General features: G+C 48.7%; 4 protein-coding genes and 1 non-coding gene across 5 annotated transcripts; all 5 read right to left on the reverse strand.

Annotated features, from left to right (window-relative positions):
* Positions 1 to 11,321: 11,321 nt before the first annotated feature.
* On the reverse strand, positions 11,322 to 27,665 carry LOC104383115 (nuclear inhibitor of protein phosphatase 1). The gene is made up of 8 exons (XM_086625887.1): positions 27,581 to 27,665; positions 26,949 to 27,089; positions 24,285 to 24,340; positions 18,327 to 18,480; positions 17,489 to 17,709; positions 16,690 to 16,834; positions 15,463 to 15,527; positions 11,322 to 11,669 (listed from the first exon to the last, which is right to left on the reverse strand). Exons 1-8 carry the CDS (start codon positions 27,663 to 27,665, stop codon positions 11,322 to 11,324), a joined length of 1,215 nt encoding a protein of 404 aa, XP_086482013.1.
* Positions 27,666 to 37,104: 9,439 nt separating this feature from the next.
* Positions 37,105 to 59,460, reverse strand: LOC147527068 (nuclear inhibitor of protein phosphatase 1). Its single transcript, XM_086626110.1, has 7 exons — positions 59,399 to 59,460; positions 45,610 to 45,670; positions 41,345 to 41,498; positions 40,510 to 40,730; positions 39,705 to 39,849; positions 38,478 to 38,542; positions 37,105 to 37,476 (listed from the first exon to the last, which is right to left on the reverse strand). The coding sequence occupies exons 1-7, from the start codon at positions 59,458 to 59,460 to the stop codon at positions 37,123 to 37,125; spliced, it is 1,062 nt and encodes a 353-aa protein (XP_086482236.1). The 3' UTR covers positions 37,105 to 37,122.
* Positions 42,571 to 42,735, reverse strand: LOC147527069 (small Cajal body-specific RNA 1). The gene has a single exon (XR_015222859.1).
* A 2,271-nt stretch (positions 59,461 to 61,731) lies between the features above and the next one.
* On the reverse strand, positions 61,732 to 77,876 carry STX12 (syntaxin 12). Its single transcript, XM_086626117.1, has 9 exons — positions 77,774 to 77,876; positions 74,465 to 74,534; positions 72,263 to 72,362; positions 70,252 to 70,389; positions 69,313 to 69,356; positions 64,791 to 64,896; positions 64,242 to 64,314; positions 63,988 to 64,070; positions 61,732 to 62,477 (listed from the first exon to the last, which is right to left on the reverse strand). The coding sequence occupies exons 1-9, from the start codon at positions 77,874 to 77,876 to the stop codon at positions 62,370 to 62,372; spliced, it is 825 nt and encodes a 274-aa protein (XP_086482243.1). The 3' UTR covers positions 61,732 to 62,369.
* Positions 77,877 to 98,342: 20,466 nt separating this feature from the next.
* Positions 98,343 to 100,531, reverse strand: LOC104374698 (cbp/p300-interacting transactivator 3). Its single transcript, XM_086626158.1, has 2 exons — positions 100,480 to 100,531; positions 98,343 to 100,211 (listed from the first exon to the last, which is right to left on the reverse strand). Exon 2 carries the CDS (start codon positions 100,197 to 100,199, stop codon positions 99,585 to 99,587), a length of 615 nt encoding a protein of 204 aa, XP_086482284.1. The 5' UTR covers positions 100,200 to 100,211; positions 100,480 to 100,531; the 3' UTR covers positions 98,343 to 99,584.
* Positions 100,532 to 142,460: the final 41,929 nt, after the last annotated feature.

Raw genomic sequence — 142,460 nt, forward strand, 5'->3', positions numbered from 1 at the left:
AACTCTCAATATAGTATAGAGAAGCCCCCAAACCTGCAGAGCTTGTCCCTCTGGGATTGTTTTGCTGCCCTAAGTCAGAGTCCAGGGAGGAGGTGAACAGATGTATTGCTCTGGAAATCACAGGGTAAGTGGAAGAGCCAACAGCAAATGTCTCTGCACGCCAAGTATCTGTCCCTCCATTCCCAAACAGGCCCTAAAGAACCAGCGATGCACCTAGACAGCCTGAAACCCTGATGGCAGGGCTGCAGGGAAGAGGTGACTGTGGTTGTGGTGGACATGCCTGGCAAAGCAGAGCGTGGATTTTGGTACCACTGAGACATAAGTTTGCAGCTGCAGGAAGAGAATGAGGTTTTCCCCAGCTGATGTGCTTGTCTAGCTAAAACCAGAAGAGCCTGGCCACAGCCACCCCTGCATACCTGTGCTTTGCTACCAGTCTGGGGAAAACGGGAAGGGAACAAGGAACAGAAGGAATTAGTTTAAAAATCAGTCACAGAAAAATACGTCTAAAAAGAAAAGGTCACTTCAGGAACCAGAAACATACAGTGGCCTAAACTGGACAGCTCAGCAGCCCATGGTTCAGCATGTAAGAAGCTGGTTGTGGCTGGAGAAGAGAGCGCAGACCGCTCTTTGCTGAGGTTTCCTCCGAGGGACGTGCTAACACTGGGAAGAGCTGGCACAGAGCAAAGGCACAGCGCTAGTGCAGCTCCCCGGAGCTCTGCTCGTTGGCACGTTGCTGGGATGTTGCTGGGTGCTGCTGGTTCAGCAGCCCCTGACTCCCAGGGCAGGTGAGCGCTATGGGGAAACACCCTCAAGGGGGATGCTGCTACCCCAGCTGCAGAGCATGGCTGTGAAAGAAAGGGCATCTGAGGACCCAGTGTGCAAATCTCCATGGGAAGTTGGGAAAAATAAAAGGGGTCATGGAGGTGTCCAAGCCCTGGATACAGCTACAATGAGCATGGCCACGGACAGCAACAAGGGTCAGCTCACTGGCTCTTGCCTGAAAGAGGCTTCTAGGAGCAGGTCTCCAGACTGCTGAGCTCCAGCAGCAAGGAGCCAGGGCTTGGCCACAGTGAGTCAGAGCCAAGTAGAAAGCAGCATCTCCTCAGGGATGGAGAAAAGCTGCAAGGAAAGGGGAGTGAGGAGAGGCAGGGCCATGTTCAAGACAGCTGACTATGGGCCAAGGGGCTCTGGGGCCAACCATACCTGCTACCCTCTCCTGGTGGCTGAGCCTCAAGCCCGATGTCATCAGGGCTGGGTGAAGGAGGTTGTTGCTTTGCAGCTCGCCAGAAGCATGTGTAACACCCGTGAGGTCTGGGATGCCTCCAGGAACAATAGAGCAGTTGGAGGAGGAAAAGGCAGCCAACCCCTCAGGGCTCCATCATCCCACGCACGGTCAAAGCCCTGAGCTGAACAGAGTGGAGCGTTTTCACTTCCTCCTGCTTGCCACCAGCCGGGCGTGCACTCGCCCGCTCCACCAGCGAGGGAGGGACAGGGCACCCACCACAGCGTGCCGAGAGCTGCAGCTTTATTTCACACACTAACCAAAACCAGCCCAGTCCCTTCCAGGAACAGCCCTCACTTCCCCACAGCCAGCCAGCGCTCTGCAGGTGCTGACGAAAGACCATTTTGTCCCCAGAGCAGATATTTCCACATTGGCCACCCGGGGCCTGACATCGGGATGCCTGAGGCTGACTCCAGGCACACAGCCCCTGGACTCAGGGTCCTCTCTGAGCACCGTCTCCACCTCCCCAGTTTTAATTTCAGAGGGGTCACCTGTGACAGCAGGGCAGTACGTAGAGATGCTCCAACTCAGCAGCACGTGCAGCAAAAGAAATCAGAGCACCAAGTGATAAAACTGCTCAGCCCTGGAAGGAGCCAGCTCATTGCCAAGGTCAGAGGAGCTGTGCAGCAGAAAGGCCAAGAAAGAAGGAAGGTCAGTAGCAGAGGCCCCTGATGGCACTGCAGGGTCATCTACAGCGCCTTGATGACACTGTCCATACTCACCTGTCAAAGCTCACAGGCACCTCCCGGCCATTCACCACCCAGCCCTGTGCTAGGGCTGACCAGCATCATCTGCCCTTACGTTCTCCGGGGTCAGTGCCCGACACAGGACCCAGCCGAGACAGTATCTCCCTGCAAAGGGATCCTCTCCTTCTTCAAGCAATGATGTATCACCATGGAGCACAGCAGAGGGTGGTGGGCGAGCCAGGACCCACAGTGGTTTTGTTTCTTACCCTGCTGAGGCTCTAACACGGGTGAGGATGGACAGCAGCAGGAACAGGGAAATTGCATCAGAGGAAGTTGCCACTTTCTGCCCCGTGCAGTGAGCCAAGGAACGATGCAATTGCTTTTTTCCCCCTCCCATTGTGCATTTGCCCCAGCAGAGCAGAAGACACTCCTTGTTAACATCATGGACAAATAGAGGTGAAAAGTCTGCTGGAAATGGTTTGCAGAAATTCAAATGCTGAACTAGGTACGAGTGATGGTCTTGACCAGGATTCTGTTCGGCAGCAACTGTAAAGCCCGTGTCTTAGTACAACGAGTTGTATTCTGCATACTGAGTAACTGAGATAAAGTTGTTAAGAGATAACAAGAAAAACATAAAAGCTTTCTAACAGATGGGCCCAGTGATACCAAATGAAGAAAAACTGGTGGCTAGCAACTGCCACTAGTCAGAGCAGGAGCATTCGCAGCCGGTCCATGCTCTGCAAAGAGCTTTTTGGCAGCTGGTGCTGCCAGGAGACAGATAAGCTCTACAGTGCAGTCATGGTCACCGAGCTCGTGGTTCTGTCTTCTCCAGTCAGGACTGGTTGATCGTACCCAGAGTCCTGCATTTGTCTTGAAACGATTCCAAGCACACTGTAAGCTACCTCCCTGCTGCTTGCCACGGGTGGTACTTGGTATCAGGTGGAGGTGACAGTTCCTGGTGCTACTGAAACCCTGAGCCCTGGGTAAACCCCTCTGCTATGCTGTGCCCTGAACGATGCTTCAGGATGTGCCCTGGAACAGCCGCCAGCCGGGCGCTCTGCCTTCAGGGCAGCCCCTGGGGGCACGGGACACCCTCCACTGACCCGATGTGCGCAGGGCTGCAGGCTGCCCTACTGCTCCTCCAGTCCCCGCTGGACTCCCCACCGACGTGCTCAGGGAGACACAACGATGTTGTCATGTCCCCACTGCTCAGGTGACAGCTGGTGGATAGAGCTACTGGGAAAACGCACAACTGGTTTTCCTGTTCTCACCCACTGGGTATCATTCTGTTGCACTTGACGTCAGAGGTTTTATTACCACTTATTCCTAGTCTTCAAACTTCTCACCTGGGCTTGTGACACTCATTTTCCTACTCTGCCCGTTTCAGCTGTTACCGTGGCCTCTGGACAGCATTCCTGGGCTCGGACAGGCAAGATGTTTAGCTTTCAGCACCCTTCATTGCACCAGTCCTCCTGCCTGTAGGGTTTAAGTCTCCATTTTCTTCACGTGGCATCACTGGAAGAAAGGGTAAGTGACGCAGAAACACAAAAGCAGAGGCATTCGGGGACAGGCAGATGATCCCTGTGCTGTAGGACAGAAAAAAGCTTCCATGGAGAAGCCAGGAATAAGCCTTGAACAGGCCAACCTCAGGTCAGGGGGACAAAAATCACACCAATCCTGAGAGCTACGGTAAAGAAAGTTGTCTGCCTGCTCTTCTGGTGTCCAGACTTAACTGGGGAAACATAAATATTGCGTAAAGGAATTGCCTTGCAGGGCATCAGCCAGACAACTGGACCTTCCACGGATTTTAGGCAGTTCCCAAGTCATCTCAGAGTCCTAAACTTTGCTGCAGTGTGGCTACCGCTGGGGGCCTGAAGGTACATCATGCGGGAGGTCAGAGCTCCCCAAGCAGGAGCAGCTGTGATCCCACAAGCAAGGCCCCCGACAGGCGAGCACAGGAGACATGGCAAGCCAGGGGACCACATCAGCTGCCAGGATACCAGGAAAACTGGTGTCTCAGCCTGAAGCATCCTCACCGTGAAGGTCTGTAATGCTCCCTGCAGCAGACCACAAACCTTTGATCTGTCAACAAGAAAGAACTGTCAGAGCCAGAGGAAGCCGAGCTGAAGCAGGCAGTGGAACCACTGCTTAATCAGGCCATTTCCAGGCTTTTCCTCATCTTCACTGAACCCCCAAACTGTTATCAAAGTAACTGAGCGCCCTGGTAAGCCTCTATGGGAGAGGTTAATGGAGAAGGAGCTCCTGCCAGCTCTTCGAGTTATAAAACCAGTGAGATACCAGCATGTGAGATACCTCCTACTGCTTGTGGTTACAGGCCTTCAGGGAAGGCTAATTTAGAAACTGTGACTCAAACCACACAGCTGCTTATCCTGAACTTGCCAGAATCTTCATGCTCTCTGTTTTGCACCAGCTTTCCCATCCCCTGCACCAAGCAGGTAGGTCCCAGTGATGCCACATCGCTCATACAAAGGAGGAGCTGTTCCTGGTGTTGAGCAGAAGCAAAAGCAAAAACTTTTTTTCCCCTTTACCTAGCCCTGCTAGATTAAGACAGAGTTTTGAGTTCAAAGAACCTACAAATTACCCAATTGTATTAAACTGCTTTTGAAAAAAAACATCTTAAACAGCATCTGACCTCCAAGTTCAGCAATAGCCATGACATAGCTCCAGTTCTTTGGCTTGTCCTAGACCATGTCTTCCAGCCCAGCCCTCTACTGTAGTGTTGCCCCGTGCCACAGAGTGTTCTGAAGCACTTGGTATGGTTGCACGAGCGCATACTTCAGCTGGCACACTCACCTGTTCTGCGCTGGAAGCTATTCCTGCTCTCCTGAAAGGCCCCAGGGAGAAGGCACCTCCACTCTGTCGTGGTTTTTCGACTGAGGGTCGAGACAAGAACCGAGAGGGAGCACCCACCAACCATGGTCTCGGGCAAAACATGACTCAGGCTTTCTTCATAAAAACAAAACAATTTATTAACAGTTACTTAACAGGAGACATAAGGGAATGAAACCGGTTACTTGAGAGGAGAAAGAGAAATTTTAAGGCCAGATCTTAAAACAACACCTCCCCACCCCCTATTTCCTTTCGTTCCCGGCTCTACCTCCCCCACGGCGGCGCAGGGGGACAGGGAATGGGGGGTGCAGGTCAGTTCATCCATGATGTTCCTGCCGCTCCTTTCTCAAAGGAGGAGGAGTCCTTACACCATTTTCCCCTTGCTTCGGTGGATCCCCTACTCACGAGGAAAAAGTCCCCAAACTTTTCCAGCGTAAGCCCTGCCCGCAGGATTGCCATCCTTCCCCATGGATCGCACCAGTTCGGGCTTTACAGCGGCACAGCGGCAAAGAACAAAAGTTGGAACATGGAAAACTCTAATTAGATAAAGGTATAATTTTTTACAGTGAAGGTGATCAAATACAGGAACAGGTTGTCTGGAAGATTGTAGAGTCTCCACTGTGAAGGTTTTCAAGGCTTGAAGAGGCACAGCCTGAGTAACCTTATCTAATGAGACTTGCTTTGAACAAGTATTAGGACTAGATACCTCAAGCCTGTATTATTCCATATTTCTATGAAAACATGCTACTTGGAAACCAAATAAGCATCCATATTGTACTTTGGCTTCACAGAACTATCTTAAAACCATTGTAAGTTTATGTGTAGGTGAGGTCTTCACTGACCTTTTTTCCCCTGATTTATCAAGCTGGAAAATAATAAGAAGATGCTTGCAGGCTGGCTAGCAAGAATGGAGACTTGGAAGGCTTTCTGTGCTCTAGAACATTATACTTCGATAGTATTCTTCATTTAGTGGCTGTGAATGCAGCAACTATTAAAAATCCTGAAGAGCCGATAAGGGTAAAACAATACCCTGTCCCGTTAGAAGGAAGGCAAGGATTACAGCCTGTAACAGACTGTTGGAACAGGGGCTGTTAGAGCCTTGTGTGCCACCTCATAATGAACCCATCCTCCCCGTAAAGAAACCGGGAGGGTCATACAGAATGGTGCAAGGCCTGAGAGCTGTAAATCAGCGAACAATCACTAAATTCTTTGTTTGGTAACAAATCCTTATGCTTTACCGAGTCATACACCCCCCCAAACACACTTGGTGTAGCGCAATAAATGTGAGAGATGCCTTTGGGGCTGCTCTCGGGATGCCAGACCAGGAACCATTTTCCCTTGGAGCGGGAGCCCGGCTGCCCGCGGCTGCTCGCGGAGGTGGCGGCGGGGCCCGGCGCGGCGCACGGCCCCCCCGGGCCGGGCTGCCGGCGGCCGCGGCCCCTCGGCGGGGCTGGCCCTGCCTGGCGCGGCCGCGCTCGGCCCCCCCGGGCCCCCATTGCCGCCGGCGGCGGGACGGGACGGGACGGGGGGGGCGGCTTTGTGGCGGCCGCGCCTCCCCGTGCGCGGGCGGAGCGGGTCCGGGCCCGTTCGGCTCGGCCCGGCCGGCGCCGGGGCCGCCGAGCCCGGAGCTGTGACACACGTCGGGGAGCGAAGGCGTTGAGCGATCGCTGCCCTGAGCAGTTCGGCTGCAGCGGGATTTACGGAATAACGAAGCAAATCGCGCAAAGCTGCGTAACTTGCAAAAAGATAAATCAGAAAGTGTTTCGGCAAGTGGCTTCGGGAGGAAGAAAAACAGCTACAGACCTTTCGAGAGAATGCAGATTGATCTCACTGAATGGCCCAAGGTGGGAAGAACAAAATATTTGTTAGTAATAGTAAATCATTTAACACGGTGGGTAGAAGCTCACCCTGTAGCACGAGCTACAGCACAAATGGTGGTAAAAATTTTTTTGAACACTTGATACCTCAATATGGGATAATCCAGTACATCGATTCTGATCAGGGCACACACTTCGCTTCTAAAATAACAAAACTGTTATGCCAATCGTTAGGTATTCAATGGGGGTACCACACTCCGTGGCATCCACAAAGTTCGGGAAAGGTGGAAAGAATGAATCAAACAATAAAACAACAATTGGCTAAATTAATGATTGAGACTCAAATGCCTTGGACAAAGTGCTTACCTTTGGCACTTCTAAATATAAGAACAAAACCACACAGTGAGACTGGATTATCACCATATGAACTGTTATACGGTATGCCTTATCCCGAGGAGTGCCCTTGGGAAATAATGTAATTGAAGATGATAATATCCAAAAATATATAATCACTATTGGAAAAAGATTGAAAGAGCTAAGAGAAATTGGAATGATAGCTGAAACACCTTTAGGGTTTGCAATTCACCAAATAAAACCGGGAGATAAAGTTTTGATAAAAGCATGGAAGGAAGAAACCTTATCTCCCCTCGGGGAAGGACCTTTTCTTGTTTTGTTAACTACAGAGATAGCTGTAAGAACTGCTGAAAAAGGATGGACACACATGTTGCGAGTGAAAGGTCCAGTGAAGACGTGGAAAATAACATCTGAACCAAGAGAAACTAAGCTTACCTTCAGATGAACTTAAAAGGGACTCCACTGGAAAAAAAAAAAAAAAATAAAAAAAAAAAATATATATATATGTGCTAAGTTACTGTGGGAATTTCATAGCAGTAACTCCAATAAAGCTAGCAGGAGGTATATTTCTATAAGCCTCTGGAGAGAAGTTGGCACTTGTGCCGGTTGATTGTTTAAATAATGTTGTTTGTTTGTTAGTGTTAAGTGTTCTGTGTGTTTAATATTTACATAATTATTCAAATTTTTCGGAGCATTCACTGTGGAGCTACCACTCCCTTCATATAAATAGAGAGTAGGATGACAAAAAACTGAGTATAATATACCAATTAAAAAGAGCTAACCTTGTAACCCTGCAGGTGCTAAAAAGGACCACCCCTTCGAATTTAAGGAAGAGGGCAAGACCGGATAGGGAAGCAGTGATGCGGCTTAGAAGGTCTGCCAAGGGCTGCAACCCCTTCGGGCTGTGACCGCCGACACTATGGCCCTTACCGGACCTCTTCTAGGCCTATATGGGGTGAGTTTCTTGACTGCAGCAAACAATTGCAGCCGATGTGGGCATTACTAGAAAGGGGACGGGTAAGCTCCCAAACCTTGGTATATCCATACTGTTTATGATGGTAAGGACTAACCTAACTCAATATGATTTATGCAAAGAAAGGAACAGAACTGTATGTTATGATCCGAAAGAACTCCCCTATCAATATTGGAATGGAAATACGAACAAATTCAAAAGAAAGCAAACTGATCTGGAACAAGTGAGGTGTGAAATAGAAACAAAAATAAAAATATGAAATTCCCACAATGACTAAGAATTTATTTGTGAATCTTGGTAAAAAACATTGCTAAGTAGTTACATGTACCTAACTGTTATTTGTGGTGAAACAAAATCAAAGTGATCAGTGGCCATGTGAGCTATGAAAAGTAATATAAGTGGTCCCCGAATATGGAAGAATGAAATATTACAACAAAGATTAACCAAACAAGCAACAATGGATACTTCAAACAAGTATAATGGAAGGAGTTGTTGGCAAAATCTAAAATACAGTGGAAGGCAAGTAGGTAACCTGGAATGTGAAGGGGGTTACTTACGGAATGAAACAAGAATAAGTGGACAAGTGGGGAAATCCACTAAAGATGAATAAGAAATTTAAAAATTGGACCGATGGGACGAACATACCAAATGGGTGGCTAATCCCTGAAGGACATTATTGGATTTGTGGCAAACTAGCCTATGCATATTTTGCCAAAAATTGGACAGGATCCTGTATATTGGGAACTATAAGACCCAGTTTCTTTCTGTTACCCGTGAGTCGGGAGAGCGGTGGGAGTGCAGGTACATGCAGAAGCTGCTGAGTTAAGAGAAAGGTGCCAAAGACGGGATTTACAAATTGGAAATTGGAAAGATAATGAACGGCCACCTGAAAGAATTATTTCCTATTATGGACCAGCTACATGGGCAGAGGATGGATCTTGGGGTTACAGAACCCCAATATATATGCTGAATAGGATAATAAGATTACAAGCAGTGCTGGAAACAGTAGTAAACAAAACTGGGGATGCGCTTGGATTAATTGCTAACAAGAGACCAAAATAAGAACGGCTTTGTATCAAAATCGCCTCCCTTGGGACTATTTGTTCTAATTATTTTTATGATAATATTGACTTTTGGACCTTGCATATTGAATAGAGTCATTGGATTAGTTAGAAGAAGGCTCGAGGCTGCCAATTTGATGATGCTAAGAAAATATTATGAGCCTTTAGATGAAACAAAATTGGATGTGGATAACGGAATGGAAATGGAGGTTCTGTCCTGATTTAATGAGTAAATTAAGAAGGATAAAAAGAAAAAGGGGGGATTGTAATAAGTAATATATTAGAATTTGCCAATCAAATAGAAACCACCATCTCTAAGGAACTAGCTATATATTATATATTAGTTATTGTTTAAATATTAAATACTAACCAATTATCATTTAAGTACTAACTGTCACATTAACTGTTGTATGGATTATTGCTGTAAAATGTTAGAAGTTGTAAAGTGCTGGTCCCTGCTGTAAAATACAAGCTGCCCAGGAGGAGGCTGGTGGGAAAAGCACAGACAGATCAGACGGACTCCGGCAAGGCTGGGACTCACGTCTCACACCTCTGCAGGGAGGAAGGGATGCACAGAAACCGGCCCATGTAGGAAAGATAAGGGCTAATAAAAACTGACATTTGTCTTCAGAGAGTGACAGGCAAGGCGACCAGATGTCCACTCAAGGACAGACCAGGCAGGAACCAGCCCACGACCACCAGGAGGTGTGTCGAGGAGGAGCCTGAGGCGGATCCTGAGGCGGGGATTACGGAAATGATTTCCTGGGAGAGACTGACCTTTTTGGGGGGGGGCTATGAGTGTGTTTGTATAAATACAAGAAAACTGCCACGGCGGGGGGGCGTCTTGGTGGAGCAGAGACTCCCGGCGCACCCAGCGCTGTTTGCTTGCTTGCCCTAAATAAATTTTAAGTATTAATTTTACAGTTATTGGCTGTTGAGAATCATTTTCTCGCCAAACTATTGAAATTAGCCTATAACAGTCCTGCCCGCAGGATTGCCATCCTTCCCCATGGATCGCACCAGTTCGGGCTTTACCAGTCTCGGCCCCTCAGGGAGCTGCTGCCACTCGCGTCGGCGTGGGGCGTCCCACGGACTCCAAATGCCTCCACGACCTCGTCGTGCATCCCCTGTCCATTATCAACAGTACCTGGTCGTGCATCCCCTGCTCCACGGCCTCTCCTGGGCTCGGGCATCTCTTCCCCGACGTGGGTTTCTCCACGGGCCGTGAGTGGGTCTCTGCCCCGCCGAGCACACCCTGGCTGCAGGGGGCCGCCCGCCATCTTCACACCGATTGCAAGGGAAACCTCAGCCCCAGCACCCCTCCTCCTGCTCCATCCTGACTGACTCGGTCGCTGTGGTTGTTTTCTCTTAGATCTTAACCCTCTCCGGGGGAGCTCGGCCTGGCGGGCACCCCAGGAGCGGGGCGCTTCCCGAGCCCCCCATGCGGCTCCCCCCTTCAGCTACCCCAGGGGACGGTCAACACCACTTTGTCTGCATGCACAGTGTAGATAGTGCCTATCCACCAGTCAGACGCTCCTGGGCTCGCCATGCCTGTGTGCTGCCACGAGCACCACCACCAGCTCAGCTCCATCCACGTGTGCACCCTTTATCCCTCCACACAGCGCTCCGTCGTACGGTACTGGACCACAGCGAAGGCAGTCCATGTATTTCTTGTCCATCTCAACCCCACGTTCTCATGAACTAATGGGATGCTGTAGTGTTTTAGGTGGAAATTAAAACAAGTTGTAGCCAAAGTGAGAAAAAAAAAGAGATAACGCCCCACATTGGTGAGGTTTTGAAAATGTAAAAAATAAAAGCTGATCTATATTGTGCAAGTTTTAGAACTCAAACTGATGGGATATCTGAAAAGCCTGGCCCCACGGTTACTTCTGATACAGCTGGTCTGCTATGAGCAAGTTCCGCAGGAACGCCACTCATAGCGAGCGCATCACCTAAATACACAAGTTTGCAGGGTCATGCCATAAACGATAATTAAACTGTATGACTCCGCCCCTTCAACTTACGCATCATAATTCAGAGTCAAGCCCTCTGGGGACAGTAATGGCTAAGAAAAGGCTGCCAGATATTTTGGTTCAAAAGGCGATGGGAGCTGTATTTTTTTCTTTTTTTATTCAGACTTAAAAAAAACATTCGAAGACAGATCTTTGAAGGAGGTTTCACTTCTCCAATCTTGGTATTACACCTGGTTAGGACATAGAAATTTTGAAGATGATACCGTACACGAACAGGTTTTGGAGTTTTCAACTCCCACCCTCCCTCGATGAAACCCAACTCAGATCAGCAGGGAGGGGTTGGCTTCTTGCCCGGCCATGCCTCCTTGGCATACTTCTTCTTCCTGGGTTCATTCACAGCTTCGGGATTAAAGACAGCAGGGTTTGGAGCTGGGTTCATGTTAACTGTTGAGGGCTCGACAGGAGTCAAGTCCTCATCTGGGGCAAGATTGGGGTAGGGCATTGGCAGACCACCAATGAGTGCTGTCCCATGGACGCCGTGCGACTGGGAACCCGCCTCATTGTGAGTGGGAGGTAAGCCACCGTATAATCCTCCGCTGTAGGGAAAGTTTTGCATATGTCGCGATGCAGAATCTTCTGTGGTCGATGAGCCTGGATTCTCCAACCGTTTTTTCTGTAGACGGAAGTATTGCAAGAATTATCCAAAGAACATAGAACAAGCAAGCTATTTAAACTGGATGCCAATGGCGTTTTCTCCAAAAAGGCATCCAGACACATATAAAGTGGTTACAGACCATGCCCCAACCTTTGTCCCAGAAGGTTTCTTCTGAGTTTCCTTGAAAACCACTTCACAATAAACTCTTCAAGGTGCACAATGCAGAAGGGGGTGACAGAAGCTGAAGCTCAGGTTTAACTTGGATCAAGTCTGAGCACCTCTCTACCTCCTGTACACACCTGTCAGTCTTGAGCTTGTCCTGAATGCAAGACTGAGCTGGTCTTTAGTCAGTAACACAGACCCTCCTTCCACCCACAGTAAGAAACTGCGAATTCTAGATCACTTGGGTCATTTTGTCTAGCTCCTGCTCATTTGCATCTTCTCCTGCAGTCTGGGCTTTAAGTATAAATACGACCTTATTGGCATCACGGAGACATGGTGGGACGACTCCTATGACTGGAGTGTCAACATGGAGGGGTATAAGCTTTTTAGAAAGGACAGGAAGGGGAGACGAAGAGGGGCTGTTGCTCTCCACGTCAGCAACCGGCTGGAGTGCGTGGAGCTTCACCTGGTGTCGGAGGATGAGCTGACAGAGAGCTTATGGGTCAAGATTAGAGGACGGGGACGGATAGGGGATGTTACGGTAGGAGTCTGTTACAGGCCACCTGGCCAGGAGGACAGAGCAGATGAGGCGCTTTATAGCCAGATAGGAGCAGCCTCGCGGTCACAAGCCCTGGTCCTCATGGGGGACTTCAACCACCCTGACATCTGTTGGAGAGACAATACGGCAGGGCACGGGCAGTCCAGGAGGTTCCTAGAATGCGTGGATGACAACATCCTCCTGCAGGTGATAGAGGAGCCGACAAGGAGGGGTGCCATGCTCGACCTTGTGCTCACCAACAGGGAGGGACTGGTGGGCAATGTGAAACTTAAGGACAGCCTTGGCTGCAGTGACCACGACACGGTAGAGTTCAAGATCCACGGGGCAGCAAGGAAACTATACAGCAAGCTCTGTGCCCTAGACTTCAAGAAGGCGGACTTGGGCCTCTTCAAGGACCTGATGGGCAAAGTGCCGTGGGAGGCGGCCCTGGAGGGACGAGGGGCCCAGGAAAGTTGGTCCACATTCAAGGAGCACCTCCTCCAAGCTCAGCAGAGGTGCATCCCGATGAAGAACAAGTCGGGCAAAAAGACCAGGAAGCCCGCGTGGATGAGCAAGGAGCTCCTGGACCAACTGAAAATGAAGAGGTTAGCCTATAGAGGGTGGAAGCGGAGACAGATAGCCTGGGAGGAATACAGAGAAGCTGTACGAGTGACCAGGGATCAGGTGAGGAAGGCTAAAGCCCTGAAGGAATTGAATTTGGCAAGGGATATAAAAAGCAATAAGAAAAGCTTCTATAGGTATGTAGGGGACAAAACAAAGTCCAAGGAGAACGTAGGCCCCCTCCGGAAGGATACTGGTGCTCTGGTTACCTGCGACATAGAGAAGGCTGAGGTACTCAATGACTTTTTTGCCTCAGTTTTCACTGATAAAGCCTCTTGTCTTACCGCCCAAGCTGTGGAAAGAACTAGCAGGGACTGTGAGGATGAACCACCGCCCACTGTACTTGAAGAGCAGGGTCGGGAACATCTGAGGAACTTGAAGGTGCACAAGTCCATGGGACCTGATGAGATCCATCCGCGGGTCCTGAAGGAACTGGCGGATGAAGTTGCCAAGCCACTGGCCATTGTATTTGAGAAGTCGTGGCGGTCTGGCGAGGTCCCCGATGACTGGAAGAGAGGGAACATAACCCCCATTTTTAAAAAGGGGAGCAAGGAGGACCCGGGCAACTACAGGCCGGTCAGCCTCACCTCTGTGCCTGGCAAGGTCATGGAGCAGATTCTCCTGGGAACCGTGCTAAGGCACATGGAGAGCAAGGAGGTGGTGGGTGACAGCCAACATGGCTTCACCAAAGGCAGATCGTGCCTGACCAACTTGGTGGCCTTTTATGATGGGGTGACAGCATCGGTGGACAAGGGTCGACCAACGGATATCATCTACCTGGACTTGTGCAAAGCCTTTGACACTGTCCCGCATGACATTCTTCTCTCTAAACTAGAGAGGCATGGGTTTGATGGATGGACCACTCGGTGGATAAGGAATTGGCTCAATGGCCGCACTCAGAGAGTAGTGGTCAACGGCTCGATGTCCAAGTGGAGACCGGTCACGAGTGGCGTCCCTCAGGGGTCCGTGTTGGGCCCGGCCCTCTTCAACATCTTTGTTGGTGACGTGGACAGTGGCATGGAGTGCACCCTCAGCAAGTTCGCCGATGACACCAAGCTGTGTGGTGCCGTCGACACGCTGGAAGGGAGGGATGCCATCCAGAGGGACCTCGACAGGCTGGAGAGGTGGGCCCGTGTCAACCTCATGAAGTTCAACCAGGCCAAATGCAAGGTCCTACACCTGGGTCGTGGCAATCCCAGGCACAAATACAGACTGGGTGGTGAATGGATCAAGAGCAGCCCTGAGGAGAAGGACTTGGGAGTACTGGTGGACGAGAAGCTCAATATGAGCCGGCAATGTGCTCTTGCGGCCCAGAAGGCCGACCGCATCCTGGGCTGCATCAAGAGGAGCGTGGCCAGCAGGTCGAGAGAGGTGATTCTTCCCCTCTACTCTGCCCTCTTGAGACCTCACGTGGAGTACTGTGTCCAGTTCTGGAGCCCCCAACATAAGAAGGACATGGACCAGTTGGAGAGGGTCCAGAGGAGGGCCACGAAGATGATAAGAGGGCTGGAGCACCTTTCCTATGAGGACAGGCTGAAAGAGTTGGGCTGTTCAGCCTGGAGAAGAGGAGGCTCCGGGGTGACCTTATAGCGGTCTTCCAGTACCTCAAGGGGGCCTACAGGAAAGATGGGGAGAGGCTGTTCAGGAGGGCCTGTTGTGATAGGACAAGGGGTAATGGTTTTAAAATAGAGGGAGGCAGATTCAGATTGGATATTAGGAAAAAATTTTTTACCATGAGAGTTGTAGAACACTGGAACAGGTTGCCCAGAGAGGTGGTGGATGCTCCATCCCTGGAGACGTTCAAGGGCAGGTTGGACGAGGCCCTGAACAACCTGATCTAGTTGGAGATATCCCTGTTCCTTGCAGGGGGGTTGGACTAGATGACCTTTGAAGGTCCCTTCCAGCCCTACCATTCTATGATTCTATGATTCTATAATTATCTTTTTCCACAGGCATTGTTTAGCAGACACCAGCAACAAGAGGAATTGCTATCACACTGTTGCTTAGCTACACTTAAGTTTTGCAAATCTTCCCTACTCCGAGCACGTGCAAATTAAACATAGCACTGGCAACACACTCACCTTGGAGCAAAGCCTAAACCCTGCTAGTTCTAGCAGACAATCTTACGAAACCTTTAGCGCTTACAGTACTCAAACAAACAGCTTCTCGTTTTTCCTTTTTATTTTCCACACTTCCCACAACTTTAACTGATGCCTAGAACTACCACACTGAATTTCTGGAATGTGTTTCTTTTTGGGAGGAAAAAAAAATTGTCATTGATCCCATGTGTTATTAAAGAAAAGAGCTAAAGCTGGGTTTGAAGGGAAAAGGTCAAATCTGCTAGAAAAAGACAACTGTGAAACACGAACACAACTTTTGCTTAACAATAAAACACTTTTCACCAGAGGACATTATGTTTCTAAGGTGCAATTCATAAAGTGAGTTCATCAATGTAATGTATTAATTAGAAAGTTGGGAGTTACTCCGTACCTTAACAGGGACTACTGCTGTCTGTACCATGTTCCTGAAACGGCCAACAGAAGGGTCCACGTCCTCTGTGAAGTCAAGAACAGTGAAGCTTTCGGTAAGAATACAGGCAAACAGATGGGACATCTGTCAGGTAAAGGAACCTGTATGAAGAACTGGTACACGGACCTTCTCTTCTCCAAGTCAGTGCTCTAGTCGCTCCCAGTAAGCACAAGCAAGCCCAGACAAAGAGAGGAGTCAAGAGGACACCTAGTGGCTTTGTCTCAAGGGGGCTCAGCGGATATTCTGGCAAGAAAGGCTTCCACTCAGATGGAGAACGGGGAAAGGGGAGGGATGGGCGGTTTGCACTGATCAGACAGACCAGTTCTGGGCCGGGAGCTGCTGCTGACAAGGCACTGCTCGTGCTCACGGGCACAAGAGTTTGCTCCAGGAGTCCTTGGGGACCCTGAAGGAGTCGGAATGTAGAATCTCTGAAAGTCTGAAAAAATTATCTTTTTTGCATTGTGAACGAGTGCTGTTTACATTAGGATGTGCTGAGCACTAAACTGCGTAACCCTGTAAATCAAAAAGGTTATTCATGGTGATATACATTGCCAAGTGAAACTAGGTCCGGATCGTATTTTAAAATGCGTACTCATTAATATGCTACTCTTATTAACAGGAATATTATCCAAATGAAATCTCATTAAAAGAAATGCCAGTAATATAAAACGGCTAAGGGAGAAAAAAGACCAACGAGGAACTGGATACACCTGCAGAAGCATCATTTTGAATGAGAATGACTTGTTCCAATATGCAGACAAGAAGCTAAAAACCTCTGAGCTTGAGACAAATACCCATTAGGCAACAGGTTAGGAAAGCATTCAGGGACAGATGAAAACCAAAGAAGTTCAGTTCCCATTTAGATTCTAAAGAAGGCAAAACATTTAAAATGCTTTCCTCCTTCTGGCTCACACATCTTTCCAACACCTGACAGGATTTTGAACAATGAAGCTGAGTGGGATACTTCTGTCCTGCACAAACCATGCGGTTCTTTTACAGGTAGAAGAGAAGAAACAGAGAGGTCAAAGACTCAAAGACATGTGGCAGCTTCTCTGAAAGAGCACATCCCAAATATCGACTGTCAAATTTCCCTCCTCCTTATCCACACACAGCCATCAGGAATCCCCAGGAGAATACTGGAAAGAGGGCCTTAAAGGCATCGATTAAAGATGAGGGCAAACCACTTACCCGGATTGATGATTTCATCATCATCACTGAACGTCACTCTGCAGTTCTTCCGTTTTCTCTTTGGTCTCTGAATATCCAAGTTCCCCTCCTCAATGGTTAGCGTGGAAATTCTTTTGTTGTGGGCTGTATTAAACTCCGTCAGGTTCTAATGACAAATTGGGAGATGAAACAGTTTAAGCAACTAGCGTATGAAGTCTGATTTAATCCTGTGACTGTGCTTCTCCAGACACCACAGCACACTGCTTAGCTTCAACTTTAGACCTCTAGGAAGAAAGAGCGCTCCAGTGCTGGAACGGGTATCCCAGAGAGGCTGTGGAGCCTCTGTTGGCAGAGATACATTCAGAACTTGACTAAGCACAGGCCTGGGCAACCTGCTCTAGCTGACCCTGCTTGAGCAGGGGGGCTGGACGAGATGATCTCGAGAGGTCCAACCTCAACAGTTCTGTGAATGCCACCACACACACTGCTTTTTCCCTCTTCACTAGCTAACTGTAGGAAACAGGGCAGCACTGACTCATCTGGCAATGGGGAACAGTGTGGTAAACCACTCCTGACCATGCACTCCCTGGCAAGTGAGGAGACCACTGGAATAGGAGGATTATCAGGTCACTGATTCTGGGAAGCAGTATGATCACAGGCTTATAGTGGTAAAATGAGATGGTTTGTGTGCAGAAGACATCTCAGAGGTCTTCCAGCTTCAAGGCCAGGAAATTAAAAACCTGAACCTACGAAAAGAAGTGGGGAATGCTATCTGTTTAGCTGGAAACACCATCTAGGCACTACATGCTATTGTACTCACGTCAAGTTCCGTCTCCTCCTCTGGCAGGCCCAGCAAGCCCTTGAGCTCTTCATCTTCACCGCTCATTTTCTCTTCTCCTTTAACTGCTGATGGCAGTGTCTGAGGCTTCTCTCGCAGAGTGTATGCCCGCGTAGAGGCACCAAATGAAACCGTGGAGTCAATGGGTATCTGCTGGGGTTTGTGAGGTTCCAACCGGATATGACCTAAGAATGTGCCGTGTGCTGAGAACACCAAAACGCACAATAGCCTGTTAGTCATCAGCTTGGGCTCACCATACTCAAGCACAAGTCTTGAGAAGCCTAGAAACATGGTTGCTCCAAGATACAAGTCACTGAGGTACTGCTGAAGACATTAGCTACGTACATTTTACCTACATTTACACAAACTAAGATAGCAAACATCAAAGTGCTCAAAAAGTCATGGAAACAAATGACATTTCAAGATTCTTGTAGGTCCCAAGGTACCATGACTGGAATCAGTCCCTCAGTGGAAAAAGCAGTGTGTCAGGTTTTAGATCTCGGGAAACCACTCTCAGAAGAGAGGACTTCATTACAATTGTGAAGGGAAGGCTAAGTCTCTTTCCTCCTCTCCCTCAGTCTCTTAAGAGTCTAGAAATGTTGCTTTAAACACCAAATGAAGCAGATGTGAGCTGAGTGGAGCACACACTCTTTTGCTCCTAAGCCAAGCCATCTTCCACTAGGATGCTAATCCAGATTATAGTCATCTACCCACACAGTGCAAACAACAACAACAGAAAAAGGAAACAGTGTCTCAGATTCAGAAATGTTTAAGCACTGAAATATCATACTTCTATCTGGTTAAACATCACACTACTTACTGCTGTTTAGATCTATGAGGAAAACCCTCTTGAGATGTTTGTGATAGACCAAGGCAGCATGGACCCGAGAGCAAGACTGGTGGTCAATGGTAAAATCGCACAGATCAGGATTTCTCCCAAAGAGATAGTATTTCTTCTCATCAATGATGAGTTTCTGAGGTGGAATATCAAACAGAGAGGCATATTAGACTCCTGTAATCTTTTGGATTTTCCTGAAAAAATGCAAGAACATGAATAAACAGACCAAATTAAAAACAAAGCATCAACAGCTAATCAATATTTCAGTTTTGTTTGACACTGTTCAATATAGAAACTCAAATCTTCTCTTTGAAAAACCAGAACAGCTGAATGTGGAAGAGTCCCAGTTGATCCCTTCTTCAACAGCCAATACCAGACAGCCCGGGAAGGACAATAACTCTTCAAAGCATGAGACTGTCTCATAGAAGAGATTCTCTCTCCCATCTGCTCCCAGTGATTTTTACACATTCCTTGAGGCAGATGACCTTGGGCCTTGTCTAAACCAGGAATCTATGCTAAATGACCTCCAGTCTGATACAGAACATCAAAATCATATTTCTGTGTAGAAATGGACATACAGGAGATCTCAGACCTTTCTAATAAAAATGCACAACTATACTGAATATATATTGTGACATGACTCCCTATTAGTCTACTCAAGCAAACCATTCATTTTAGGCATTTCTTCTTAACTCATCCTAGCTCTCATCTTCTTCAACCAAGATCTCACATGCTGCTGTATCAGTCACAGAAACCACCTCTGAAAAGCAAAGGAAGACGCTGACACGTTCCTGCAGAGCACACAGAATATTTCCATTAACAGCATTGTTGAAAGGAACCGCTTGCACCTCAACGCCGACTGCCAAGGCAGCGCAGCCTCTTTCTCTCTGCATCCCGAGATCTTCACCCAACCTGTGTTTGCTTCCAGCTGCACGAGCAACGGCTGGCGCGGCACTACAGACTTGTTAACAGATGGCTGCTTCTTTTTGAAACGTTTACCAAAGCCCACACCACGTTTCAACAGCATGACCAAGGGAAGGCTGGTGATACATCTTCTCTCAGAAAAAACCCAGATCTTAGTTCAGAAAGGCACTGCTCTCATGAGATGGTCTGAGCTGAACTCACATTTTGCCTGCTACAGCAAGAGGATTTCTCCCCTCTCCCTCCTCCCATTCCCAGCTACACGATCCTCTCCTCAATAGCACTGCCACGTATCTGAGCAAAGTTCTGGGCTGGCAAAGCATGTTTTTGCTGTCAGTCTTCACACATGCGAGTGTCTCCCTGAATCTGTGTCTGGTGAGGAACAGTGTACCTCGAAGCCCCCGTATAACCCAGACAAAACCCCTGAGAAACCAGTACACTGAAACAGTCTACTGGATTCTGCTCTCACCTGCCTGCTTCAATATCACACCCCGCCTCTCTGCAAACGCTCTTCTCACAGGACCCTCCTCTCAGCACTAAACAGAAAGTATAAGCCGCTGATAAAGAGCTTAAACGAGTACATGATTTCCTCAGCCCTCTCTGCTTGAATATTATTTCACTTTTTTTTTTTTTGCAATTCCAGCCGTAAATCATAGAAACATGGAATGGTTTGGGTTGGAAGGGACCTCAAAGATCATCCAGTTTCAACCCCCCTGCCATGGGCAGGGACACCCTCCACTACACCAGGTTGCCCAAAGCCCCATCCAGCCTGGCCTTGAACATTTCCAGGGATGGGGCAGCCACAGCTTCTCTGGGCAACCTGGTCCAGTGCCTCAGCACCCTCAGTGTAAAAAATTTCTTCCTTAGATCTCATTGAACCCTCCCCTCTTTCAGTTTAAAGCCATTGCCCCTTGTCCTGTCACTACACACTGTTGTCCAAAGCCCCTCTCCAGCTTTCCTGTAGCCCCTTTAGGCACTGGAAGGCTGCTATAAGATCACCCCGGAGCCTTCTCTTCTCCAGGCTGAACAGCCCCAACTCTCTCAGCCTGTCTCCAGAGCAGAGGTGCTCCAGCCCTCGCATCATCTTTGTGGCCTCCTCTGGACCCGCTCCACCAGCTCCATGTTCTTCTTGTGTTGGGGACCTGTCGTGGTTTTTTTTTTTGGACTGTGGGTCGTGACAAGAACCGAGAGGGAGCACCCACCAACCATGGTCTCGGGCAAAACATGACTCAGGCTTTCTTCATAAAAACAAAACAATTTATTAACAGTTACTAAACAAGAGACACAAGGGAACGAAACCGGTTACTTGTGAGGAGAAAAGAGAAAACAAGGCCAGATCTTAAAACAACACCTCCCCACCCCGTTTCCTTTCGTTCCTGGCTCAACCTCCCCCCCCGGCGGCGCAGGGGACAGGGAATGGGGAGTGCAGGTCAGTCCGTCCATGTTGTTAACTACCGCTCCTTTCTTAAAGGAGGAGGAGTCTTTACACCATTTTTCCCTTGCTTCGGTGGATCCCCTACTCACAAAGAAAAGGTCCCCAAACTTTTCCAGTATGAGTCCTGCCCGCAGGATTGCAATCCTCCCCATGGATCGCACCAGTTCGGGCTTTACCAGTCTCGGCCTCTTAGGGAGCTGCTGCCACTGGCGTCGGCGTGGGGCGTCCCACGGACTCCAGATGCCTCCACGACCTCGTCGTGCATCCCCTGCCCATTATTAACAGTACCTGGTCGCGCATCCCCTGCTCCACGGCCTCTCCCGGGCTCAGGCATCTCCTTCCCGATGTGGGTTTCTCCACGGGCCACGAGTGGGTCTCTGCCCCGCCGAGCACACCCTGGCTGCAGGGGGGCCGCCCGCCATCTTCACACCGATTGCAAGGGAAACCTCAGCTCCAGTACACCTCCTCCTGCTCCATCTTGGCTGACCCAGTCGTTGTGGTTGTTTTCTCTTAGATCTTAATCCTCTCTGGGGGAGCTCGGCCCGGCGGGCACCCCGGGAGCGGGGCGCTTACCGAGTCCCCCATGCGGCTCCCCCGGCGCCATCTTGAGCACATGGCGCCGGCCCGGCCCGAGCAGCCGCCCGGCCGGGAGCGAGGGCAGCGCCCTCCTGCTCTCTCCTCGCTCCTGAGCAAAAAGCCCTTTCCCGGCCCTTTGTCCCAACTTAAATAGGGCCATTCGCAGAGGCGCCAATTTGGCTCAACCTCCCCGGGGGGGATGGGACTCAGATCTGGTGGCACAGGGAGCAAATCCCCTCCCCTGCCACCAGAACACCCCCCCACATATCAAACTATCACATTCCACCCCTCGCCTCTGCGAATTCCCTATTTAGGCACAACTTCACTTAAAACATTGAACAAGAACACGCATTTCACAAACAATCCACCCCTAGTCCCTTCACCAAACACAACAATCAAAGTTTCCTAAGGTCCTTCTGTTTTCACCACTCTGGAGTCCATGTTTTGCCCGTTACCTCTCCCAATCACTATTCTTATCTCGAATTCCTCAGCCCCACGTTGGGCGCCAAAATTGTCTCGGTTTGAAAAAAAACAGAGGTCTGCTAAGGAAGGCAGGAGCCTCCCTCGAAATGGAAACTAAACCCCCTCCCTCCGAATTACTAAAATTTTGAAATTAAAGGGCTCTCAGGCAAAGATATGGGAGTAGAAATAACAGTTCTTTACTGGGAAGATTAAAGAGAAGGGAAAACAACAACAACAACAACCCAAATGCAATAGTACACAAAAAGAAGAAAAAAAACCCGCTGACAGAGTCAGAATACGACCTGACAGCCTGCTGGTCAGGGTGCTGGCAGCAGTCTGATCAAACGGTGGCTGCGGTCCTCCTGCAATGGCAGACGTGGCTCCACAGAAGCAGCGATCCTGCCCAAGGGCGCGGGCCCCTCCGAAGGGCCGGCGGTGCTGCAGATGGCCCGGTCTGCCTCGAGTGGCTGCTCTGTCCCAAGTAGTCCAGCAGCAGCCCCAAGTGCCCGTCTGTCTCCCCCGGTGACTGCCAGAGCCCGACCGCCGCCGCCGCCCCTTTCCCGCGCGCCCCCGGGTGCAGTCCCCAGGCCCGCCCTCTCCTCCCCCGCTGGAGCATCTCACATGGGGCCGATGTTGTTCTGGGAGTCTGGCCGCAGATCCTTGATTGCCCATCAAACAGAGATGGCTCCTGGAGGGAGTGATCCACAGTCATGGGCAAGGCATTGATGGCCCATTAACAGAAGACAGTCTGGGAGGAGGAGGCAAGGGAAACATTGCCCCCCTGGTCTCAGCAGCTCATGAAGATGGTGATAGAATACATACTTTTGGGCACATCTTACATCATAACCTAGGACAGGACCCCAGAGCTGAATGCAATGGGTTTGAAAGCTACAGTGCCTAGAAAGAACCAGTGAAGGACAGCTCCGACGTAGTCCGAGTAGGGAAACAAACCAGCTCAGCCATGTCTTGTATGAACTAACAAGCTACTCTGAAGATGCAGTAAATGTGAGTTAGTATCCTAATTAGGGCTGAACAAAGATCTCTGTTACGTCAAGACTGACTTTGCCCATTTTTGCGTCTTTAAATTCATCGTAAGAGTACTCTCTCAGAACAGACTGTAAAACCAACAGTAATGGACTGCAAAATGGCCTCATTATACTGGTTTCTGGTCTGGGAAAACACAAGTTTATTTTTGAGACACCTATTTGTGACATCTCTATCTGCTTTCCTGTGCAAAGCACATTCTGGTAACTTAACCAAATTCTAACCAGTAAATCTGATCTAGGTGGTCCTGCTCCAGCAGGGGGATTGGACTAGATGATCCTTTGAGGTCCCTTCCAATCCCTGACATTCTGTGATTCTGTGAAATTTCTCCTGCTAGACACCAGAAGGAACACTTAATACTGTCTGATGCTCCTGTGGTAGCGTACGTTACAAACCAGCTACCTAAGTCTTTCTTGATCTGAGTTCTTAATTTTCCAAGCTTCCGTTCAGAAAACTTGGCTCAACTTTGCAAACTTTTGCTGGCCAGAACCATTTCTCTGTTTGAGTCAACTGCAAGTCACAAGTCTCTCCATAGCTAAAATACATTCACTGGGTTGGGTCGTCTGTCAACCATGTTAAAGAGCCTTTTTTTTTTACAAAAAAAAAATTATTTACTACTTTTGATTGGAAAATCTCCTTTTGGAAAATCTGAATGTTGATCAGTACAACAATAAGATAAGACAGTGACAAATATAAATAGAAGACAAAATACGAAACAGAGAATGAGGTGGTTTGCTGCAATAAAAATAACTCATTGTATCTGTGCTAATCTCAACACTGTTCACAGGTCCAGAACACGGGATGAGAAAAAATCCTACTGTATTTCATCCTGTAGGACAGGGCAACAATCCTGTAAAACACAGGATTCCTAGTTAACCTTACTGTAAAACAAAAAACAACAAGAAAAACAACGAAAACTGACCAGACAAGTATCTCAAATGAACAGCACAAAAGTGAAGAGTTTTTACTCTTACTCTTGTATTTGGGATTTCTTTCCCCATGTTATTTGAGTTTCTGCTCCTGAAGTTCCTAAGGTGCCTTCTGGCTTCAGTCTGATACCTCCTATATAAGTATCTTGTAGGAAACAAAACGTCACCTTTGATCCCAAACTAGGTTTGGAAGAAATAAGGCTCTTCAAAGGATCAAGTTTCCCTTACAAACGTTCCATTTTTTCTCTCTCTTACTGGGACAGGTTTAATGATCAGGAATCAAAGTGTCATTGTTTCCCAGCTGAGCACGGCAGTTTTGCACCCCTTCGAACAGTGCATCCAATCAGCAGGTAACTGATGGAAGCCCTGCCTAGTATGAGACCGCCTTGGAGTAGAGGAAAGGGAAAATTCACTTCATGCTGAAGTTCCAGAGTAAAACAAACTGATTTGAAAATAATGAATACGAGAGAGAAAGGAAATAATTATGAGTAAGTGTGGAAAATGCTGGGAAATTTTCTACTGCTGGTGCCTATGTATATGACACACTAAATGCAAACAATACTATTTTCGTACCTCAATGAGTTTGTCTCCTTTGACTACGTCCAGATGTAAGCCAGGCGGAGGTTTCCCTGCCCTGGAAAATAAAACAAAAGCAAACATAGCATCAAATACCTAATAAAAAGTTTATTAGTGTTAGAGCTAATACTCTACTAGAGCTACAGACCAAACCTACACTTTGTAAGCAGACTGATTTTGGGGAAAATATTAAAAACCTACAATTTTCTTTTCCTCCCCGCAGATTCCTTCTGACAATACATAAACCATGATGTTTTACAACAGAGTGAAGGTAACCGGACATGAGACATTTCAAGCGTTGCTTCTCCAGGTGAAAAATAGCCAATTTACACCATGCACAGAGCAGCTCCTCAGAGAACGTGATATGAGGCTAATTGCTAGAGAATGGGATAGGCTGGGACCTTTAAAGGCCTGCTCTGGGGCTCTGTCTTCTCATGTTCCCTTCACAACAGCACATCTATACCCCTTGGCTGCTGAGAGGAATGGCAACTTCTGCCAGCCTTCCCCTCTAGGCCTGGCAACGGCCAAAATCTGAAAGGGCCTCCACACACACCTGCAATGACACAAAGCCTCTGGCTGACAGCCCGTGCTCCTCTACACTCCCCTGCAATCAAGCCTTCCTGGCAAGACAGGCAACATGGAAGAGGCGACAGCATTACATGGACCCTATGACATCACAATCGTCCTCCACCAAATTCCCAAATGGCATCTCAGCTCCCCCGCACCCACAGCTCCATCTCGGATCACCTCCTGCCATGCGGATTCACCAGTCAGGCAGCGTTATTCCCACTTGGGCAAAGGGAGCACAGAGGCACTCGGGACTCAGCACGCCCAGCAAACCAACACCAATGTGCTGGAGAACCCACGAGGACCAGCACCATCAAAAAGATATTTGGTATTATCAAAACCAGGACACCCCTGTGGTGTCAATATGCTGTCCTTCACTACATGGGATCTTTGGCTGTTGACAGCAAATGATTTTTTTCTGCTCAGATCTCTCAAAATCGGCATCTCTAGTACTCCTTCACTGATGACAGCACTACTGTTTATCTCTACAGCCAGACCAGCTTTCGAGGTGACAGCAGTGACCCAGCTCCACTGCTGCCCTTCTGCAGAACAACCAGAGGAGATCCCGTTGTTCCCATTTACTGCTCTGCTCACTGCACGGAGCAAGCCAAGAGGACAGTGATGATGGGTAGTGACATTCTCAGCACGGCTGGAGAAGAAAGAAAGGTCACTTGTCATTGCAGTTGTTTGAGGAGGTTAAATACAGATGCTTATGTTTCTGGGACGTGTCTTACAATGTGAAAGTTTCTTCTGTGTTCCCAGGCCAGCTGGTTACTATACACGTGCTCTCCTAGACAACTTCATGCAAGAACACAGTCCTACTATTATTCCTATTTCGCTACTTTCTCAAGTACTGCACAAGCATTTTCCATTCTTGCTCCAAATCCATCACACCAGCCTGCTCAGATCTCTCTCTGGCCCTTCTCAAATACGCCAGTTGGGACTTCCACAAGTTTTCTTACCAAGCCCTTCTCTAAGACTGGGGATAGCATCATCCTAACAAATAAGTTGGATGTGGCTGGTATTGATTCGTATTCTTTTGGAAAAAAAACAGCAGAGGATGCAATGCTGCAGGACAATCTGCTAAAATGGTGACTGCTTCCTAGAAATGGGATTACAGTGGAGTGGGTGAAAGACCAGCAAGTGAAAACGTTTCCAATGAAGATACCTAGTCTGTCTGATGAGTTCTACAAGGACTGACTCTTGCAGTCATTCCAGTGCAGTCAAGGGGCTGCCTCACCTCAAGTGTTCCTCTGGGATCACACAGCCAGGCTACACCTAGGTATTGCTGTCTTTTCCTGTGCTCCTCTCAGCGCCCATTTTTTATTGAAAGACATGTTTCATTCACGGATACGTGTCTGTTTCTCAGTGTTTCCTCCTTCTGACCCTGAGCACTGGCAAACTTGCTTTTCTCCATTCCACTGAAATTGCCATGTTCTAGTTACATGAAACAGTGGACTGTTTTCATATTCAAAATATTCCCAATGGGATGTTGGGGTTTTGTTTGTTTGTTTGTTTTTTAATTGCAAGATGAACTTTCCTTAAAACTGTCACATGATTGCAGATTTCATCCATATGTAGGTGACAACAGATAGCCTGTAAGAAATAACAGCATTCCCAGAGCTATGGGATGCGGCAGACATCAGGTCAAGTCTTACTTGGATTTCTTCAAAGAAGGAAGGTCTAAAAGAGAATTTGGTAAACCTTAAAATAAAATATGTTGTTTGTAATTTCTCAACAGGATTGTCAGAGACTAGGAGGAGCCTCTAGTACTGTTTAGACATCAGCAGTGCTGCTTTTCAGATATGATTTGGGATACCTTTGGGGCCTATCACATCTGGAGATAGATATATATAGATATATCTCTCAGGGACAGCGGGCTGTCCCTCTGCTGCAGCACCTGGCGCAGGGTCAGGCCCCGCTGCCTGCCACCCTCCGCGAAGGGCCCCCGTGGTGCTGGGTACGTGCCCCGGGCTGGGGCAGGCTGAAAAAGACCTGTGGGACAAGGAGGCTGAGCCCACGGGGGCCGCAAAGGTCTTCCCTGGCAGGAGGGCACCCGTGGGACGTGGGCCAGGGCAGTGCAGCTGCGCTCACCCTTAAAGGTCAGTGGCAGCTCCGTTGTCTGCCCTGTCTCTGTGTCCTCACAAACGGCCTTCTGCAGTGCCACAGCCATGACTTTCAGCAGGTCGCCCGTCGACAAGCAGCATTCGTTGCCTGAGATCTCGTACACGGACCCTGCAGGGTGGGGAGGGAGATTTCCATAAAGAAAATGTCTCTACTGGCGTTTCATGGAATCACAGAATGGTTTGGGTCAGAAGGGGCCTTTAAAGATTGTTTGGTCCAACTCCCTGCCATGGGCAGGGACGTCTTTCACCAGATCAGGTTGCTCCAAGTCCAACCTGGCCTTGAACGCTTCCCGGGATGGGGCATTCACAGCTTCTCTGGGCAACCTGTTCCGGAGCCTCAGCACCCTCTGTAACCCGTCCTTTACTGCCTCCTCGGAATACCTGCAGGTGGCTGGTGCTCCTGTCCAACACTTGGGAGCTCCTGACTGGACTCAAACATGCAACGGAGGTGCATGAGAGGCGGCAGCAGGGGCAGTTGGCTGAGAAGGAGCACAGAGACATGGTCTAGCATGCAGGGACAGGGTTAGCAAAGCCAAAGCCTGCCTGGAGCTGAGTCCAAGGCCTCTCTTGGACTCTCAGAGTGTTCTCTCTCTCTCTCACTCTCTTTTCGGGCCTTTCGCTTTTCCGAGATGATGCTGTGGGGATTTATCTGTTTCGGGATCACTTGCTGGGACAAGACAGGCATTGGCCACCAAGTGGTGAGCAATTACACCCTGCACCCCTTGTTTGTACGTTTTATTATCATAATACGCATATATATTCACATATTATTACTTTACGTTTACCCACAAGTCTCCTTCCCTTTCCCTTCAATTCTCTTCCCCTTTCCCCATGGGTGGGGGAGGGAGAGCGAGTGGCAGTGTGGTGTTCAGCTGTGGACTGGGATAAACCACGATGCATCCCCAGGTCCTTTTCCACCAGGCAGCTTTCCAGCTACTCTTCCCCCAGCCTGTAGCGTTGGGTGGGGTGGTTGTGACCCCAGTGCAGGACATGGAACTTGGCCTTGTTGAACCTCAGACAATCGTCCTGTAGTTCCCCAGATCCTCCTTCCAGCCCTTCTTGTAGATGGGAGTCACATTTTCTAACCTCTGGTCAACTGGGACCTCTCTGGTTAGCCAGGACTGCTGATAAATGAAGGAAAGTGGCCTGGTGAGCACTTTCACCTGCTCCCTCAGTGCCCTTGGGTAGACCTCATCCAGCCCCATAGACCTGTGTGTGTCTCAGTGGTGTAGCAGGTCACAAACCACTTCCCCTTGGATTACGGGGGCTCCATTCTGCTCCGCGTCCCTGTCTACCAGCCCCAGGGGCTGCACACCTGGAGAACGACTGTTCTTGCTATTAAAGACGAGGCGAAGAAGGCATTAAGGATCTCAGCCTTTTCCTCATCCTTTGTCTTTCCCCCCAGACCCAGTAAGAACGGAGGTTCTCCTTAGCCCACCTTTTGTTGTGAATGTATTCATAGAAACATTTTTTATTGTCTCTTAGGCAGCAGCCAGATGAAATTCTAGTTGGGCTTCTGGCTGTGCCCCTGCACAACCTCACGGCATTTTTGTAGATACTCAAAACGCAGCTGGCAAAGCCCGAAGCAGCCGGCTGACCCTGCCTGAGCTGGGGTTTGGCCGGGATGATCCCGAGAGGTCCCTGGCCGTCTCGGTGATGCAGTGAATCCCAGCGCAGGTGGTCAGGCCGTGTGCTACTGGCAAACCCCACGTACATGGTGGGGGCCCCTCTGCTGGGCCAGCTGTGCTGAGGTCCCTGCGGCAGTGGGAAGGGGGCTGACTCGTGGCCTCAAGTGTGAAAATAAGTGTGAAAAAACCCACCACAGGAAGAGGTGGATGAAAGCTAGGAAGTTTCATAAAGTGTTGTGTGTTGTGCAAGCCCCGGTCCCCTCCTCCAGCCCTCCTGTGCTCTGGCACACCGACAGCGGCGAGGGCATGATCTGGAGTGAGGAAGCCCACAGCCGGGCTGCACGGCCCGTGCACAGACACCCTCCCCCCCCGGGTGCAGAGACCTTGTTAACTCCGTGCACATGTGGCACCGCTGGCCCCTCGCCTGGCACTGACACACAGACACACGTGGGCCAGGTCCCCACCAAGCCAGAGTAGTTTTCCAACATTAAACAGGACCAAGAATGCAGAGGAGGTGAGGAGCACGTGGCTGGGAGAGGAGCCCAGGAAGGGACCGAGAGCAGCAGCCGTTTTGATTAACATTTTGGGGACTCATCAAAATTTTTGCTGACAAAACCCCAGAAGTAACAAGATTGTCTGTAATGGCAGGAAATGCAGAAGTGTTGGAGAAACATCGTCAGTGCAGGATGGCACATCTGCAGGGTGCAACGCTGATCGATCCCCAGTGCACTCTGATCTGTCAGTGAGATCCAGCACCATTCAGCAGCCACGGGAACACCCACCCAGGAGGACGGTTGAGGGGTCGTTGTTGGGCTGATGTTTATTTCTAAGGAATCAGGAACACCTGGAAGCTTGTAGAGCCCATGCCCTGGAAAGATTCCAGCAGGGGCAGCTGTGCAGGGGTCATAACAGAGGAGAAAAGCAGTGCAGAAGAGCACAGTGGGAAGGGCTGGAGGCTGAACCGATGTAACTCTGTCGTGGGTTAGGCCGATCCGGCAACTAAACCCACGCAGCTCTCCCACCCCAGTAAAATGGAGAGGAGAAAAATGTAATAAAAGAGCTGAGGGTCGAGACAGGAACAGAGCAGCACCGACCAACCACGGTCCCGGGCAAAAGAGGCTGTTTTCTTAAAGCAAAACTATTTATTAACAGCTACCTACAAAGAGAAAAGCACACAAAAACGGTTACTTGAGAGGATAACAAGAAAACAAGGCCAGGTCTTAAAAACAACACCAACCCCCCCCTTTGCCTTCTCTTCCCGGCTCTACCTCCTCCCCCCAGCGGCGCAGGGGGCAGGGAATGGGGGGGTGCAGGTCAGTTCATCCCGTGCTGTTACTGCCGCTTCCCTTAAAGGAGCAGGAGTCCTTACACCATTGTCCCTTGCTCCAGCGGATCCCCTACTCACGGCGAAAGCGTGAATCCTGCCCGCTGGGGGGCAAATCCTTACCCCATCGGATTTGCCCCCAGTGCGGGCTTTACCAGCCCTGGACCTTTAAGGAGCTGTGGCCACTCGCCCTGGCGTGGGCCATCACACAGACTGTAAATGCCTCCGGCGTGGGGCGGCACAGCGACCTGAAACGGCTCCGCACGGACTGAGATGCGCAAATGGCCTCGCCCTGTGCCCGGGAGTCACAACAGGCTCCGGCTCGGGCATCTCCTGTAACCAAACCCCTCCCCATCGGCGGGGGCATCCCACGGGCTCCAGATGCACCGTGCTCAGGCTCTGGCATCTCTGCTCAACGTGGGTCCTCCACGAGCTGCGAGTGGGTCTCTGCTCGCCCCACCGAGGGCTGGCTGCAAGGGGCTGCTGGCAAGGGGGACTTCACTGACCTCTGATCCGTGTGGCCGTTTCTCTCAGATCTCGGCCCTCTCTGGGTGAACTCGGCCCGGTGGGCGCCCCGGCAGCGGGGCTCTCCCCGAGTTCCCCAAGCGCCTCCGCCGCCGCCATCCTCGACGGGGGGGGGGGGGGGGGGGAGGGTAGGGGGGGCACCGGCCCGGCCGGGCGCCGGGAGCGGGTACCGTGCCCCCCTCCCGTCTCCTCGCCCCTGGGCACCGGCATACACCTTTCCGGTTCCTTTGTCCGACGTCAATAGGGCAATTCGCAGAGGCGCCGATTGGCTCAAGCCCCGAGGGGGATGGGAGTCCGGTCTGATGGGCAGCTTCTGCCACCCGGACCTCCCCCCCCACTTCAAACCATAACAAACTCAGACGAGCAATGCAGCAGGAAAGATTCAGTGCTTGATCATGCTGCGAAGGGATGAGGTAGATGTGCCTTTCCTGGAGCTGAAGCCTTTCCTGGAGCAGGAGCTCCTCTGGCTTGGCACCTCATGATGAACCCTCCAACACCAGCAATGCCCCTGTCTGCCCTTCAATCTCTGCATTCATTGAGCTGCCACCAAGCCTTCAGTGCAGCCCCAACGCTCTCCCTCCCTGGGATGAACTCGTAACAAACACCTTGTTATACGAAGCAGAAAGCACCAACTACAACTACCTCACCACCACTACCAGCAGCTGCTGAACAAATCGACTGCTGCAGTTGGAGCAGCAGCGTTCTCACTTGTTTAGCCATGTTAAGATGTTACCAAGGCCAGCAGAAGTCCTTGGGAAACCTAAACATCCACCCCAACTGAGCTACAGAGGAGCAAAGTGAGACCACCCCAACCACTTCTCCTGCTCTTTAAAAGCCAGCGTAACCTCAACAAATGGTACAAATCCTGTAAGTCCTGATGGTAATTGCCACATCAGTGCTGCCAGGATCCTGCTGTGCATTCCCAGCTTTTTGAGGAGCCCCAGAAATCCAGCAAAGGTATTTGCGAATTTCTGGCTCTGTTTCACCACCATCCTTGCCACCAGCTGAGGAAGCCATGTTCATCAAGGCTTCTCCTCGACCTAAGATGTCTCCAGGGACACAGCCCAGGAGGATGCCAAGAGCTCAGATCAAGCTGCTCTCTGCACCCTTTCTGGATGCCTTGCACAGGTACCTGCACCCTTTTCTGGATGCCATGCACAGGTACCAGGAGCAAATCCACCCCACCTTCCTCCAGCCACTGGGCATGTAGCTCCATCCCTGCCAGATCCACCGTCAGCAGGTGATTCACTGGTTGGGACGAGAGCTGTGCTTGGAGAACCAGCTCGGATGGTTTTTGGTGCCCCACCACTTTCCCAGTAGCATGACCCGCCTGGACGTGTTCTTGTGTGATCTGATCTAGGTGGTCCTGCTCTGGCAGGGGGATTGGACTAGATGATCCTTTGAGGTCCCTTCCAATCCCTGACATTCTGTGATTCTGTGAAAATTGGTTGTGCATTTCAAAAAGGACTTGCCCTGGGGTGACACGGGCATAAACACACCATTGCTCATCCACCAGGAGAAACGCTGCTTCCAGTTCCTCCAGGCTCATGCATGGAAAGGCCTCTTTGACAGATCTAGAAGCAGGTGGAGAACCTCAGGCAGGAAATGACCCATTGCGGCCAAGATACAAGTCAGAAAAGCCTCTGTGGCCAGCCACGACCAGAGCTGCTTGGTCAGTCCAGTACTACTGGCCAGACCTTCAAAGGCAGCTCCCCAGCAGGGGTCTTTGCAAGAGGACAGTAAACAGCTCGGGCCACGGCGAGATGTGTTAGGCTCACCAGAGCAGTACTTAAGCTCTAGTTTTTAAGAGTCCCTCCTCTACCATTCTGCAAACGTGACTGAAACTTTTCGCAGAGGTACGCCAGGACATAGGACAAGACAGACAGCTCCGTGCAAGAGGGCGGACAGCAAAGATTTGGGCTTTTTAGATGCTTCTCCATTAAAGCTTCTCTGAAGAGGACATGAGTTCTGAGAAATTCCTCAGCAGCAAAAGAAACACCAAAGCAACCCAACGGGCTGGAAAGCTGTTGCTTTTGTGGAGCAGCCGGGACCTCTGAGGGAGGCAGGGGGACCCCATGGTTGGTCTCAGGCACTGAGGTGATACCAGCATGTGAGATACCTCCTACTGCTTGTGGTTACAGGCCTTCAGGGAAGGCTAATTTAGAAACTGTGAGCACCCACCAACCATGGTCCCGGGCAAAACAGGACTCCAGCTTTCTTCATAAAACAAAACAATTTATTAACAGTTACTTAACAGGAGACGTAAGGGAACGAAACCGGTTACTTGAGAGGAGAAAGAGAAAACAAGGCCAGATCTTAAAACACCTCCCCACACCTATTTCCTTCTGTTCTGGCTCTACCTCCCCCCCGGCGGCGCAGGGGGACAGGGAATGGGGGGGTGCAGGTCAGTTCATCCATGATGTTCCTGCCGCTCCTTTCTCAAAGGAGGAGGAGTCTTTACACCATTTTCCCTTGCTTCGGTGGATCCCCTACTCACGAGGAAAAAGTCCCCACACTTTTCCAGCGTAAGCCCTGCCCGCAGGATTGCCATCCTTCCCCATGGATCGCACCAGTTCGGGCTTTACCAGTCTCGGCCCCTCAGGGAGCTGCTGCCACTCACTCTGGCGCGGGCCGTCCCACGGACTCCAGATGCCCCCACGACCCCGTCGTGCATCCCCTGCCCATTATCAACAGTACCTGGTCGCGCATCCCCTGCTCCACGGCCTCTCCTGGGCTCAGGCATCTCCTTCCCGACGTGGGTTTCTCCACGGGCCGCGAGTGGGTCTCTGCCCCGCCGAGCACACCCCGGCCGCAGGGGGCTGCCCGCCATCTTCACACCGATTGCGAGGGAAACCTCAGCTCCAGCACAGCTCCTCCCGCTCCATCCTGACTGACCGGGTCGCTGTGGCTGTTTTCCCTCAGCTCTTAACCCTCTCTGGGGGAGCTCGGCCCGGCGGCACCCCGGGAGCGGGGCGCTTCCCGAGCCCCCCGTGCGGCTCCCCCGGCGCCATCCTGAGCACGTGGCGCCGGCCGGGAGCCGGGAGCGAGGGCAGCGCCCCCCGCCCCTCTCCTGTTCCTGGGCAAAAGCCCCTTTCCCGCCCCTTTGTCCCAACTTAAATAGGGCCATTCGCAGAGGCGCCGATTTGGCTCAACCCCCCGCGGGGGATGGGACTCAGATCTGGTGGCACAGGGAGCAAATCCCCTCCCCTGCCGCCAGAACATCCCCCCCATCAAACTATCCCACACTCCAAGAACAGTGGCTCTCTCAGACGTGCTGTCACAGGTCTAACACACCGGTATCTTACTGTACAGCACACTGGGAATAGTGTCAGTCATTGCCAGCTCTTGGGACGCCAGCTGGGCGCCACGCTCTTGTATTTCAAAACCAAAAGAGAGAAGAGGGGTTACAATGACAAACTCCAACGCTGCAAGGACGGATGTTCCTGGAAAACACTGCCATTATTTTTCTGCTCAATTTGTTCAGCTGCAAATTCTTCTCCACTTCTTCATTCCCATTTCCGCATTCCACATCGCAGAGAGTGCTTCAGATTATCACACAAGCTGACTCCTTTTTAATACTTCCTTTAATACCTGAAATTAACTGCTAACCACACCGACAGTTAAAATGTCAGACCACAAAATTAACTACTTCATCTGTACCAACCTTTTCTACCTACGGCAGATCAGCAGCTTCCGTATGAATTGTGAAGATTGTCTTCTGCTGACACATGGGAATGAAAATCTACCTGCCCCAGCTGCTTAAAGGATATTGCTCAATTGAGAAGAAACACTCATCTATAGCTTAAATATTACGGAATTCAGCAAAATTTGGGAATCCCCCTCAACTCTGCACTGCAGGGACCTTTAACCAGGTCCCAGTTCACTGTTTTTCAATACAGCTCTCCCCAGTGAGCCGAGGACAAGCTGCAAAGACGCCGTGTGACAAAGGACGGTGCATTGAGACTGCTGAAGGCCACTCTGTATGCCAGGAGCAGCAAGCTGGCGATGAGAAAAGCAAAGTTGGGCTCTAACGTATAACTTTTGCAGAGATAAGATTATGCTAGAACCAGACAAAACTTCACTCAGAAAACAAAGGCTACTGCTGTTCAAAATCAGCTGTGAAATGTCACCCTTGTGCACAAAAACGCAATGCACAGCAGCACAAGGCAGCAAAGCAGGTCACAAGCAAAGAAGCTGGAGCAGCTTTAAGAGCTGCAGCCTGAGCCAGCCCCTAAGAACAAGACCTGCAGTGACAGCTGCACTTTGTCACGGCAGAAACCCTTCAGGAAGCCACAAAAGAATGTACAGTCCCAACTGCAGAAGTGTAGACTGGGAACGAACACACACTCTCCCAACAGGCAAAATCTGCATTTAATTTACGACATAGTAAAGGTTACAGGTAAAAAGCTTAACAGAAAGTGTGAAAAGGCCTATTACATATTACACATGTGTACAAACTTCTGTACAAAGCCCCTAGATGTTACACTGTCCCCTCCTGTACTGGCCAGCTATGGCCCCTAAGCTCTAAAATAATGAGAGTTTGAACAAACTCTGGAGGAGAAGAGCTTTAAAAAATAACAAGTAGTAAAGCTTCCCTTTTCAAGAAAAGTCTTGCAAAGAGCCACTTGCAAAACAAAACAAAACAAAACAAAATTCCCCCCCCCAAAAAAAAATTCCCAACCACAAAACAGAAAAAAAGAAGAAAATCTGTTCAATTTTTGCTTGCCCTAACTAGTCTTACCCTAAAGAGTTGCCTTCATAAAGTAGACTGGCTGGAAAAAGAAAATTCTACATACCAGAAAGAAGCAAAACTAAAAATAAAGGGAGAAAGATTTTAAGAGTCAGCATGGAGTGTTTGGAAGCAGAACATCTGGGGATTGAACCATATTCAACGGCAACTAAACAGAGTGGCACAACTGTATGATGGAGAAAGTACGGTATTGACCCATACAATAGTCTGAGCTAGGTATGATTCATGGATTCCATAGATTTCTAGGTTGGAAAAGACCTTAGAGATGGTGCAGGGAGGGGAACAAACCAGCCTCTAAAGCCACTCTCTTGTGAATGAGGTAGCTGCTAGCCCATTTCCCCCTCAGAACATGACAGAAGCAATCACTGCAGATGCAGAAGTCACACTGATTTTGGAGCATCTATCCAAAACAGGTCTAGTGCGTAGAGCTGGACCAGCAACCATCGTGTTTCCACCACACTACTCAGCCAGGTGGCTACAGTGCTGCACACAATGAACAGACGGGTATGCTACTGCCATCTGAGTGCACATTTCCTGGAGAAATCCCCCAAACAACAAAGGAATGTGACTACGTAGCTGAACTGTGTCATAGAATGTACAAAAATCCAGAGCAAACCTAAGAAAAGCAGAGCTCTGGTCTTACTTTGTATAAAGTAAGGTCTTAGTGTCTGAACACACGTGAATCAGATTCCGAAATGTAAACTCGAGGATCTGAAGGGCTAGAGCAACAATCCAAGCTTCTCATTTTATTCAATGGGAAGAAGTGATGGAGTAGAAAAAAAGAGTATTATAAAACCAACTTGTGTGCTGCTTTATTCAAGACAGGGAGATTCTCCCCTGAGAACTCCCATTCTAGCTTTAAGCCGCATTCGATACTCACCCACTGTTACCAGCAGCCAGAGGAGTGTGCAGGTGGTGGTTTTAGTCGTTAAACACGCAAGTCCTCTGACACTGCTGGTGGCTGCCCATTTTTGTGTGTGTCTTGTTGCACCTCACATATACTCTAAGCTCACAAGCTCTGTTTGCAAATAGAAATGAACTACTTAAAAGGGCCACGGAGTTGAAGAGAAACTGTTCTCCTCTGTGTAACTCCACCTTCAGCTACCCCAGGGGACGGTCAACACCACTTTGTCTGTATGCACAGTGTAGATAGTGCCTGGGCTTGCCATGCCTGTGTGCTGCCACGAGCACCACCACCAGCTCAGCTCCATCCACGTGTGCACCCTTTATCCCTCCACACAGCGCTCCGTCGTACGGTACTGGACCACAGCGAAGGCAGTCCATGTATTTCTTGTCCATCTCAACCCCACGTTCTCATGAACTAATGGGATGCTGTAGTGTTTTAGGTGGAAATTAAAACAAGTTGTAGCCAAAGTGAGAAAAAAAAAGAGATAACGGCCCACATTGGTGAGGTTTTGAAAATGTAAAAAATAAAAGCTGATCTATATTGTGCAAGTTTTAGAACTCAAACTGATGGGATATCTGAAAAGCCTGGCCCCACGGTTACTTCTGATACAGCTGGTCTGCTATGAGCAAGTTCAGCAGGAACGCTACTCATAGCGAGCGCGTCACCTAAATACACAAGTTTGCAGGGTCATGCCATAAACGATAATTAAACTGTATGACTCCGCCCCTTCAACTTACGCATCATAATTCAGAGTCAAGACCTCTGGGGACAGTAATGGTTAAGAAAAGGCTGCCAGATATTTTGGTTCAAAAGGCAATGGGAGCTGTATTTTTTTCTTTTTTTTTTTTCAGACTTAAAAAAAACATTCGAAGACAGATCTTTAAAGGACGTTTCACTTCTCCAATCTTGGTATTACACCTGGTTAGGACATAGAAATTTTGAAGATGATACCGTACACGAACAGTTTTTGGAGTTTGCAACTCCCACCCTCCCTCGATGAAACCCAACTCAGATCAGCAGGGAAGGGGTTGGCTTCTTGCCCGGCCATGCCTCCTTGGCATACTTCTTCTTCTTGGGTTCATTCACAGCTTCGGGATTAAAGACAGCAGGGTTTGGAGCTGGGTTCATGTTAACAGTTGAGGGCACGACAGGAGTCAAGTCCACATCTGGGGCAAGATTGGGGTAGGGCATTGGCAGACCACCAATGAGTGCTGTCCCATGGACGCCGTGCGACTGGGAACCCGCCTCATTGTGAGTGGGAGGTAAGCCACCGTATAATCCTCCGCTGTAGGGAAAGTTTTGCATACGTCGCGATGCAGAATCGTCTGTGGTCAATGAGCCTGGATTCTCCAACCGTTTTTTCTGTAGACGGAAGTATTGCAAGAATTACCCAAAGAACATAGAACAAGCAAGCTATTTAAACTGGATGCCAATGGCGTTTTCTCCAAAAAGGCATCCAGACACATATAAAGTGGTTACAGACCATGCCCCAACCTTTGTCCCAGAAGATTTCTTCTGAGTTTCCTTGGAAACCACTTCACAATAAACTCTTCAAGGTGCACAATGCAGAAGGGGGTGACAGAAGCTGAAGCTCAGGTTTAACTTGGATCAAGTCTGAGCACCTCTCTACCTCCTGTACACACCTGTCAGTCTTGAGCTTGTCCTGAATGCAAGACTGAGCTGGTCTTTAGTCAGTAACACAGACCCTCCTTCCACCCACAGTAAGAAACTGCAAATTCTAGATCACTTGGGTCATTTTGTCTAGCTCCTGCTCATTTGCATCTTCAGCAGTCTGGGCTTTACGTGTAATTATCCTTTTCCACAGGCATTGTTTAGCAGACACCAGCAACAAGAGGAATTGCTATCACACTGTTGCTTAGCTACACTTAAGTTTTGCAAATCTTCCCTACTCCTAGCATGTGCAAATTAAACATAGCACTGGCAACACACTCACCTTGGAGCAAAGCCTAAACCCTGCTAGTTCTAGCAGACAACCTTACGAAACCTTTAACGCTTACAGTATTCAAACAAACAGCTTCTCATTTTTCCTTTTTATTTTCCACACTTCCCACAATTTTAACTGATGCCTAGAACTACCACACTGAATTTCTGGAATGTGTTTCTTTTTGGGAGGAAAAAAAAATTGTCATTGATCCCATGTGTTATTAAAGAAAAGAGCTAAAGCTGGGTTTGAAGGGAAAAGGTCAAATGTGCTAAAAAAAGACAACTGTGAAACACGAACACAACTTTTGCTTAACAATAAAACACTTTTCACCAGAGGACATTATGTTTCTAAGGTGCAATTCATAAAGTGAGTTCATCAATGTAATGTATTAATTAGAAAGTTGGGAGTTACTCCGTACCTTAACAGGGACTACTGCTGTCTGTACCATGTTCCTGAAACGGCCAACAGAAGGGTCCACGTCCTCTGTGAAGTCAAGAACAGTGAAGCTTTGGGTAAGAATACAGGCAAACAGATGGGACATCTGTCAGGTAAAGGAACCCGTATGAAGAACTGGTACACGGACCTTCTCTTCTCCAAGTCAGTGCTCTAGTCGCTCCCAGTAAGCACAAGCAAGCCCAGACAAAGAGAGGAGTCAAGAGGACACCTAGTGGCTTTGTCTCAAGGGGGCTCAGCGGATATTCTGGCAAGAAAGGCTTCCACTCAGATGGAGAACGGGGAAAGGGGAGGGATGGGCAGTTTGCACTGATCAGACAGACCAGTTCTGGGCCGGGAGCTGCTGCTGACAAGGCACTGCTCGTGCTCACGGGCACGAGAGTTTGCTCCAGGAGTCCTTGGGGACCCTGAAGGAGTCGGAATGTAGAATCTCTGAAAGTCTGAAAAAATTATCTTTTTTGCATTGTGAACGAGTGCTGTTTACATCAGGATGTGCTGAGCACTAAACTGCGTAACCCTGTAAATCAAAAAGGTTATTCATGGTGATATACATTGCCAAGTGAAACTAGGTCCGGATCGTATTTTAAAATGCGTACTCATTAATATGCTACTCTTATTAACAGGAATATTATCCAAATGAAATCTCATTAAAAGAAATGCCAGTAATATAAAACGGCTAAGGGAGAAAAAAGACCAACGAGGAACTGGATACACCTGCAGAAGCATCATTTTGAATGAGAATGACTTGTTCCAATATGCAGACAAGAAGCTAAAAACCTCTGAGCTTGAGACAAATACCCATTAGGCAACAGGTTAGGAAAGCATTCAGGGACAGATGAAAACCAAAGAAGTTCAGTTCCCATTTAGATTCTAAAGAAGGCAAAACATTTAAAATGCTTTCCTCCTTCTGGCTCACACATCTTTCCAACACCTGACAGGATTTTGAACAATGAAGCTGAGTGGGATACTTCTGTCCTGCACAAACCATGCGGTTCTTTTACAGGTAGAAGAGAAGAAACAGAGAGGTCAAAGACTCAAAGACATGTGGCAGCTTCTCTGAAAGAGCACATCCCAAATATCGACTGTCAAATTTCCCTCCTCCTTATCCACACACAGCCATCAGGAATCCCCAGGAGAATACTGGAAAGAGGGCCTTAAAGGCATCGATTAAAGATGAGGGCAAACCACTTACCCGGATTGATGATTTCATCATCATCACTGAACGTCACTCTGCAGTTCTTCCGTTTTCTCTTTGGTCTCTGAATATCCAAGTTCCCCTCCTCAATGGTTAGCGTGGAAATTCTTTTGTTGTGGGCTGTATTAAACTCCGTCAGGTTCTAATGACAAATTGGGAGATGAAACAGTTTAAGCAACTAGCGTATGAAGTCTGATTTAATCCTGTGACTGTGCTTCTCCAGACACCACAGCACACTGCTTAGCTTCAACTTTAGACCTCTAGGAAGAAAGAGCGCTCCAGTGCTGGAACGGGTATCCCAGAGAGGCTGTGGAGCCTCTGTTGGCAGAGATACATTCAGAACTTGACTAAGCACAGGCCTGGGCAACCTGCTCTAGCTGACCCTGCTTGAGCAGGGGGGCTGGACGAGATGATCTCGAGAGGTCCAACCTCAACAATTCTGTGCATGCCACCACACACACTGCTTTTTCCCTCTTCACTAGCTAACTGTAGGAAACAGGGCAGCACTGACTCATCTGGCAATGGGGAACAGTGTGGTAAACCACTCCTGACCATGCACTCCCTGGCAAGTCTCTGTGAGGAGACCACTGGAATAGGAGGATTATCAGGTCACTGATTCTGGGAAGCAGTATGATCACAGGCTTATAGTGGTAAAATGAGATGGTTTGTGTGCAGAAGACATCTCAGAGGTCTTCCAGCTTCAAGGCCAAGAAATTAAGAACCTGAACCTACGAAAAGAAGTGGGGAATGCTATCTGTTTAGCTGGAAACACCATCTAGGCACTACATGCTATTGTACTCACGTCAAGTTCCGTCTCCTCCTCTGGCAGGCCCAGCAAGCCCTTGAGCTCTTCATCTTCACCACTCATTTTCTCTTCTCCTTTAACTGCTGATGGCAGTGTCTGAGGCTTCTCTCGCAGAGTGTATGCCCGCGTAGAGGCACCAAACGAAACCGTGGAGTCAATGGGTATCTGCTGGGGTTTGTGAGGTTCCAACCGGATATGACCTAAGAATGTGCCGTGTGCTGAGAACACCAAAACGCACAATAGCCTGTTAGTCATCAGCTTGGGCTCACCATACTCAAGCACAAGTCTTGAGAAGCCTAGAAACATGGTTGCTCCAAGACACAAGTCACTGAGGTACTGCTGAAGACATTAGCTACGTACATTTTACCTACATTTACACAAACTAAGATAGCAAACATCAAAGTGCTCAAAAAGTCATGGAAACAAATGACATTTCAAGATTCTTGTAGGTCCCAAGGTACCATGACTGGAATCAGTCCCTCAGTGGAAAAAGCAGTGTGTCAGGTTTTAGATCTTGGGAAACCACTCTCAGAAGAGAGGGCTTCATTACAATTGTGAAGGGAAGGCTAAGTCTCTTTCCTCCTCTCCCTTAGTCTCTTAAGAGTCTAGAAATGTTGCTTTAAACACCAAATGAAGCAGATGTGAGCTGAGTGGAGCAAACACTCTTTTGCTCCTAAGCCAAGCCATCTTCCACTAGGATGCTAATCCAGATTATAGTCATCTACCCACACAGTGCAAACAACAACAGAAAAAGGAAAAAGTGTCTCAGATTCAGAAATGTTTAAGCACTGAAATATCATACTTCTATCTGGTTAAACATCACACTACTTACTGCTGTTTAGATCTATGAGGAAAACCCTCTTGAGATGTTTGTGATAGACCAAGGCAGCATGGACCCGAGAGCAAGACTGGTGGTCAATGGTAAAATCGCACAGATCAGGATTTCTCCCAAAGAGATAGTATTTCTTCTCATCAATGATGAGTTTCTGAGGTGGAATATCAAACAGAGAGGCATATTAGACTCCTGTAATCTTTTGGATTTTCCTGAAAAAATGCAAGAACATGAATAAACAGACCAAATTAAAAACAAAGCATCAACAGCTAATCAATATTTCAGTTTTGTTTGACACTGTTCAATATAGAAACTCAAATCTTCTCTTTGAAAAACCAGAACAGCTGAATGTGGAAGAGTCCCAGTTGATCCCTTCTTCAACAGCCAATACCAGACAGCCCAGGAAGGACAATAACTCTTCAAAGCATGAGATTGTCTCATATAAGAGATTCTCTCTCACATCTGCTCCCAGTGATTTTTACACCTTGCACTTGGCCTGATTGAACTCCATGAGGTTCACACAGGCCCACCTCTCCAGCCTCTCAAGGTCCCTTCCCTGTACGTTCCTCACACTAGTGTGCTTTTGTTTTACTTCTCCCTGAAAGTCTTAATCAACATCTAGCGTTCCAGTCTGACTGATATTTTTCCCTTAAGATTACAGCTATTGATCTGTGAATACCACAGTGTTTGTTTCTTTTGAGAAACGCTGGTAAGGTTTTCCAGGGATTCAAATTCATAGCAATGGATTCATGTCCTAATGCAGCACCTCACTCAGTTCAGCACTCTAAGTTCCCAAATTCAATACCTTGGCACTAAGGAACTCTATTATTCCACTTTGTGAGAAAGATGAGCGTTAAATTTTTCTTTTATTCTTGTGTATTTGAAAAAATATCCTGTGTAAACACAATCCTGATACAAGTGAATCTTCAGAAGCTGACTCATTACTCCACATTTCAGTGCTCAGCACCACAAGCAGTTATCTCACGATTTCAAGTACTATAAAAATTGGTCCATCAATTTCTCATTCTTGTCCATAAATGAAACCAAAAGAAGTGTCCCCTAAGTTTTCAGTTGTACCCATTATGCACAAAACAATACCATTCTCACTCGACAGCATTTCAAGAGGTTTTGCAGACACAAACTAATTCCTCATTTGGAAGTGTTGCAACAAATCATCAGAGAAACTAATTTTATTGTCTTTACTTCATGATACCGTTTCCAAAGTTTTCTGTGCCTCTGAGTTATAACCCAGTGTAATCCTTCATACACTGAGCTTAAACACTTCATGGCTTGTTTTAATGTTGCACTTTCCAGACCCAGCAATCACAAGGTGTACCTCAGACCTCTGCGTGAGACCTGGGTACGGATGGCTCGGTTAGTATCAAGTGCTCAGCAATCCACGAGATTTAAGAATGTTCCTTCTTGGTTACTGCTGTCTACCATAAGACAGAAAACTGCGAAACTATTTGCCACAGGTACCAATAAGGGAAACAGACGGATCACACTTGGATGGTGTTAATTTGTTGTACAGTTCCCACACATACAGACAGTACACTGTCTCATGTGACCACCACAACCGAGAGGACTTGGGTCACAAAAGCAGCCACACAAGCAGGCACTGTTCTGAGCCAGCTCTTGTGAGTCTGACTTCAGCAGACCAGACCTCAACGCCACACACGGGTGCCCGTGCCTGCTCACCACTCGCCACAGCATGCAGCACAGATATTACACGCTGTACCTCGCTGGTCTCAGTGGCACTGACAGCCAACACCAGATATTCCAGAGGTAGAGCACGAACTCTGCAGCCATTCTGTAACCTCTGTGTGAAACCCTCTGCTGAGCCTCAGAGTACTTGGAAAGCAGACTAGCAATGGCTGTTAACAGTGATCTGCATGACAGCAAGAACAACTTCTTTGAGGTTATCAAGAGAGCTGATGGAAGCAAGAGGGAATCAGGATGTTTGTACCATGCACTTTCCCAACATGGGCAGAGACCTCAGGCTGACAAAGCCAACTTGGGCCTCCTGCAGGTCCAAAATCTTTGGCCAGCACAGCCTCAGAGTCTGACAGCACCAGGATGATATTCCTGACTGTCAATTTATCGACACAAAATTTGCTAATCCACTGCCAAAACCAGTGGTGTACCCTCAGCTTCCATACGGCATCTTGCGGCTTCTTTTTTTTCTAGTCCTGACCAGGATTTCCATGACAGACATTTGCCTAGCACCGGAGGATTGATTCACCAGAGCGCTCTACAGAAACTCTTTCATCCTAAAGCTATCTCTTCACGCTCAAAAATCCAAAAGAAACATGACAATAAAGATAGAATAATGCAGCCTTTCCACCTGGGAGACTTATGTTTGACCACTTGCCATGTACCAAAAAACCCAGTCACTGCCATTTGGCTTTGCTCACTGAATCTCATCACATGGCCTGAAAGAAATACTGGAAAATCCACTGCCAAGTACAATCCTCACCCTAGATGCTACTGCTAGGATGTCCTATTATAGCTCTCTGATCTCTGAACATTTTTCTGAAAACATACCATGAGAAGCTGAATACATGGCCCAGGGTTTGAAGACAAACACAATGCAATGGGTTTGAAAGCTACAGTGCCTAGAAAGAACCAGTGAAGGACAGCTCCGACGTAGTCCGAGTAGGGAAACAAACCAGCTCAGCCATGTCTTGTATGAACTAACAAGCTACTCTGAAGATGCAGTAAATGTGAGTTAGTATCCTAATTAGGGCTGGACAAAGATCTCTGTTACGTCAAGACTGACTTTGCCCATTTTTGTGTCTTTAAATTCATCGTAAGAGTACTCTCTCAGAACAGACTGTAAAACCAACAGTAATGGACTGCAAAATGGCCTCATTATACTGGTTTCTGGTCTGGGAAAACACAAGTTTATTTTTGAGACACCTATTTGTGACATCTCTATCTGCTTTCCTACGCAAAGCACATTCTGGTAACTTAACCAAATTCCAACCAGTAAATCTGATCTAGGTGGTCCTGCTCCAGCAGTGGGATTGGACTAGATGATCCTTTGAGGTCCCTTCCAATCCCTGACATTCTGTGATTCTGTGAAATTTCTCCTGCTAGACACCAGAAGGAACACTTAATACTGTCTGATGCTCCTGTGGTAGCGTACGTTACAAACCAGCTACCTAAGTCTTTCTTGATCTGAGTTCTTAATTTTCCAAGCTTCCGTTCAGAAAACTTGGCTCAACTTTGCAAACTTTTGCTGGCCAGAACCATTTCTCTGTTTGAGTCAACTGCAAGTCACAAGTCTCTCCATAGCTAAAATACATTCACTGGGTTGGGTCGTCTGTCAACCATGTTAAAGAGCCTTTTTTTTTTTTTTCAAAAAAAAAAGATTTACTACTTTTGATTGGAAAATCTCCTTTTGGAAAATCTGAATGTTGATCAGTACAACAATAAGGTAAGACAGTGACAAATATAAATAGAAGACAAAATATGAAACAGAGAATGAGGTGGTTTGCTGCAATAAAAATAACTCATTGTATCTGTGCTAATCTCAACACTGTTCACAGGTCCAGAACACGGGATGAGAAAAAATCCTACTGTATTTCATCCTGTAGGACAGGGCAACAATCCTGTAAAACACAGGATTCCTAGTTAACCTTACTGTAAAACAAAAAACAACAAGAAAAACAACGAAAACTGACCAGGCAAGTATCTCAAATGAACAGCACAAAGTGAAGAGTTTTTACTCTTACTCTTGTATTTGGGATTTCTTTCCCCATGTTATTTGAGTTTCTGCTCCTGAAGTTCCTAAGGTGCCTTCTGGCTTCAGTCTGATATCTCCTATATAAGCATCTTGTAGGAAACAAAACGTCACCTTTGATCCCAAACTAGGTTTGGAAGAAATAAGGCTCTTCAAAGGATTGAGTTTCCCTTACAAACGTTCCATTTTTTCTCTCTCTTACTGGGACAGGTTTAATGATCAGGAATCAAAGTGTCATTGTTTCCCAGCTGAGCACGGCAGTTTTGCACCCCTTCGAACAGTGCATCCAATCAGCAGGTAACTGATGGAAGCCCTGCCTAGTATGAGACCGCCTTGGAGTAGAGGAAAGGGAAAATTCACTTCATGCTGAAGTTCCAGAGTAAAACAAACTGATTTGAAAATAATGAATACGAGAGAGAAAGGAAATAATTATGAGTAAGTGTGGAAAATGCTGGGAAATTTTCTACTGCTGGTGCCTATGTATATGATACACTAAATGCAAACAATACTATTTTCGTACCTCAATGAGTTTGTCTCCTTTGACTACGTCCAGATGTAAGCCAGGCGGAGGTTTCCCTGCCCTGGAAAATAAAACAAAAGCAAACATAGCATCAAAATACCTAATAAAAAGTTTATTAGTGTTAGAGCTAATACTCTACTAGAGCTACAGACCAAACCTACACTTTGTAAGCAGACTGATTTTGGGGAAAATATTAAAAACCTACAATTTTCTTTTCCTCCCCGCAGATTCCTTCTGACAATACATAAACCATGATGTTTTACAACAGAGTGAAGGTAACCGGACATGAGACATTTCAAGCGTTGCTTCTCCAGGTGAAAAATAGCCAATTTACACCATGCACAGAGCAGCTCCTCAGAGAACGTGATATGAGGCTAATTGCTAGAGAATGGGATAGGCTGGGACCTTTAAAGGCCTGCTCTGGGGCTCTGTCTTCTCATGTTCCCTTCACAACGGCACATCTATACCCCTTGGCTGCTGAGAGGAATGGCAACTTCTGCCAGCCTTCCCCTCTAGGCCTGGCAACGGCCAAAATCTGAAAGGGCCTCCACACACACCTGCAATGACACAAAGCCTCTGGCTGACAGCCCGTGCTCCTCTACACTCCCCTGCAATCAAGCCTTCCTGGCAAGACAGGCAACATGGAAGAGGCGACAGCATTACATGGACCCTATGACATCACAATCGTCCTCCACCAAATTCCCAAATGGCATCTCAGCTCCCCCGCACCCACAGCTCCATCTCGGATCACCTCCTGCCATGCGGATTCACCAGTCAGGCAGCGTTATTCCCACTTGGGCAAAGGGAGCACAGAGGCACTCGGGACTCAGCACGCCCAGCAAACCAACACCAATGTGCTGGAGAACCCACGAGGACCAGCACCATCAAAAAGATATTTGGTATTATCAAAACCAGGACACCCCTGTGGTGTCAATATGCTGTCCTTCACTACATGGGATCTTTGGCTGTTGACAGCAAATGATTTTTTTCTGCTCAGATCTCTCAAAATCGGCATCTCTAGTACTCCTTCACTGATAACAGCACTACTGTTTATCTCTACAGCCGGACCAGCTTTCGAGGTGACAGCAGTGACCCAGCTCCACTGCTGCCCTTCTGCAGAACAACCAGAGGAGATCCCGTTGTTCCCATTTACTGCTCTGCTCACTGCACGGAGCAAGCCAAGAGGACAGTGATGATGGGTAGTGACATTCTCAGCACGGCTGGAGAAGAAAGAAAGGTCACTTGTCATTGCAGTTGTTTGAGGAGGTTAAATACAGATGCTTATGTTTCTGGGACGTGTCTTACAATGTGAAAGTTTCTTCTGTGTTCCCAGGCCAGCTGGTTACTATACACGTGCTCTCCTAGACAACTTCATGCAAGAACACAGTCCTACTATTATTCCTATTTCGCTACTTTCTCAAGTACTGCACAAGCATTTTCCATTCTTGCTCCAAATCCATCACACCAGCCTGCTCAGATCTCTCTCTGGCCCTTCTCAAATACGCCAGTTGGGACTTCCACAAGTTTTCTTACCAAGCCCTTCTCTAAGACTGGGGATAGCATCATCCTAACAAATAAGTTGGATGTGGTTGGTATTGATTCGTATTCTTTTGGAAAAAAAACAGCAGAGGATGCAATGCTGCAGGACAATCTGCTAAAATGGTGACTGCTTCCTAGAAATGGGATTACAGTGGTGTGGGTGAAAGACTAGCACGTGAAAACGTTTCCAATGAAGATACCTAGTCTGTCTGATGAGTTCTACAAGGACTGACTCTTGCAGTCATTCCAGTGCAGTCAAGGGGCTGCCTCACCTCAAGTGTTCCTCTGGGATCACACAGCCAGGCTACACCTAGGTATTGCTGTCTTTTCCTGTGCTCCTCTCAGCGCCCATTTTTTATTGAAAGACATGTTTCATTCACGGATACGTGTCTGTTTCTCAGTGTTTCCTCCTTCTGACCCTTAGCACTGGCAAACTTGCTTTTCTCCATTCCACTGAAATTGCCATGTTCTAGTTACTGTGTGACACAACTTTCGATAATTTTCACTTTCATCAAACAAAAGCTGCTTCCCCCATCTTTTTTTTTTTTGCTTCTTCCAAATAGGTAAACTTTTCAACAAATGAACTCTACAAGCAAGTCTGCTTACTTAGTGGGGCCTGCTGCTTTTCTTATCAGTGATTTCTTCCTGGATACCGAGTGGTCAGCCTGTCCTAAAAACATTCTAGCAACATCCTCAATGTACTTGTTGAGTCACAGGGAAGCTCCCAAGTTCCTCTTCTGTAAACTGAATCCTGCCTGATGGTCATCTTGTGCCATATACAATCTAGGATTTTTCCCTACTCCTCCTACTTGTAGTTTCACCCTTGTTATTTTCACTCTGCTTCTACCTGCGACTTTATTTTGAACACAGAAAAGCAGCCCAGCAGCACCACAAGATGGTGCCTTCAGCTACGAATCAAGGTGCTTGAAAATTTATCTGTTCTTGGGCTTCTTTTGGACCGAGAACTCTTTGCAGATAGCACATCCCCTCTATAACTTATGCCTGTAAAACCCTGAACGCAGTAAGGCTGTAAATACTGATTACAATTACCACCAAAACAAACTCACAGAAATTATTTCTGGCACAGAAGTTACATAGGCTGTCCCTTTGGAACAAACTAAATTGATGCCATAGCTCAGACTGCTGAAGTTAGATACGTGAAAAGTCTTTTAATGAAAAAAGTAGAAAGATTTTCCAGTTCTATACTCAAAACTAATTAGCTGCAAAGTGATCAGAAATAATGGCTTTATCTGGAAGTATCAACAACCCCTCACATGCTCAGCCCTATCAGACCCCTCACCGCATGCACCAAGGAAGTAAAACAATGAAAGAAAATCTCTTGCAAAAATCTACTACAAGAACGTTTGTTAGAAAGTTGGTACTGTGCTGTTAGAGGAGAGCAGATCTTTCCCCTCGTATTTCCAATAGTAAAAAAAAAGAGTCCTCTCCCACTAATTAATGTGCCAAAATATCACTAAAGGAGTTTTCCTACCCTGCTCTGAAGGATGGGGAATTACTTGAGGTCACAGCCTCTGGGCTCTGTGGAACACCCAGGCTCAGCAGTGCCCCAGGACAAACGATCTCACATCAGAACCTGGCTCCAGCACAAGTGCTCGTGTTGGCAAGAGAGAAACAAGAAGCTCTTCTGCACCTTCCAGATAACGTACCGCAGCGCCCACTGCCTGAATGTCCTCTGCTCTCTACAGGTCAGCATTCTGCAAGTGACTTGGAAATCAGACCTGTGAACAGACTAATTGTTAATGATCACTAGTTTAGTCAGCCTGACTGAGACAAAGCACGCTCGGACTGCCTACTGAACTGCCAGCAGCTTACTGGGAGAGGAGAAGCCTTTCAGACAACTAACGAGGCTGACTGGCAAGGAGAACTCGACCGTAACAGTATCAGAGAGGAGGTGAGAGGACATCCCACACTCATGACAACTGATAAAAAGAAGTAGTAAACTGCAAAAGCCAGATGGTATTTAGCCAAGCATTCCAAGAGAGCTCAAATACCAGTTTTCTACACTTAACGGTTTAGCAATCTATTGCTTAAATGGCCATCGCTGTCAGAGAAACGAAGGTGCCAAGTGATGATACAGTGAAGTCAAGTTCTGACTGAGAAACCGACAGAACAGAATATTTCAGTTGGAAGGGACCTACAATGACCATCCAGCCCAACTGCCTGACCACTTTGGGGCTGACAGAGTCACAGTACGTTACTAAGGGCACTGTCCAAATGCCTCAAACACTGATGGGCTTGGGGCATCAACCACCCCCCTAGGAAGCCTTTTCCAGTGTTTGACCACCCTCTCGGTAAAGAAATGCTTCCTAATGTCAAGTTGGAACCTCTCCTGATGCAGCTTTCAAGGATTCCCACGTGTCCCGTCACTGGATGCCAGGGAGAGGAGATCAGCACCTCACTCTCCACTTTTCCTCCTCAGGAAGCTGTAAAGAGCAGAGCTGTAGAAGCTGTATTCCTGAGCAGAACTCGCCGACAGCCAGGAGCTGAGTAACAGCCAGACCAGAACTGAGCAATCCAACCCACACTTCAGTACTCAACAGCATTTATCCTTTGGAAACGCGATGATACTTGGGGCATGACGATTCTTCCAACACCAGGGAACTGAGACTGGCACTCTAACCCAGAACTGTTGTTCGCCACCTGTACAACGGACGGGGTGTTACAAAATGGACTGTTTTCATATTCAAAATATTCCCAATGGGATGTTGGGTTTTGTTTGTTTGTTTTTTAATTGCAAGATGAACTTTCCTTAAAACAATGCTCTTTAAAACTTGCATATAAGATGTGAGCTATTAACACAGCGGTCCAAAACCACTGTATCCATGCTCCTCCAGACCACTTCTCTCGTGAAATGAGGGCATTACTGAATCAAGAGAGTAGCGCTGCTTCTGTAGGACTTCAAGAACTCTACTCACCTTTCACATTCCTGCAGAACTGCACCAGGCAGATCGAACTGACAAACCCAGAATAAGGAACCTTTTGCAAAATAAAAACTACCTTCAGTAACCAGTATTGGGTGCCTCATACAGAAATACTTGCCCAGTTTCCAAGCTACCAACTCAAGGACTTCCTGAGCCATGGTGGCCATCTGTTCAAACAGCTATCTACACAAAGTGCTCTGAGAACCCACGCAAACTTCATGCACTCACAGAACCTTACATAAAATTTCACGGATGACCTACACATAGCTGAAGCACCCTCTCCACTGCTTGGCCTCAAATCTGCTCGCTATTAATTTCTTTTTGCGAACTCTAGTTCTTCTCCTCAAAAGCAAACACTTGTCTCCTACAGACTTTCTCTTCACTATTAAAGACATCAGTTGTTCCTTTTCCAGACTGGAGAGGAGCCTAGGCTAACCATCTGTAGTAGAGCTTCCCATACCTTTGACTGACATAATACTTGAGAGAAAGAATTCATATGTTTTTTGAGGAGGCAAGTAGTATCACACAATCTACCAGAATTACTGGAGACAATCAAGAAGATGTAAACAAGGCTGTAAGTACAGTAGACTGGTGTTTTTTAAAAAGCTTTGGACAAAATTATCAAATGGTCTCATGGAAATTAAGGTGTCACAGGGAAAAGAAACTCTAATCCAGGAAAGAGCAAGTGATGTTTATGTGCAGTCTGGAAAAAAGGTGCCAAGGAACAAACAAGAAAAATCATTTATGCCATCAGTTATGCAGGAAACTCAAATCAGACTACAATGCTGCAAACGAATCTCATGACACTGAACTACTGCTTGGTAAAAATCCTGGTGGAATTAAAAAACCAAAACAACAAACACAACAGCACTCTTGAGTGCTAGCACATGCTAGAGAAAGACCATCTCAAACACACAACCACCACCAGGAGCTCCAGGCTCCTTAATGCCACTTAGGAAAGACCTAGAGCCATCATGACTGTGTTCAGACAGAATCAGAGAAACACTCATCAACAGCTGACAAAGTAAAGACATCATAAGGAAGAAACTATAAAAATACAATGTTTTCACACCTTAAATGCTGTATTAGTTCTGGTTCTCTTGTCAAGAAGGATACAACGATGATAACGTGATAACCAGTATGGATGGCTTCATGCAAGAGGGAAAAAAAACAGGCAAGTATCCATCTCCTTTGTCCTGTTAATGAATACACTAGTTCTGTAGCATTCATTATTTCTTGAAACACAAGCAGCAAGGAGCCCTGGATCTGAAAACAAGATCCAATGTTTTCCAACACTGGAAATTGTGGAAATTTGTTGAAAACACCGTCACTCAGTGTTGTGAAATTAAACTATAAGTTAACAAGAAAAATTACAAAATTTGTGGAGATTAGGTCTGGAGTTAGTTGTTAAATATGACCACTCACAGTCTTCAGCTCATGAAATCCCTTTGCTTCTGACGGCCCAAAGCCCAGCGCGAGTACAAGGGGATGGAATACTTAAGGCTTAACGTGTGCGTGACTGGTCACCACCACAATACGACAGGAAACCATCTGTGCTCTTGCTCTCAACTGGGACGGCTGGTTTTATGCTCTTCCCTACACAGAGAAGTCAGAATAAAGACAAATCCTCCTCTTCCCAAGATATTAGTCGAACACAAAGTTGTTGCTGATCTTGTGCCTCCATGATGGAAACAAGTCATACGCTCTTCTCAAAGCACAGCACACACACCACAGAAATCACAACCAAGCTAGCACTGGAATTTGTTTAGGTGACTTAATTTTGACAACAAAAGCAGGTATTATGACAGTTATGGCCAAAATCTTTAGGGTAATTATTTCAGCTCATGCAGAATGGTTTCTTTCCATGTGGAAGAGGAAGACTGCGTAAAGAACTGACCAATAATTCTTATCCAATCTTGTTATGTCTGGAGGAAATACGACGGTTACGGCATTTGAATTTTAAAAAATGCAGGTTGATGAGAGGCATTTACGATTCCTTCTACTCTTACAAGCCTTAAAATAATTCTTGCCAAACTTCCAGTTCTAAGAAATACAGTCAAGAAGGCTGTGGTTGAAATGTGATGAGTACAGAGCCCACCTGAACACAAAAAGTTGCACTGGGAGATTTCTGATGAGAGCAAAGCATTCCATTTGTATTAAAGCATTTGCCAGCTTCACCTTGGCACTATTTACAATGCAGTCCCACACAGAACCAGATTTTACTGGTCCACTCTGGTTCCCTTGGTTACTTACTCAGCAACAAAGTCTCCATGGAATAGAGGGAAATTTGGAAATTGTTTTCAAAATTTCATTCCTGAGAGCAGAGCCATAAATATTCTATTAGAGAGAACTACAGGTTTTATGACATTAAAAAATGAATTCAAATGGCACTGAATTAAATAGGAAAATAACTATTAAGTAGCAAGTAACAATGCAATGATGATTTGATAAGATTATTGCTACATTTTCAGAGTGAGAACAGGTATGCTGGAAGTGTAAGTTGCCTGTAGAAATTAGGAAGACCAGACAGGACCTGGAGAATGAGCAAGTCCAGCCACTGCTGCTGTAGGTCATCTTGCTGTAACCTTCGTGCCTACCAAGCTGGTCCAAAGCCTTGGTATCCTGACAGTTTGATTTCATTCCCAAATTTTTGATCAAATCCTTTCATTTCCATCAGAAATTTTTTTTTTCTTTCCCTTCAGCTATAAAAAAACCCAATCCCTAATACTATTCCTCTTTAAAACTACTTTAGCCATTGCAAACCAGTGTAGTTTTTATTTTACTGAACAACCAAAGCTCTGCTCTGTCTGAAAGTAAGATCTGTTTCCCCACCAAGGAACTTTCCCACTACACCTGTTCCAGTTTGAATTGAGCTTTATTAAGTACAGGTAACACAGACTACGCATTTCCATCGGTGCCTTTCCCAACAGCACGGGCATTCCTCTACCTCAGATACACATTATTCCACCTCAGGCAGAGTATTAGTCTCTGTATTTATTTGTGACCAGTTCTGCGTTACTCATGACTGATGACCATTCTGTGGTTCGCCTAGGTACTCGTACATCCTTTTGTTTCTCAATATGAGCTCGTCTCCTTTTACTTCAGATTAGTGACTTTCTAGCTTTGAGAATAAGTTCCTGTTCTTAGCCCACATTTTTCACCTTACATTTCTGCATTTTATCTTGGTTTTATTGTTCTGGTCTTCAAATTACACAAAAAGGACTGGATAATACTCTGGCCTCTATGTTGACCATGCTATTGCAGTCACTTTTTCCAAAGTAATTAATAAAAAAAAAACCCACACTAAAAAGGTCAGCCCCCAGACTCTATCCAACTGCTATTGCCTCCTCAAAGGCCATCTCTTATACACTCACAGTTCCTGTATGAACTCCTCTGTTGCTTTTCAAAATTACCATTTCCTGTGTGTTCTGAAGGAAACAGTCTTCAAGAAAGCTGGTTCATCTACCAGCTTTGGCAGGCACAGCACATCTACTCTCTGCCTTTAATAATTCGCTCCTCCAAAATATAGTCTAGCAGCTGGACAAGTTGAAGTTCAGGTTTTCCCACTGTAGCTACATGTACAGATTTGTTGGCCTTATAGAAGACACCAACCTCTTAAAATGATTAACAATGAAATATTTAAGAGGGACAGCACTGAACAAAAACAAGTTCCAGCACAGGTTTTTGAAATATTAAAACACCTACAAGCACAAATTTTTTCTTCTGTATTAGAAAAATGCATTTCATCAGATTCTTCACATGTGCTCTGTGCATTACGTCAGGATGATCCTGTGAGGAATTCGCATAGATTATTTCTGCCACTGATGGCAAACCCTCTACTGGAAAAGTACAGAGTAGCAGGAAAAATCAGGGACAGACAGTCAAGAAGAGGAAGAAAAGTCCAAGCTCCTGGAAGAAGCACACTGAATAACAAACCCAAAACATTTCAGAAAGAGGACAAAGCCATTAATGCTTTGGGGTGCGATGCCAGCAAGAAGCACTGTCTAACAGAACTGAAGTTTTGCAAATCAGCTGGCAGGATCTCCTTGACAAGGCTCAGATTCAACGTGCCAACTGGATTACAACAGCTGCATCCAGCTGAAACTCAGCAGCCTCACTGAAGTAGGTCCTATCCAGTCCAAAGAGAAACTCTGAGCTGCAGCTATTCAGGACATGGACACTTTAATTCTAGCGTGTTAGTTTAAAATGAGGTCAACTACTTAGGTTTCTAAATGTGGACTCAGAAGCCTAAATTCAGTCACTTCCTAAAAATCTTGGCCTATGTGTCTACTGTACACATCTTCATGCCCTACTTCAAGGACAAGGTGGAATTTCCAGAACTCAGAAGCTCATCTTCTCCAGAAATTTGCGTACAATCATTGCCAGGAATAGATTGTTCTTGGCTCAGAGAAGCTGAAGAGGAACAATTGTTGCCTTTAAAACATACTATTTCAAAGATATGCACATTCCAGAATGAGGCTGACATCCCAAATAATATTGTGTTAAGACGGAGAGTAAAGAAAGATTCGTGATTCCAAGTACCGGTTAAACCAGGACAAAAGGAGAGACAGGCAGTATCCATCAAACATCTGATGGTCACCTCAGAATTACCCCCTGGATCATTTGTACCTCATGGAAATGACTTCTACTCACTAAGGCCACCTCAGGAGGTATGCAAATTCTTAATAAAACTTGGATATGTAATTGTTATCTAAAGACATTTTCTAATCTCATGGTATGGATAAATTTTAACCCACAGAAAGTATTTGCAACATCTTTGTTCCAATTTTCATAGAATCATAGAATGGTTAGGGCTGGAAGGGACCATCAAAGGTCATCTAGTCCAACCCCCCTGCAAGGAACAGGGATATCTCCAACTAGATCAGGTTGCTCAGGGCCTCATCCAACCTGGCCTTGAACGTCTCCAGGGATGGAGCATCCACCACCTCTCTGGGCAACCTGTTCCAGTGTTCTACAACTCTCATGGTAAAAAATTTTTTCCTAATATCCAACCTGAATCTACCTCCCTCTATTTTAAAACCATTACCCCTTGTCCTATCACAACTGGCCCTCCTGAACAGCCTCTCCCCATCTTTCTTGTAGGCCCCCTTGAGGTACTGGAAGACCGCTATAAGGTCACCCCGGAGCCTCCTCTTCTCCAGGCTGAACAGCCCCAACTCTTTCAGCCTGTCCTCATAGGAAAGGTGCTCCAGCCCTCTTATCATCTTCGTGGCCCTCCTCTGGACCCTCTCCAACTGGTCCATGTCCTTCTTATGCTGGGGACTCCAGAACTGGACGCAATACTCCAAGTGAGGTCTCACGAGGGCAGAGTAGAGGGGGAGAATCACCTCCCTCGACCTGCTGGCCACGCTCCTCTTGATGCAACCCAGGATGCGGTTGGCCTTCTGGGCCACAAGAGCACATTGCCGGCTCATATTGAGCTTCTCGTCCACCAGTACTCCCAAGTCCTTCTCCTCAGGGCTGCTCTCGATCCATTCTCTGCCCAGTCTGTATTTGTGCCTGGGATTGCCACGACCCACACGTAGGACCTTGCATTTGGCCTGGTTGAACTTCATGAGGTTGACACGGGCCCACCTCTCCAGCCTGTCGAGGTCCCTCTGGATGGCATCCCTCCCTTCCAGCGTGTCAACGGCACCACACAGCTTGGTGTCATCGGCGAACTTGCTGAGGGTGCACTCCATGCCACTGTCCACGTCACCGACAAAGATGTTGAAGAGGGCCGGGCCCAACACGGACCCCTGAGGGACGCCACTCGTGACCGGTCTCCACTTGGACATGGAGCCGTTGACCACTACTCTCTGAGTGTGGCCATTGAGCCAATTCCTTATCCACCGAGTGGTCCATCCATCAAACCCGTGCCTCTCTAGTTTAGAGACAAGAATGTCGTGCGGGACAGTGTCAAAAGCTTTGCACAAGTCCAGGTAGATGATATCCGTTGGTCGACCCTTGTCCACCGATGCTGTCACCCCATCATAAAAGGCCACCAAGTTGGTCAGGCACGATCTGCCTTTGGTGAAGCCATGTTGGCTGTCACCCACCACCTCCTTGCTCTCCATGTGCCTTAGCATGGTTCCCAGGAGAATCTGTTCCATGACCTTGCCAGGCACAGAGGTGAGGCTGACCGGCCTGTAGTTGCCCGGGTCCTCCTTGCTCCCCTTTTTAAAAATGGGGGTTATGTTCCCTCTCTTCCAGTCATCGGGGACCTCGCCAGACCGCCACGACTTCTCAAATACAATGGCAATTGTATTTCAATACAATTTTAAATGCACAGCTCATGTCTTTTGGAACATGCAGGGAGGAATTGCAGTACACCTATAAACAAGTTCTGGCACAAGCAAGCACCACTAAGACAGCAATCATCATTTTTCATCTGCCTTGAACTAGTTTAACTGTTGGAAACACAAGAAAAGAAAGAATAAACCTTTTATGGACTACGAAGAAGTAGTCTATAACAGCATAAGAACTAAACAAAAGCCAGAAATTAAAACTGATTAAAACTCTGAATTTCAGAAGACAGGTCTCTTCTGGAAAGTGGACAGTAAAACACTATCCACGTTAGGAAAGAACAGATACAATAACAGAAGCAAGCCTCGAAAGCTTGGGCAACAATTCAAAGACAAAAAAAAAAAAAAATCTATTTCTGTTGATTATATTTAAGAACATATTTCTCGTATGATCAGTGTTTGCAGTCCCCAAGGCAGCTCTACTTAGAGGCAGAAAAAGAAACAGATAGGTAAAAACTGTGGTTTTTATCTTAATATAGGTTGATGAGATTGAAGATCAACTACTACAGAAGCAGCTACTACTGACCATGAAGATTCTCTGCAACTCTGTTTTTTGGTCACCCAAAGCTCTCCCTATGAAGATCTACGCTGGTACCTAACCAGACAACTTTCCAGTGCTTAAGACATCGAGGATCCTGTAGGATACGTTCACACCAAGACTTTCTGGTAATCAGAGCTTCAAATAACAATACTACTGGTCCAAGTCTGCTCCTGCAAACTGTTTTCACCCTGGAGAATCCTACCTGTGAACGACCCATCGCTTATTCAATATCACAACCGTGCGCTCTTTGGTTTGCGCTGAAAGAAACAAACGCTTTAAAAGTGTGAGCTGGAATCTAATTCAGCAGATGCCAGAGGAAGTCATGTAAAGTTTTAACATGAAATACATCCTACTTGTTTTGCAGACTAGAAAAACAAACCAGAAGTAAATAAATCCACCAGGTCGGAGAGCTCCTCCCTCCTGCTGGATAAGGCAGTGGGACATCACCAGCCGTAACTTTTCGGTTGCCTGTTGAGCAGAATACAAACGCTGTAACTGGAGGCTATCCATGCTGGCTTCCTGCTACAGTTTGTTTGTTTAATTTTTTTAATACTGATGAAACAGCAGCTTACCTGTTTCGGAAGAAGTGTTAAGGAAAAACATTAAGCTACACACAAAACCGAGTCTTTCACCGATATTAATGGCCACATCCACGCATGGCAATTTGACTAAGATCAAACTGCATCAGACACGCCTTTCGCCACACCAGTATGAACACACAGCTGCCCAAACTTGGTCTGTAAGGCGTTACAATGTGCAGATGCACAAGAGGTCCAAGGGAAAATAAAGGGCTTCCTTAGAATGCACAAGGACAGAGTCCACACACAAGCTTTGTTTCACCTGAGAAGGATTTTAGAACACTATAGCAAAAGGCCGTTCAGGTTGCAAAAAGCAAATTATCAAAAATCTTAGAAATATCAGAATGAAACAGGCCCTGGCACCCAAACATGACCCCCTTACTCCTGGGTGTGAAACTCTGGACTGGATCATCTCCCTGACACCCCTTCCACCTCATTTCTCTATCATTCAGCGCAATGTTTTGTGCTCCAAAACCAAACCAGGTCAGCACCAGCACGGGGAAGAAGGCTGTTTGTCTGCAAGACCCTGCTCCGTTTGTAGCAGAAACCAGAAAGTACGTTGCTAAAGAGGCCCTCACGGTTATGGTTGCTACAGTCTTCCCCTCCAGATGGCATTTATCTAGGAATTCCTCTGCAGTAGCATGCAAGTTAATGAAACTAAGCATTTTACAAGTGATACTTCTCCAGCTGTTCCATCTACAGCTTTCAGAGGCAGAAGTCATTCAGATTTACCACTGGATATAATGCAAGTTGTTAAGACTTTTGTACAAAAACACTAGGGAAAAAAAAAAAAGAAATATATGATATTTGATGTTTCCAGTTGAACATCTAGAAAGCACCACTACTGAATAATTTTTGACTTTATCTACTCATCATTTTATGAAGCATCATCTTGCCTTATATGTATGTTTGTTATTGTGTATGTTCAGCACAAATAAAAATACTAAAATATGTGAGCAATGTTTTCCAGGGAGGGTTAACGGTTTTACTAACTAAAGCAGGCACGTTTAAACCAGGTCAAAATTAAAAAGCATATTCCTTAAGCATTCCTTCACTGAGCGCTCTCACCAAAGCACTGAGGGGCAGGAGACTTGCAGTAAAAACCTGATGACTGTGCAGTAAAGACTACAATCATGCATGCACGAACATAGCTTATACCAAAATACAAGTGCTTGACTCTTCAGCTGTAGCCTTTTGTCATTTTCCTGCACATCCCCTGAATAATCAATGCTCTGGCATCCAGAGAAGATGGCACAGCAAAGCTCTATGTAGTCATGTATCAAAAAATTCAAAGCAAACAAAGCAGGGCCCCGGGTAACCCAATATAAGGCCCTGCTTTCAACAGAAGGTTGGGCCAGATGATTGCTAGAAATGTGGAGTTTTCTACAATTATAAAACCAGTCAAATTCATGGTCCTGATACTGCTTCTCTAACACATCACCTTACCCCAACTCCTTAACTCAATATAACAACGAAAATCCAGTCTGGTTTCAAGCTGATAGCTTTCTCGTACTGAATAAATACCTTGAGCAGAAAATTTAATTTGTACTACATCACGGATCCTCTTTAAGCTCTTAGGAAGAGCCACAGCACCGCCAGGAAGCGCCCTAAGCACGGAGGGGACGCCGAGGCAAGCCCGCAGGCAGCCGGGGCGGCCAGATGCGCTCGGGGGGCCGCACCCCGGGCCCGGGCCCCTGCCCGGCCCGGCGCCGCCGCAGCCGCCCGCCCCCAGCCCTGCGGGGCGAGGGAGCGCGGCCCGGGCAGGCGGCGCCGGCCCCGCGGCCCTCACGCCCCCGCGCCCGGCCCCGCTCCCCCGGCCCGGCTCCGCCGCATCCCGCAGGAGCCCCGCGGCCCGGCGCGGCCCCGGCCCGCCCGCCCGCTCACCAGCTGGGGCACTCGAAGAGCGAGAGGCCGCCGCCGGCGGCGGAGTTCGCGTTCGCCGCCATCTTGCACCTGGCCCATTCAGGCGGGCCCGGGGCAGGCTGGGAAGCGGGAGGACCGGCGCGGGAGGCGATCCCGGCGTGCCCCGCGCGGCGCTGGCGGCGGGACCGCAATGGCGGCCGCGACTCAGGGCCCAGCCCTCGGAGAGCCGCGCCGGCTGCTTTCGCGGCCCCGGGTGCCCCCGGCGCGCCTCGTCGGTGCCAGCGGGCGGCCGCCCCCGCTGCGGCGGGAGAGGCCGGTAACAGCATCAGGCCAGCAGCAGGGCAGTGACTCGCATCAAACCCTTCGGCTTCCAGACCTCCATTTTAGCGTCTCAAGGCTTTAGAGAAGCTCAGACAGAAAAGCAGTGACTGGTAACGCGGGTCACACGCTTTGTTACAAGCGCAGATAATGAGTGGGTATGAGGGAAAAATCCCATTTCTCCCATATCCCAGTGAACCGCAGCCCCCTCCAGAGCTGCTGTGCAGAGGCCCTCGCACCCCCGAGCAGTGCAGGAGGCACAGAATCACAGAATGTCAGGGATCGGAAGGGACCTCAAAGGATCATCTAGTCCAATCCCCCTGCCGGAGCAGGACCACCTACATCAGATCACACAAGAACACGTCCAGGAGGGTTTGGAACATCTCCAGAGAAGGAGCCTCCACAACCTCTCTGGGCAGCCTGTTCCAGTGTTCTGGTACCCTTACTGGGAAAAAGTTCTTCCTCACGTTTAAGTGGAACCTCCTATGTTCCAGCTTGTCACCCCGTGACAAGCAGCACTGACACGTTATCCCTTCGCTGGCTCCCACAGCGAGCGCCAGACTTCCCAGGGTAAGTTTCCAGCATCCCCCAGAGTGGCAGAAAACACACCTGAGCGCCAGGAATGCTGAGTGCCACAACGCTGCAGCAGCAGAGATGAGAGTTTCCAAGGGCGATTTTTCACGCTCAGGAACATTAGTCACAGCAGCTCTGAAAAAGTTTCTGCAGCAGTTTCGCTGCTGAGTTCAAATGATAGAAAGAAAGAGGAGAAAGGAGTCAAGCAACTACAGCTATCCCAAGTCCAGCAAGCTGGATGGGTGTTCTCACTTCCAGCTTCCAGAGGACTGCAACAAACTAGAGTGAGGACAGATCCTACAAATAATGCACCAGGCTCCCTTTTAAGCACAGGGAGAAGGTAAGCACTTTCATTTCCATATGGAGGTGTGACATCCAAAGGACTCTACCCCAGCAGCAGGCAGTGCACACAGCAGCAGACTCCAGTATTTAGAAGGAGTATTTTAAATAAGGAGCAGAACGACACACAGTTCCCTTCCCAGATGTTACCATACAGGCTCAGCAAAGACTTCAAGTTCTAGCACGAGGCAAATAGTCAGAGCTGACCCAACACTGTTCTGGGGCATCAGATCCCTTTTTCTGTGCTCAGCTATTGTACAGGGCTCTGCACAGGAGTTTTGTGTATGTCCCTGTGAAGGTCATTCATGTTTTCAGTTAGTTTCACTCTTAAAAATCAGGGACTGCAGAACTGGTGGAGGAAGCAGTGCTGTTGCTGATACAAGGTCTTCTACCTTTCTTACAGGGGGAACCACAAACTGCCCAGGTCTAAACTGCAAGAGAAAGAAGCTCTGACTTCGGCTTTTAAAAGTGTTTATTGATGGTTTTTAGATGGAATGATGGCGCAATAGTGCAAACCACTGTGCACTCCCTTCCCAGCTTCACATTTACTTTATTGTACAGGAGACATGGAATAAGGATGGGTCAGTATGCTGCATTTACCACACTCTGTTGGGCTTTGGACAGATTCCTGTTCCCTCAGTGCATGTCAGTTCAGAGCTACATCAAAGCGGAGAGCGGCTGCTACCTTCTGTCCAGCTCAACCAGCAAGACAGTTGCAACTTTTTCATTTGCACGCACGTCCTCAGTCTGAAAAACCTAGCACTTCATTCAGGCAGTTTCTGCACTTTCTGTCTCATAAAGAATAGAAAATACTAGATGTTCACAAGCCACACATATTTACCAGTACACTACAAGCGAGCTTCAAGAGTACTTCTTCAGAAGCAAGATTTCAGCTAATACTCATCTATCTTGCCAGCTTGTAAACTTAGGTGCCCACGTCCTCATCTTTGTGCTTCCCTAGAAGTTTCTGCAAACAATTAGGAGGGAGTAGCTAAACTAGTGCTAGTAGTATTCCTAGTGCTTGAGAGTCAGCATTGGAAAAGATTTATTTGTCCAATAAAAACCACCAGCTAGTTTCTCTAAAAATCTAACAATGCAACTTTCTAAGTCAAAGAACATCCTGTCCTCAAATGATGCATTTTGGAAAAAAACAACCCCAACCATGCTCAAAAAATTGATAACGAACGTGTCTCAAGGCTAAACTGACTAGCATGCAGTGGTTCCGACTATCATCCATGCATACTTCTTGCTTTTCAAATCTGTAACAACATCTTTCTCCCCAAGAGAATCCAGAACCACAGCCGCTTGGAGACTAATAAAACCACGAGACAGATACTGGAGACTTTAGAAACTGGTGGATTAAAGTAATGTGAATGAGTGTTGTGCCCTCTTTGAATGTCATTCTTATTCCAGCCCAACACAGTTACCTACACATATAAAATGTTCAAGTTGTGCCACTTGTCAGAACCAAGACATCTCCAATTATAGATCACACTTCAGCATACAGTTGGGACAGGGAATAATACATTACAGAAAACAAAACCACAAGATTTTTAGTTACATAAACCAATATAATTTGTATATAAACTGATAAATACTGTCTCTATGGTTCACGAATTCCAAATACTAGTTATCTGCACATTAGTTGCTAATATCTATTACTAGAAGTAGTTCCAGCTTGTGCTCTCTCAGGGTGGTCAATTCATTTCCAAAACCAGTCAGCCTGTTCACTCTGAGGGGAAAAAAAATCTCAGCAACGAGACTAGGTTCCATGTGAAGATTTCGTTGTCTGCCAGATAATGAATCCTATGATTATAAAAGCCACAGCAAGACCAAGAATCAGGATACACATCTTCTTACGGGATTTCTTCTAATAAAAGAAGGAAAAAAAAAAGCCACTGACACCAGGAACAGATGACAAGAGGAAAGAGCAAGTCTCCCAGTCAATGTTACTAACTTTGGTGAACTAGAGCACTTGATATTCATACTTAACTCAGGTAACCAGTGTGGCCTGAACACTTTTACATGTTCCTTAAACTGCATGATCCTACAGATAAATGTTTTTAGTTTTAGGAGCACAGTGATCCAAGAGATGCAGTTATGTCAAAATGTGACAAGTTTTGCTTCTCTTACGGAAAATGCAAGTTTTACTTCAAGTTAGCTACAAAAAGAGAACTTGACAACACTTACCACATGCTTTAATTGCTAAGGCACAACACTATGGCTTCAAAGAAAAGCCAAGCATCTCTAGCTGTTTAGGTTTTCCAGGTAAGACTAATAAAACCACTAAGCAGTTCTCCGATACAACCTCCCCTTGGCCACTTGGTGTGGAAATAGTATTGCATTTCCACAGTTTAACTGATTGAATATACAGTTACTGCACCTGGATTTTGCAGCTTTGATCTCTTTATTCATCATAGGGAACTACAGTCTGTTCGTAGACACCAAGTATTTCTAACATAGTATCTAAGGATTTGAGGATAGCAATATATAACCATTCCCTTCTCCACCCAGAAAAACACATCCAATGCATGTCCAATAGCTCCCAAACTTACATTGTCAAAATACCTCAACACTTTACAAAGGAAGCCATGGAGAGAGAGCATACTACTAAATGCTGCCAGATGGTAAAAGCTACTTTCCCTCTCTTGTGCTAACCAGCACCAGAGTTTTAATGCCTTCTACTACCTCCTCACTTAAAAAATTGGACTCTTTCAAGGTGTTATCTTGTGTGAAAGCCTGAAGTCCCACCAGTGAAATCCTGTATGAGACTGACTGAAGCAGAATCCTTGTTCCTTCACAAAACCTGAACCTGCAGGGACTATAACCATGAAAAGAGCCTACAGAACACATTGAATATCACACACAAAGGAGATTTAAGCAGCAGCGAGAACCACTTGCAAGAGATTCGATGGGACAGGGAGGACAGACTATGGGATAGAAACTCAGCAGTTAGACAGAAGGGTGCTGCAAATCCCAGTCACCACAAGTTTCCCAAGCCTGGGCAAAGATTTTTGTACATCAGTGTCTTGGCTGATACGTTTACAAGACAAATACAATATGAGAATTTGTTCTTGTTTAACTGTCCTGCTAACTCCTGAGAGCAGCAAAGACAGCTAAATGCCTAAACCTACCGAGCACACCTACGTGAAGGAACAGACTGACTGATCTTCTGAAGTAGAAGGGTAATTTCAAACTTGTGGTTTTGACTCAAGTGCTCCATCTATTCCTTGCAATGCGACTTGGAGTGAGTGTCAGCTTGCACGAGCTGTTTTTAACAACTTGTTTGGTGTGCTGCAGTCCTCAGCATGTGTCTTGTTAGACCTGTTCCATTATTGCTCAACGGTACACTGACAGTAATGCAAGCACACAGAATTTACCTGATAGTAGGCAGCTCTCTGTAACTGCTCACTGGCTCTTTCCACATGGACTTCTGCACTTTCCACATTGGCCTCTATGCTATCTATGGAAAAATAAAAGAACTCACTGTAAAATATTTCAGAGCTTCAGTGTTTAAAAAAAAAAATATCAGAAATACAATACTTTTTACACAAAATACTAGAAAATTTACTCTATGTAGGCAAAATATGTAATTGAACTAAAAAGAAACTTCCTATTATCCAAACGCACTTACCAATCATATCTCCTTGGTCATGAATCATCATGGCTAAATCCTTAAATATCTGGTTGACATCCAAAATGTCTGCCTGAAGAGAACAGTTTGACAAGTTATAACCAACAGTGGTTACAGTTTTTCTAAGCCTTGTTCTTAGTACCTCTTCTGACCATGGCTCAAAACACCAGAACAGATGTCATCATTCACTGACTGAGGTGACTTGGTACTACTGTCTGTGGAACTTGGGACTAATACAGGAGCCTACAATATTCCTGCTACTCAGTATCTGCTTCATCACAACAGCAATTAGCACGGTATGGAATTGAGATGAACACTGTAACATGAGTTGTTCCTACCATTTCTGAAGGACCACCAGCCAACACTGAAGGAAAATATACCTAGTCTCCTTCAAGAGGAGCAGGGAGATTGATCTTGGCATCAATCCTCTCTACAAGGAACTCTGTTCCTCCACCTTCAGATCTCCTCAGCCCATCCCATCAGTTAGCACTGCACGACTTCTTTGGTTTATGTCCCAATACTGTTAACTGTGCAGGATCTACTGGTCACCTCTAATTGCCTGATGGCTGTTTCTCTTTCTTTAATGAGTTCAAGGTCCTGTTCAGTTATTGCCACATCTTCTTCCTGAGACTGCATTTGATTCCAATCTTCACCACTGGAAAGAGATGGAAAGAAAGCACAACTCTTTCTCTAAGTATAGGTCCTTCCACGCTCCATTTATAGCAAACTGCCACTAAGCTACAGTTGAAGATGTCCTACAGAACAGCTCCCAGGTTCCTGGCCTTGCAACCGTATACAGAGACAGGAACAATTTGTGACAATTTACAAATTGGAACAATTGAAAAAAGGGACAGATCAGAAAAAGTGAAGAAGCTGCAAAGCAGTTATATGCATAGAATACTCTATTCTTGGATGTGACAGTTATCTATAGCATTAGAGAAGAAACTTCCTTAACAGTTCTTTTCAAAAAAAATAAGAATTACCTGTACTTTCCCTCCCTCTCACTAAAAAAAAAAATTCTCCAAAAAGGGAGAAATTAGGGTGAAAGTTTTGATGGAGATTTGTCTGCAAGCACAACATTATCAGAACAAAAGAACACCTGCCAAGCATCTGGATGCAGGTCGAGAGGTGATTCTCCCCCTTTACTCTGCTCTTGTGAGACCCCACCTCGAATACTGCGTCCAGTTCTGGTGTCCCCACCATAAAAGAGACATAGATCTGTGGAGCGTATTCAGAGGAGGGCCACAAAGATGATCCAGGGGCTGGAGCACCTCTGCTACAAGGACAGGTTGCAGGAGCTGGGATTGTTCAGCCTTGAAAAGAGAAGATTTCGGGGGGATCTAATAGCTGCCTTCCAATATCTGAAGGGAACCTACAGGAAGGCTGGGGAGGGACTTTTTACAAGAGTGTCCACTGACAGGACAAGGGGAAATGGGTTTAAGTTGAAGGAGAACAGACTTAGATTAGATCTTAGGAAGAAATTCTTCAGTACGAGGGTGGTGAGACTTTGGAATAAATTGCCCAGAGAGGCTGTGGATGCCCCCTCCCTGGAGGTGTTCAAGGCCAGGTTGGATGGAGCCTTGAGTAGCCTGGTCTAGTTGAGAGGCGTCCCTGTCCATGACAGGGAGGGTGGATTAGATGATCTCTAAGGTCCCTTCCAGCCTATGGTTCTATAATTCTCACTTGCTATCTAGCGAGATAAGAAGTCTCTGAGTATTTTAATTCATTAGTCTAGTAAGAACTGCAAATTAAATCACACATCAAAAGAGATGTTAAAAACCAAATAACTTTGCACCCAGTCTACCTCTCCTGAGGAGCTGGTACTTCATAACTGCTGCACGAGTTACACCCATGACAGTGGAGGCAGTACCTATACTACAAGGCCATCTATATGTTCCACATAGAAGATTCTTCAAGGGCAACATCTCCCTCGTCTCAACAAGGAGAAGCGTGCTGGAAAGCACTATAACATTCCAGTGTTAGGCATACGACACTAAACAGTCAGTTTTAAAGTCTTGAAGCGCCAAAAGAAACAAAGATAGGTCGGAGGCAGCTGACCCATCCAGCAGTTCAACTCTGAGACGACAGTAGGGCTTTTGGATATTTAAGGCAGAAGTTTCTGACATGTGGCACTCAAGAACAACTCCAAATGTGGAGTAGCTGCTGTGTGCCACTCTCTCTCATCGAGCCAAGAGCCTCTGTGTGAACAGGTACCTTGCTTTAGTGAGCAAGGCCTTCAAACTCACCCCAGCATCTGTGAACTGAAGAAGCCAGAAGAGTCCTGCCCCAGGATGTGGAAGCACATGGCTGAGGAAGCAGATGCACACCAAGCAGCTGATCAGATGCAGTGCAGTTTGCAGAGGGAGGATGTATAGATGAGACATGTACGCTAGGTCTCTTGATGTAGAAAGTCAAAGGATTTATACAGATAGGGCCAACAGATCTCACCTGCAGTAGAAACTGCCACAGTAATCAGGTATTTCTGGAGCATCTTGAGTTCTCTTTACTCACACTGTAGAGTTGATATAATGTTTTACAAACTCATCTACCATGCAGGCACACTGACTGCAGAACCAATCCAACTGCCTGACAGGTGACAGCAATGCTGTCTTGGCGTGCATGGTCTGGGATTAGTCTGTCAGTGCTAACAACTGGGACTTCTGAATTTAAGGCAGCCTCATCCACCAGTCTGTTACAGCTCCAACGGGGCTGCTAGATAACACCCAAACCCATGAAATAAATATACAGCTCTTTGTGGAAAGAGTCACAGTGAGGGAAACCAGGGCATCAAGGGCAACATGGACCAGTTGGAGAGGGTCCAGAGGAGGACCACGAAGATGATAAGAGGGCTGGAGCACCTTTCCTATGAGGACAGGCTGAAAGAGTTGGGGCTGTTCAGCCTGGAGAAGAGGAGGCTCTGGGGTGACCTTATAGCGGTCTTCCAGTACCTCAAGGGGGCCTACAAGAAAGATGGGGAGAGGCTGTTCAGGAGGGCCAGTTGTGATAGGACAAGGGGTAATGGTTTTAAAATAGAGGGAGGTAGATTCAGGTTGGATATTAGGAAAAAATTTTTTACCTTGAGAGTTGTAGAACACTGGAACAGGTTGCCCAGAGAGGTGGTGGATGCTCCATCCCTGGAGACGTTCAAGGCCAGGTTGGATGAGGCCCTGAGCAACCTGATCTAGTTGGAGATATCCCTGTTCCTTGCAGGGAGGTTGGACTAGATGACCTTTGAAGGTCCCTTCCAGCCCTAACCATTCTATGATTCTAAATGTCAGTGATAAAAGGAGGGCTAGGGAAAATACAGGCCCTCTCCAGAAGGAAATGGGAGACCTGGTCACCTGGGATATGGAAAAGGCTGAGGTATGTAATGACTTTTTTGCTTTAGCATTGACTGGCAAGTGCTCTAGTCACACTGCCCAAGTTGAAGAAGGACTGGGAGAACAAAGAACCATCCACTGTAGGAGAAGATCAGGTTTGAGACCATCTAAGAAACCTGAGGGTGCGCAAGTCCACGGGACCTGATGAGCTGCATCCATGAGTCCTGAGGGAAATGGCAGATGAAATGGCTAAGCCATTATCCATCATATTTGAGACGTGGCAATCCAGTGAAGTTGAAGTTCCCACTGACTGGAAAAGGGGAAAAACAGCCCCCGTTTTTAAAAACGGAAAGAAGAGACCCAGGGAACTACAGGCCAGTAAGTCTCGCCTCTGTGCCCCACAAGATCATGGGGCAGATCCTCCTGGAAACTATCCTAAAGCACATGGAAAAGAAAAGTGATTTGTGACAGCCAACATGGCTTCACTAAGAGCAATTCATGCCTGACAAATCTGGTGGCCTTCTACAATGGGGTTACAGCGCTGGTGGATAAGGGAAGAGCAACTGACATCGTCTGCCTGGACTTGTACAAAGCATTTGACACTGTCCCACACAACATCCTTGTCTGTAAACCAGAGAGGCATGGATTTGATGGATGGACCATTTGGTGGATAAAGAATTGCCTGGATGGTCACTCTCAAAGTGTTGCAGTCAACAGCTCGATACCTAAGTGGAGACCAGTGATGCGTGGCATTCCTGAGGGGTCAAGTATTGAGGTTGGTGCTGTTTAACATCTCTGTCAGTGACATGGACAGTGGGATCGAGTGCACCCTCAGCAAGTTTGCAGATGACACCAAGTTGTGTGGTGTTGTGGACACGCTGGAGGGAAGGGATGCCATCCAGAGAGACCTTGACAGGCTGGAGAGGTGGGCCTGTGAGAAGCTCATAAAGTTCAACAAGGCCAAGTGCAAGGTCCTGCATGTGGGTCGGGGCAATCCCAAGCACAAGTACAGGCTGGGCGGAGAATGGATTGAGAGCAGCCCAGAGGAAAAGGACTTGGAAGTGCTGGTGGATGAGAAGCTCAACATGAGCCAGCACTGTGCGCTGGCAGCCCAGAAAGCCAACCGTGTCCTGGGCTGCATCCAAAGCAGCGTGGGCAGCAGGTCCAGGGAGGGGATTCTGCCCCTCTGCTCAGGGACTTTACACTGAAAGAGGGAAGATTTTGATTAGATCTAAGGAAGAAATTCTTCCCTCTGAGGGTGGTGAGGCACTGTACAGGTTGTCCAGAGAAGTTGTGGCTGCCCCATCCCTGGCAGTGTTCAAGGCCAGGTTGGATGAGGCTTTGGGCAACCTGGTGTAGTGGAGGGTGTCCCTGCCCATGGCAGGGGGGTTGGAACTAAATGATCGTTAAGGTCGTTTCCAACCCAAACCAATCTATGATTGTGTGATAAACCCTGTCTGATAATCTTGTGCTCACAGAAAACTAGGAGCTCCAACTGCCACATGCTAGAGGCTCTACTATTCCCCTCAGGGCAGTAATCACACAACCTACGTTTAAGGAGGATAAAACACTGCCATATGCAGTGATTTTTTACATTCTATATTACAAGTACTGTAATAATTACATTTCAAATATTTTTGCTTTGCATTCAGCTAGCGAGCCTGGCCCAAGTTACAACAACGTATCTTACCACAAAAACTTTGGTTATACATAGCTAGAAGTATAACATCAAGAGTACAAGAAGCCATTACCTATCAAATGAAACAAGCTGTTCTTCTCTGAACCGCTCATCAGCCTGGAAGAGACAAATGAGTTTACTCTTGCAGACTACCAGGACCACTTGCAAAATCAACCGCAGTATCTTGAACACAAAGGCAAACACTGTCCAGAGAGTTCTTTTGAGAATGCCACTGTCACTCCAACTTTCATGTTTAACTTGGGTTAAGATTAGATTTAGATTCCTCTTTAGATTTAGTTTTCAGATTCAGATTGTCTCCAGAAATCAGAGGCAACTGAGAGATCAAAAGCAGCTAGTCTGTTTACTCAGACCAGCTGTCATTGTTTGTCACTTCCTTTCTCGACATGTAGCAAAAAATTTAGAGCATAATCCAACTGATCAGTGTGTTCCCTTGTAGAAATTAAGAATGCATACTTAGCACAGAGCCTCAAGGCAAGGGGAGAAAAATGTGTTCACTGGTCATCTATTATGAATTCTTAGTAGCCACAGGGGTTTGTCAAAACGTAACAGGGAGAAGGTTTGAATGTACATTGGAAATATTAGCAGGAAAGAGGTTATATGAAAATAAAGCAACGCAGTGTGAGGTTTGAGATGGAATTTAAGGTGTGGTAAGCTTGCAACTGATCTCTTACATTTTACAGTCTAGGGCTGACGTCAAGCAAAGAGCAGCCTGCAATACTTTGCTGTTAACTGTACTTTGACGCCCCATCTCATCCTGCACAACACTTGCAGCTACCAGGACTCCTTCCCTCCTCTACTAACACTGGCAAGCAGCACACTGAAATGAGTGCCCAGTACTTATGACATCGGGAATGACAAAACTAACGCACTGAGGCCTCGCTTGCTCTCCGTGATGTGTCAGCAGACAGCTATGAAGTTGGTAGGCAAGTACCAGATCTCTTAAAAGACTTGCAGTTCACTGTATCCATACAAAATGCCTGTCAATACTCACAGAGATACGGGAGCCAGCTCTCGCCCTCGCTACAGTCTCTTTTTCCTTCTCTGACACTCGCCTCTGTATCGCCTGGAAGTTATTTAAGGCCGCGGAGAAGTCATTCATTAAACGTTCTTTCTGAAGCCTCTGTTGGCGCTAGAGAATTGAAACAAAACCAAGTGTTCAGATATTCCCACTCACGATAACGTAACTGTCAGACTCAAAAAAATCATCATCATCATCATAACAACAGTTATGAATGCTGGCATTGAAGCGATCTTTTGGTTCCAGCATCCTGGGGCACCAGAGAGAACAAAAAGCACATCACATTTTAATTTGGCATACCAAGTGCTCTACACCATGCCTACTGCAGAATGGTTTTGTGCAGTAAAGTTCTCTCATTTCAATCTAGTTTTAAATCTTAAATCCAGTTTTAAGTAGAGAGGTCTTCTACACCATTACTTTTATTCAAATTACATTCCAACAATCTATGACATTTAATTACATGCCTTCTGGATACCTACAACGCCTTTACCCTCCATCCCTCTACTTAGCCAGCCTGATCGTACTTAATCCTTCCCTTGTTCTGATAAGATAACCCCTTTAACTTACTTACAAATACAGGAAGTCCATATTTCCAGAACCAGTGACAACAGCCATTACCCCAGTATCATAAGCTGTCTCTCCCAGCTATGCCACACTACAAGCCTGCTGCTATTTGATCAGAGAATACCCTTAGTCCTGATAACCACTGCAGTTTATCTTTTCTCCAAATACATTAATTGTAATATTTCTTCTCATCCTCATTTTACAGTATCGACTTATTTAGCCTCCACAGAACCTCTCCTTCGAGTGTTGTGACATCCCAGTTACAGGAAACAAGGAGCGGTGAAAGAGCTTGTCCCAAGGACACTTAACACTGTGGTGAGTTCTTATGTTTTCCATTAGAGAGATTCCCAACAGCAGTTTCCAATTGCAGCTTTCCAGTATGGTAATCCTTCAATGAGTTTGTATCAATTCAAAAGTCATTTCAAGGAAATAAGTGTTTTCAATTATTTTTTTCTACACTAAGCCACAACACAGCCTCATAATACACCACAGCTTCCATCCGAGCCGTCGGGAAGCAACCACCCTTCTGCCAGAGGAGATCCTCAGCGTGTTGATGCCAGCTCCTGCAGATTTTGGCTGGGCTGCTCCAACAGGCTTCACAAGTCACTGCTGCATTCAGTGAGATGCTCATGACAGGATTTTGCTCACCAGAGGGAGATTAACTGAAAAATATTTACTGAACAAAGAGGCAAAACGTGGCCATTAATATGCCAACAGGCATACAAACCTTTAAATACGGAATGAGACTAGGACATCATCTGCTGACCCATATCCACAGGTCATCCCACCACAGCATCACAAAAGCAGGTACCAGTATTGTGGTAGTGATTTAGAGTAGAGCAAGAAAACATCAAGAGCAGAAGACTGCCCCTTCCCTTTCGTGTAGGCAGGGGGAACTCAAAGGACTATTTGGCAAGAGATAAAGTCCTAATCGTTGCCTCACTGTATTTTGCTTTGTTCACATATGAGCAAGGTGAGTCAGCTTTTGCCCCACTGCTAATAAATCACTGCACGGGAAAGTGTTTTGGCATGATCACATTTCATATTGGCACGCAGTCTGCTATGAGTTCTCATCCTAAAACACTGCCTCGCATCACCACTTTGTAAACATGATTATTTTTCAGAAATTTACTCAGAAAAACAGAATTGCATAGTCAGCTCTCCCCAGACATTTAAGGTTTCCTATTCTTGTGCAAGTAAGTTTTATACCTATTTGCCACTGGGAAACACTGTTTTCCCAGTGTCATATAAGCAGATAGGATGTAGCCAGTTTGATGTGTTTCCCTGCTTCAACATTCTTTGCTGTGAAAGGCTGCTGTCTCTTCAGCTGTGCTAATTCAGCCTTTGTGAGGTTGTGGTCTAAGCTAGTTTCACAAAATGAGGATTTAAAAAGAAGTCCAGACAAATTCCGTGTGCCTACCTGTTCAGAAGCAGACAGAGGAAGCGGTAGAGACCCCAACTCCTTCAGATATTCGTTGGTCTCTTTGGCAAGGCGGTTTGCAGAATGCTGCAGCTGTTGTCTGAAATCAAAGTTCAAAAGCAGTTACACAAGCTTCTACCTAAAAAGCAGTCTCCAAGCATTTCGGTTTCCAAAATAATGATCAAGTAGGGTTTCTGAGATCACACATCTTTATGGTGGGGGTTTTCACCCTAATGGAACAGAGATGTACTTTTAGTTTTGACCATCAGCCTGACTCTGGACTACGTTTCAAAAGAAGATTCAAAGAAGTTCTGTGCTCCCTGCTAACTAGTATAATTCAGTAGTTTTAAAAAGATATTTTTCTCCCAGAAAAGATATTTTTCTGCCCAGAGAAGATGTAGATGCCCCATCCCTGGAAGTGTTCAAGGCCAGGTTGGATGAGGCTTTGAACAACCTGGTGTAGTGGAGAGTTTCCCTGCCCATGGCAGGGGGGTTGGAATTGGATGATCTTTGAGGTCCCTTCCAACCCAAAGGTTGATTCTATGATTTCAATGGCATAATGGAGAGAAATTTAAGGGAGAGACAACTTCATTCAGTGAACACAATCACTCTTTTAGAGTGAATTCCTTGTGGTATCAATTGGTAATTAACTGTTCATTTGACAACTGCCAACTCCATGGATTAAATGTACATTTGATAAAAGTACAGAGACTCAGAGATATTAAATTCTTACATTTTTGTGAAAATTAATGGTCAGAGAGAGGAATGATCCAGCTTCCACTTTGGGAAATGCAAGGTTTTCACTTGAGCCTTTAAGTTTTCCAATAATGTTGCAATTCAAAGCTATGGTTGCAAAGGATCTAGTGCAGCAGCACCTTCATTAGCACCACAATACAGAAAGTCAGCAGTTAAATTGAACTTAATGTAAAGACATCATCTTGTGTAGCAAAGATGCAGTTGATTAGAAAGAATGCTGCTAGTGCTGCACAGAGAACAGAACTGCCAGTTTTATTTGGCAGCCAAATGCACAAAAACTCATAGTATAAACCAGGAAGATACAAAACACTAAAACAAGAACAAATTTTTTGGCATTCAATGGATACAAGGTGCTTAAGTGAAAGTCACCTATTCAGCCCCATAGTTACACAAATCAAAATGTTCAGGCTGCATTATTGTATCAGTTGACCTGCAATATGTGAACTGAATAAACCACCCACGCACTTTTGTATTACATTTGTATGGCAGCTGACAATTTGTGGAGTGCAACCACTCTCACCTTCAAGAGTAGGGCCATTTCCACAATGAAATTAACTGGCAAGACATTCCTTTGGTCACCAGCGATCAGCACTTTAATCTACTGATTAAATACAGATTGAGTCAACTGAGCAGCTCAGGCAAATTCCTTTCTCTCCCTCCTGGGCTCTGGTCTCATCCTTCCAACGCAGCGTATGCAGCTATCGCCACAAGTTATGACCTTATCCAAATATCAGCCATCACAAAAGATGGGGAAGTTGCATATTCGGAGATTCAAGGTACACTCACGTGAAGAGATAACGGAAGAACCTACTTCCAAAGTTTTTTTATGACTCCAGAAATTATTCTTCTCACAACTTGCTATTTATGCTTTACAAGTTCGTCAGAGATGCACAGACTCCCTGTTCACTCTTTCCAGCAGTCAGTTTGGACTACGTCTGTTTAAATGTCTCCTACAGTGTTCCCCACTGGCATATTATTCTTCTTAAATTACATGTGTCACTTTGGCTGCCATATAGAACTGCTAATCTTTCTAGTGCCTCAATCCATCTGCGCTACAAGCTACTTTTTCATCAGTTATGGGTCTTCCTTGCTGTTTTGCCTTATTGCTCTTATGTCAGGAATTTCTTCTAAACACAAGTGAAGCTACTACGGCCAGCCCTCAGACTACAGCTAATGCTTGGCCGATGTACTACTACTCTTTTTAAATAAACTATACTGTTTCTAACCATTCCTACCCAGCAGCTTTGAATGGCTTCTCCACAGTCCTCCAGAAACACCTTAATTTGTTCAGTAAACTACTTAACACAGCTAGTCATTTTTTGTTTGTAAGACTATATTAAATTTACCTAATAAAGCATCTCCCCAAAGCAAGTAACCCAGTTCCTCTAAGAATAGAGACAGAAGCGAAGGAGAACCTATGCAAACATTAGCTCATTTAATACTTACAAGTTCTCCTGAAGCTTGCTGGAATCCTGCTTGGTTCCTAGCTGGCTCATCAAATTCTTTATTTGAGCAGCTGAAGATAAAGAGATCACAAGATGAGTTACTAAGACAAGTTCTAGTGTATTTTATTCCTTCTTGAATGTAGTCTTCTAGCTTTTCCCAAAGGATTTCTCTCAATATTCGACTTAACTCAAGCTGGTAAGACACTTACACTTTGCGTTTAAAGCAAAGGATGTATTTCCAACATCCCCATTTAGACAAGATCCAGCCTAACAGACTAACTTCCAGATAAGAGAGCAAGAGTGAGGCACACATACCCTGAAGACAAGTCTGTGCAGCTAAAAGCTTGTGCACTCCTCTTTCTCAAGCTTTTTCAGACCAACTACCATTTGTTTCTACCAGCCTTGCTATTTCTGCATTTTAGGCTATCACTGCTGCAGAACAACTCTACTACGCTGTTTTGCCACTTTGACATATTCTAAAAGTACTTACATTATTAGTGCTCTGTTAAAAAAAAAAAAAAAGAACAAGAAAAAGCCAAGGGTTGCTATCAGTTAAAGATTCTTAATTTTTCTACTCATGATAGCCCAGACCTCTCACAGTACTGGCACAAACAATCTTTCAAGAACAGCAGATAGCAAAGGCACACTTCGTGGTTAGCTTGCAACAATCTGAAATCATACTGTATCAAGAAGAGATATTCCAGGTCTCTTTCTCCCTTATTTTCCTTGTGTAGGCACTAGTGATCACAACCACACAATGAATCACACCAAACCGTCAACCTACCTGAAAAGTAAGTACCATCTTCTCTCCCCACTCCCTCTACCTTAGAAGATTTTTTTTTTTTTTTTTGGCAGACCAGCAAGCTGATGCACTTTATTCTGCATCTGCATAATTTTTAGCATTACTAAATCTTTAGTATCTTTTTTAAAAACTTTTTAAATTTTTTTAAAATCTTTTTTAATGCTGGGTGCACCACTTAAGACAGCAGCACAATGTTTGATTGGCCCAAATCAATCACGAAATCGTGTGCTATCCCATCAAGCATCGGAAGAGGCAAGACCACGGAGAATCAACTTCATATAGTTCTAGAGGCAGCTGAATTGAGCTGAAATATCCAATGAGTTTAACAAGAGCTACTTTCCAATTCAGCGACACCCTACTGGTGTAATTTCTGCTCTCAGCCCAGAACAAGCCACTTCAGTTGATTAAATGTGTTGCTAAAGGAACATCAAATTCCTACAAAGGCCACTTATTTTAAACTGATGTCCAATGGCTTATAACAACTGCAGCTCAACTAAGGCTGCAATATGATTTAATCAGTCATTGGGCAAGTATTCCAGCTTCTGAATCCAGCGAGAGTATTCTTGCTGGGAATTCCAGACTTCTCTAATTCTAGACTGCTCATACAGCGAGGAGTTGTTCAGCAACTCATACACTGAGATTAACACGCCTTCTAGGAAGCAAGGCTGCACTTATTTCACAGCTTTGTCAGCCACAGGAAGGTCAGAAAAGTTCATGGTCAAGTTAAATTGGCGAATGGCACATGGACTATCCTCTATGTGTGGATACCAAGGACTTAGCAAACGGCTAAAATGTCTAGATGCTCTGGGATGTATATTTTTTTTTTCTCCATTGGCAGAGAATCTTGCACAAGCCCCGTTCCCACTCCAGGTAATGTGCTTTTTGTCCTGGTCTGAGCCAGGTTCAGCACAGCAAACTGCTCAGTTTATGTCAGCCAACAGCAATGCACAGAGTGCACACAAAATGAGAGAAAAGTGTCTGGGAGGCCAAAGGAAGGGGCTGGAACTCTTTCCCTTTATTCTTTGGATAGCAGGTATACATACCAACCTAGAGAGCTCCCTCAGCCTTTCAGTCTCCAAGCCCTTTCAATTTTAGGTTGTAAAGCCTTCCACATACTGACTATTTTACACTTAAGATTACTTAATAAATCTCTGCTCTAGATTCTTAGGTAATGTGACAGTCTTGCAAGCAACAGTTTTGCCAGCTCAGGTCATCAGTTTTCTGTACATCTTGTGTGAAATGCTAACTCTACAGAGTTTCCCAAAGGGAATGAATAGTAGTCAGCTGTGTCCACTGTTTGCTTGCTGTTTTCCCTGTAGGGAGTAAAAGGGGAAATGAGGACAGGCTTAAGGCTTCAATGGAAAGCTTTTATAAAATGTGTAATAAAGTTAATTACCATAACGTTAAGTCAGATGCTCTGTGTGTTCCCATCCACCTTGATAAAAACTGTGAGGGATTTGTTTCATTTGAGATAGGATGGCTGCTGGTCATGAGACAGTGGGAGCACATCCTGTGAGAAGGAGAAGCTGAACTACTCACAAGGGGAGGCTCACAGGGAGAAGTCTCATGGAAGGGAAGGGGGGGTGTAAAGAGGAAAAAAAAAAAAACAAAGAGAAAAGGGAAAAAACCCAGATAACCTGTGCTATTTGGTGAACTTGGAAGCAATGCAACTAGCAGCCACGCCTATACCATGAGGAAGTGAACATGACTGAGCAAAAGCACAGCAGTTTCAGCAATATTAGCAGTTTTGTACGATCGAATTGGAGAAGCCTTCAACTTTCAGAGGAACCAACGTGTTCATCCGACCGTGCCCTAGAAGATTGCTGGGTACTTGGACAGTTAACGCCTCTTTTGGCAAAGGCAGTATCCTTAGGAAGGGGTTATGTCAAGGAGTCTCTCAGACACGACTCATTTAGGACGCAGCATTTCAGCGATCAACACCAGGATTCCAACGATGAGCTTACGACACGGACAGCCTTCTCCAACGACAGCCGCACGCCAAGGAACCGCCACGCCATTTACTTAACGCCAATCTGCTGGGCTCGGCCGGCCCGTTCGGGAGCAAACGGGCAAGTTACCACCAGCCTTCGGCAAGCCCAGTGCCAGCGGCTGCTGCCAGGCGCCCCGCGCGAGGCGGGGTGACCCCCTCTGACCCCGTCCCGCCGCCTCAGCGCCCCGCCGGGGGCACCGGAGGGCCGGGGGTGGGCGACAGAGGGGCTCGGTGCGCCGGGGCACACCGCGGCGCGGGGACAGCGACACAACACCGCACCAGAGGCGACAGGAGCGCGCAGACGGCGGCCAAGCCGTTAATTCCAGCGCACGGAACGGCAGCTCGGCCCCGGCCGCCGTGCGCCCACAGGCCCGCCCCCCCCGGGACCGCCAGCGCCGGGAGCCCCCGCCCGGCACCGCCCCGGCGAAGGCTCCGCGGGGGCGCGGCGGCTCCCCGGACGGCTCCCCGCCGCTCTCCGCCGGGCCGGGCCGGGCCGGGCCGCCCGCTCCCGCACTCACTGTACTGCGCGATGCGCTGCACGTTGGCGCTGCATGTCTGGATGATGCCGCCGAAGTCCCGCGGCGGGGCCGGCCGGGAGGGGTCCAGCGGGCCGTACGACATGGTGGGCACGGCCGGGAGCGAGCGCCGGGCCCGGGCTGCCGGGGCGCTGCTGACGGTCTCTGCGCATGCGCGGCTGCTGACGGAGCGGCCGCATTTGCGCGAGGCGCGGCCGGCGGCGCGTGCGCGCGGAGGGGCGGCGCGCCCGCGCGGTGCCATGGCAACGTCAGACTCCTTTTTACTGGGGTTTTTTTTTGGGTTTTTAGGTGGGATAAATCCTGCTGTAGCCCCTCAGGGAGGCAGTGCGTGCGCCAGGCTTGCTACAAGGCGATTTATAGTTATAAAGCAGCGCGTGAGCAGAGTAATGAGTGTTTGGGGCAGAGCAAACATCATAGAATCCCAGAGTCATGGAATGGTTGGGGTGGGAAGGGACCTCAAAGATCATCCAGTTCCAACCCCCTGCCATGGGCAGGGACACCCTCCACTACACCAGGTTGCCCAAAGCCCCATCCAACCTGGCCTTGAACACTTCCAGGGATGGGGCAGCCACAGCTTCTCTGGGCAACCTGTGCCAGTGCCTCACCACCCTCTGAGTGAAAAATTTCTTCCTTAGATCCAATCTAAATCTCCCAGCTTTCAGTTTAAATCCATTGCCCCTTGTTCTGTCACTACACGCCCTTGTAAAAATTAAACTTCATCCCTTATTTTTGCATTATTACAGAGCTGTCAAAGACTATGGGATTCTTTCCATATCACACTGCTTTGAATTGCATCTCAAAACATGACACACATATGCTGGCTCCTGGGGAAATGCCTTTCTCAAGACAGCAGAGTAATTCGATTCGAATAATCAGTTGTATAATTTGGTTGGATAACTAATATTAATCAAACCAAGGCTGTAAAATCAGTTTCCTTTTTTCCGATTTTGATTTCAGCTTAAAATATACAATGCACTAAATTATAGGTGCTTTTTTAATGCCACCACTGGAGGCAATCCTATCAGAACTTAAAAAATTATTGTAGTCGACAAACAAAAACATTCGCACCAGTCCCGAAGATGCTGAAGTGTATTCACTGCTGCTATAAACAGCTCCGTCACCTGAAAACGCAGCCTCTGAAGAAGAAAATTGCTTCACGGCTAACAATGCCTTCCGATAAATTAACAAAGTTATGTCAACGTTTATTACACGGGCAAGTCCATGTTTAAGGCTTCAGTCAAAGGCGAAATCCAGTCAGCGGCTGAAGAGTAGGTGTTCTCACTGGTTTCGGGCAGCAGGTGCTGATGGGGAAGCTGGACATGACTGAAGCAGTTCAGTTTTGATTTGGGCCAGTCCAGTATTTGATTTTGTGTTTCAGTGTTTGTTGGTGAAGCTGTTGTTGTGTCCATTTCTGTACGATAAGCACAATAAAAAAGAGATATTTTCATATAGAAAGCATGAATATTTCAACATGTGTTCACAGAGATTACGCAATAACCACTTTAGCGATATCAGAATATAAACTAGGAGGAAAACAATTAGAAATACAAGAAGGAGAACTTTTTTAATGTTGAAAAAAATTACATTTTAAAATTATTTTTAAAATCATAGTGTTTTTACACAGTTTCTTGACTTACCTCTTTTCGTTCAGCTAGTAATGCAATGGTAGCTTTTAAATCAAGAGTTATGAAATTTAACATCCATTTCTGTCACCTACTGCAGAAGCTATAGTATTTTCAGGAAAGTACATTTAATCTTTGAACAAAAAATCTGAGGTCGTGCTCTGTAAGAAGTAAAGAGGTCAGTGTACGTATGATTAAAAGCAAGAGTGTAAATATTTCTTTGAGAAATGCCTGAGACAGTAACAAATTCCTAATTGCAGAAATGTTCACAACAGGTCAAAACTACGTTAAATATAGAGCAGGGCTACGGATGAAAACTGTTTGTGCAACAGACATTTCTTCCGCTCTGGGCACAGGAGCAGGTTGTTGGAGTTGGTTTGACAGCTGATTTGCTTGAAGCAGCAAGTGGGCAAATACTCGCGGGTCCTGGATTGTTCAAGCACTCCTCCCCGTTCCACAAACCTTCGGTGAGCACAGACAGGACTTAGGCGACGGCGGCGGTGTTGGACGGGGTACCAAGGGTAGCACAAACAATTCTTGGATTGACCCCGTTCGTGGCAGAAAATAATTGAAATAGAATGTAGTAAATTCCAATAAACACTACTACACATTTTAGTGAAGCACTGTTTTTTACTCTATTTGAGAGTATTAACAAACTGGAAATTGCTTTTCAGCTTCAGAAGTAATCTAGGAGAAACAACCGTCATTCTTCCAATTTTATATTCCTAAGAAAGGCTTCATAAAATAAATGGAAGTAAATCAAACATATGGTGGTGTTGGACTACAGTAGCAAGTCATTTGTACTACAAGTGGTCTCTTTTAGATACACTGAATAAGCAAACCGTTGTCAGGAGAAGAAAATACACTTACAGAAAAGAAGCAGCACTCGAAGTGTTTTCTTTGTCTCTTGACCGAAGGTTACTGTGAAAATCCAGATTCCTATCCTGGCTGCATAGAATCCATGGTTCCCGAAGATCTGTAATGATGCTGGAATTGTTTGGCTGCAGCTGAGATGTACAGTATGTTCTCCTGGATGAGCTGTTCGTCTGAAAGTGTCCGTTTTAGTGTGCTGCATTCGCTGTGATAAAACCCCGCACTCCCTGCCTTCCTTTGGAGAATAATGACACTCATCTGAGAGAATAAGAGATCTTTTTCTTTCTCTTTTGTTCTCTTTTGTCAGTGTCAGCTCTGAAGAGGTGACAGACACACAGCCAGTCTCTCGAAGACGGACGTGCTTTGTTGTGTAAATTTCTGGCCTGATAGATATTGTCTGGAGATATTGTCTGGCTGAAAAGCACCAGCATCTTCTCTAGGTGCTTTTGTGCCCTGGGAGTTGTTTTTTTTTAAGGAAAACCAATAAAAATGTTAATTCCAAAAGAAGGGAATCTCTGGGTCATTTCACTGCACACATTGACTGACCCATGGGGAGGAAGGAAGCGCAGCTCAAGCTCCATCATGCCAGCTATCTCCCACTCTATACGTTCAGCAGCAGCAGGCAGAACTGTCTGATTGCAAAATCAGTCTGTATTGTGTGCCTGGATCTCCCATCTCCAATTCTGTCCATCCCTGTGGAAAAAGTAAAGCCTGGTTATAAGAAAAAATTAAGTTGGGGAATTTATTCAGTGTTCAAAGAACCAATTCTTCAAACACAGAACTGCCAGTATCTTTTGCACACCTCTTCAGTGAAACAGAACCATCTATGGACAAACAAAGCCTGCAGACCAAGTGGGCACTAGAGAGAAGAGGAATGACTCACAGAGCAAGAGGGAATCTCTGGGGTCCGAGGAAGCTTGTGGCACACACGGTGTCCTCCACCAGTGCTCGCTGCTGCCCTTCAGGGATTGCACTTGCAACAGACTCTGCAGTGTGAATCCATTCTAGTTTCCAGGTGCATCTAAAGCCACTCTGGCCCTCCAAGGAAGATTAGTCCTTTCTCAACGATACATTTCTCCTGGGACTGAAGGAGCAATCCTCCCCCAAGAAACTTCAGTGGGGAGCAATAGTGGGTGGCAGAGAGCAGCTACATGTGCAAGGAGGGCAGGCTGATCCACACCCGAGCTATCTGCACTGCATTACTGCAGCACCGTAACAAAAGGCACCAGCTGTTAGCATGAATTTAGGATCTTCGCAGGCTAAATCCAATCCTGAAAGAGAAATACAAGCACGTCCAGAGTGCCTGTAATGCCTATTCATGACAGAGTCGGCAAAGATCTTTCAAAGAACTTCACAAAGACAAATCTAATTTGGAGTGATCCCTGGAGAGGAAAACAGGATGTGGAAAACCTTGTGTCTGCTTGGTTGGATGCACTACAGACTACAGTCAGTCGAAAGGAAGATTTGGAAGCACAGAGAGGACACAGAGGAGGAAAACTACAAAGAGAACAGCACTGTGGGTCATCAGAATCGAGGTGATACCTGGAAGCTCAGCAAGCTGTGGTTCTACCTTCTGGGTTTTGTTCTGGGACCACAGATGTGCATAGGTGCAAAGTGGCGTTCCTAGTGAACACAGCAATGTGTGGCAGGCAAGCAGGTGATGATGATGATTTAGATTAGATTTAAGGAAGAAATTTTTTACAATGAGGGTGGTGAGGCCCTGGCACAGGTTGCCCAGAGAAGTTGTGGCTGCCCCATCCCTGGAAGTGTTCAAGGCCAGGTTGGATGAGGCTTTGGGCAACCTGGTGTAGTGGAAGGTGTCCCTGCCCATGGCAGGGGGGTTGGAACTGGATGATCTTTGAGGTCCTTTCCAGCCCAAACCGTTCTGTGATTCTATGACCAAGTTGCCTGTCAGGATTAAGTTCTGCTCTGACAGTACTTTTCACACAATTGTTACTTATTGCTCTCAGTCAGCAGCTCGTTGCCAGGTGGAAGTGCCTCTGGCTGGCAATGAGCAGATCAGGGAAGCCCAATGTTTGGAGAGCCTGGAATCTAAGCAGTAAGGAAAAATGGGGTTGGGAAGCCCTGGAAACATCTTTAGGCTTCATGTACTCATTCCTGCTTGGATATGTTACCTAAGCATGACCTGTGTTTCTGCTGTGTCTTCAAATGACATGCCATATCTATACTGCTCTGAGTTGGAGGATCCCCCTGACCATGCTGGAGGAAAAGGGTGGTGCTGGAGCTCTGCAGGAGAGTTCCTCTCCAGGATCCCATGCTTTGATGACTGTCACTGATGGGATGCAGAGAGCAGGGCACTGGAGATAACATGTCTGACTATCTGGTACATGATGGCACAAAGGAGTGTCTATGTCAAGCCATGGCAGAAACTTGATAGTCTGCCTTCATTTCTATAGGGCCTCAAAATCCTTGGAAAGTGTCTAGAAATAGAGTTTGGGAAGGAACTGACCTGTGGGCTGTGTGGGCAGAACAGGAGATTGGAGTCGTCAGCAGAGCTGTCTTGGTGCCTGTGTACGAGTGTCCTGTGCACTCAGCCAGGCCTCACTTCCCCTCCACCAAACTCGTGGTGTGGCTTGGTGAGACCTCTCTGTTCCTGCTGTGCTTACAGCAATAACTAGTCTCCACACCGGGCAGAAATTAAGATTATTGGCTCTGATTTATTTCAGGAGAGGCTACAGCAGTCTTGATGAGGAAGACAAAGGCTCTGAGGAGCTGAGCATCTGAAAGGGCGAGAACCTTTCTGCATGCTCCCACTCCTCAGGAGAAACTCCTTGCTTTCTGGTCATTCATTAGCTATTTTATTTTCCAGTGGCCAGGCAATATAATCAGAAACAGCCTGGGTGCTGGTGGGCAGGAGCGTGCTAAATGTCCTATATGGTTTTAATATAAGGCCATAGATGTTATCCAGCAATGGTAAACCCAGGACAAGACCTGGATGTTCATAGGCAGCAATCCAAGATCATCGGTACAACAATGATGTTATACAGCTGAGCCAGCACAAGGCAAAACTTTTTCTTACAAATCACAATTCACTGTTGAAGTCAGTAAGGTTCCCTATACTGGAAAACCTTGCACAAACTGGACAGCAGCACTCCCCTCAGACAGGGAGGTGGGGGATGCTTGATGGCCCAGGGGAATGTGTGATCCTGGAGCAGCACAGCTGTATCTGCGTGTCACCAGTCCTAGGACTGGGAAGCAGGAGGGACAGTGGGCTGGAAAAACTTGGTCAACCACAAATTTTTCAATATTGTCTGTATTTTGTTTTGAACCAATAACAAGGTGATATTTGATAGAAATTCAAAACAATTCATGCAATATGCCTAGGGACCTCACAGCTGTAGGAAGTCACTAGGGGATGCTTAGCAAAGGATGGGATGACAATGAGAGCAAAAGATAATCCAGAGGCACTTTCAGGGTCGCTGTGCTGCACACATCAAAGCACAGGCTCTTCAAAGGTGTGTCTCATGGCAAATCACTTCTCCTTCTGGCTGGAGCAGTGGGTTGTGGCTGCTGATGCAGGCAGCACAGTGGATTCAGTGGACCTTAGACTTGCCACAGTTTCTGTGTATCTGCCCTGAGGATGTGGTCAGTACCTACTGACTTACTGCAGTAAGGAAAAGTGGGGTTGGGAAGCGCTGGAAACATCTTTAGCCTTCATGTACTCATTCCTGCTCGGATATGTTACCTGAGCTGTACCTTACTGTCTTACTTATACTTACTGATACCTATCAGTGCTGCCAGGTGATGCAGGATTTTGAGCGTCTGTAGAGCTCAGTGCTACAGCTCTGTCCTAGTGCATGGCCACAGAAGAGAGTTTTGGGGAAGGGCGCTCCTGGGCAGAGCAGCATGGGTTACCGTGCACTCCATACCTGTGTTACCTGAGCACAGGGACAAGGATCACAAGGCTTCTATGAAACATGGACTCAGCACTTGAGCAGACAGAAAACTGGAACAGAGGGGAGATTAAATGTTTTGTCTGAGACTGCACAGGGAGTCTGCAGCAGAGCTAGAACGGAGACCTGTGTCAGCTGAGTTCTGATTTCGACCAAGACACTGTCATTCTCTGACAATAGGTGCACGGATCCGACCCCGTGCTGCTGCAGTGGTGGGCCACGCTGCCGCTCCCTGGTGTGTCTAGATTCCCTGGACCCAGGGCACAGAAAGCATCTGAAGGCACTTGCAGCTTCCTGGTCTGGTAAGCAGTTTGGTGGGGATGTCCCCAATGCATGAAGTGCCAGTGCCAGCAGAGCGACGGGCGGACCAGGATCAGCTCTGCTCCAAGGGAGGCGGGGGAGATGGGACATGGGGAGCTCATGGGGCAGAAAAGGAGTTTTGCAGGAGTTAAAGCAACAGAAGTATCTCCATGGGCTGTGGTTCTGGGCCAGTGCCGCCGGGGGGCAGCAGCGCCCCGTGGGTGGCGCCGGGGTAGCCCGGGTGGCCCCGGGGTGGCCGGGGTGGCCCTGGCTGCCATGGGGCTGGGGACCCCTCCTGCCCTCGCTGGCTGTCAGAGCACCAAGGCTGCTGAGCGGTGCCCGTGCCCGGGCGCTGCTGTCGCCAGTGATGGCCCCTGAGCCCCCAGCACCCGCTCGTCTCTCCTCGGCTGGGGACAGCCATGCTGGGATGGGGAGGAAGGGCTCCTTGCACCATATCCCGATTCTCCTCTGCTTTACACCAGCTACTGCAGAGAGCCGAGTGTAAGGCCCTGGTGTGGAGTCGGACCCAGCTGTCTGTGGGGCTTTGCCTCTGCTCCACCCTAAGAATGGGAAAAACCTCCTGTCCCACTTTGCATTGGGCATCACAATAGTCCTGGGCTCCCAGGGATGAAGACCAAAGGGAAGGTGAGGGTGTGCTCTTTAGAAAGTGCCAAGATCCCAGAAACTTCGTCTTTACTAGAAAGGTCTGAGAGCTAATTTGACTTAAATTGGGTCCTTAAAGCATTTCCCACCTGGTGCTGCCGGACTGGGCTGCCTGTGCTCAGCGGAAGCCGCGGTGTCCCTCCCTTTGCTCCTTGCTCTGTCGCTGCCACTCTTGACACCACAACACAGAACTCACCTATCTGTTTTTCACATGGTGTACTATGGATTTTAGCCCGTGGTCCAGCTCGGGTGGTTTGTGGAAGTGCAGTAAGGGGCTTTAATGAGAAGCACCATGAGCACTATTCCAGCGTGTTCGAGCCTCTCGTTGTTCTGCTGAGATCCCATAAACTAGGTCAGCAGCGCAGACATGAGGGAAATGGTTGAACATCCTGCTTTAACGAGTCTTCCTTCTGCCTGGTGGCCCTGTAAAAACTGCAGCAAACACCTCTGTGCAGGACGCGACGCAGGGTGCCCTGCCTGCCTCCCTGCCAGGCCAAGGGGGCTCCTGCGGGCTGCCATGCCCTGAATGCCTGAGCTTGCTGAGCACGGGGAGGCAGATGCAGGGTTCTGCCTGCTGAGAAGATAAGGAGGGCTTTTTTCAGCTCTGAAAGCTGTTTATTCTTTACAGCGTACTGACACCAGAACGGAAAGTGCCTTTTCCTGAAACTGGCTATTTATAAACGGCCTGCTGTGCGAGGCTTCTCTTGCAAGGGGGCAGGGACTCTTGCAGCTCTTCTTTCACTGCCTTGAATTCACCCAGAGATCCTTCAGACAGGAGTGAATAGAGCAGATCTTGCTGACCATCTGCTGGGGGCACGCTACAGCACCGCCAGCTTTTAATAACTCTTTGGAGTTACCAAACTCCTGTGAGTGTCTAATTCAGCCCTAAACACTTTGGCTGTGCAGTTGGTGCTCTTCATGGCCCTGTATTGTTGTAAAGGCTTTGCAGGAGAAATCAGTCATTTTGGCAGTCACGCCTTTAACACATGAAACAGTTGTACTTGTGCAAAGGGCATGATCCTTGTGGTGTGCAGGCAGAAATGGGCAGCAGTTTCAGCCGTATCTTTCTAAGCTGCTGAACAGTTCAGTGTTCACATGCACACACTTGAGGTGGGATTTGTCTGCTCTGAGATGCCTAAAACATAGCCCCCAAGCCTTAGCTAGCTTTGCTTCCCTGTCAAAGGAGAGAAATAGGCATCTTTGAATCTCATCACCATGAGATGCCTTTTTTAGGATTTTACCTAGTGTGACTGTGTAGGGGTGCTGTGCAACACTTTTCCTACCTCCGTCTTGCTCCAGCAGGCCAGTGGCTCTGTGGGGCAGTACTGGGCTCCTCTTCCTCCAGGAACACTAAGATCCTCTTTTGAGCCCACCAGAAACTCTGAGGAGGCTAGGACTAGGTTTAATTATTAAAGCTACTGCTCCTTCCCTGGCCTAGCTGTGCCTCCCTTGCAAACAAGGTTTGCCCTTGGCACTGCTCATAGTACAGCACTTAAGTATTACTCAGATTTTTCCACCTGTAGTGATGTGGTAGCTTTTGGTCACAGCTCTTAGTAGCCTGGCACAGAAGACCAGTTTGCCTAGCAAAACAATACACAGGAGTTTGGCTGAGAATGAGAGAATGAAATAAATCCCTTTGTCCCCTTCTGATGTTTGTCTTGGTGCTGTTGGAGAAAGGAACAGGTGTGCAGAGGGACCAGGAGAAGATGGGGCACACTACACGGCTCTCCAGACATGCAGGGAGAGCCGGATTTCAGTGTGGCTCTGCACACCAAACACAGCTGGAGTAGTGAGGATGGACACGTGGCTCAGAGCTAATACAGTGGGAGAAAACTTGAATTGAGGTCTCTTCACCACCTTGGTATTTCACTGGTCGCGAGCAGGTCATGGACTTCTGTAGCAGATTGAACTTGCAGAATTCCCTGGAAATGTGAAGTCGCGGATATTTCTAGTGAATCTGGAAAGGAAACAGTCTTTCATCTGGAGGCTGCAGGATGCAGCACAGCCGCCTGCAGACTGAAAGGTCCCAGTGCTTCGTAGCCACGTGTATACAACTGACAACAGGACTTGGCTGACTTGTCAAAACCTTTCTCAACTCGCTATAATGCACTGCAATCAACTGTCTTTTGTATTTACAGTTGAAACAGGAAAAGCAGGACTTGGTCCATACCTTGGTGTAGCAATTATGAAGCAACCTAACGGCAGACTGTAACCAGCATCTGAAAATCGTGAGTGTTGTAATGTGCCATAAACAACTACATGCCCCAGAAGAGACCCTCAGCCTTCAAATCCTGCTGAGAGATGGACCATAGAGTAACCTACTATACTTGCTAAACAACAGTGTGTTTGCAAAGACTTGAGGTGCAGATCAGCCCCTCTTCCCCCCTCCTTCAGGGCAAAGGCTGAACTGGGAATTGGGCTGCGATCAGATGCTGGCAAAAGCAGTCACTTGCAAAGCCTTTACTATGGGCTTAGTCCATTGTCTCTGGAGTATCACCCGGATTTGGCAAAGAGCTGCTTTCCCTAATCCCCATTCATGCAGGCACACGTGGAAGCTCCTGGGAATCCCCGCTGCGTGAGGGGCTTGGGTTCAGCAAAGTGGGACTGCTCCCTGTGCGTACTCCACAGTAGCATCCTCAAGAGACCCCAGCCTGCCTGGCTCTAGGGAGCGATGTGCAGCCCCTCTCCACTGGTCTTCTTGACCGTGGTGTCCTTCCTCAGGATCCAGAGACATGAGAATACACAGAGCTGCTGACTCAAAAGACAGACGAAACAGCGAGCCAGTGCCTTCAGAGCCTCATCTGTGTATCTGTGTGCTGAGCCCTGGGCTGACTCCTCCAGATCCACAGGGACATGCAGATGAGCTGTGGTGGGCTACAGCTGAGCTTCCCCCCAACACCACCGCTGTGCGTCTCTGTGCAAAGACTGGTGAGGATGGTGCAGGAGGAGGGCACCCCACTTTGCCCCCAGTCCTGAGTAGCATGGTGATGCTTTGTGTGATGCATCAGAGATGTGTGTTTATCAGCCCTTCCCCATGGACGCTGCTGTTCACCGAGTACTGGTTCCTACCTGAGGAGCCCGTGTTTTGCAAAGGGCTAAATCTGCCCTTTTGTGACTCCAAATTTAATTTGGTGCATTGTTAATAACAAGGGGGTGAATTGTTACTTATTTCTCATTCTGTTTTCCCAGCACAGACCTGTTGCCTGGTTCTTTGCCCTGCTGCTGGTGTAGCAGGTGAAGCCCAGCCGTGGTGGCTCGCAGAGGCAGCCAGGAGAGGGAAAGGAGCCGGTTGCTTTTTGAATGCGGTGTATCGAAGCAATGAGGTGTGCCTGAGCACAGGGAATCCCTCACACATGGCACTGCCACTGACGGCAGAAGTCGGGAAAAGGAGGAGACAAGGACATGGTCAGCCCCAGGCTGCCGCTGGGTGTGTATAACTGTGGCTGAAGGAGGGTGCTTCAGCTGCAGATCTAAGATCTGAGACCTTTGTCCACCTCTGGCTTTCTCACCCCTACCTAGTGCCATGGCAGTCCTGTGTAGGTCACACCAGCCCTCACAATCCAGTGCACCAGGCAGACACTTTTTATTCTAAATAAGAAAGAAGGGGGTCCAGAAACACCCTGGCCTGCTTCTGCCATTTCCTGAAAAGCCCAAAGTCCTCCCTTTTAAAGATTTGGCTCTTATGGAGGAAACCAAGAAAGCCTCTAGCATCCTTTGGTAGAGCCACCAATCTCTTCCCCCACTAAGCCAATGCTTAGCACATGTAGGATAGGGCTGGGACTGCAGCTCTTCTTCTCACAGCTATCAACAAAGAACATGAAAGCAGTTCTCTCAGAAACCTCTTTAAGTTGGAAAAGAAGAGTCATGTCACCAAAGATGTCATTCCAGGGCCAGCAGGTATATGATGTTTCTCATGCGCACTTGGTGCTGGTGCCTGTTCACGAAGCTGCATTTTTTTTTCCCAGGATCACAGCAGCCTGTGTCTGAGTGAAGGACTCTTGCCTCTTTAGGCATCTTCTCAAGGTGCCTGCCAGCAGTTTCAGACTCGAACCTGGGATCAGCCTTTCTCTCAAAGTTGGATCATTTGTTGTATCGTTTTGCTGAAGTCCACAGAAGGACCTGGCTTGGCCCCTGAGATGCAGAACAGCCTCCCACACGAAGGCGGGTGGCTGCTTTGTCAAAGCTGTGTGCACTTGCCAGGGCTCCATCCCTCCTCTGCCTTTATTGGAATGCCTGAATTGCCAATTCCACCCCTCCGTCCCAGGGTGCTGTATCTACTGAGCAGCCCAGCAGAGAGCAGGATACACAGCAAGAGGTTTTTTAGAGGATTTCTAGTGCCTCGGCACTAGTGTCTACAAAACTCCTATATTCTGAGGAAGTGACTGTCTCATATGCTGGTGGAAGAATCTGGATCATTCTCAAAGCAAAACCAGTCAGTTTCTTTCTCTGAAAGAAACAAAGTGATGCTTCATGATTTTATTGCACGAAAATTTCCAGTTCCCTTAGCAGAGAACTGGATCTGTTCATGCATTGATGTTTTTGCTCATGTGTTCATGGTGGTATGTTGCCTTCATGGTTTCATTTCTGCTGTCTTATTGGGAAAACCATGTAATTGAGAAATGGACTAGGAAATTTAGGATGCAAAATACTGTTTGAAATTGCTAATGTTTGGAAATTTGGTGTTGCAATGGATTTTCTGTATGTCTAGTATGACTCTCAGTTCCTTTTGCACCTCTCAAAGAGGTTTATATACTTGAAGACATCTTAAACTGCACAGAACAAAAAATACTTTTCTTGGTCCGGGACTGTGACATCCACTGGTGTTTTCAATAGTCTTGCCTGGACTAAAACATCTTCCATGATGTTTTTGAGGCCAAATCTAGCAGATAATAAGATGATTTGTAACACATTAACTCCAGGTTCCCAAACCTTTTTATCCATATATCTATATATATCTATCTCCAGATGTGATAGGCCCCAAAGGTATCCCAAATCATATCTGAAAAGCAGCACTGCTGATGTCTAAACAGTACTAGAGGCTCCTCCTAGTCTCTGACAATCCTGTTGAGAAATTACAAACAACATATTTTATTTTAAGGTTTACCAAATTCTCTTTTAGACCTTCCTTCTTTGAAGAAATCCAAGTAAGACTTGACCTGATGTCTGCTGCATCCCATAGCTCTGGGAATGCTGTTATTTCTTACAGGCTATCTGTTGTCACCTACATACGGATGAAATCTGCCATCATGTGGCATTAGTCTTGTGGAGAGGATGTGTGTGCACATCCCAATGTGTGTGCATTGCAATTATTTTTGTCCCATGCCTTGTTTTGAATTTTCAGTAGAATTTATCTTCAAACCAACAGATTTTTTCCCTACAAGACGGATTTTTGACTGTGGATCTGATCAGGCGTACGCTCTGGGGCTCTGGAAGCAGAGGAGATGTGAGTACCAGCAGTGGGACTGGGAACACCTAGCAACAACGCTACCCATTCCCTGGACTCTAACTGCTCCCTCTCCTCAGCTGCAGAGAGGTGCCATGGTAAAGCTCAGTTTTAAGCACATATTGGAGAACGTGCATAATGGGTCAGAAAGCCACCTCTGCCCACAGAGGGAAATACCTTACCTGGTCCAGTGTATTCTGGAAAGAGATTTACAAAGTAAGATGGAAAAGAGTTAGTGCAGCAAATAACTTGTTAGTAGCAATGTCTATGGTTGGAGATGGGAACACGCTGCAGGCCATTGTGTTGGGACAGTTTTAGCTCCCTTGGTTCCTCTTGCTGGTTTGCAAAGCTCAGCCTGAGCTGTGCCGGAACCTCACTGTGACACAAAGCTGCTGCTCAGCAAGTTGGGTTATGGAAAAAGATATGGGACTTGTGAGCTGATCCTAGTAATTTGCAAAGGGAAAGTCAGGCTGGATTCAATGTATTTCAACTGCCACGGCTCTCTGACTAGTGGCCCAAATTTTGTGTGGCTTCACTTCTCTTACTGACTTAGCAGCATCAGGAGTGGGACAGAGAGCCCCTCTTGGTTCCTCACTGGGAGCTTCAGCATCAGAGGTGGCGCAGGTGGGGTTGTGGGAGCAGGAACTTCTTATCCTCCATTCTGACCTCAGCACCAAGGAGGAGATAGCTGATATTCAGTGGTGAGTGGACTACGTGTCTAAAGTAGGACATGTGAAAGAGGACTTCTGGAGATGCTAAGGGACTCAGGAACTGGTTTTGATCTATGCCTTGGAAGAGGTCATTGACTCTTCTTCTCTCAGGCAGGTAACACCATGCATCTCGGAGACATCCTCATCAGCAGGAGCTTGTGGCCTGAGGATCCCGAAGAGGGAACGACACAAATGTTTCTGGCATTCACATAACCAGGCTTAACTCTAGTTTCTGCTGTGAGCGATAAAAGCACCTGGTACATTGGATGCCCTGCTTGGTCCCCTTGGGGACAGGCTGCAATCCCACACCAAGCCAAAGTGGTTCTGCCACAGTGGCAACTGTGGGGGTCTTTGTCATCTGTTTGCTGTTGGCTTCTTTTACCCAAATTGGTCTTTTTCCTTGACAGTGCAGTGAGGCAATGCTATTGTCAGGGAGCCCGTGCTAACAGGCAATAATCCAGTGTCTCAGTGCTGTCCAAACAAAGCGTGATGGAGTTGGAGGTGGTGGGGTAATACTTTCCTCAGGAGGCACCGGCCCAACAGCTGATATCTGCCTCTGTCTGTTGCCATGTAGCCTAGGAGGAGAGCTGGGAAAGGAGGGAGGACTTACCTGTAAGACAGGACTGGAGCTAATGTGCAGAGCATTGCATTAAACCCTACTGCAGGTGTGGTGCCAATGTTTGTGTGAGAGGCGTCCTTAGCGCCCAGCTCACCTCTTGAGGCAAGTGCTGTGATTTGGTTTGGGAACTGCACAGGATGACATCAGACACAGCCATAGTTTTATTTTTACACGACATCAGTATTTGACTAGGAGAATCTACAATGTGGCTAGAGGAGAAAACCACATCTGAGACAACAATATGAAAGCTATTTGCCTGAGTAGTTCTTAGTAAAAGTGTTTTGTAGCTTGAGGATGAAGTAAATTGCAAAATCCCCTTTCTTCCTCACCTCTCTGGTAGTCCAGAGGACACACAGCAAAGACAAGATGCCTCAAGAACAAATTGTATTGTCATCCTGGCTGTCTTCAGTAGGAATAAACTGCAGCCCAGAAATGTGCTGCAGAGAAGCAGAGCAAAGCCTACTCCTTCTACTTCATGATCAAGAAAACTCAAACAGGTTTTTCTAAAGGCTTGCGGGGAGAGGGATGCAGAAACTGTGAGCTCCCACGATGAAGAGGCCTGGCATCATGGAGAAGACGAGCAGATGGGACTCCTCACTCCAAATTTCTGAGGCACATCCAGTGATATTGGGTTTAAAAGAGTGATGGAGAAACAGAGCCCTAAAACTAAAACGAAATCCAGCCTTGAGCTCAGGAAAGTATCACCCTGAATGTCACAGGTATGATTGCTTGTCCCTTGAATACATGTCGTACGACAGAAGTCATCCAGGATCTCACAGGTGGAGCACTGTCTCCTGAAGCTGATGTGGCCAGGGTGGAGGGGTGCAGGGAGGAAGGTTCATTGATGGGAGACTCAGGGAGGAAACAGTATTGTAGCACCTCAGAAGGCAGCAAAGGGGGAGGAACATCTCATGGCACGATGGCATCAGTCTGTGCAAGCTGGCAGCTGCAATGTCGATGGGAGAATGACTTTATTGAGGATGCCCCTGGGAAGTGTCTGAGCTGGTGGGGGAACCAAGGGATGGTGCTGGAGTGCAGTTTTTAGGAACATGGGTATTTGGGCAACAATTGCCCTTGTATTTTAGATGCAGAGGTGGCCACCCACCATCTCCTATGCCAAGAATGCTCGTAGGAGAGAGAACCCTGCCAGTACATGCAAAGGTGGCTACAAGTACGGTATTATCACTTGGGAGAGATATCTGGAGTCCCTGCATACAGATCTCTGGAAACATTAGGTTTCAGTGCCTGTGCCAGCCAGCACCCAACTGGAAAAGGAGAAATTAGGGAAGAAATGAGAGCAGTGCAGCACTGAAACAAGAGTCTGGAGTAATCCCATTCTCTGAGGTTTTCAAAATTTTACTGGGCAAGGCCCTGAGCAGCCTGCTCTACCTTTGAATGTGGTCCTGCTTGGAGCAGGAGGTTGGACTGAGTGAATTCCAAAGGTCCCTTTCAGTTTAAATCTTTCTGTGGTTCTATGATGAATGTTTGAAATATAGAACAGCCAGACCTAATTACAGCATTGGAGAAATCCATGACACATCTATGGCTTAAACCAGTGCTGTTCCCTCCTCCATCCTGTAAAACTAGAGACAGGACAGAAAAAGGTGACCACAACAATTTACAACACAAATTGATTCTTGAACGGGGAGAAACTCAGGAGGGAACATCACAGGAGCTATAAAACCATTACTAGTGTGGAGAAGGTGACCAAGAATGATAGACTGGTATGAGTTGGAAGGGACCCTAAAGATCATCTAGTTCCAAGCCCCCTGCCATGGGCAGGGACACCTTCCACTACACCAGTTTGCTCAAAGCCTCATCCAACCTGGCCTTGAACACTTCCAGGGATGGGGCAGCCACAACTTCTCTGGGCAACCTGGTTCAGTGCCTCACCACCCTCATAATGAAGAATTTCTTCCGTGTATCTAATGATTGGGAAGTAGGGGACATCCAACAAAGTGAAAGGGTGATAGGTTTACCATGAAGAGGAGCGTACAGAGCTTAAGCTTCTTATGAAGAGCTTGATTACATTTTCATAACTCCCTTGTGGATTTCATTGACACAAGATATTGTTGAAGTAAAACGTATCTATGAATTAAAAAGTGATTGCAGGTATAGGGTGGGTAGGTCCACAGACAGATATTTAACATGGTAAAAACAACCTGTGGCTCAGAACTCATTGGACCACTACTTTCTGTAGTCATGAAGGAGCATCGTGAGAAAGACCATGTACAATCACTTGATTTCTTAAATTTCCCCCCGACTACCCAATTCCAGAGAGTAGGTAGGGCTAGATGGGCTTTTAGCTTGACTTTCCATGGCAGTTCTCACTTGTTCTCAATTCCTTTGGCTGCAAATGGGACCAGTGTTATTCTGGCTCATGCCCAAATTTCCAGTTATGGCCAGTGAGAATGGGTACACAGGCAGATGGGTAACCCCCCAGGCTTGGTCAGACCACAGGTTTCTGAGGTGCACAGCACTGCCTTGACCCGTGGCTGACAGCAGTGCCTGGGGCAGAGGGGATGCTGGCACACTTGCCGTGGTCTTTCCCAGGTTCGCTCTCCAGCACTGGGTGATCTGTGGCTCAAAGATCTCTGGACTCAGAAACAGGATCTTTTTATTGGGGTGGATTTTTTCCCCCAGGTCTTTTGTCTATCTGCGCTTTAGTAGCCACTCAGCACCTATCACATTCTGCAGCATCAAAGGTGTCCTAGGTCAGGCCAAAAGACCTGACATAGTTTCATATCCTGTCTCCAACATTGACCTCAGTAGATGCGTTCAGCAGAACACAGGCACAAGGCAAGCACACATGATCCTGCATGTTTGGCCAGTTTTCCAGCCCTTAACACTCTGTTGCTCTTGCAACCTCCTAGGCCAGACATAATTTTAATGTGCTTCATGGGTCCCTTCATGGATTTCTCTTCTGGCAACTTGACTGGCCATCCCTCAAACCCTCAGCAACCTCACATATCCACAACATCTTGTGGAGGGGAGTCCTACAGCTCAACTATTCATTGTGGAAGAACCCACCTCCTTTAACTTGCTTTGAACCTGCAACTTGCCAGTCTCCTTTGGTGCTTTACTGTTTGCATGGGAAGAAGAGTGAACAACTGCATCCCTTCTCAGATACTTTCTGAAGAGTTGTGGTTAGGGGGACCTCGGACAGAGGCTGCCCCACACCTTTGATCATCCTGGTTGCCCTTCTCTGAACCTTTTCAATTTCCACTCCATCCTCTCTGAGCCAGGAAGATGGTAGGGCAAGGACAGCACATAGTGTCCAAGCAGCCATGCAGACACACAATGGCATGCAGCGATGGCCTCTCCTATGTTCTCTGGCCCACTCTTAACAGTTCGTAACAGTCAACTGGCTTTTTGGTCATACAGAAGAGTTCATGTACCCCCACAAGTGTTCGTGTACCTCCCACACTGTCAGAAAGAGCTTCACTGTTTGAGATACACATTGCATGCAGAAATACCTCTGTTCACTCGGGTTTGAACCTGGCCCCTGCTACCTAAATTTGCAGAGATCAACAGATATCTTCCATTACACCTGGGGAAAATAATTCCCTAGCCACTTTCCCCTTTTGCTTATTGTATAAACCTCTGTTACCCAGCCTTCTCCTTCCTGAGAAGTCTGTCTATCTTGTGACTTCTTTTTAGCAACATTGGTCTGCCTCAATTGTTTCCTCTTTCTCTACAGTTTCTCTAGTTTTACGTTATCATTTTTCTGATGAACAGACCAGAATTTTGGACAGTGTGCTAGCGTAGGCAGCGCACAGGATGCTGCTGAATTGTGTATTGATGCTGTAGGGCATTCAGTGTTTGATTTTGCTTTCTATTCCTCTCTTACTGATTTCTAACCTTCCCTTTGCTTGTCTGGCTCCTGAATAGAAAGCTGAAATTTTTCACAGGAACATTCATTTTAACACTAAGATCTTTCCTGAGTGGCTGTAGCTAGTTTAGAGCCCAGTACTGTGTGCGAAGTCAAGAAAGATCAACTCTACACATATAATTTCATATTTACCACTCATTGCTCATCGTATTGCCCAGTCACTCACTATTAGCAGATCCTTTACCAGATCTTTGCACTGGACTTTCATCTTTGCTACTCTGAATCACCAAGCATTATCAGCAAACTTCATCACCTTGAGAGCACATGTGGTCAGAGACACAGATGTAGAGAAACGCCTTGTATTTCTGTAGTTTCACACTCACATGCTCTCAAAGGCTGTGTTGAGACCTGGCCTTCACAAGAATATCTTTAAAATCTGTTAGGAGTATAACAGAGGATGCAGCCCAGGTGAGGAGACAGGGTGGTTGTGTCCCAGCCATCCCGTCTGGACTAGGCAGTGAAGTGGGAGAAACTTTCTTCTTCCCCAATGCAGAAAACAGGCTCCCAGTATGTCAGAGAGGTGCTTCCCAGCTGTCGTCTGTAAACACAAACTCTTCACGTGAGTTCACTTATATCCTCAGAGCTCCCAAACTGATGGGCACTGTCATTCAGCAACCGTTTGCAGCGCTCTGTGGTGCCTGCCAGACCCCTATGGATACCCGTGCTTCGGAGCATCACCCTGCTGCCCTCCTGCCTGTTGCCAGCTAGAGAGGTCAGTGTCAGCTAGATGGGAAAACCAGAGCTCAGCCCTGCTGTGTTTTTGGTGGTCTTGGTTGACTTCGAGAAACTCGTCTGCAGACCCGAGTAGCTGGGTCTCCCTGTTGTGCCACCTGGCACCTCTGCTCGTTGGGTGGTGGCGGCCACCCTGCCAGGGGACCTGGACAGGCTGGCTGTACCGTAAAGCAGAGTGGAGAAGGAGAACGAAAGCCATCCAAGCTGCAGCTCGTACTGCTGTAGTGGGTCTGTGTGCCTAATGAAGGGGATACAAAGCAGGCAGCATGAAGAAGGGTGGTCCAACCTGCACCTAAAGCTAGAAGGCATTAGAAAGGAGGCGATGACTGAACCCATCCAGTCTAATCTAGCCAGAAGCAATAGGTCAGTAGCTGAAATCATAAAGTGTTTTTGGTCTGGGTTATCTAGGAAATCATAGAGGCTGACCACAAGTAACAGTATCTTTTGAGGAGATGAAGAGGTAACACACCTGAGGAGTTCATTCCTGCTCTGAAGTTCACATTTGTATGAAAGCTGATATTGAAATAACCTCAATTGAGCCTGCAAGGACAGACTCCAAGAAAATCCTGACTGGGACCCCACAGTCACTCCACATTTCTAGTAATATCAGCTCCCCTGCTCCGACTTAAATCAACAGCCCCTTTCCCAGTGCACTGTACAGCCCTCCAAGAGGATGCAGACATGTTCCTCTGTCAAGTTTGCATCAAATTTCCTGTTCCTGGGAAACCTCAAATTGCTCAAGTTGACAATCCTACATCCATGAGCTGGCCATAGCTCCCTGCTTGTAGCTGAGACACTGTAGGCCACAATGGTGTGTCACACAGCCTGCTCCTCCACAACCACCAGCTGACAACATGCCTGTTCATTTTGGGGTTCAGTTATTTTTACTCTAAGAAATAAATCCAGTTGCCAACTCCTTGCTGCTTACCTACAACCTGCTGACCAAGCCATCTGCTATCCTGCAGATGCACAGGAAAGCAAAGCTCTTCCAGGTCTCAAAGAGCCCATCACCACAAAGCTGACAGCCCAAGCAGGGCTCTTCCATCTCCGACACAAGCCCTGTCATTTATTTTTTGATCAGCTCTCCAGATTGCACAGGCAAAACCACCAAAAGCATAGGACAGGACTTCAACACTTGCTCTTGAATTGTGCAAGGAATAAGGCCAGGGAACACTGACAGGCAATCCAAAGTGTGGTCAAAGTTATCCAGACACTCCAATACCAGCATCTGGAGTCCCACTGCTACAGGGCAGGAAAGAGACACATGGGAATATTCCTGAACTCTGCAAAAAGACTGGCAGGGAACCCTTAAAAAAAAAAAAATAGCTTAAGCTCTGGAAATCAAAGGCTGTGTTGATTTTTAGAGCCTTTGTGGTATAGAAAGCTGCAGCAGAGAACTCCTAGCAGAGCTGCAGCTCAGCCATCAGAGTTGCACTCGGTCTGGAAGAAGTGTAAGACATCACCACCCACCTGCCCGAGCGCCTCGGCTCCGCCAGCAGCGGGGCTGCAAGCAACAGCAGCCGCTCCGCAACAGGGCAGCACCATCCACGTTAGGAATTTGCCTTCAGTACAGAGGAGCATCTCATCTTCCCAGCCACACTTTGAGGATTGACTTAGTCCAAAGCAATAAATTAGAAACCCAATCGTTACAACTTAGCTGTCAGGAGGGGACACTGGTGACTGGATCCACAGCCCACTGATGGGAACGAAGAAAACTCTCCCCAGTTCTTGACACCCCACTACACCTGGGCCAGAGATGAGCACTAAACAAATGCACACTGGAGATATTTCAGCTTTTATTTGCAAATTCATCTGTACAGTCTCACTTGGCTGTTGAGTGACAGCTGCCAGGAGCTGGCAGCAGCAGGGGGCAGCAGCAACTAGGAGTTAACAGGAGCTTTCCACAGGGCCTGGAAACAAGAGACAGCAGAGGAAACAAAACCCCACTAGCTTTTACATTTAACCTTTTCCGAGTAAGGGAATTAGAAATCGAGTCATCTTAATCACATTCAGAAAGGTGTTGGATTTACAGTCCTATGTGTTCAGCATAAAGATCCCAGGTTGAAGTGACTATCTGCAGAGCAGCTTGAGAACTATCCCAGGCTTTCTTTTTTTGAAGCCAGCATCTTAAAGCTGCAGTACTCTCCATGCATCCTTCCCAGCAAAGCCAAATAACGAAAGAAGCCCTTGCAAATAAATAATCATAGGAAAAATAAATAAGATTAGATCTGGAATATACAGTTACACGGTCTTTATTTGGTTTCAGAGGTGGAAAAAAGTGGAGCTAGACTGCAGCTTTAAGCCTTCTGCCTGAATAAGCCTCAAACACTTTGTAAATTTTACAGTTGATCAGCTGTACAGGTCGGAGATCTGAAGTTCCACAAAGAACATTTAGGCACAGACACACACCCCTCCCCAAGGCATACTTTATTTTGCTCAGCCAGTTAGTAAAAAGCTGCTGGAGGGGAAGTGCCCCCTCTCCGAGCTGAACAGACAAGACTGAAGACCTATTTACTGTCACAGTAAAAAGTCCCAACAAATATCCAACCCCACCCATGTTTGCAAGGGGAAACTGGTTCAAACCATGCACCAGGGAGGCAATCCTCTCTCAGGGGATCCTTCAACTTCGCTGGCACCACAGAATCCTTGAGCAAATCCAGCTACCGGCAGGGCTGCCAGCTGCCCGTTGCTTCCTGCGCGCAAAGCCTAGTTGTGGAAAGTTATAAGTCCATTATTTCTACTTAAGCCAGAAATCCTGTTAATGCCATTTAGAGGCAGGTCTACAGCAAGAGCTCTTGATCTGCTCTGTTTGGGGTGCGCACCCCCTCCCCAGGAACGCCCAAATGAAAAACCACACGGAACAGAAAAGCAATCCATTGCAAGCCAGTGTCCGATGATTGTCTCTCTGGGGAGGTCAGGAATCCAGGACAAGGGAAGGCAAGGGAAGGGAGGAGGACGGCAGGTGAAGGAGGAAGTTAGAAACAAACTCAAAACCACCAAGACACAAGGAGGAGCTCAAAGCCCCTCAACAGCTGATGGCACTGGGTTGCTGTTTGCTAACAAAGTCTGAAATGAAGTCGAACTCGTTCTGTCCCAAGAATAGCTCTGGCAGCTCCTGAATCCGGTCCAACCCCAGTTCCAGGACAAGGGATGTCAAGACCTCCTCATCTATGAGATCAGTGTCCATAACGTTCAAGGTCAGCGCTGGTGAGGGCATATGCTGCATGCCTGGGTGCTGGCTTGGCCCCACTCTGTACTGCTGGGCACCAGCCCCCATGGGCCCATTGCTCATACCCAGTGGGTGACCCTGGTACTGGGTGTTGAGTTTTTGTAGGTGCATGCTAGCCATTAGCTGCTGGGTGCCCACTGGCCCCATGTACTGCTGCTGCTGACTTGGCCCATTGAACATCATCGCATTCTGCATCTGGTGGTGGCCCATCTGTCCGCTGAGGTTGGGTCTCGGCCTCATCGCACCATCCATGCCAGCCCCTCCGAAGGACATCATCTGACTGGCGGCAGGCAGCGTCCTCAGCACATGCTGCCCATGCTGCGGGGGTCCCTGTAGCCCACTCACCCCCATGCGGTAGCTCTGCAGCCCGGTGCCACCGTGGCTCATGGACATCATCATGTGCTCAGCCATAGCTCCAGGCCCCTGCAAGGCGACACACGGCTCAGGGCAAGGCTCCGGGGACAGCACCACTTCCCACTCCCGTCCAAGCTGGCTCCGACCGAGGATCCCGGAGCACCCCCACCTTCGCCCCGGCAGGAAGGCACCACGCTGCACCCTCCCTGGTAGTCGAGCTGCTGGCCGCCCGCCCGCCACTGGCGGACAAAGCTCTGCGCGGCGCGCACCGCGGCGCCCCTGCGCACCGCCCCGCGGCCGCGACGGGGAGCCGGGCTCTGCCCGCGCGGGTACGCACCGATCCGGGGCTCCGGCGGGCAGCAGGTCCGCTCACCAGCAGCGCCGCACTAACTCCGCTCGGTTCGCCGTGTGCGGAGCGTCCCGCTCTCGCTGGTTATAAGGACGCGGAGAGGGGCGGGCCGCCCGGCCCGGCCCCCCGCCGCCCATTGGAGCGCGGCCCGGTGCTGCCCGGCCCTGCCGGTGCAGCCCAGCCCCCGACGGGGCGGGCGGGCGGCACAATGAGCCGGCCGCTTCCCCGGCTGGCCGGCTCGCACCCGGCACGGCACGGCATGGCTGCTAGTGGAGCACTCCGAGCCGTGCTTGCAACACGCCCTGTGGTCGCGACACGCCGCGTTGTCACGACACGGCCCAGTTTGAGGGGATCTGGCTGCCTCCAGCATGTAGGGCACTGATGTTGGCGAATCCCCACTGGCAGGGCTTTGGGATTGGACACTCTCCCCTAGGATCTGATGTGCGGACACCTTGGGTAGGCTGGGAGGAAAGGAATGGATGGCAGCCAGGGCCACCAGACAGCGTCCCCAGTTTCCTGCTGTTACCTTGCTGGGGCCAGGAGACCCCCTAACACACACTCTGTTCCCAAACAGGATGCCAAGGTCCAGCCATGCTGCCCAGCGTTACTATCCCCACAGATGGTGCATGCACTATCCTGTTTTTCCCTGTCAGCATCAGCAAGGGCAAGGGGCATGGAAGTGACTGGGAACAAGGAATAGTGTCCCTGGAATGCTGGGCTGGGTATCCCTCAGTGCGGTACGGGCTCCACAATTCCTCCAGGGATACTCAGCTGCAGAAAACTTGGGTCATCCCTGTTCAGCATTCCACTTCTGTGCCTTGTGGGAGGAACTGGGCCTGAGGTGACTGGGGAACCTCAAGCAGGTCATTTCTGCCCCCCACCCATGCATGCTGGGAATAGTGGTGTGTTCATGTGAAGCACTAATTTTGAAGTGTATCTGCTTGCATTGTGTTTGCTCTGCTTCCTGAGCAGGGACCCTGTCTGGCTCTGATACTGCAAACAGCGTAAGATCAGCTCTCTGGAGAGAGTACCCCTCCAGTGCCTTCCTCTCCCCCAGTGTCACTCTGACCAACTCTTCCGCCTGATCACACGGCTGGCTGGGGCACAGGTACCCGTTGCGGAGGCCATGCCGAATTTCCCGTTCAGACTGAAGGATATGCACACAGACCTTTGCCAAGTGCTGCCACAGCCACTGCACGCTGGCCCCTGCTATCACGTGCCCTGGTGCAGCACAGTGCTGCCATCATGAGAAGGGTCCTTGCTTGGTGGCAGTGCTGGTTGCAGGGTCACCAATGGCATGCTACCACGTAGTGAGACTTGGTCACGTAGCCAAGATGACTCAGGTTAGTTCCTTGGTGGCATCAACTCGATGGTTGGTTGCTCTGCCAGCAGCGCCCTCCTGGCAGGGATGCACCAATATTGCCTAAACACAGCAGGTAGCAAGGTGAATGTTACAAGCAGAGATTTGCTGGTATATCTCCGCAGAAGTGTCTTTCACCTCTGCGTGCAGTTTTAGCTCGTGAGGTCCCGGTGTAACACACAGGCCATGGCCGCTGAGCCGTGCTAGCCAGATTATTTTACCATGGGCCTAGACTACTGGTGCTCTCTGTAGGACATGGCGCTTTCCAGTGGCGTGTGAAAGCACAGTGGTGATTTTTCCCTTTATTTTTTGTTTTGAAGGAATCCAGAGTCTTCTCTTTTAAAGATATTAGTGCTGCATGGTTACCCACTTGGAAGGCAGGTGATGGCAAAGTTGAACTTGCTTCCCCAACTTCATTCTGTCTTTGTTTATGTGCAGCCTTTAACTACAGCGTTACAGATCACGACCACAGTAGTAACAGAGAGATCTTTTCTGGAGACTTGGGGCATGCTGTTTCATGGATCTAGGTGGCATTTATGTGTTCTGCATATTCATTATGCTCAAGGACCCTGTTGAGCAGAAGGAAGTGCCAACGAAGTGTTTCGAAGGTTGCCAAAGAAGTTGTTTGTTGCTAACTGTATTACCTGAGAAATGAGGTCTAAGTATACATTGTCATGAAGGGACTGATGTCAGGCAGCACAAGGCGTCTTGGGTGAGTGCCTAACCACACAGTCCTGACCTGAAGGGTTACTTATATGGAATATCTCTCTATCAAAACACCTAAAACCAGCAGCTCAGAGCAGATAGTGCCCAGAAGCCATCAGCTTCCAGATGCAAGCAGCTGGGAATGGAAAGTGTCTTCTCTTACCTGGACAGAGCACAGGGCCATTAACCTTCAGGACATTCTGGGAGTTGCTTTTGTTTATGCCACCTTCTGCCTTGTTAAGTGGCTGGGATGGGTTTCAGGTGTTGTTGGTGAGCCTCTAACTGATGAATCAGCTTGTTAATTGTTTAATGTAATTACGTAATGATTGTTTTTTAACTCTAGAGATTTTGACAAATGCATTTTTTTAGTGCTAATAAACACATACTCGCATACATATACCTGCCTGTCTGAGAGCTCACATGTGGACGCACACCCAGGTGAGGAACAAATATGAGGGGAGTGTCTGTCCTCATCTTTACAGATGCATCCAGCCATAAAAGCCTCTCTCACTTGGAGGTGTGTAGTTCAAGTCCTGATCAGGGGCAGGAGCTCTTGGACAGGAGTAACAGGTGGGAAGGGGCTCTCCACAGCTGTTGGCATTACAGAAGACCCCCAGGGTAGTAAATGGCTCATCATTTTAGAAACAAATTGGCAAATGAGAGAGCATGCTTGCCAAACGCAAATGTGAATGTCCTCTCCATCTCTACACTGACTTATGTCCCTTCTCCTTTGGGGAGGGTAAGCCTGATCAGCAACTCATCCAGTTTGAAAATAATTTGACCAGAAATGGAGGTCTGTTGGCTGGGATCGGCTCTCTGATCCAACTAGTTATGCTGTTCCCTAGATATTTCACCAGCAAAACCTGGAGTGTTTTGAGAGGAACCAAGTGCCTGCAGAAAAGGAAGGGGATGGGAGGCACTGCGGTGGTGAGAGGTGTCCACAGATCCACAGCCTCCATGTTTGCTGTGTTGTGTGCTGTCTTCCTGTGCTCTGTGTCTTGAGGACTTCCTGTTCTTGAACCAGTAATATTTTATTTTACAGGGACCAGTGTAGACTTTGCTGCGTTTCACACTGCCCAGCCAACGGCTGGGGAGCAGAGCCAGGAATGGGCTGACTAGTCCTGGCAGCATCCCTCCTTTTGGCCCAGAATGAGCAGTGGTTCCTTGTTGTGCTGAGGTTTCAAGCATTCAGGACCCAAACCACTGCAGCTGTGTTTACAAGGCACTGTGTACGAGTCAATCTAACCCCAGGTTTGCAGTCTCTCCTCCATCTCCCCATGCACTGTCATCTGTCATCAGCCCATGGACAGGCTGGCCTTTCTGGGAAAGCAGATAAACTGCCTGTGTATCAGATCCAGCCCTGGGGCTGTCAGTTGGTCAGCCCTGGCTTAATTCACCACATAAGCCACCTCCAGCAGTGTGTCACTCACAGCTTCCTGACATGGGACTTCCCCAGTCTGGCTGTACTGGTGTCATCAGTTCTGGGTTATCGAGGGTGGATTACCCAGGCTGGGAATTAATCAAATTGTTGCTCTAGTGGCACCAGTTTGGCTCTGCATGATGGGGGATCTGGAAGCACCACCTATGTGTCTGTGTCCCAGGGCAAGGCATCCATGTGGGTGGGCAACAGTGTAGGGATCTGATCACCAGCACATTGCAGACCTTTTCTTTTCCCTCTTAGGAGGGTGCCTGCAGCCTGACGTGTCTGTGTCACCTGTGATTTGTTTATGTACGATGTTCCCTCCTCATGTTTGGTCACTGATCATCGTGCATTGACCGCACAGCCCCAGCACCGCTGGAGGTCATGTCTGCATGTCACCAAAGCTCCCCAGGGATGAGAAGGGGAACGAGTGAGAGCTTTTTGTAAGCAGAGATGTGGACACTTCTATCTCACAACGTTTTCAATGTGTCAGAACTGGTTCTTGCTAATTCTGATCACTGATCTACAGTCCAAGATGTCTTTTTTGCAAGAGTCTGAGCACTGTAGTTTGAAGGGGGGCAGACAGGAAAGAACATTTTTATAAAGAGCTTTGTAGGATGTAAGATGTACTGATAAATGGAAAGCAGGTGGAGGATTTTTGGGGAATTTCCTCTGACCAAGCGATCTCACTATGCATTTCAGTTTATGACCCATCCGCTGCTGTGGGGTGTGATTTACCTTTGCATGGAGATTACAGAACAACCTAAGTAGCAATGTGAGCTATGTATTTGGGTGTAGATGGAAGGATCTGAGGTCTACCTCATGACCACGATTCAAAGACTCCTGTATGCCCAGCTGAGTCCATGCTTGGCCCTGCATAGCTCCTGCAAGTTTCGCAGCAATTGGGATGTGCAGGTAGACGCTAAAGCAATTTGCAACGTCAGCTGTTAAGGGAGAAGCTTGCCTTTGAGGGACAAACACCCAGAAGAAGCCCTTTTGCAGTCCCCCACTCACTGCAGGACAAATACAGAGAGTAGAAATGTGCAATGGAAGGCTGGAAATCTGCAGAGCTGTGACCTAAACTGAGCTCCATCAGGTATGACTGTCTGACGTTGCTGTATCTGTGGCCGTGGCCGTGGGCAGACGCAGGGCAGCAGTGTGAGTAAATCACCTCCACATCCGCTCAAACTCCTTGGAGCTCTCGGCTGTATCACAAAGGATTCCTGAAGTACTGTTTTTTCTGAAGATGCCAAGCATCAGGGGAGCTGCTCCTCTTGCATGCTGTTTGCTTGCAGTAGCTCCCTTGGGCACGGCAGCTGGTTGACTGTGGCATTTGGGAAGATCTTGAGTTGGACAAGTCCAGATCTGAATCAGTAAAGCACGCATTTTGTTCCATGAAGGGTGGAAAATGTCAAGGGCATACAGCATACAGGAGGATCAGCTATTAAATATCAAGTCATAACATGTGGCAGCAACCAGCTCCCACCTGCCTTTTTCTCCACAAATCTTCTGTCCTCACTTAATCCGCCTCTCGTCATGCAAAGATGGCATCTACATTTTGGGTACTTGAAAAAGGAGGGGCAGGAGGGGTCCCTGAGGAAGATGGCAGTGGGGATGGGTTGCAGCTGTTACAGCAGCTCACCATCTCATAGCCAGCTCCTCACTGGTGGTACAGGCTCCTGGAGAGAAAGAGCAGCCACGATCCAGGCACAGGGTGGCTAAACAAGTCTGCTGGACTCAAAGTGGCCAAAGCCCACGTTGCCCACCCCACAGCATCAGGCTTTGTCCACTGCTTTTCCCTTTCTGGTGGATTCCTTTGAGGCCTGTCTGGGATGCACGTGCACTGCCTCTCCCTGCACCACTGAGAAGGTGAAAGCTTTTTCACCCAGTATTTGTCTATGTTGGGGCATCCGATTTAATCAAATATTCACTATAAGCTGCTGGAGTTCTCTGTACCACATCTTGAAAGGATCCTAGGGAATCTCTGCTGCCCATGTAATGCTTTCCTAGCAGGTTCGTTTACTGGCAATCAGGAGATGAGAAAGAGATGCAATGCACTGTTATTTTTTCGTTGCTTGAGAACGACCACCGTGGTTTGCAAACCTCAACTTTAAAGCTGAGAAGTCCAGCAGAGGCCATGGTGCTATAAACACTGAACTAAACTTCTGATAGAGTTTCTCCAGTTTAGCTTTAAATAAGTACGTCAACAAGCCAAGATTTAGAAGTTAAATTAAATATCAAGCTTCTTGACACAGGGTGTAACTTTGTGTCTTACAGGAGTCTCTGACAAAGAGGACTGGACGGATACTGGCCAACGCCAAATTATTTCAGACACCTGTAACCAAACATATTTTTGTCTCCAGGTGGGTCTGATGTGGACAAGTGTGGGGACAAGCACCATTCCTTGGGCAGGACATGGGGAATCTGTGGTGGCATCAGGGCTGGGGGTCCCAGCATAGCCCAGCAAGGAGGTGTGGTGGATCCGAGTTTCCCTGGGGCTTTGCAGCAGGACACATCAGCTTCTTCTGGGATGATGCCCCAAGCACTGCCTGCTTGGTGAAGGGTCTGTGGAGTTGTCACCTCACAGGTGGTCTCCAGGGGAGGACTTTGCCTGGCGCAATCGTGGCGTTATGCCTTCCCTCTGTTCTGTAGTGTAGATGCATTAGTCCATGTGGGGCAGGAACTGGCTCGTGCCAGAATGGAGCTCCCTTGAGCACATAGATGCACAGGAGAGAGATGAGACGAGTGTGGGTTTCACTGAGAGCAGCCATGAATGTCCATCAGAAAAGATTTTTCATTAAGACTGAAAAAAATCCAAACAGTCAAAGAATATGGAGAAAAAGCGAAGAGCCCAGGAGGGGCACCATGGTGCGACACCTCTCCAGGGCATGGGGCACTAACAGTGCCTCCCAGTTTGGTGGCTGGGCAGCTGCACAGCAGCAACATAAGGATGAACCACACAGCGACTCAAAATTCCCTCTCCCCAATTTCTGCATGGTAGAAGGGTCCTCCAGGAGAGCTGAATCCAGGTGCTACGTTACCCTGTGATTCCTCATCTGCATTTAGATAGAAACGCTTCATAAAAGGCAGGAGGCGTTAGGCAGAGACTAGCAGCACAAATGGCCCAGGGGAGGGGGGCGAAGGGCAGGCTGCTCCCCGAAAACACTGCTGGGTGCAGGGACTGTTAATGCGGAGAGCAAGCGTGGCCGGTCTGCAGCTGGCGGCCAGCTCCAGGGAAAATGGGTTCTCCATTAACCCTGCCGGGATTCGGGAGCAAAGATGCCGAGGAAGGGAAGGCTGTGCCTCCGCTCAGCTCCGCGGGAGCCTGCCAAACGTGCAGGTGACTCTCCCTGCACACACTCCGGGGCACAGGGCTTCCTGCAGGCACTGACAGCGATGTGGGACTGCGCGCCCTTCGGCAGCGTCTCGCCGCCAGGGCCACTGAACGGTGCAAAGGTGATCGAGAGCCGAGCAGGGCACGGAGGGGTTTGGTGCTGCCTCCGAGGAGGAGGAGGCAGGCGTAGCCAGGCCAGCAGCTGACCCCAGCGCCGCCGTGCTCCAACCACTGAGCTGGCTTGCCCAGCTTGTAAACAACTTCTTTTTTTTTCCTCTGGGCTAATCTTGCTCTGTGGGGGCAGATAACATCACTGGAATTTTTCCAGTGTCCTTTGCAAGTGCCTCCTGCATTGGACTTTGGCTGAGACGCACACGAATGAGACACGAGCTTCCTCAATTGCTTTCTCTTGTTTGCTTCCCTCTGGGCCGGCCGCGCACCCCTGGTGCTGGCCGCTTCCTGCTGCGCTCCGTGCCAGCGCCTCGTGCTCGGCCTCAGGGAAGGTGGCCAGGAGCAGAGCCCGGCACAGCCACGTGGATGTTCTTGTGGGGTTGGGTCCAGGCTGCTGGCGGGGAACAGAAGGGGCAGCAGGGTCTGGCCTCTCCTCGCTGATGCCTGTAGAGCCACGTGGGACCCTGCAAGGTCCTGCTCAGCATCCCGGCTCTTTGCCCTGCAGCTTTGCCTTCCTCTGCTGCACTTGTGCCAATGCAGCTGTTCTGGGTTTAAGCATGTACCATGGCAGTCGTTGGCTGCATTTTAACATTGAAGGACCAAGAGGCTTCTAGTCCTGAGGCAGAGCCAACCTCAATTCAGCTGGAATGGTAGCTGACCCCACTCTGCCCAGAGATCCCACTTATCACCCCCTGAGTCCTCAGGGACCTGCCTTGCGGGGTCTGACAATAGAAAATCAGTCCTGCTTTGGAGATAGCTGACAGCCTGAGCACTACCCAGCCCGGGGCACGCAGCCCGAACCTGGCCCAAGAAGCTCCGAGTGCTGCTCCGAGCGTGGCAGGAGCAGGCGCTTGCCAGACCGGTTTACTGGCACAGCCTCTGACGTGGTTTGGGGCTGCGCACGTCACCGGCTCCTGCCTCAGCTGCACGTGTCGCCGCTCACCTTCCCGTGCCATCACACCTCCCCAGCACAGCTCCGTGGCTCACCTTGGCCAAGGAAACTGAGGCACTGACCCTGCTGGCTGCAGGCTGGGCTACTGTTTTCTGTTTCTATCCTTCCTTTCCACCTTGGAGTCTTCCAGGTTTCCAAATGGTGTCTGTGGTCCATGGACTGTGAGCCAGCACACTGAGCCAGCTTTAGTGTCAAAGGGATGGTCCATGTGCAATATCACGGGGCTCTGTTCTTGTAGGGTCCCTTCAGTACCACGACTGTCCTGCCCAGGTACCCCAGCGTGTCCTTTTCTGTGCTAAAGACAAGCCAAGGAGTAATCCCCTCTCATGCAAGCAACCCATAGATCTGCTTCAGGTTAAGAAGCTGCTTTGTCTGCGCTCACGTTGCTGCCTGGGTGTGTGTTTCTCCCTGTGTGGCCTCTCTGGACGTCTTGGTCACTGCAATTTCCCTCAGACTGGATTTGAAGCACAGATGGACAGAGCTGTGTTGCGGTTTCTCTGGCAAGGAGCCTATTGACTGAGGCATCATGAGTCAAGACTACCTCTTCTCGGGTCCCCATGCGATGCCCTGTCCCACTACAAGTTCCTTCCAGGATCTGGCACATGGTGGGATCAGCGGGGATGGACAGCAGTGGGGCTTTCCCACCCGAATGACTGCTCCTGCAAGGCACAGCGTCCTCTGGGGCATGGAGTCAGTGAGCTTTTAGGTTATTTCTGCTTATCTCTGGGCGCCTGCGTTACTGCTGTCTTGAGGCAGATTAGCTGGTGGCGGTTTCTCTGGTCTGCTGAAGTTGCCTCATGCAACTGTCTTGCATTTGGAGGTGTGGGGTAGTCAGGGCTGTGGTGGTGAGCATTCGGGGGGGGCTGTAGCGTGGTGTTTCTTGCATTATCATCAGAACTAGCTCTTGCTGTTTATCTGTCTTCTTTTTCCTACATGTTGTGCAACCTCCTTTTCAAATGCCAGTGGTTGTTTTCCCTGGGTCAATGTAGCAGTGGTGCTCTTCCTGGTACTTCCAGACCCTCATGGCTGTGATGGTGCTTCTCCAACTTCACTCCTGCCCCTCTCACTCCCCTGCCTGCGTTAGGATGCCCAAGTGCTTTTCCACTTTCTGACCAGTCCAGGTGCCGAGCAGGGGCTATGACGAAGCCCTGGGAAGATGTGAGCTTGCGGGTGGGCTGGGTGCCTGGTGCTGGCGGCTCTGGTTCGTGTGGCCAGCGAAGGAACGGGGCAGGTGACTCAGGGCAACTGAAAGTTTTGTCCTGGGAGAGCTGCCTGGGATCCAGGTCGCCAGGACCTGTTTGTCAGGTTCCTATTTTTGTTATTCATCAGCTCAGTATTCCTGAAAACAAATCGTGTTGCTATCACCTGATTGGCATCACATGGCATCGGAGTGTGGAGGGTGCCCTATGCGGAACGGCTGTTTGTGCGGCTGAATCCCATCTCTGCCATCACCATGGCCAACTGCACCAGTCCCGCAGCTGCCTCCAGCAGCAGCTGCTCCTCTGGGGCCGTGCCACTGGGAACAGCCCCAGTACCACCTGGGGATCTTCCTTCCCACCAGCCTCCTCCAAAGCCAGGGCAGAGCATCACAGCCTTTGCTGTCAGAGGAGACTCTGTGTAACGTGTGGCTGCAGCTTTGTGCACGGAGGGTCGTGCACGGCGGCTGCGGGCTGAGCTTGCGGCAGGCGGGGGGCTTCACTGGGCTTTGGAGAAAAGCCTCTGGTCTTTGTCCTCCAGCTGTCCCCCTCCTGCAGCAGGGTGAACTCCGCTGGACTCTGGCTTGGGCTGTGGGCTGGTGATGGTCTCTGAGTTGTCACTGGGTTGGAGTAGGACGGGACAGAGCTGTGCGGTGCGTCACTGCTGCGTGAGCGGTGGGAAACTGCTGGTTATATAGAGAAGGGAAAGAGCTGACAACAGGCCGCTACGAGAGCCCTTGACTTAGCCTGAACCACCTTGCCAGGCTGTAGGCACTTCTGGGGAGAAGATACTTGGGGTGGACACTGCTGTTTCCTTGGTCTGCAACAACTGCTTTCTGGAGCTGGACAGGACATTTCTACTCAGGCAGAAAAACCTGCTCGCTAAACCAAAGATTTCACCAATATGTATTTTTTGCTCAATGGAAAAACTTCTAAATGGAAAATGTTTGTTTTATTTTGAGGAAATAAAGAAAAAAAATCTCTTGCATTATCCATTCTCCTTTTTTCCATGGTGAAAGCTTACAGGGAGCAGTACCTCCTCATCTCAGAAATAAAGAAGAAAACATCTGTTCATATTTGTGGTAAAAGAAACATGGCTGTGCATATGTCACGGAGCAGCCTTCCTGCTGCTACCTGCCTCAGTTTTAGTCATCTTGCCGTGTCACCAGGGTGCCAATGTCAGTAGGCTCAAGCAGCACTGCCGGCCTGGTGCAGCGGACATGTGCCAGGTGCCTGGAAGTTGGCCAGAGCAGCGGGGCTTGTGGCCAGGGGAAGCCCAGTTCTCGTGTGGATATGTTATTTTTTTTGCATGAAGAAGATGGTCTGAATGCTTAAGTGAGTTATCAATGTATTGGGAGTAACCTGAAAACGTGCTACCCGAAAATGCGCGTTCCTGGCCAGGATCCACTGAAATCCATGGGAGCTATTGGCATATGTGATGTTAAGAAAACAGCTCGTATTGCTGCTGCCATTGTCAGGATTAAAATGCAATTGCCCTTTTTGGGAACACTGATTGCTGAAGGCATCTGTTGTGTAAGGGACAAGCTGGTGAAAGCAGTGGAGTGCCAGGCAGGGAGAGAAACCATCCTCCTGTTTGCCACGGGCCATGCTGTGTGCTTTTGAAAGGCGTTTTTAGTCCCTTGCTCTGCATTGTGTTCCTCCTGCCTGGGCTCCAGGGAAGGTGGTGTTGGGTGTTAGTGGGTACGGGGTGGGGTACAGGAGAGGTGGGAGCAGCTGGTGGTCAGCCCAAAGCTGGATGAGGAGGTCCCTGGCTTGATGCAGGATGCAGAACTTGGAATCACGGGATGGAGTTAAGAAGAGGAAAACAAGAGCCAGACTTTGTGGGAAATCTCCTGCCTGGGAAACCAGTTTGGCCACAGGCCAGCATCTGGCTGGGGAGCTGTGGGTGCCTTTTCACCCAGGAGCTGAAGCAATGCTTAAGGAGGTGTTTGGTGGGGGCTGAGTCCCTCCTTCCCCCCAGCATGGCCTGGAGGACCGAAGGCATCTCTCCCTGCCCTCCCTTCTCCACTTGCACTGTCCCGTCTCTCTCTGCTGAGTGTACAGACAGGGCTGTGCACGGCCCGTGCGGGCTGTCTCAAGGGGTGCTCCGGTGTATCTCAATGGAGAGGTGGCTGAGGTGACTCCTGTCACTGGGGTCTCTCTGATGGTACTTGGTGGAGACACGAGACAGTGTCAGTCATGTGCTGACACCCCTCAAAGATCTCATTTCCTAACACCAATACCCAAGTGCCACCAGTTCTTGCTTCAGCAAGGTCTCAGTTGGGCTCTGCAGTTGACAGCCTGAAATGGATTTAGGGAAAAGTTCAGGATCTGAAAAGAGAAAACACATCTTAGAAAACAACAGCCTCTGGGAGACACCAGTGCAAGGCTGGGTGACAGCTCTGCGTGGAGTTACAGACTGGTCACCTTGGACAGAGGTGGAGGTCTTGGGTGAGACTTGGGCCACCAGAACTCTATCTGTGTCCCCGTATAGGTGACCATGGCTTGATTGTGCTGTGCTTTCCAGCAGCGCTGTGAAGGCATTCCCATCTCTTGGGGTGAGGTAGCTGGGTTAGTGTTGTCCTGAGAAAACAACCCTATGCCTACGGCCATACCACCCTGAGAACCCATGGTGTTGCAGACAGCTGAATTACCTTCTCACTGGAATAGTTATCTGCTTTTTTAGGGACTTCCAGCAGCCCACACAGGGGTCCATCAAGTGCTGGGGCTGGCACTAGATAAACAGGGAGGAAGGGCACTGGGATGGGAAGAAAGATTGCCTTCTTGCTGTCAATATGTGGCATTAATTTGGCCCACTGTATCTCATGAAATGCCTCTTCAACCTTGGAGAGCAATTTGGATCAGCTCTCGAGCCTCCACCCTGGCTGCACTGCAGTCAACTGCCAGCTGTGCTTTGGCCACAGGAGTCCCAGTGCAACAGTCCAAAGGGCCCTGCCCTGGGACCTCAGGAGCTGAGCTCCTCCTGCACTGAGCAAAGAGGAGCACCAGCCCAGCGGGACCAGGAGAGAAGAAACAATGAGAAGCCATGTTGCATCCAGAGCAGTACCAACCCACCAGTCTCTGGGTCCTGTTCTGGGCATCTCAGCTGGAAGTTGTCAGGTTAAAAAGATGCTGGGTTTGGATTCAAAAGGTCTGGGAAGGTCCAGCATGGATGTGAGGCCTCCACAGTAGACCATGGGGGCAGAGAGCTGCTGTTGATCTCCCCACATGAGATGATCCAAGTTGCACAGATTTCGCCAGCATTCCCAGTTCATATCTGCTTTCTCCAAGTTGTGTGAGCAATACAGTTTCCTCCTCAAGGTGCAGGGAGCAGGTGACACTCTCAGCACACAAGCTTTGCAGGCACTCCTGGCATGATCACCGTTCACTGTAGACAGCATGAGATGCATGTGTTTCATGGTTCCAGCTAGATCTCGGTGTGCGTTTCATAGTCTCCATGTTATGGCCACTGGGGAATGCTTTTAAGATTTTGACTGGGTGACCCAGTGTCACTGCTCAGGAATGTGGCAGGTGCCATCTGTGTTTTGGACTGCTCTGTGCAGCATTTGGGTCCCTGAGATCTGGATGTGTCGGGAGCCACGGCGGGACAGCTGGGCCAGGCGATGCTGGGGGAAGGGGACGGCAGTGCAGATGGGGGGTCCGTGCACAGGAGCCTTCCTGGTAGCTGCATGCACCGGCTGTGCTCTCGGGGTGGGCTGGCAATAAGCGTCTGCTCAGCTGCTCTCCCTGGGCAGTTTCCTCCAGACACTGTACCTGGGACGTGGTCAAGTCTGTGGCTGCACTCTGGAGGGCTCTGGCCAGAACACTGTGTCAGGATGAAGTTGCTCCAAAGCCTTCGGATCAAGTCCTGATCAGCTCCAAATGTCTACACTGCTCACAGGGGCTGCCCACACTCGCTGTCACAGCAGGACTGGAAGCATAGGTCTTTCAGGTGGCCTCCGCAGTGGCAGCCTGTTGAAAGCCCTGAAGTCACCCAGCTCGACAAACCTTGCTGTGGCATCACTGCCTTGTCCTTGCTCTCTATGGGCTCCTCTCCCTGGGCCAGAAGGTCTTCTGTCCTTATTGGCTCCGTGCTGCAGGACATGAACGTCTCTGGGACCTGAAGGGTCCCAGCTCTCTCAGCTTGTCCTCTTATAAAAGATGTTCCGGTCCCTCCATTTTTGTGGCTCTACACTGGACTTGCTCCAGTAAGTCCATATCTTTCTCGTATCGCAGTCGGCGCAGCAGTTTCTGGGCGCTGCTTCTCTGACATCTTGAGACCTCCTTGAGCTCCCGAGCACTTTCTCTTCTTGTGGGGGATGCCTTGGTGTGTTCTGCTGCTGTCTCACTGTTATGTTTGCAATCTGCATTACGCAGCTGGACCCACCACAGCTGCCTGTGCCCTTATGCTCCGACCACCGTGATACCCAGGATCTACCCATACTGGGGCAGACTGGTGTCCGTGTGCGGTCCGTCCGCCTGCCCCTCCTTGCTGCATCCACCTGCTCCGGCTGGGATCTGCACTGCCTGAGGTGTGGGACACGTCCCATTTGGTGGGGACCTGGCTGTGCCTTGGAAGGGGAAGGTGCGGTGTGCGGGGGACGGTGGGGTACCGCCAAGGCCAGGACAAAGTGTGCCAGTAGGTGGGAAGGTGCAGCACTGGAGATGACCTGAACTGCTGCACCCAGGGTGTTTGATCCATGCAATGTGTGAGCAATGAATTGCACATGGAAATGGGGGAAGGGAAGAGAGGTGGCCCTCCCCCACCAGCTACTTTTGTGGGGTTAAAAGTATGAGAAAGTTTTGAAGCTGGTGACAGCAAGGAGCAGGAAGAGGAGATGTGAGGGGTTATAAATATCTGACTCTCAAGGGGCAAAGCAATGAGATACTAGTTTCCATGAACAGGCTCCTGGAGTGTGACACCCTCTTCCCTCTCTCGCGTGGTTGTGCTCCAGATAACAGAAACCACTGCTGATTTCCTGAACTCACTGTCTTTGTCATAAAACCCCCCAACAGCAGCAGTTTATAAATAAGGCTTAGAAAAAAGAGCTGCTATTCTGAGAAGCAATGAAACCGGCAGCTTTCCCAGCTCAACACTCCAGCTCTGGTTCACAACAAACTCAAGCCACCCCAGAAAGAAACCTGAAACCTCTCGCAAAGAGGAAAGGAAAGTGGGACAGGGCATAAGGGCGGCAGTGGAAGGGCTGTGCAGGCAGGCAGGGTCCTGGGTGCCAGGGGCTGCCCACCTGCCCCGCGTCTGCTGGCTCCATGCTGTGCTTACCTCCGCCTCCCAGGCTTCACCGGAGAGCCCACTCATGTCCTGGGTGAAGCCCACAGATGCAGCTACCCCCTATATGTGCTGCTCCAGAAAACACATCACTTCTTCTTGGCTCTGCTTTTGCAACCCGTGACGTGTCAGGGCTCCAGGCCATACACTAACATCAATGGATAACATTCCACCCGGCACTATGTTGTGGCCAGATTCTGAGGGAACCATGAGCAAGACAGCAGGAGCTGAAATGAATGCAGGGATGTCTGCTAAATGTTTTCTTAGAGTTCACCATGTCTCTGGCCATAGGGTCAACCCTGAACTGGGACTCGTGGGTGCTGCTGCACCTTCCCCGGGATGGGGTATGAACCTGTGCCTAACAGGGGCAGCTGAGCCAGTGCTGCGGCGATGAAACCCTGCACACATGCGTGGTGAAGTTTGACCAAATGTGGTCCTGGCACAGCGGAGCAAATCTAATGGGGTGGCTGAGAGCGGGGCAGCCCTGGGGAATGGTTTTCCTGAAGCCACAGCACTTCAAGAAAGTTGTGGAGCAAATGGAGAGTGTTTTGAGAAGAGCAATCACCAGCACAGCCCCGGCAGCTGGACGTGCCAGACAGTTTATCCTGGAGAAGGGATGACAGAGACAGGCGGGAGAATAGGCTTCAAATACACAGAAGATTGTGGTGAAGGTGAAGGACGGATCCTTCTGCCATGCCCAGCAGCTGACCAAGAGGCTTTGGCTGTGGGAAGGAGGATTCACATTAGACTTAAGGAAGGTCTTCCTGCCTGGAGACAGCTCTTCATCTTGTAAGAATTTTAAAATAGGACAATGCAAGGATAACTGAATACCTGGCATTGGAGGGCAGACTTGTCTTCGCTCAAGGTTCCTTCTAGTCCCAAGGTGATGCCAAGTCCAGTGCATGAGCTTTTGTGGTACAAGAAGACTGTAGGGTCTCTTGATTCAGGGTCTGCTGAATTTCCAGAGTGGACCATCTGCCCTTTGCTACTCATTGTGTGGAAGTTTTACAATTCAGGCCAAGAGAGGAACACACACCAAGCTGCCTGCTGCCATATGGAGTGCTAGGCACCCTGACGGAGCTTCCTTCAGGGCAGACTAAATGACTGGGTGGCCCGAGACTTGTCATTATTTACATTTTAGAAGGCCATATATCTCTGTGGTTCTTGCTGTCAGGGCTTCACATTGCTGCACCTTGACAGGAGCTGTCTGGCTGACGGACCTTCCCACAGCCAGAGCTTTGGGCTTCCACAGGGCAAGACCTCAGGTGCAGAGGCTTTTGCTGAAAGCGCAGTCAGACCCAGGCAGGCCAGGACACAGTTTTATGCTGGAGACTTCCAAGCTCAGGGTGTGCCAGGTAAGCAGAGCCATCTCTTCTGGAAAGCAGGTGCACCCCCATCCCACCCTCCCACTCCCCAGTCTCCAGAGAGCAGTGAAGTCTGGCAGAGTCCCACCTCACAGCAAAACAGCCACCACTCTTGGTGCAAGAACAGATGATTTCCGAAATGTCGCCAGCTCTGGCTGTGCAATCTTTGGGCTTTTGCAAGCTGCAGTATTGACAGAACAAGCAGTTAAACAAATACTGTCTTCTGCTGTAACGTTTGTTATTGTGGGCCACAAACCACAGGCAGCTTGGCCTGACTCCAGGAGAGGGACCTGCTTAAATATTCCCATGTTAGCAGTTATCTTCAAGATGCAGCCTCAGCTTGGGTCTTTCCTAGAGAGGATGGAGAGATAATGGTTTACAGGCACAGGCAGATCATCTCAGCACACTGCCAGCAGAAGCTGGAGCCAGGGGAACCTGCTCCCTGGGCTCCAGGGCTTCATCTTCTGCAGCTCTCAAACCCAGCAGGAACTTGCAGACAACACATATGTGCACACATATGCACATATGCATGGAGAGAGGAGCAGCAGGCTAAAGGAGGGTGTATGGTGTATTTGTTGGCAGCCCCTGTGGGCTCAACTTTGAGGAATGAAACTAGCAAAATGACAAAATCCGTGCCAGTTTTGAGTTCTGTCACATCAAAAACCTTTCCCGTGTTCCCTGCTGGGATATTGGAACTGTCAGCTCATTGCAGCCAAGACAATGAGTTCTACTAATCCAGAAAAGGTCCTAAATATGGAGCTGTAGCAAAGATTTCATATAACTTTCATATATTGTGCCTATAAAGTAAAATGCTATTTGGTGTAGTCCTTCTTGGTTACCTTGTTTATGCCCCTGACACTACAGATGGATGGGATGGGATGGGATGGGATGGGATGGGATGGGATGGAATGGGATGGGATGGGATGGGATGGGATGGGATGGGATGGGATGGGATGAGTGGAGAGAGTGTAGATGGACTTAAGTCATCTGCCACCTCCTTTCTCAGAAGCAGGACAAGATGCCGAACTCTTAAGGCTTCCTGCAGTCATACTTTCAGATGCATGCGTGCAACCCTGGATGCTCCCCTGGAGATGAATGGCCAAGCTTTGTGAATGACCATTCATAATGACTGAGGAGGAAGTTCTCAGTCAGAGCAGATAACTGAGCATGGCTCAGATTCAAGCTTGCTTGGTGCTTGCAGAAGGTTGTCCAGTTCTCCCATATCTTCAGGTGTACAACGACTGAGCATGCGACTCCTTATCACAGTTAAATGGCCCTGTGGACTAAGGCACCAATGTCAGGAGTTGCACAGCTGCACATTTTAAGACAAGATGTCCCAGTGCTGAGCATTTACCTAGATCCTCCTAAGTATCCAGCATTTTGCAGTATGGGAGTAGAAACCTTGTCTTGCCTTGCAGGGATGCAGCAGTGACAGAAGATCCAGCAGCTGCTGGTGCAGAGGAGGGTGCAGGTCTCCATGGACAGTGCGCCTGTGCTGCCCGAGCGCTGTTGTTGTGTCACCCTTCCCCGCCGCCCCCCGCGGAAGGGTGTTATGAAAGAGCCGAGCGTTACAGCCGCTGTCACTTGCCTGGCACGCAGGTTGCAGGGGCTTTTTGTTCCTGATTCCTTTCCTGCTTGAGAAAACAACTGTGTCTTTTTTTTCTCTCTCATCCCTGGTGATCCTATGAATGTGTTTCCTTTCCAGCCACGTGGCCTGTAACCAGCTCTGGGCTCCAAAGCAGTCAAAAGCTGCCTGAAAACAAGGTTGAAGCCTGTCGCCCTCCAGAAATGAAACTCAGACCTGTCCTGACGGGGTTTGAGCATGGTCCGATTTTACATGAACATGGGAGGCTGTTGGGGTTCACTCCTGAACCAGTAGCACCTCTATAGGACTGACATCCTCAGAAGCAGGATGGAGAAACATGGGATGAAGGCAAATCCCTCAGAGCAAAGCTTGGTCGGCCTCTGCAGGGTGCGTATGTGCCACCTTGGTACAGGAGAGGTGGGGAACAAGTGATGTCAGTGGAGAGTCGGGACATGAGAGTTGGGACAAGTGAGCAAATGGTCTTAAAACAGCACAATCACGACAGCTGCATGCAGAGACTATTACTAAATGCCAGGTCTCAGTCAACCCTGCTGATTTCTTGCAAATTATTCCTGCCCTGGGAGAGGAAGATAGAGTTTTCTTCCTTTAATCCTCTCGCTCCACACAGGTGCTGTTTGAAAGCCCTGCAGAACAGATGGTACTTTAGATGACAGTAAGATACTTTAAGTGACCTTAAAGTAAGTGTTTCCCTCATTGCACCTTCATCACAGGCTTCAGACATCATTTCTGGAATGTAAACTCAAGCCTTGGTCCCTGCACAGCTGCACAGTGATGCTAGTGCTGTCCCTCCCCCTGGGGACGATGCTAGTGGAGCTCTCTCTGCATGCTCTCCCTAAGCTGTGCCACTGCAGAGCTGGGACACAGGAGGAATGAACATTTTCCTGGTGGACTGAGTTTTCAGATACAGCGTGTTTGCTAAACATGAGAGCGTACCCACCTCCCAGAAATGGGTTTGATTTAGGTGGAACAGCTCAATGGGACAGGAAGGCTCATGGCCACAGGGGACCCAGCCCATGCTGGCCATGCCCAGCTTGGCTGGAAGAGCCAATTCCACGCTCATGGTGGAGGAACAAGAAACAAGTGGTGTTTCTCCTCCGCTCAGGGATGTAGCAAACGCGCTATTTTCCTGTGCCTGAGGCAGCCCTGGATACCTGACATGCTTTTTAGGTGGCAGCAGCCCTTCTCGACGCAGATTCAGCACAGCGAGCCACAACTGGGTCACCTCGGGGCTGCTTGCAGCCCTCTTCTTGCTGAGGGCCGGCCGTGGGAAGGATGCAGCAGTTCAGCTCCTCCAAGGCACTAGATGCTTTGAGCACGTCCAGGCTGGGCTGCGTATGGCCCCTGCATCCCTCTGGAATGAAAGGTGGAAAACCTTCACTGCGTGCCTCTCCCATCCACAGCAGAGCTTTGCTGGGCAAGCTTGGCCAGCTGTAGGGATGACAAAAAAAGGGGAAAATGTACTAGTGGGGTCACGTGTGGTGAGGTGCCAGGAGGATCATCACCTGTTGTGTCTTGTAGGCTGCTCAAAGGGCTGATTGCAGGTTGTAGCTAAGAGTGAGGATCCCTCCAGGTCAGATGGAATTGAACTGGAAATGAACATTGCTGGGCTTGGAAATGGACTCATGTTAGGGCCAGAACTGGCTGGGAGAATATTCCTGGAACTTGTATTTCCTCAGCATATATAAATCTACCAAGAAATCATGGAACTGGGCCAATTGAAGCAAAACTCGTTCAGGAAAGAAAGGTTCAGAGTTCAATTGAACCTGTTTCAGAGCTCTTTTGGAGTGAAACATTTCCATGTTTCCATTTGAAGTTGATGTTTTGAAATCTCAATATTTTCCTGCTCTATGTGATAGCAGAAAACCACTTAAAATTCAGAATAGGAACGGAAACTTGGAATTACCTAAAATAATGAATGTGGAATTTTGTTTCCATGTCTTTTATCCCAGCTGAGACCTAAGTAAAATTCTGACACCTTGAAATCCCTGGTGGAAGGGATTTTTGCACTCTGCACAGCTCCCCTGTGGCCCAGAGAGATGAATGCACGTCGCCACGTGTCAACGACTTGCTCCGACTCTTCTGCTCTTCTTTACACTGCGCAGAGCAGCAGGTTTTGTCCTCTCCTGTGCAGCAGTGTCCTCTGCGTCACGGTGATGGCTTTCCTGCTCAGTGCATCTGGCGAGGTGGGGAGCAGCTGCCTTTGATCACACGGAGCACGGGGAGAAGGGAGGAGGAAGATGGAGGAGGGAGGAAGAGGGGTGAGATGGGTGGAGGTGGCAGCAGAGAAGAGCAGAAATAGTCCCAGGAAAGGCCCCTCATCCCGTCTGTATGGCAGACATGGTCCTACAACCTCCTTGCCGGGACCCGTGGGTGCAGGAGCTGAGAACACCTCCCGCAGCGCAGCTCCCGGTGCAGCCGCGGGCGCACGGAGGTTGGTTTTGACCGAGTGCAGGTTTTCCCCCGCGCTGGCGCGAGGCGCTCTCAGACGGAGCCATAAATACCGCCGCGCTTCCGGTGCGCTCTGCAGCGAGGAAGCTGCTTCCCCGGCCGGGAGAGGCAGCGAGGGCCCGGGGTGCCGGCGGCTGCGCCGGCCGGGGTGGGGATGGGGGTGCACGAGCCCCCCTCTTCCCGCGGTGGGGCTGGCGGCTTTCCCCCAGCCCGGGTGGCAGCGCCGGCGTCGGGCAGAGCCGTTGCTCCACGTCAGACGGGCCGTATCTCGGTGTTTCTAGAGCAGCACGTGGGGAAGCCTTGGTGGGCTTTCTGGGGGCCAGGGCAGGAGGAGGAGGGTGAGGTGCATTCAGAGACTTGTGCCAGGAACCGACAGCGGGGTTCTGCTGGGGACAGCCCCAGGCCCTTTCTGGTGGGTGAGAAGATGCTGCTTTGACTGCTGCAGGAGGTGGCACTCCTGGAGAGGGGCTGTTGGAGTGGCTCCGGTGGATTTACACCTGCTGAGATCTCTACAGAGGTGAGGAGAAAGGGCCACCTCTCACTCCACCACCACTCCTCTGGCTCAGCTGCCCAGCTCCTGCCGACAGCCCTCGGGGAGCGCAGCTCCCGGACGGGGAGGGAAGATGTGTCAGGGGTGATTGTACCTGACCACAAGCAGGTGATGGAAAGTACCTGTTGAGACATCTGCAGGCACCCAGTGCTCTCCCCACCAGGCTCCAAGGCTGCTAGAAGGTCTCTGGGGCTGCACTAATGGTATGAAGGCTCTGGCCAAGCTCTGGACCCTCTCGGAGGTCTGCTTTGGCTGCCTCAAGTGCTGCCATCTCTTTGGCTTTCCACAGCTGTTTGTGCAGCCATGTCTGGGCTGGCCAGGCAGCAGATGTGGGGCCTCAGGAGGAGCTGGTGCTCTTAGTGTCAGGCTGTGGACAGGAGCCCTACTGCTGCTGGGCAGACTGGGAAAGGTGGGCACACTCCTGGGCTGGTTCATGCGCACAGAACCACACTGTGCAACCCGTGCTTGGGGACATGTCCAAATGGGAGCTCTTCCTTGGGGAATAGGGTAGGAATAAGATTCAGACACTGGTCTGGAGCCCCGTTCCCACGGTGGTGCTGCCCTGGGGGATTGGTGCTGCTCTCCCAGGCAGCACAGGGACTGCTCAGGGGAGCATGCCTTGGGACTGTGGGCAGCACTGGGTGGCCTCAGTTCTCTGATGAGAGATGTAGGTACATAAATGTCCTTTGGGGAGCCAGGGGGGACTGGACCATGCTCATCCAGCTGATGACCCTCACCTTCCTGGTGCCCCAGCTGGGAGAGGGGAGGGGGATGCTTTATTCAATAGGAAATGCTCTTGGGTCACATCAAAAGGATTTGTGGTGTTAGGCTGTAATTGCCAGGAGTTTCCATTGATAGGAAGCACGGAGGAACTGGGCACTGTTCATGGGAGCAGGTGAGGAGAGGCATGCTCTGCCCCAGTTCCCTTGCCAAGGACTTTTCTGGGGATTGAGTCCTCATGTCCATGACTTGAGCAGCAGAAAACAGGGCACAGGAGGGCCGAGCTCTCTCGAGCCCTGCTGGTGATCTTATTTACTTCATGTGACATGCAGAATATCCAACGGAGGAGAGAGGGAAGGCTGTCTCTGGGTGCCTGGCGAGGTGGGGGTGCGTGCTGCAGTGGCCCTTAGGAGAAACACAGAACAGGCAGAGAGAGGGAAGGGACTCGCGCCTTTGAGTCCACCTCTGTTTTGTGTCCACTGCAGGGATTTGGCTGCCCTTGCCATGGAGACAAACCTGTCAGAGCTGTTGGCAGGACTGGAGACCATTCCCCGAGCCTCCTCAGACTTTGCGAGCAGCCCTGAACAGCGCTGCTGCTGCACCCACACCTCAGTGGCTGTTCCCCTTCTCCTTCCCTCACCTTTCTGCCTGCTCTTCCCCTCCCCTTCATCTCCCACAGCCTATGAAGGTCTGTCTGGTCCATTTGTTGCCACCACAAGAAACAGGTTTTGGCACTCTTCATGCCTCTCTAATACTTCTTCACAATATTTTGCTCTTGTTGGGCAGCGTTGCAGCCTGGGAGACTGATAAAATACCTAATCCTGACAACAACTATGAGGCACATGACTATTTGGGTTCCTCTCTCACACTTTTGGCAGCTCTGGAAGCTTGGACTGGTGCTGAATAATGGGTGATACATAGGAGGGGCAAGGAGGCTTACAGAATCACTGAAGTGCCAGTGGACAGACGTCTGGAGGTCTCCAGTCCAGCCTCACACTTGGAGCAGAACTATCCCCAGCGCTGGATCAAGGTGGCTGTGTCTTTGTCTAGCTTAGGCTTGAAAACTTCCAAGATGAAGATGAGGTGAAGATCTCCATTTCCATGTGGGCTGCTGTTAGATTGCCTGCAGCCTCCTCTTCGCTGTGCTAGCTCAGCCCCACTCGCTCAGCCTCTCCCTCTAGCCCTGGGAGTCTCTGGACCTGGTCCTCTCCTTTCTGCACCTCCCTCCTGAACTGGGGTCCAACACTGGTTCCCGTATTCCAGGTGTAGCTTCAAGTAGGGCAGATAATAACTTCTCTCAGCCTGCCAGGCATGGTTCATCTGCTGCACTCCACTGTAGGGTTTGCCGTGTTTGCAAGAGCACGCTGCTGGTTTCTGACATATCAGGCAGAGCCTGAGTCAGAAGGAAGCACCAAGCCGATGTTGCATGCCATTTTGTGAGGAACTTGCCTGAGGTTTTGCATTTGGGAACCCTCAGGGCTCAAACTGAAAACAAACTTCGGACTCATGCAAGTTCTGGTCCCCCAGGAAGCTCCATCCAGGACGTGCCAAGCTGAATCTTAGCTGTCTCTTAGGAAAAAGAGTCTTGGGTGGAGACTCTTGGACAGAAATGTGACCTTTTCAGACTCAAGCGTAGATGGCAAAGCATGCCAACCTGGTTTTCCCATGGTTTTTAATAATTATGCTTTAAATGATCTTCAGGCCAATTTGATGATATGAGGGAGTTCAGCTTTTTGTTTGGTGGGAAGTGCAGCACAGTGTTTACAGTTGAAAAACAGACTGACGTGGGACTAGGGATCAGGAGGGGCAGGGGGAAGGACATTGACAGGTTTTTTTAAATGGAAAATCTGCCAAAATTGACGTTTGTTGACAGAATGTTTCTAAATTATAAATACTGCATTTCCTAAGATAAGTGGACTTGGGGAACTAGCACAGACAGAGAAAAAGCTGTTTCACAGCATGGTCCTCATGGGACAAAGGTCCCTGTGCTGGAGCTTCAGGCATAGCTATGCCTGACCTGATTGTGTTTTCCCATGAAGCATCCACCTGGGAGCAATGTGTAGCATGGGGACAGGAGCAAGGGAGGGGTAAGGAAACCATCCAGAAGTCTTCCACTGACCAGATTCTCCTTCAGGGAAAGCTGATGAGACAAGAGGGCAATTGGAGTTTCTGCTTGCTTTTTGTTGAGAATAGAAAACGGAAGGTTTTCTGAGCCCATCATGCAGGGAAGTCAATTTGTGATGAAGAGTTTTCCTGCCAGCTGAACACGTGTGCTAAGTAAAACAAGTAAAAAGCAAAAAATGAGAACTACTGCAGCTAGACTTCCCTCCTGGGATGTGGTGGCACTTGCTCTGCACATCACCGCGCAGCCAAGTTTCTCAGTCAACCGTGGTCTCTTCTTTGCAGAGCAGCTAATGGAAAAACAGTGCATGGGAGATCACTCCTGGATTCCCACTCGCCTTGCAGGAAATGGAATGAGCTGACAGATAGCTTTGGTGTTCAGCATTGAAGTTTTCTTAGGGAGAATGTCCCTGGCACTCAGTGATTCCTCAGTTGCATAGGAAGAGGCAGAACATGGTTCAAGGATTGGCAGGTGAAACCTTCACATGGGAAGGCTCTGATCTTAAGCAGTGTGGGTCACCAGACCCTGAGAGCCACTGCTGGGGCTGGCCACAGCCAAGGGAGAGGTAGCTCTTCCACATCTGCACTAACTGGTACCTCCAAGGACCAGTGCTTTGGCCAGACCCATGTCCCTGAGCTCATCATGTCCTACAGCAGAAGGTCAGTCTGGCTGAGCTCAGCCCCTTATGGCCTTATTTTCTTGCTAAGGTGCAGGAAGGCTCCCCAGCTGTGTCTGCTGTGGGATGCTTCGTGTCGGGGCAGGAGAGCTCAGAGAGACCTCAGGAGCGTGATGCCCTGGGACTGTGTCACAAGGCGTGCGCTGATGGGTCAGGTCTGAAGAGAAGGGCTTTCCCAAGACAAATCCAAAGAAGGAATGCGGATGTGCACTGTGCGGGGAACGCCAAAGTGACGAGGTATTTGCAGAAGCTGCAGTTTCTGGCTCATGCTGCTTGGAAAAAGAACATGATTCTCCGAGTAGTCGAGAAATAACAAAATAATTAATCATATGAGAGTCCTGCTAACAAGACCAGGAAAATTAAGCAGTCTGGGGCTGCCTGGGCAAGAGCCCATGTGAGCTGCCTGGAGATAGTGGAAGGGCTGTGTGATTCCTGGGTGAGCAGACGCTTTCCCGTGCGGGGGGCAAGGAGGTGGGGGCTGGATGGGTGGGGAGCACAGGCCTGGCTGAGCTGCGCTGGTGGAGACCAGGGCATGCTGGAGGGGAAAGAGGAAAGATGGGCTGCGGACAATGACTGGGAAACGGAGACTTGTTCCTCATTCATCTCCTCCACCTTGCAGCCCATCAGCATCTCTGTGTATGGTTGCTGAGAAAAATGTCGTGAACAAGAGCCGCAGTGTGACCCAAGGGCTGACCTGCTCATACAGATGCTTGGTGGCTGTTTCCGTGAACTCCTGATGGTTTGGACCCAGAGAGCCTCCACCACACTGCACCGGGTGCGTCTGATGGCCAGCGAAGGGCGCGCGTGCAGAGAGCCAGCCAACTGCAGCGGCTCTTGCAGGGAAGCTCAGTGCCTGTTCTGGCACATTTTTCACCCCAATGGAGCTCACTGAGCGGGAATCAGCCAGGGCACGTGGCTGGCTCATACTGTGGGGATGAGCAACCCCCTGGAGACAGTGCTCATTCTCTCCCATCGATGAATAAAAATGTTTTCGCATCATTGGAAAACAAAGTGAAAAACCATCTACTTCCAGGAGTAACAGCTCAGATGGTGCTGAGCTGATGGCAGTCCTCACAAGTCCCGCTTAGGACACACGATAGTCCCAGTATCCATTTAAAAACATTGGCTATGGTTGCTCAGCATATTGCAGCCCTCCAGCTGTAGCTGCAAGCTCTTGTTCAGCAGCTGTTTCGTGTCATATTATTGCTCCCCAAAAAAAGTCTGCTCTGAGCTTGGGTCCCCCATTGAACCTAGTGAGACCTTAATGTTCTCCATCTCTGTACAACGCTTTCCATAGCTTTTGTAGAAAGGCAAATCAGCTTTGTGGTCCCCAGCAGCAGGGAACTGGTGCCCCTTTTCCTGGCACCAGTGGTCTAAGGGCTCTTTTCCCTGCTTCTGCTGGCTGCACCTCCTACTCCCATAAGGCAGGAGAGAAGCAGGGTCTTTATATCCCTGCCCCGGAAAGGGGAGCTACAAGAGAGGAGGAAATAAAGACAGAAATGTGGCAAGAATGCCCAGGCAAAAATGAGCTCAACATTTTGGTGGAATCTGGAAGTTTTGCATTTTCAACAGGCTGGGGGAGACTGTGGAGGAAGGGGACCTTGGAGAGTGTTTAAAGCATGGAGATGGAGGTGATGGAGAGGAGAAAGGCAACCCAGTCTCTTGCTGGACACACAGCCCCTCTTTGCCTTGCAAACTGTAGGAGGGGAAGAGCAGGCTCAGCACCAGCCCTGCTCCGACCAGCGTTTGGGGTTCTCTGCATTTCGTATCCATGCTTGAAAATTCACAGTCTGCCTCTGCTGAGATGTGCACTTGCCCAGGAAAGGTGCTCCTGCACCTCGGTCCTGCCAGTCCTCTGGACTCACTCCTTGCACCTTGCTCACTGCTTGTCCTCCCATCACACTGGTCCTGAGGTGGGAACAGCATGGACACTCAGATTGCTCCTGCAGGACCTCAACACCTGGACTTTCCTACGTTCAGTCTCAGCTTTTCACCTCATGGCCTTTGCTTCAGACTTCAGAACCGCACAGCACAGAAACCTCCGTCACTGGGTGCCTGCACCAGGGCGAGTGAGAAGGACTTGCTTTCACAACTCAGCACCCAAGAAGAAGGGCTGACCTTCAGGTTCCTCCTGCCACACTCTCCAGCCCAAGTGGTCCGGGAATCCCTCTCCTGGGCAGGTCCCTGTTGATCCACTCAGGCTCTGGGTGGATTCAGGCCATCTCTGTGATTTGGAAATGTTTCCAGAAACTGTTTCCAAACCCTCTGAGCCTGATATGCAAAGGACACGCTGTGGATCATGCTGGTCTGCAGGATGTCTGCTGATCTGCCTCCTGGGGATGGACCCTCTGGGAGATGAGGACTCTGGTACAGATTCTGCCTCCTGAGCAGTGTCACATGGCTGCCTGGCACTTTGGAAGAGGAAAAAAATACGTGTTCTGCCACAGAAAGGTACAGCTTGTGTTATGCCAAGGACACAGTGAAGAGAAGGAACACAGAGTGCAGGCAGAGAGGGGTGAACTGTCCCTTACAGACATCTTCTCTTTCATGCATCCATTTCACATGGCAGGAACTGATCTAAGTGAGGCTTCTGTGACCCTGCCAGGGCTCCTGCCCTTGGTGGAGTGCTCCTGCTTGCCAGCATTGGCTGAGCTGATTCAGGGAGCTGATCAGGCTGAAAAGTAACCCTGCAAAAACTGCTTTGTGCTTGGCCAAAGCAGCCCCGTGCGACAGCTGTTTGCATGGCCAGAGTCAGTGCCTGGTGCAAGGGAAGAGGCTGTGTCGCAGGGGCTGGGGAAGGGCAGGTCCTGCCTTGTCGACACCAGAGGAGTTTCCATTGCCAGAGGACTGTGTGCATGGGGTTGAGACGAAAGGGGAAGCACTTAGCCCAGAAATCCCTTAGGATCTGTTGGCAGCAATCCACCTGGTTCCTGACCCCAGCCCAGCTGCCACTGCCTGCGAGCTGACGTTGCTCCATGGGCCAAATGACACGCACCTGGCTTGAAGGTAAATCTCTTCGCTATCTCTTGCTTGGGTTATTGGTAAAGGTCAGGGTCTCGGGGAAGCTTGGTGCTGGTGTCTGCCCGGGTAGGCTGTGCCAGGTCCCGAGGTGCAGTTTGACCGGGCTGCATCAGGAACTGTTTGTCCTGACAATGAGAGTGGGCAGATCTGGGATCAGGCTCTGCTGATTCTGCGCCGAGGAACAGGAGGGAAGGAAGCAATTTCTGTAAATTTAGTAAGAAAGTCCTTAAATGTAATTGCTGGAAGTGGTTAGGGAAGCTGACAGACTATAATCAGCATCGTGACTTTTTTCCGGCTCATTGACAATGCCAGAGCTCCTTGGCTCAGCGCGGCTCTGGTGCAGCCTGGTGAAAAATGTCAGAAAACCTCACCTGCTCGCAGATTGATCCCACCTGCAAGGAGCAGCACAGTGCAGACCAAGTGCAAATGTGGGGTGTGTAAAGACCTTTTTGGCTGGAGAGCAGCCAGAAAAGTCTGTTTAGATGGGGTGTCCAGATTAGAGAATCAATGACAAAACATTTTCAGAGGCTAATTATGCACAAACAACCGTAGCAAATGGGAAAGTCGGGGCTAAAGTTAGGTTTAAATTGCAGTTGCCCTTCCGAGAGATGAGCTTTCCTAATGACAGTGCTGTGGCTTTGTGTTAATTGGGAATCAGAAGGGGCAACACAGCTCCGAATGACAGGAGGAGTGACAGCTGTTGCAGAAGGAAATTTCTCAGAGAGAGCAATAGGCAGCAAGGTCCATTATTCCTGAGAAAATATTCTTTCAATGTAGCATCTCCACGAGATTTCAGAGAATTTTGTCTGTATCACAGGTGGGGAGCGTGTGCTGTTTCACTGATGTGATCAACAGGGGGAAATGCTGCCTGACACTGGACGGCCACTGTCATAAAGGGTCTTCTCTGTATTCATGTTAACTCACGTACTAATAAACAATTGCCATGTAAATTCTCATAAATTTGATTTTTGCACCTAGAAAATAGTTACTCAGAGAATTACAGAATATTCTGTATTCTTCATATGTCACCCGGACTTGAATGCCTTGGCAGGAGGGGACTGTATTTCACCCTCAAGGACTGAATCACCAGGACACAGCTGCTTTGTGATCCGACATGATGTAGGGTGACATCACATGACTTAACGTGACATAATGCAGCATAGTATGACATCTAAACTTTTTATCATGTGGGTTTTTAATGCGCTTAGCAAAAGTCTGGGCACATGTTGAACTTCATCTGCACAGCCAGGGTGTAGCTGTCAGGGAGACTGATCATCTGAAAAGCAAAGGGCTTGTTTGCATCTCTGGGGAGCAAAGTCATGCACTGTACTGGTACTGCTGAAAGGGATGTTCTCCCAGAGAGCAACAGGTTTGAATATCAGTGGATTGTGGACTCCTAATTCCCTCTGGCTCACTTAAAAATCCTAGCCTTAATTCCTTCATTACAAATCATCTGAAGTCCATCCATGTAACACTGCTGAGAAGAAGATCAGAAAGGGACAGCTGTTCATCAGGTTAAGTCAACAAAAGGCAGGAGCATCTTGGGCAAGTGGAGACACCAGTGGGGTGCAGGGAAACTGGGATATTTCGCAGTCCAGCCAGAGACTCCTTGGATTTTCCAAAAAGCACAGCATTGATCAGGGCAGGGATGGGCCTCTCCTTAACCAGCCATAATGCTGAACCCCTCTTTCATGAGCAGTCTGACCTGTCCTGGGTAGGAGATGTCTGACACCCTCCGAACGTCTGCTCCTGCTCTTTAGCAGATGATTACATCTGGGTTCCCAGAGGAATCCCTGAACAGGCAGGAGTCCCTGAACCACCGTGAGGGCTTCTCTCAAACTGTGGGATGGCATTTTTGGCCATTGCTGCTGCACACGAGGCAGAGGTCTCCACCATTCCAGCCACATGATGCTCTGGGCCCATGCCTCAGTGAGTGAGTAAGTTCAATCAACAATTATGCTGTCCTGTGGCTGTCAGTGATGAATTCCATGTGCTATTTAATTTCCCAACATTCAGATCAACTGGGATTATACTAATGCCCAAAGTCGTCTCTTTTATCACCCTGGAAAGTCACTTGCAGTAGTTTGAATCATGTAACGTGATGGTTCAGAGTTTGGTTCAAGCCAAAGAAATGCAGAATTCTGAGATCTACAGGGCCAAAGGTACAACCCCTTTTCTTCTCTGCAGGGACTGTCTGGTATCTTGCCTGCCTGGTGGGGAGCAGGACACAGAGCAAAGGTCTGCCTCCTTCCTGAGCTGCAGGCTGGGCAGGTTGGGTGGGTGTGGGGGCATGTGGGGGGCACAGCCCACCCAGAGGGGATCAGCTTCCATGGTCTGCTCTGGTGAAATCTGTAATAAGGGCTTTGTCTTCATGCAGTTCAGCTGAATGGCAGCTATTCACAGCTCCAGGTAAACACTGGGAAGAGCTCCAAGTACTCATGTGTGGCTCAGACAGACACTGCTGTAAAGAAAAAGTTTTAGTCCCTTAGGGGCAGGATCCCATTAGGATGGATTCGAAGAGTTTCATTCTGATGCTTGTAACAAACACAGACAAATGTGGTAATTCCTCTAAACGGGAACGAAAACCCTTGGGACTGGCTGAGCTAAAGAATGAACTTGTATATAGATGGTGAGCCAGGTGAGGGCTCATCCAGGTCCTCCCAAGGCCAGAGGGGTCCTCGTCTTGGCTCTGATGGGAGCTGGACACACCTTGCTTAGCAAGCATCCTGCAATTTTGACCACAAAGCAACACTGTGTGATGTTAGTTAACAAGCTGCGTGAAGTCTGTGGGCTTGGTGAATGTCAACAGGCTGAGCCATGAGGAAGCTTAAAGCTTGTGCATGGATCATGGCTGGGAGGAGGTGTTGTGATGGGGGGAGACCTGGCTGTTCTCAGTGACCCTGGGCTGCAGGGCAGAAGCAAGAGGAAACCCTTGGGAGCTGGATGGGAGCCTGGGCAGGAGTGGCAGGAAACTCCATCCCACAGATGGTTACACTGCTAAGTGGCCCCTGGCTGGCATTCCGCATGGGGCACCCAGGCAGGAGCTGGCACAGCACAGCTGGTGTGGTTCCTCTGGTTCCTCCTCAGTCCTCTGCAAATCCATCACAGTTTTTGTCCTGAGATGTGTTTTGCTGGAACATGCAGCATGTGGAGTTGTCCTGGGATGGTTCTTCCTGGAGGGAGACGTGTGTGCCTGTGCACTTTAATATCAGCTCTGGTGAGAAATTCTCAGGCTGGCCTTTCTGCGGTGATGGCCCTGCAGTCTGATCCCAGGCACAGGTCCCAGTGAGGCAGGGAGACCTACTGTACCCAGCAAAGTCACTGGGTGGGTGCCACAAGGTCTTGGACTCCCTCCCATCTGTGCCACTGGCACCTTGCAGCCACGGAGCCTGCCCCGGGAATGCAGCTCTCCGAGGAGGCTGTGGGCTGTATCCCAGCTGGGAGACATTTGGCTGGTGAGTCAGTGGAGAGGAGATGCAAACCAGCATGGGGGCACTTGGAGCCTGTGCCATTATCAGGGCACATCCAGAGAGAGGAGGCTGGGAGGGTTTCCCATCCTGGGTCCCCTCTCCCTGCTCTTGCACGTTCAGGGCTGTCTACCCAAGGCGGCGAAAGCCTGGAAGCAGAGCCTGATGCCCCTGCACCTGTATAACCCAAGCAAAGCAATAACAGTGTATGCATGGAGGCCAAGCAGGAGAGAAGACCCTGGTTTGCAGGATGGAAATGATACTTTTCTTCCTTATCTTTTCTCCACCTAGTCATCAGGACTGAGATGCCTTTTCACAGTCATTCTACTACAGGGAATTTCTCTCCAAGCTGCAGAGGAACCAATGGCTGCTGCCTGCTAAGGGCAGATCCATCCGTCCCTGGGCCAAACGGGTGTCGGGTGTTTAAGGACCGTCTATGAGCTGTGCCCCAGATGTGTCTACTCCTTGTCGTGCAGTGCATGGCTATGTACTGCCCCAGGGACTGGACACCAGCCGTGTGCTTGCACAGATGTGGCCCAGGGCTGAATGACTCCTTGGATGACTCTGCTGTGACATTAAGCCAAAATGCAAAGGATCTGTCCTCGGGGAACAGCGAATGGGTTCAGCAATGGCCTGCTGCAACCACATGACTTGGGGCCTGCCACGGACTGGCTTGGGCAAGAAAGTGGCGGTGGAGAGGTGGATTCCCAGGCAGTGTGGTTGAGTATCAGCTTGTTTCTTCAGTGAGGCAGTGAGGATGATTCTTTTGAAGAACTCATAAAACCAGTGGTGGCATCAGACAAGCCGCCCTTCTCAGTGCCATCAGATGACCAACACAGACAGGAAAGGCCAGAGTTTCCATGCATGCTCTCCTAGGTCAGTGTGCCATGCCTTCCCTTCAAGTCTTAGGAGACAGTCTCCAGGAGATGTTTCAAGAAGACCCACAAGACTCATGCATAGAACCTCATACCCAGGTTAGCACTGTCCCAAACAGTGATTTATCATTGTTCCCATTTTTAAGAGACAGAGAAAGTGAGGCTTGCTGAGGGCCTGGGGTTTGTCCTGTTACATGATCTCAGTGCTGGTGAGCCCAGTGCTCAGCCTGGACCATGCTGCTTTGCAAAGCTTCTGGGCTCACATCCACCAGCTTTGCAGCACAGCATGATGGGACGAAGGCTGCTGCGTTCCCACCTACCCCTACATGCTGCTTAGCCCAGTGATGGGGATTCATCCCCCTGCCGCCTCAGAGGGGCTGAATCTGCCATGTGGTTGGAAGGGTGGTTTTAGATAAAAGACTCTGAGCTCTTCTGGGGCCAGCCCTGTGCAGCTGCAGCTGATGCTGAGCAGGCGATGCAGATGCCTCTGCGTGTCGGTATCGGGGTGCTGGCCTCAGCAAAAGCGGAGCCAGAGGAGAATGAGCCGGGAGTCGGGAGGATTTATCTTGTCCGTCTCCAAGTAGGGCAGATGCAGTGGGGAGCGGCCACATATCTACTGTGCTGGGTCTATTCTCCCTCTTCCCTTACAGAAATGAGACGTATCTGTCACTACAGCCCTGGCACTGTGATGTGTGGGCTGCAGTGGTGCTGCGGGGCCCAGGACCACAGAGGACTAAGCTCCATGAGATGAACACCACTACTCCTTTCTCTCTTTCAATGCTGTCTTAAGAGCAGTGCTGCCCGCAGAGCGAGCTGTGCAGGGCTGCCGCAGGGTCCCGGGGGGGCTGCCCGCCAAGGGGCCGCTGCGACACAGACCCACTGCTGGGAGCATTTTGCCAAACTGGGAGCACGTGTGCTGCAGGCAGCACGGGCAGTCTCAGGCGTGTTGCTTCGTGTTTCTGAGTTGGGTTATTTTATTGCCATTCCCCTCGAGCCAGTTGGTGCTTGTGCATCAGATGTGATAACACAGGAGATTTCCAGTCCCTCTACAGTCAGGGCTGGCATAATCCATGGGAAAAGACTGCAGGAAGTGTCTCTGGGTGATTTTAGTGATGCTCAGCACCAGGGTGGAAAGGGCATACAGAGCCTAGAGCCTGGCGAGGCTGTCCTGGGAAGCCGGGTGAAGCAGCTACTGCTCCCTGCCTTCCAAGGTTGAGTTCAGCTCATTGCCCCTCACTGGCGTAGACTGAAGCTCCTGCACACTCATCCCATGGGCATGTCCCTGCCATGGCAGCTGGGCTTCCAGGGAAGGCAGGGAGTGGTTCCCTGCAAGGCATTTTTCCCATCTGTGTTTGGAGAGGGCAAGAACTGGGGGAGGATCTTCAGGGGAAAATGGGTGATCTTAACAAAATGTGCCATAGCCTCTTGTTCCTGGGTCACACAACCCCTCATTCGTCTGGAGGAAGCAGCTGCCTCCCACGCAGCAGAGATAATAGACATCCAGTGCTCAGAGGACTGTTTGAAGTCCCAATTCAGGCCCAGCTCTGCAGGTTCGGCTCCCTGGGAGAGCGCTGGGATTAGTGCAGAAACGAGGATGCTGCCTTCTCGCCGAGCCCTGCCATCGCTCCCACCAGCCCCGGAGCCGCGTGGCTCTGAGGGGGGCACAAACCCATCGTGGTGACTTATACCCTGCATCCGACAACGGGCAGCATCACACCACAGAGAACGGGAAGGAAGCAGGGAACTGCAGTGAGGAGCCATGGATGGGATGTTTCACGATATGACTCAGTTTTGCAACGTAAGTCCCTGTGCTATCCCTGTTTGCACTGATATGCATCCCTGTGAAATTGTGGGCATTTGGTGAAGCATGCAGGGTGTGACTCTGAGAGCAATCACCTTCCATCCCCATACTTTTGCCTAAGATCAGATATTTTTTGCAGCCCATTTAGAAGGGGCTCCACTGGAGCAGCGTCTTGTGTCCCTGAAGGTCCCAGCTTCCCTGTAGATTATGGGACACAAAGGCTCAACTCTGCAACTCTGTTCTTCTGTTGATCTCAAGGAGATTCTTGTTCTCCTTAACTGCTTGAGGCCATTTTTGGCACTTGCTGTTGCAAGCAGGGGGTGAGGTCTGTGGGGAACACCCAGCTCCTCCTCTCTGCTCTCTCTAGGTGCTCGTAAATGGGTGGTAGATCGTTAAGGTCACGAGCTGGTCCGGAATGCGCAGAGTGCTTCTGCCATCACTGGAGTGTGAGTTCACTTCTGAGCTATGGAAACACAGGCAATTAGCAAGGTTTTTCAGCTGTAAATATACAGTGGAAACCAAGGGAACCTGTAATTAAATGTTAAGAGTTGTAATTAATCTGCCTATATGAGTATCTCAGCTTCTTATGGAATCCAGACATTCCCCGCCGCTCCCGGTTTCCACGGGACGGGCAGCGAGGGCAGTGGTGGCTGCGGGCAGGCAGGCTGTGAACGGGCAGTACCAGGGTCCAGCAGAGAGCTACGAGACACGTGCAGCAAAGACATAAACAATAAACAACCTGTTTGTATATATGTTCTCATGATATTACTGGATTTCATCTGCTCCTACTAAGCCATGGATAGGTGGGGAATGGATGGGCGTGTGCTGGGCTCTGTCCGGATGCAGGTGCCGAGAGCACATCAGCCACCTATCTCTGAAGAGCAGATCTGGAACATACACCAGGAATACGATCTGGAATACACCAGGAATATGATCTGGAATGCACCAGGAGGTATAGCTGTGATGGTTAAAATGCATCTAGAACAGTCAAGTGATCTCGTCCTCTTGGGTGCTGTGTGAGGGATCTGTCCCAGAGGAGTGCACTCTTGGGAGCAGCTGCAGGAAGGAGCCGTGCTTTGGTACCACCCTGTCAGCTTCTCGGTGCATCCGTATTGCTTTGCAGTTGACCTGTGAAGCGCTGGGAAAGAGCAGAGCTCTGAACGGGCGCTAAGGACTGGGTGACGCTTTAGCGCAGTCGCTTGGAAATCGTTGTGTTGATAAAAACTGTAAAACTGTAAAACTGTATTTACGAATGTGGGTAAATAGAACCATCTCCATCTGGGAAAACGAGGTCTGCAAGAGGGAGATGACTGGCTCATTCTCACCCAACAAGTCGAGGATGACAACTTTCTCCACCCTCCACAGGATCCAGGCACCCTGGTTACCAGTTCTGCACCGCAGTCATGGGGTGCGCTTGCTCTCAAAGTGCAGAGGCTGAAACAGAGGAGCAGAGACAGACTGAAGACACAGAAACTGAGGCAGAAGCCTGGCCTTAAAGAGGCAAAAAAGCTCTAAGTTTTTATAGGAGGTACCCGAAGTTACATCAAGTCGAACAGAGCTACCTCACACAGTTTATGCAGGTGATTTTTGGAGGCATGCTAACCTCTGCACGAAACTCCATGTTCCTTGTCCTCCTTGCTAGTGCCCACCAGCAGCGTGCTCTCTGAACCCAGCATGCTTGTACATTTTTCCTCTCCTGTCAAGCTGGAAAGGGGCCATGGAGTGCAGATTTCAATCTCATGGTAGTGAATGGGACTTTTGACCTAGAGGCTCTTTGCACCCAGGACTGTGACTCCTGGGGCAAGATAGGATCTGCCTCAAGCACATGGATTGCACTCTGCTAAGTGACTCATCTTGTCTGAACGTCCCTACCTGAGCACTCTCCCAACTAAAGTCATGCAGATGACTTTCAGATGGTTTTCATTCAAACTCACAGACCTCCTTCTACCCATTTCCAAAACAAGAGCACAAACTTGCTTCCTCAACAGTACCCAAAACCTCCTTGCCACACTGCCAAGAACTTCTTCAGCATCCAGGCCTGAAACCGTCTCTTTCCTTGCCTGTTTGTGTTCTTGGCTGTGTTTCGCAGAAGCTGCTGTTTCAGGGCTGCTGCCTGTACAAAATTAGCTCTTGAGAACATGTGTTCAGATGCTCTTTAAGCAGACCCCGCTGCTGCCAGTGCAGCTGCTCCTGGGTTGCAAAGTTACGCCTGTGTGCAAGTCTGCTGCAGCAGGATTTTGGTTAATACGTCCCTTGGTGTACAGCTGGGATTTTTGTCAAGTTCCTGCTGCTCTGATTAAATGAAGTTTCTCCCGGGACCATTCATCTGTTTGATCAGAGCAGGGGTTGTAGCTACTCTGTCTTAAGAAGATTTTCTCCCACTTAAGCAACTGAATGCTTTTCCAAAGATTCACGGGACGCTGGTTTACAACCAACCAGTTTGGCTGCTTCAGCTCCTTGGTCACGAGGAGCACCTTACTGTTGTTGTCCTACCCGTTCCTCCCAGTGCCTTTCCATCCTGCTTTCCACTTCCCCTGCCCTTCCCGTGCCATTCGCCCAGACCCCCCTCACCGTCCAGCCTGCAGACAGTGCAGAAGCATTCAGTTCTCCAGCGAAGCCCATCTGGAGGAGGGACCGCAGAGCTGAGCCGTGCAGGGAGGAGCAGGGGAGGTTGTGACCACCGAGGTGTCACAAGCTGGGAGGAGAAGCGATGGCTTTTGGGTGCACAGGGATGTGGGTCATTAAGAAGATCCCAGAACAGCCTGAAAGCACCTGCCGTTTCCTCGGTGCCTTGGCTCCCCGAGGTCGCCCTGAGTGCGATGACCATCTCCGAGTGCTATGTGAGGAGCTCCGGCAGAGCCGCAAGTGACTCACAGCACAGCCTTGTAACTGGTACAGTCCTGCCAGCTCCGAGGTGCCCTGCTGTCACACAGTGTGCTGCTGCCCCGCTCTTGGTCACAGTGTTGGAGCAGATGGACGGAAATCTCCATGCTGGCAGCGAACCCAGGCTCCCTGTGAGTACTGCTGCAGCAATTAGGGGCTGAGTAGGGAGCTCCTGGACACTGGCTTTGCAGATGTGAGCACTGTCCCGAGCTTGGAGTGTCCCCAGACAGGTGAAGATCAGAGCTCTTGAGGGACTTGCCTCTCCAAGCTTCTCTGCAAAGACTGACATGCCTGCAGCTCTTGGAGTGTTGCGAATTCCCAGCGAGCACAAGCAATGTGTGTTCCCCGGGGTCCTGCCTGGAATTTATGGATATGCCTCTGGACTGAAGGAAGGAGTCGTCTGTGCTGGAGTTCATACCATGAACTCCAACTAGGGAACATGGAGACACTCTTCATTTCCCCTTTGGACCTCCAGCCACCAGCAGATGTGATGTGCCAGGGACTGAGCCCCTGGAGGTACCTACAAGAAGATACAACAGTGTTTCTAAATCATTCTTTGTTTTCCAATGACTGGAAGAACACTGCTCCGTGGCTCCATTTCTGCCATTGACCGTAGTCTCTTTTCATGGGATGGGGTTGTCAAGCCATTTCCAAAAATGACCTTTTTGAGAATGAGGAGGTGCTGTGGAACCCTTTGTGGTGCTGTGGCTGTCATCGAGGCCACTGCTTCCCCAGATCTCAGAGCCTGAGATTTAGACAGGTCTCAAAGGCTGGAGAGCAACGATAACCAGGAATCTTTGGGAAGGAGGAGTTTATCAGGAAGAGAGAGCCAGGATCTTCATAGTGGGCAAGAGACAGTGGACATAAATTGGAAAAAGATAGTTTCAGAAATGACACAAGGAAAAAACTTTTTCTCCTTAAGGACAGTCCTCATGGAATAGGTGGAATAGGTTGCTTGGAAGTTTTATCATCTCCACCCTTGGAAGTTTTCAAGAGAATCTGGACAAAGCTGTGGTCTGATCACATAGCTGACCCTGCTTTGAGAAGTAGGTTGGACTAGAAACCTCCAGAGGTCCCTTCTGACCAGAATTACTCTGTAATTCTGTGAGCCTAAGAGTGGAATGGAACCAAGCTCCCCAGGGACCTATGCAAGAAGGATGTAGGGTCTGGGGATGGATCTCTAATCACAAGTCTGTAGAAGAGCTTCAGAATAAGACAAGATGCAATAGGCCAGTATAGGAATCAAGGGGTGTGTGTGTGCGAGGGCCTGTGTATGGGTGCTAAATGCCCTACATGTTCCCTCTTGAACCCGTGTATGTTTTCCTCTTCAGCACTTGCTTTGTGGGATAAGCCCATATTGGATTCAGTGATACTGGTGGCTTTGTGCGCCGTCGCAAGATGTCCCTTCCTTGCCCAGGTGTTCTTCTTTGTGGCTCATATGGGAGCACCTAAAGGCACCAAGAAGTCAGTGTGTAATGGGTGCTGCAACAATAAGCCATCAACACTCTGGGAAAGGGCTGCGAGTCAAGATTGTGCAAATGATCAACTGCAAAGTTAGAAACCCTCCCTTTTGTTGAACTCAGGAATTCCAGGTGCATTTGGTGATGCTACGGGTTTGCCTGCCGTCTGTTCCCAGGAAAACACCATCTGATTTGTTAAATGGAAGTTCGGGCCAAAATGTTCAAAACCAGAATAACCAGGTTTGTTTTTTTCCAGGCTGTGAAAAATGTGCCCTTCTAGGAATCAATAGATTTGTATGCATATTCCCAGCACATGAATAATTCATGGTTATAAGAAAGGAGAAAACACTATAGTGGTTTGATTATGCAGTTGTTTTTAAATAAGCAAAATTAGTTGTTAATGAGACCCCTATGCATATTTAGGAAAGCTGAATAATTTATTAAGAGCCAAGAAGTGACGGCTGGAGAAGGGAGGAGAAAGCCAAGCAGCTCTGTTGAGATTGATTGTGTTACTGTGCTTGGGGGAGAAGAGGACACAAATTAACCCTTTTTCAATAAAATACAACTAATGCACATGCTTTCATGAAGCAGCTCTGCAGAGAGACCAGGTGATGTCCTTGCACTGAGTGCAGAGGCAGACACTTTTACAAAGGGGCTATGAATTATGGATAATCATTAGGTGACATCCCAAATGTCCGGCAGTTCAGGACCCTGCAGCCCAGAACATCCATTTCTTTCCAGTCTGTAATGAATCACCAGTCTGACAAAGAAAAATACACTTTCCAAGGCCCCAAATCACAAATGCTGGACAGGAGAGGGACTTTTCCAGGCAGGGACAGCAAAAAACAGAAAAAGGATTCCACCCACCTTGTTGTCAAAAATTTCCCTAGGATTTTCTCCTAACAAGGGCTAATTATTTCCAGTGAAGCTCTTCTGTGTTAGTAGTGTCTGTGCACATCCTGATCCCTTTGTCTTCCATGCCCAGGCGTGCTGGGGAGATGTGCCCCTACGGTGGGAGCTGCAGGCAAACCGCACCACGCTGCTCTTTGGCGTGTGGGCAGAGCGTGGCTATTGCTGGAGCTTGCCTGGGGCCGGTCCAATAGCTCTGGTTAGCTCCACTGTCCCTTTCTCCTTTCCCCATTGAAGCTGCCTGCTCCTTGGAAACCCTAGCAGTGATCACAGCTTAATTGAGCTAGCCCAGAGACAAAAGGGTGGGTTGTGATTTTGGAAGGGTCACCTGAAGTAAAGGCTGTGCACACGCAAACCCTGGCAAGTGTCCCCTGTGTGGACCACTGGTCCTCTTATGTGCGGGATCAACAGTGGTGTTCTCGTCGAGAGGCATCTACAGACGTGCAGACATGGGATGTGTGTGGGCCTTGAGGGTGCCTCAGCATTGCTGCCATGTATGGGTGAAAGAGGAGAGTCTGAAAAGCAGAAGAGTTGGCAGTCCTGTGCTGAGAGATGTGACCCTAGGAAAAGCCCTTAGAAAGCAGATGTGAAGCTCTGTGTATCTAGTCTGTTCTGGGGTTTACTTTTACATACAGAAAACACCGTAGAAGATCGGTGCCGGTTTATCCCAACTTGGTGGTCATTTCTCCAGCCTTTGTTTTCTTAAGCTTGGCAATTTGACCCATGAATCTTGGCCCCATCATATCTGACAATGCAGTTAAGTGGCACCAGCTTTGCAAGGACTCCCGTCTTCTCCATGCTTACTCGGGTGAAGGCCACACATGTGCGCGTCTTCCCATGGATTAGTCACCTCATCTGGCTCTATTCTTCAAGATGGTGCTGCTCCTTCAAGCTCCCATTTTGCTGCGTGGAGCATGCCAAACAGCTACCAGTTCTGTGGGGTCTCCATTGTGGACTATCACTGCACCTTGAGTTTTGCTGTCCTCTGCCAAGCACTGACAGTGCTTACACCTGCTTGGAGAACCTGTGACTCTTCAGCTGGAGTGTCTCCTTTTCCTCCAGCTTTTGGCTCAGTGCAAGCCAAGAGCCGCTTCTTCTTCTGCTTGATCTAGGATTTGGGTTTGTGGGTCAGTGCTAGGGGATGATTTTGGCTGTTCAAATCCTAATAAACTGGATGACATGCAGAAGGGGACAGCTTTTTGACCCTGGGAATTTGTCCTGTTTCTTTGTGTGCAGTGGAGGTGCTGGAAGAGATTCACAGCTCCCATGAAGTGGGTTTTTCATCAGGAGACAGGAATGGCCCATGGACATGCTGAGCTCCCAGAAGGATCAATGAGGTGTTCAGGCCAGGAGCCTGGTGGATTCACCATGTAGGTGGAAATCTTCCTGGGTGCGTGACGGGCAGCCCACGTGGCTGCTCTACTTTTGGGAAGAGAGGTCTTGGAAATCCTTGCCATGCGTCAGCCAGAGAGGAGGCAAGGAAGCAAGCTGCACGTGCCGGAGCATGGCTCAGGTCATGTAGCAGCTGCTCCTCAGTGGGTATGGCAGAGCTGTGGACCTTGCCCTGGGAGCGGGCGCGGGGAGCTCCTTGGAGCTGCTTGCTCCTGTGAGAGTTTGTTTTGTGACCTTCGATCGCATCGGAGAGCCTCTCTCCTGCACATGGATCATTGACCTGAACATCGGTTGTCACCTGCACGGGAGCTGCTCACCATGTGCCAACAGCTTTACCAAGTGCCATTCCTTGGCTCTGGAGCTGACAACTGCCCTGGGCCAGAGCAGATGACCCATTGTGAAGCTTAAGGTGGTCACAGCAGAAGGGGGCAGGTCCTGGACCTGCTCCTCTCCTGGAGGAGTCCAAGCAGCTTCATCTTCCCTGTGGTTCCCCTGGCCCCAGAGCTGTCTGAGGACCTGCTTGGCTGGGCTGACACCTGGGTATGCTGCCGGGAGGTTACTGCTGCCCTTGGCCCCGGGGAGGCTGGTGGGATGGAGGGCAGTCAGTTTGCACTTGAGATAGGAAAGGAAACTGTTTTCTCAGGGAGGTGACGTTGGACTGAGGGCTAAATTGATTTCCATAAATATTTGAGCAAGGCTGAATTATTTATGACCCTCCGGTGACACAATAGAAGGAACCAACGGAATCGTCTGTGAATTTTCCAGATGATTTAGTTTAAAAATGCTGCTCGTTATTATTTATGTGGGTCAGATCCCCCTTTGCTCCTGGCCAGGCCTTGCACATGAGCTACGTAAACACACTCAATATACAAATCTCCTTTATCTATCTTAATCTGCCAGTCAGTAAGTGAGCAGCAGCCTTGCTGTTTGATTCCCCAGGAGGGCTGTAATCAGAAACCTTTGTCATTCAAATGAATGCAGAGAAAAGAAAGAAGGAAAGAGGAAAAAAAGAAAAAGTAAGAAAGAAGGAGGAAGGAGAAACTAAGAAAAGAGAAAGAAAAAGAAAGGAAGAAAGAAAGAACAAATGAAAGAATGAAGTTGAAGGCAGAAGGAAGAGATAATTTATAATAAGGAAGGGAAGAAAGAGAAGAAGAGATGGAGGGACAGACAGAGGAAGCCGTTTGTTTGCACACAGACGGAGCGTTGCACAGTGGGCAACAGGAACCTGTATGGATCTGAGCTGCAGCCTGCACTCCTGCACACCCGAGTCACACCTGTGTGTGTGCACACCCAAAGGAAGCACATCTTGCTCCTGCTCTGCTATTGCTGCTCGCAAAGGAAAGAGCAGCAGCAGCTGGATCATTTCTGGGAGAGACCACCAAGAACCAGCAGGAAAAGTAGGGTAGAGAAGCATTTCCCACCTCTGGGAAGGCAGGGACTGCCGTGAAACATAACTTGTTAGCCTACAAATGTTGGCTGCGAGGGACCTTGGCAGTCTTGAGTCTGATCTCCTGCTTGAAACGGGACTAACATCATCCTTTCAGGTGGCAGGCGTGGAATGAGTAGTTATTCCCAAAATAACACCAAAAAAAAAGTTAATCAGAAGCCCCAGTTGTCAGCGTTGTGTGGAGATTTGGGGCATGTGTCTCCAGCAGGTTCATCTCTCTGTGACCTGAAAGAAGAGAAAGCAGAGAGCTTTGGAAACTGAAGAACATATGAAAATTTACGGGATCTTTAGAACTGGGGTTTGCTGCTGCTTCTAAGCCATTTCAGCAGATGCCTGGGTGTGGAATGAAGGGCTAATGAAACACTGGAAATTATTCTGGGTCTGCTGAATCAGAAGAGGATTTTGGATCTGTGCTTAGGTGAAGTTCACCGAGGGCTTCAAATATCCTGTGGATTGAGTAGAGTTGTTCAATTGCTGAGCAGTGGAAGTGGATGGAAGGTGTCTCTTTGGACCTGGGTACAGGGAGGTGAAGCTGAAGTGTATTAATTAAGTGGCTTCGAACCCCTAATTGACAATTGAAGTGGACTTCATTTAACTAAGATCAGTTCATATTCACTTTTCTGTTCACTTAAGCTGATGAGAAGCACTTGCGAGAGCCATTTTAAGTGGTTTCCTCTTCACAAGAAGAATAACATTAACTTGACTGGGAGGGATATATGAGAGACATGTAAAGCCTCGGCTTTCCCAGAGCTGTGCGAAGCAAAACCCACACTATAAACCCAACTGTACTCACAGCCAGTCAA

Source organism: Tauraco erythrolophus, chromosome 24 (genome assembly GCF_009769465.1).
Source record: "Tauraco erythrolophus isolate bTauEry1 chromosome 24, bTauEry1.pri, whole genome shotgun sequence".
In the NCBI taxonomy this organism is placed as follows: Eukaryota; Metazoa; Chordata; class Aves; order Musophagiformes; family Musophagidae; genus Tauraco; species Tauraco erythrolophus.

Coding starts and splice junctions, on each gene's coding strand:
- LOC104383115 (XM_086625887.1), bottom strand. CDS start 27,665: ATGCCTGTCTTGTCCCAGCAAGTGATCCCGAAACAGATAAATCCCCAC. Junction 27,090..27,580: donor GCGAAAGGCCCGAAAAGAGA/GTGAGAGAGAGA, acceptor CCCACCCTGCAG/GGTCCGTGTACGAGATCTCA. Junction 11,670..15,462: donor CAGCAGTAGTCCCTGTTAAG/GTACGGAGTAAC, acceptor TTCCGTCTACAG/AAAAAACGGTTGGAGAATCC.
- LOC147527068 (XM_086626110.1), bottom strand. CDS start 59,460: ATGGCGGCGAACGCGAACTCCGCCGCCGGCGGCGGCCTCTCGCTCTTC. Junction 40,731..41,344: donor CCTCATAGATCTAAACAGCA/GTAAGTAGTGTG, acceptor TGGTGTTCTCAG/CACACGGCACATTCTTAGGT. Junction 37,477..38,477: donor CAGCAGTAGTCCCTGTTAAG/GTACGGAGTAAC, acceptor TTCCGTCTACAG/AAAAAACGGTTGGAGAATCC.
- STX12 (XM_086626117.1), bottom strand. CDS start 77,876: ATGTCGTACGGCCCGCTGGACCCCTCCCGGCCGGCCCCGCCGCGGGAC. Junction 72,363..74,464: donor AGCAAGCTTCAGGAGAACTT/GTAAGTATTAAA, acceptor CTTTGATTTCAG/ACAACAGCTGCAGCATTCTG. Junction 62,478..63,987: donor AGAGAGCTGCCTACTATCAG/GTAAATTCTGTG, acceptor TTCTTTTATTAG/AAGAAATCCCGTAAGAAGAT.
- LOC104374698 (XM_086626158.1), bottom strand. CDS start 100,199: ATGGCTGAGCACATGATGATGTCCATGAGCCACGGTGGCACCGGGCTG.